Genomic DNA, 138,266 nt, shown 5'->3' on the forward strand with positions numbered 1-138,266 from the left:
AAGACATTTTTGTTTCCAAAGTCATCACTCTAATAATTAATTAATGTCTGCTTTCCTAGCTGTTATCACATTTATCAGATTAATTGATTACGTAGGCAATGATGTTATATCGGACCTAAGAAAGATCCTCAATTTCTGAGAAAATTATAACATTCCTTTCCGGAGGATCACGTGCTAAATTCCTTTAAATGTTGTAATTTTTTAAAAGAATAATAATAATAGTAGTAGTAGTAGTATTAGTAGTAATAATAGTAATAATAATAACAGTAATAATAATAATAACTGTAATGATGATGATGGTGATGGCTGAAAGGGGACAAAATGCCTATCTTTCATATAGGATGGGTGTAACGTGGAAAATTTTAAAGGTTAAGAGGCAAAGATTGCCTAACTCTAAAGATCATGAGACAAAATGCTTTTTTTCTAAATAGAGCTATTCTTCACAAATTAATTAAGTTTTCCGACTACCACTTTTTCTCATAAAATTTCTATGCCATTCTCGGCCTTGATTTACCTGCTCCTCCCTCTCCAAGTACAGATTAGACAAAGCGCTCGCGTATGTGCAGCCGATAAACCTACCAAAATTACATTAAAATCTTGAGAGAGAGAGAGAGAGAGAGAGAGAGAGAGAATTCATCAAGGAAACGGGGAGAGAGAGGACAAAAGAAAAAAAAATGGGGATGTGAGTGAGTGAATTGAGAAGACAATGGGTGCCTTTTTAGTAATTTTACAATTTTATCCTCAAATGATTGATTATCAAAAATTGAAATATATCTAAAATGGGTAATTTAGAAAAGGGAAAGTGAGACGAAGCCCATGCCTCTCCCTTTATAATAGTAATATATTAATATATATTTGTGTTTTTTATTACATTTATCTTTTTTTTCGGTTATAAAAATTATAAAAAAGTACTATTGCAATTTCAGGAGATCGAGTATTAAAGATTATTTTCATTTTTAATAAGTACATTTTTCGGAACTTGAATTTGTTTTCTTTCCTTATGAGGGTTAAAGTTGTTTATATCTCAATCAACACTTCATTAATAAAACTATGAGAAACATTACTCTCGGAATTGCAGGTGATATTTTTTTGTGGAAGAGGAGTGTGTAAACGATATTCTATTCTCCCATTTATGAGTTTGTTGTTCTCTTTATATAACCTCTTATATTATTGTTCCCTTCATAATTGTCACTTTTTTTGAGCCTCTTCTCAACTTGAGCTTTTCTGAGCCTTATTGGGCTCCCATGATTACGGGCCCCTATTATCTAAATCGTATTATTTGACTCCAAGCCCGCGTTTTTGCAAAAACGCCGGATTGTACCATTGTTTTTATAACTTCGTTTCAACTAATTCTCCGCATATAACTTTGGCAGTCTTTTGTGTGGAAAATGATTCAATTTTCAATGAAGATGATCACTAGCTTTAATTATTTTTAACACTAATAATAATATGATTCAATTGAAGATGATTCAATTTTGAACAATAACATCTTTGTCTAATTTTAATACATTCTTCAGTCTCGTTATGTCTTTCTTTTTCTCTGACGATAATAAACCTCGTGGATTTTTTTGTTTTCTCCAATATTCCTTGATTTGGTTTCTAGAAGTTGCTCAATGACATAAGTTATTTTGCTTCCTGATGAGGAGCTTTGTTTTTAATCGCCTTCGATGAGAGGTCTTTGTTGTAATTGTCTCTTGAAAGGTCTTTTCTCGTAATTGCTCCTGATGGGAGGTCTTTTCATGTAATTGCCCTCCGGGGGTCTTTGATTGCTTTATAGAAGGTCTTTTCTTATAATTGCCCTCTAGGGGTCTTTGATTGCCTCCTGGAAGGTCTTTATCGTAATTGCCTTATAGGAGGTCTTTTCTTCTGATAGCCTCCGGTGGGACGTCTTTTCTTGCAATTGCCCCCTGGGATGTCTTTGATTGCCTCTTGGATGGTCTTTATTGTAATTGCCTCTTAGGAGGTCTTTTCTTGTAATTGCTCCGTGGAGAATCTTTATGGTAACTGCCACCTGAGAGGTCATTTCTTGTAATTGCCTCCGCTGGGAGGTCTGTCTTCAATGGAAGGTCGTCTTTGCTCTTTTTTTTTTTTTTTTCCCTCCATTGAGAGGTGTTTACTTTCCTGGTGATGAGAGAAACATCTGTTGAATTTTGGGACAGTCGACCAGCATCCGTGCAATAACTCTTGTGTGCAACTGCTTCATTGTGTCTTCTTTACTAAGAGCTTCTCGACAAACCTTCAACAAATCATTAAAGCATAGAATACAGCTTCATCTATCATCAAGAATAACACATAGATATGCAATAGAGAATATCCATAATACCCATGGTCGAAATCACCAAGAGAATATGTGCTCAATTTCATATTTACTGACAAGAGATGTTCACATTATACAGAACAAAGACCTGATTTAGCAACATGTTGGTTGGATGAACAGGTCAAATTGCAAGCAGCCATACAAATCCTTCCACTTCAATTTTTAATTAATTTTAAGAAATAATGGAATCAAATATATCCTATCTGGCATCGGCCTTAATCAACTTAATTTTGATCTGTCATATAATCCAGTGAGATCAATACAAACAGAGACCCTCAATCATTTTCCATCTATCTGAATTTGGTGTGCTTTGGAATGTGAATCGGGCTGATTCCTAATAAAGGATCATATTGGCAATCTAGTTTATGTCTGAATATATATCTTCGTACCTAAAATAACATGTGACGGTAACTGAAATTATATTTACTCACTTCATTTATATTATCAACAATATTTCTAATTCTTAGGAGAAATTGGAATTGGAATGAATGCACCTATTAGAAAAGAAGATCGCGAGAGTCGTGTCGCATCAGGAGAATCCATGCGCAATGCAATGAGCCAGCGAGGCTTTCTTTGACAAGCATATCACTTCATAACAACATCACGTCCTCTTCTCTGCAAGAGACGGAATGAAACACATTCCTCGGGCTCCTTCTTGTTCTCCTCGTTCTCCTCCTTCCTCTTTCTCTCTGCAGTATACATCAAGCGAAAATCTAAACAGTTGAATCACTGATCCGGGCTCCTTTCTGAATCACCGAATTGAAGTTGACATGCATGCATATGTAAACACATTCATGAATCGAGTATGTAAATTGCTGAGATGTATTTCTTAATTCTCTATGGGAACCCATGGCAGCTCGACGTCCGTCCTTTTTACCAAGTAATTTCAGTCTTTGCTGAGGGTCTTCTCCCTTGGTGCCCCTTCGCTTAATTATTTGATGCAAGACCCTCATACTGTTGAGGTGCCAAGCCATTCGATGTGGACACGCCCCGCTTGCCATCAATGTTCTCGAACGTTGCTATTTCCAACGTCTTGTTTGCAGGCAGGTATTGCTGGCGTCAGGGGTCAAGCCAGAATTTTTATTCAGAGGGGGGCAAACTGATACTTTTGGGGTAAAATTTCAAAAATTTAAAGTTCAGAGGGGGGCAAAATACAAATTTTACATAGAAAAATTCATACTTTTAGGGTAAAATTGAAAAAAAATAAAAGTTCAGGGGGGCAATTGCCCCCCTGCTGACACACTGGCTTCGCCCCTGGCTGGCGTTGTCTGGTTAACCCGTTTTTAGAGCCAACGTCTCAACACTGGAAGAGATTTACCTCTTAGTGGACTGATCCGACTCGACTGAATTAGTGAAGCCCAATTGGAATTCCGGATACTAGGGTTCACACAAAAAAAAAAAAGAAAAAGATGTTGAGGGACGGCTGATAGAAGTGAAATTCAACTCCACTGACTGAGAGAATCGTAGCCTTTCGCAAAGTGTTCCCACTAACAGCGGCAATGATGTTGTTTTGGAAGAGGGGTGCGTAAACGATCTTCTATGCTTCGCTTTATATGTGCATGCTCACTTGAATTGCTCGTGATGAAGGCGTTTTCCTTCCCTGCAAGTAACACGTAAAGGAATCCATCTTTTTATTTTATTTATTTACAAATGGAAACATGATTAAAACGTGCAGGTCTATTGGCTATATCGACTTATATTATCAAGATCAACGTCTATTATCTAAGTCGAGTAATAATAAATCTTCTAGCTAGTAATATTATTATTTTTTATTATTTTTTATTTTTTAGTTTATGCTCTTGCTAAGCGGTGTCAATATACTAACAAGAACATGAAAACAGGGCTTAAGGAATTGTTCCGCTAACAAGAACAAGAACAAGAACAATGATTTCAATTACGAATAGAGAATTAATTTGAACTAGCTCGATTAACATAAAATTCTGACGGCATAAACAACACAAATAAAAAGAGTTAGGCGAATAAGTACAATAAATAAGATAAAACCTATATATATGATATCAATCTCCCTTGGTCTATATAATCAATCGAACATTAATTTGGAGACAGAAGATTAATCCAAGGTATAGATTAACTAAACATGCTTCTTCGAATGGCCATTTCCATGAAAGTTGCGCTCTTTATGGTGATAGTGTTGTTCTTTTGTGTTGTTAATGATAGCCCGATCATCATCAAGTGCTACGCCAAGCCGAATACGGGTGTAGTGCACAAAATCTGCAATGCCGAAACATTGTCGGGGATGCCCTCTCTGCAGGCCAGCGATGTGCTCCACCATTTAGTCACTGATACACCATATCATGGTTATGACTACTATTACGACAATTCTCAATGGTCTTCAACGACCATCTACGGGCACGCTGCATGCAATGGACGGCTCTCGCACAGTGAGTGTTACGATTGCTTAGTTCAAGCTTCGAATGAAATCTCCACAAACTGTCCCGTGCTAACTATAGGATTTCAAGCTGAGCTTGTGGATTGTAGATTAAGGTATGAACTCTATCCATTTCAAGATACATGATTAATTGATACATCAACGAATCTATCTATCTATCTTATCGTATATATGGATTGGTTCTCTTTGTGCAAAGTCGTTATAATGTGTTTGAATATAATGTATCAGCAGATCCTTGAATGCAATATGCAACGTGTCATGGACTTGGTAGATGTCCCTGTAAATCTTATGGAAAATTTTTTTAAAAAAAATCATTTCTCCTAAGTAAAATTGCACCTGTATAATCATCTAGAAAAATCAGATCTGTGTAAAATAAAATAGAAACTAAAAGACATGTTTGTTTCCCAAGTCATCACTCTAATAAATAAATAATGTTTTTTTAGCTGTAATCACCATTAATCTGGTTAGTTGATTACGAGTGGCGATGATTGTTATATCACACCTAAGAAAGATCCTCAATTTCTGAGAAAATTTTAACATCCCTTTCTGGAGATCACTTGGCCAATCATAATCGTCGGATCTACACCGACTCCATCTTCCATTTCCGATTTCATTGGTCTTCTAAGCTTAGCTAATAATCTAAGAGAATCCTAATTAATTAACATAGTAAGTAACAGCAGGAGTAAAAGGGCACATGACAGAAAAGCAAGAAATGCTGCTAGCAGTAAAGGAAAAGCATCACACGTTCAATTATCAGATGAATCTTTTTTGCTCTTCCCTTGCGCGAGCTGGATAGGATGTAACTATAACATGTATTGTTTTCAAGTATACGAATCGGCGATCCAAAAGATAGAGAGTTCGACCATGACCTTAAGAAATAAATCTTCATCTCCAGTGATCAAAAAATTGCAGTAGATTATCTAAACATCAGCATCGTCCTGAAGGTAACTATGCATTGGCCATTTTTATGTTATATTCTCCCCAAGCCGTCAGAGAGTATGCTGCTTATGTTGTCTTCAGCTACAGAGTTATCTGATACCGGTTTTCTTGGATTAGTTTCCTGAATAGAAGTAGGCCCAATGAACAGTCCATGGGTCGTAACATCGGGGACCCAACCCTTCTCCAACATCAGATCCAGCAAGTCCTGCGCCCTGCTCTTGTCACCCTCTTTCCACAGACCATTTATCAGTACATGTCTGAGTTCAGAACTTCATGTGTAGAGAGAAGTTCAACGATTGAACAAGAAATCTTGTGTAACTGAGAATGACCGGCAAATATGGAGAGTAAGTCAAGCAAGGATTCTGATTCAGGGATCATTCCCTCAGTGACCATCAGGTTGAAAAGTAAAACCGCTTCCTTTGCTTGACTCAATGAACTCATGGCACCCCTTATGAGGATGGCGTAAGCTTCTCTACTAATCCCAAATCCTCTTACCACCATCTGCGCCAGCACGATAAACTGATATTTAGGCTTCTCAGATAGACCATCTAACATGACGGTGTATGTTTCATCACTAAAAGAAACACCGCACTCTGCTGCCAATGTCAGCATCTTCCTTGCTTCATGAATGCCCCTTGTGTCAAAAATAGCCTTCATGAGCATATTGAACGAGCAAGATTCGAGGGGATGTTTCTTCACAGACATATAACGGAACACTTCTGCAGCCTCAAGAGTCCTCCCGATTGCACAGAGGCTTTTTATTAGCTCGGAGTGAGACAGTGGATCCAATAGCCAGCAGCTCGCACATACCCGGTCAAACAGCTTTATGGCATCATCATGTAACCCCAATTTACTGTAACCAAGAATGAGAGCTGAGTGCGTGGAAGAATCAGGAACTAGTGAAGCCACAACCATTTTTCCAAGAACTTGCAATGCTTGTTTGAGCTTAAAGTGCCCACAGAGCCATCTGATCAGAATATTCCAGGAATCACAGTCAACAATATCCCTTTCACACGTCTGCTCGAGCAGCTCTTTTGCCATAGAAATATTCACCGGCAGTGCAGCAACCGGAAAGCAATGCATTGTGTGGAGAAGTTGCAAGAACCTGTTTATCTTCCAACAGGTTTAGTGCCTCGGGTACTTTCCCCAACTAGCAAAGTCCAATAACCATATCCTCAAATACATCCTCCGAAGGCACTACACCACAATCAATCATCTCTTCGAGAAGGTTATTTGCATCATCCAGTAGAAAGTTGGCACACAAATGATGAATTAAAATCTTGTAAACTGATGGATCCGGCACTAGTTTAGAAGCCCTCATCGTTTTAAACAACCGCATTCCCTCCCCCAGTTTATCTTCCTTGCACAACAATGTAATAACACAAGTGTAAAAACTCGGATCCATCTCCATCCTAAGTTCAACCATATCCGGCAATATCACAACCACCTCATCAATTCGGCCCTTCTTGAAAAGATTCTTAATTAGTACTTCAAAAGTCCTACTATTCGGAGCAAACCCTTTCTTGTTAATTCTCCTGTACTGATCCAAAGCAGAATCAATCCACCCCGCCTCGATAAGAGCCTCCAGCAAATAATTCAGAGTATCAATACTCGGCGCTCTTCCTGCTTTCACCATCTCCTTGTACACAAATATAACATCCTTCAACTCCCCTTTTTCTGCCACGAGGGCACCCAATAAAGCAATGAACAACTCAGCACTCGGCCTAAAACACCTGCAGTCATACTCGCGAGCACCCGAATTGCCGCATTCGTCCTACCATGCTCAAGGAACTTCTCGACCAATGACATTAGTATCTTCAGCTCCGGGGCATCGATCTTTGATAATATTCTGGCAGAACCCCTCCATTTCTTTAACATTACCGGCCAAATCCAACTTCAAGACCATCCCACAGTAAGTCCCAGCAGTGTGTTGGAACCTTTTCTGGAGGGCAGCCCATTTGAAAATCCTCACCAAAGATTCAATGTTCCCGGTGCTACCAAGAACCCGGATCAGATTGTCAGGGACGAGCTTACCTCTCAAGAATTTAATGTTGGACTCGTAGTCAGAGCTGTTGGTTGAACTGTGACGGGTTTCTTGAGGAATTTCGACATCGACCGGGCATGGGATTGAGGAAAGGCGGGCGAATAGATTGACCCGGCGATGGATGTTCTTTGGGGATGCTAAAGGTGAGAGCTTTACGGCCATTGGAGGAGCTCATGAGGAAGGGATTAGAATTAAATTACCGGGAGACAGTGGGAGGAGAAAGGCTTGAACACTGACCTGAGAGCAGGAATTCATGAAAGGAACACTGGGGGAAGGAAAACCATGCGAGATGAGCATAGAGTACGAGGTCCCTGCAGCTGATGAATCAGGGAGACACTTCGAAGATTTCTGTTCTGTGTGTCTTTTCCTTTTCTTTTTCTTTTTTTTGTGGAAAACAGAAACAAACCCTTAATATTTCAATTAACGGTAATCCGTCATCCCAGCACGAATCGTTAGCCCGATACTTACGTAGCTTATGACGTGTCAACACTTACCCAACAAGACTCATCATGATAGGTTGAGTGGAATTCACATAAATATATCTTAATAAAAAAATTCTAGAAAATAAGAAAATATAAAAGTAGTAAACAAATTTAAGTAAAAAAGTGAAGTTTTCTTGCAAAAAAATTAAGTAAATCTCTTTAAAATCTGTGCGAATAATTTCAAAATTTGTGTATCTAGCTTACTTCGAACTTTATATAATGTACTTCGAAATTTGTGAAGTTTACATTTTTTTTGTTAGTATTTTTTTTAGACAAAACAACGGGCTTGGTCCAAAGAAAAATAAAAACTAACAAATACAAAAACGGGGTATGAAGACCCATATAATATCACTGAATAACAATGCTTCTCGATAAGTCCGTGAATGTTGATAGATGTGAGTATCCAATGATAAGTGCAATGAGCTTCCCGCCAACTAATCATCACAAGAAGTAACTTCTGATAAGGGTGGACTACCCAATGATTCTTTGTCAGTAATTTACAACCATTCAAATTTTTTTTCTCAGTTACATAAAGGAGGCTTATGATCTTAATACAAGAACATAAAAAGTGAAATAAAAGGCACGGAAATTCGATCAGCAATGATCGAACACGAGGCCTCTTGATTCCGAATCGACGACCTGTGCTAGTGCACTAAACCCCACTCCTCAAAATTGTAATTGTTGAGTTTCGAATCTTAGCCTCTTTCATAGTTCATATTTACCTTACCTCTCCATAGTGGTGGCATAAATGAGACAAGACTATTCGCGATCTGTTCTGGCTCGGCTCGCTCCTATTAAGCTCGAGCTCGAGCTCGCCAGTTAAATGAGCCGAGCCGAGCTTAATAGTATTCGGCTCACAAAGCTCGCCAGCCTAAACGAGCTACTACTACTACTACTACTACTACTACTACTACTACTACTACTACTACTACTACTACTATTATTATTATTATTATTATTATTGATTTTAATCCTTTAATTATTGAAACTAGTTTCTTCACGGTGTCAAATGTAGTATTTTAATTGAACTCCATGTGATTTGAATTTGAGTGCTATCAAGTTGTAATTGGTATGTTTGAATTATATTTTACATGCCATTGTTGTTTTGTAATTTAGTTTATAATCTTTTTTTTCTCGAGCCTAAACGAGTCCGAACTCAAGCCTAAGCCTGAGCCAAGCCCGAGCTCGAGCCTGACTTTTCTACTGAACTTAGTCCACTGGCCGAGCTTAAACAAGCTGAGCCCAAGCTTTTGATTTGTCTAATGAGCCAAGCTCAAGCTCGGGCTTTCAGGCTCGATCAAGCTCAAGCCCAAGCTTGAGCCTAGGAAAAGTTTGACAAGCCCAAAATTGAACCTTTTATGCTCGGGATCGGCTCGGCTCATTTATGCCCCCACCTTTCCATCATGATTGTATGTTACAACTAATATAAAGTGATTGTACCATAAACTTTCCGGACTCAATGGGAAGTACAACGGGAGATACTTTTCTCATACATGCATACATATATAATAATGGCAGATCTCAGAAGCAAGTGAAACTTTGTTTTATTTAAGGTTTATTTATTTTGAAATCGGTCCTGCCATATATGTGCGTACGCGCTAATCAGGTTCCATTTCTTTGTTAACGAAAGATGGAATTAAAGGCGTGTAACTAAAAGTGAATATGTGAAAGGATAATTGGAGCAAGAAATCCACGTTGGGGTTCGCAATCGTGCGACATTGACTATTGAGAGCCTTAAACGGAAAAAAAAAATTAAAATTAAAATTTTTTTCTCCTCTAGTTGTGAAATAATTAAGATTTTCATAACAATTGTAATAGAAACAACAAATCCAATTACAGTCTTAGGCCCGTTAATGATGAGCCAATGCTGTATCAACCCCATATAAATTAGGCCCAATTCTGGGAGAGATGGCAGTTTTGTGATAGCACTCATCCCCCACCCGATCCGTGAGCCATTTTTGGATTGCAAGGATGGAATTTCAATAGATCATCTTGGATGTTAAGACTGCACAAATTGGACCCAACCCGCAGAAATACATATGTAAACAGAAATTAAGATATACATAATGAATTTTAATCTCTTCGGCCGTCGTATCCTTCGTTGACTTTCTCTGTCGTGCTCTGACCTTATGTGTTTGTATTGTGTTAATGTGGTTGCTGGACCTGCAGGAAGTTACAGACAAATTTCATGGCTCATCGTAAGGACTGATGTTTGGCCTTGAATCTCACTTCCTGGTTGGATGAAATGCAATTATGAACTCGTGAGTGTCGTCACGGATATATCTGCTTATTTTACAAACTTTAGGTCAGTTGAACAAGTTGAGCATGTAAAATGCCCGCACTATGGTGGAAGATTGATGCCTGTCTGATATCGAGGCAAGTAAACATCGGTTTTCAGCGAGGGAAGCCGTGAAGGATAACACCCATATTCGCCCCGACCAAATGCTCATTCCATCCGTAGAGACAAGGCCCATAAGTTAGATCTGCAATCTAATCCTGCTGCATATCCAAATTATAAATGGCTCAAAATCAATTGAAATCACTGAAATGACTCACCCGTCACCTAATCAATAAATGGTATGAGGGTTTTCAACTTGATTTAACTTGATTATAAAGTAGACTCACAAGTTTATCACAAGGAAATGAAAATCTAAATAAAGGAATACAAATAGTTCCACTGATGAAAATTTGAATTTAGAACTTCTTGGTTCTCATCAGGCGAAAATGTGTATCATTGCATTACACCTCATTCCTCGATTGAGTAGCATAAGCTAAAGGAGCAAAACATGACATGAACATAGCAAATCTTATCCTAGTAACTCCCATGTTGAAGTACATGGATGACTTTTCAGTTATCACATCCCCGGCATGCTCAAGGTGTACGTGGTCACGGACATCAATCATGTTTAGCATATGTTGGCGCATCGATTCCTCTCCTCAGAGCATCTACTTCACATGGATGGTTGAAATCGAAAAACCAATATGGATCACTCAAATGGAAGAACGGGGAGCTCAGCTAAGTGCCTTTTTCCCAGCACTTTGGAGTAGGCCTAGTGGTACGAATGAAAGTAGGCAGAAACCATCAATCCATCAGGACTTTGGTCGATTACAGTGCCTGGGGGTATCCAATTCTACTGAATCTTGAAGCACAAATAATTGTGCTGTACGAATAATTTCTTTTATTATTATTATTATTATTATTATTATTTCCTGGAATAGGTACGAGAATTTCTGTCGAGGTTTGACCAAGATTCCTCTTGTGTAGGGAGTCCTAGGTAAATCTTTACGACCCCAACACGATTGGTGGGCTGGCTTGAATTCAACATTTTATGTGGGATGTCCACCTACAAACAGGACATGCAACATCAACTTGATCGATCGATCTCAGACCCGCCAGGAACCATCAATTTGATCTGAACGCTTTCCCACTAATCCGAAAAAGCAGTGAAAGGGAGCGATTATGCTCGACTTTGGCAGTGGTACGTTCCCATGTTATATGATGACTAACTTTTAAGTTTGTTCCTTGTTGGCCAGGGGATTTTTAGGATATCCCAAAGTAACCGAGACTATGATTTCAAAGAACATTCGGCTTATGTCTATCGGACCAGTGGTTGTCCATCCACGACGTGGCAGAGAAAGCTAATTCTGCGGAGCTTTTGTCACCTATGAGGTACTTTAAAGATGTTATTATGTCCTCTTCGATCGAAAAAAAATAGATGTTTCCAATGAGTAACCGTGAAACCGCACTTGGATGGAAACAGAGCTTAATTAATTAATCCGAATCATTATTCAAATTATTCTGGTTGTAGATAGTGGCCCAAAATATTTGTTATGTAGATAACCGTAGAGAATGTACTTATGACATCAAACTTGTATAAGATCAGGACCATCGATTCTGTTGAGTGATGGCTCGAAGGAAGACCGATACACAGAATGCAAAGAATTTGTGCACCTAAACTCTTTTGGATATTTAGACTTGCTACGGCTTAGTCTGGTCAGACCCGAAAAATTAAATCTTAAAATTCTATTCAAAGAAGGTATCTTTGAAATCAAAGAATTGGGCAACACGTTTAGCTTTGCATGGTGCAGATTGCAACTTGGCGAACATCGGAAATAAACAATCGTCATTATATGCGATCTTGATGAAATTCACGTGCTGCCTACGGATCGAGGAGTGAGTGGCAAAACAGAGGAGGATCGGGGGAACGTTATAATTTAAGGATAAAACTGTCAAATAGCAATTATTTAGAAAAATGCATGGCAAGCTACATATATAAGGAACTTATAAACTTGCACATGCATAAACTAAATTAATGTCTTTATTTTCGATATTTGCAATCCACAAATATAACTAATTATCCCTTGTACACAGAAATTTGCCACATACAGAAGATAGAAACAAAGTTTAAATTTAATTTAGAATACTATGCATCATCTTTTCATCATTATTCATGAACTCGCTGAAACTTGTGATTAGTCATTGCCTCTCGTGGTGCTTGGCTTCGGATTTCCACTTCTCGTGGCGCTTGGCAATTTCGGCAGGAGCTTTCCGGTCGATCCCGGGATCAGCAAAGTACCTGCCCTTGTCGTGTTCACTGACCATTCGCAGGCTCATTGTGTCGTCAGGGATCTGCGAATCGTCCCGGGAATGGGAGCTGCGCCCGCATAAAGAGGTTGTAGGAGCCGATGAAGAGGACTTCTTGCTTGAGTTGCCACCCATGGCTGGAGAATTAATGAATTAAATTTGGAAAAATAATATGGAAAAGAAATTAAATTAAGAAGACAAGAGAAGAGAGCTAAGCCAAATGCTTTTCCTTTTTGGGGAGGAGATGGTTTAACTCTCTTGGGTTTTAATGGAGTGAGCACGAGCTCTGTATTTATATGACAGTGGAATTATGGGGAACAAATAAAGACAGTCAAGTCAAAGTCAATCATCTCACGACACAATCTATTAAATTACGTGTGATTTTCAAAGTTCCATTTATCTATTTATTTCTGGTTTACAGTTGATTATTAATCCCCTCTAAAAGTTGCGAACGGCTTTTGGACTCGCACACAAAGACATAACCGCGCCACTCTTTTCGGTTCTTCGACAGACACAAAGAGAGAGATAGACATTGTACGATGAATTTTTTGAAGAATTTTTACTTACATTGTTAGTAAATTATATGAATTTCAAAAAAAAAAATCACTTCAATTTTTAATCAAATATTTAAGCACACTATACCATTATTTTTTATAATTGCGCCATAGAATTCCTCCTCTCTCTTAAAAACATAATAATCTAGTAAATGTTTTTAATCAACCAACATTTTTACCATGTAATTTCAGTCTTTGCTGAGGGTCTTCTCCCTTGGTGCCCCTTCGCTTAATTATTTGATGCAAGAACCTCATACTGTTGAGGTGCCTAGCCATTCGATGTGGACACGCCCTGCCTGCCATCAATGCTCTCAAACGTTGCTATTTCCAATGTCTTGCTTGCAGGTAGGTGTTGCCGACGTTGTTCGGTTAACCCGTTTTTAGAGCCAACGTCTCAACGCTGGGAGAGTTTTACCTCTTAGTGGACCGACCCAGCTCAACTGAATTAGTCGGGCCCAATTGAAATTCCGGATACTAGGATTCACACAAAAAAAAAAAAAGGATGTTGAGGGACGGCTGATATAAGTGAAATTAAACTCCACTGGCTGATGGAATTGTAGCCTTTCGCAAAAGGTTCCCATTAACAGCGGCAATGATGTTGTTTCGGAAGAGGGGTGCGTAAACGATTTTCTATGCTTCGCTTTATATGTTTGTTCTTCTCTTTATATAACATCTTACATAATTGTTCCATTTATAACGGCCGCTCCTTTTTTGGGCTTCTTCTCAATTTGGGCTTTATTGGGTCTTAACGGGTTCTCATGATTACGGGTCCCTATTATCTGAACCATATCGGTGGGAATGGAGTATTAAAGGTTACTCACATTGTAACAAATGCGAATAAATTACTTATGAATGGCAAAAGGTTTATAAAGTGTAACACTTTGAGGTAAAAAGAAAAAATTGTAACAATTTGGTGCACAAAGTTTTTAAAATATTTCACTTAAGCTTAGTTCGTCATCCCCGGCCCGAATTGTCAGCCTGATGTTTATGTGGCTTATGGCGTGTCAACACTTACCCAATGTGACTCGTCATGATAGGTCGAGTGGGACCCACATAAATATATCTTAATAAAAAATTCTACAAAATAAGAAAATATAAAAATAATAAACAAATTCAAAAAAGACAATGGGAGACAAAAAGGTGCAGGGGGCTCGATTCTGGCCATCACCCCTCGATTGGGGTTGTCGGTGGCCCAAGATGGCGTGGACGACCCCAATCGGAGGTTGGTGGTTATGATCAAGGCCCCACTCGTCGGAATAGAAAAAAATCCCCAAATTAAAGACAGTGGAATGCCCTTAATCGAAACATTTTTGAAGTTTTTTCACCAAATTGTTACATTTTTTCTTTTTGCCCTAAAGTTTTACACTTTAGAAACTTTTTGCCCTCCCGGAGTAATTTACCCCGACAATTGCTTCTCTTGCAGTTTGAACTTGTGTTTTCCTCCTAGGGTTGGGATTGCTTACCATTTCGATCAACAACTTATTGGTAAAATTGCGGGAGACATTGCTCTCTCAATTCGGGAGAGATTGAGCATTAAAAGTTATTTTCCTCTCCAAAAGTGCATTTCCTGAAACATATACTTATGTTCTCCTCCTTGTGAAGATTGAAACTGCTCGCCATTTAACTAATAATTTGTTGAATACTGTGTTTATATTTTTATATATGTTTATGCAATTTTCTTAAATTATTGATATTGTGATAACTTTTAAGTATATAGAGTCAAGTTTATCTTCACGCCCTAATTTCCGTGCACTGCAGGGTTAATACGTAGTGACTAGTGTGATTTATTGGTAGGAAATGGAAGAATTTGGGCGGTGGTACTTTGACATGAGTTTATATATATATATATATATATATATACACACACTAGCGAATAATCCACGGCATGTGGGTTCAAAAAAATTTTCGATCAACTTTTGTATTAGTTTATGTAATAATGGATAGAGGGTATAACTGAAAATAATAATAAAACTATTTTATGTATAAAAATTATGAACTCCCAATTGTTAATTTATGATTTAGATATGTAAAATTGTACTAATTAATATGTCATATGGCATAGCAGATAATATTTCTCTAGCTGAACTTTATTTGAATTTTTAATATTTTTGGTTCATAAAGCATAATCACCATATAGCAGATCGTAAGTTGCCTCGGAAATTTTATATGATGGATTTTAGTTATAGTCACATATTCGAAATTCATTAAGAGTATCTCCTCGTCATGATCAAGTCAATGTCTCAAGCAAGAATTAGTCTAATCAACAAAGGCTAGTTAAATTGGTGGTCAGTTGAAATATTTTTTTAAATAAAAACGTATTGCCAAAGTTGGTTATTTTAAGTGATTCAATACTTTTATCCTTTAAGTAAAGTTTCAGTTTGAGTCTTAAAAATTCAACGTTAGAAAAGTTTTACCCCTTAGTGGGTTGATCGAGCCTCGAGTTTGGATTACTCGAGTGCAGTTAGACTCTGAACAACAAGTGATACAAACTGGAAAAAAAAATCTTTAGTTAATTTAAACAATGTTATTTTTAAAAAAAAAATAGCATTTGGCAGGTCTCCACAGGTGGAAATACGCCCACAATTCGCTGTGGGAAAGGAATGTTGTGGTACAAAGATTATATTAATATTTCCAATGAGAAATTCATGATCGAAATAATAGGGGGTTAATTTTAAGTGGATGAACTATACTTGCAATGTCAAAGTTCGATATTCATTAGGATTATATCGTGGTTATGACCAAATAAAATCTCAAATATGAATTAGTGTCAGTCAATATGATCTCGTATCTTGTGTTTCACAGAAAAATTTGGGACATTTTTAGTGTCAAAATATAAAGGAACTGTTTAAATTGGTGACCAATTCACATATAGAATTTTTATAATTAAAATAAACAATTACAAAAAGTTTTGGAAATTTAAAAAAAAAAAAGAAAAAAAAGTTGGTGGTGGTCCCATACGGACCAGTAATCACATCTAGGTTAATATTCTCTTAGCTAATTTAAGAACATAAGAGCACTGAATTTTTTTTTTTTTAATAAGGGAGGAAAATAGATCTAGTATAATGAAAGAAAATAAAGCTATATAATGAGGTATGTAAGTCTCATTGGTGAAAATTGAATCCACAACCTCTTGATTCCATGCAACGTCTTGTGTCACTGAGCTTGTTTTATAAACTCAATTAAATGCTGAAATTAATTTTTCAGCACTTCATCAGGTTAAGCCTATTCTATAAATGCAATTTAAATAACTTAATTTATTAAGTTAAGTAAAAAAGTACTATGAAAAATTAAGTCAAATTTTTTTACTTTTTTCTTGACTAAACGCGCTAAGCTGGAGGCATTTTTCTTGTATTTGCAGTGGTGCCTCTGAAGTTTTTTGGATTTTCAATTTGGCCCATTTTTCGATTTACCTCAGAAGGGGAGAGACAGCTATTACAAGAAGGGGCAGGGGTGGCCCCGATCTCGACCACCACTACTCAGGGGTCAAGCCTCGTTCTGCACTTCGATTTGAAGAGAGAGATAGGGCTCTACCTCCGATTCTCAAGCGGTGATGGCCCCGATCCCGGCCACCATGGCCTGCACGAGGTCGTCAATGACCAATGACGTCGCCGACGACCTCAATTAGAGCGGTCGTAGCGGGAACCGGGGCCACCATTGCCCCTTCCCCTTCTCCTTCTCAGATCTCAACTTCATCATCTTTTTATTTTTAAATTTTTGAAAAAAAATTAATTATTTTGTTTGGTAACAAAGTATAATTTAATTTAACTTAACTTAACTTTTTTTTTCAATTCAACAACACGATCATTACTTTTTTATCTTTTTCTTCAAATTCTCTTTCATATTTTTTATTATCTATTTTTTAAATTAATTTTTTAATACTAAATTTTCTCAACTATTCAATATTTTTTCTCAATTTCAATACTTTTTCATCAATTTAACAACACAATCATTACTTTTTTATCTTCTTCTTATTCTCTCACATACTTTTTCCAACTACTTTTGTCTTTATCTCTTTAAATCAAATTAAATCAAATTGAATCAAACTTAACTTTGTTACCAAAGACAATGTTAATTGGGGCAAAAGTTGAAAGAAAGAAAATGTTGTGGCCATTATGTTACTAAGATCTAATAATGTGAGCACTTATTTTACCAAACAAAATCAACTTAATTGAATAAGCACTTATTTAATTCAACACTTAATTTTTAGCACTTAAAATTAAGTTGAAACAAACAGACAAGTGCTTAAAAGTTAAGGGTGTGTTTGGTTCGACTTAATTAGATAAGTACTTAAAAGTTAGATTCAAGTTAGTTATAAGGGAGAGTGGATGGAAGAAATAGAGAAAGATGAGAGATGAGAGTCTAAACTACTTAATCATTATTTATAAAACCACTTAACGAAATAAGTAGAAAAATTTTGACTTAATAATATAAGTTATTTTTCACTTACTGATGTTCTTTTTTCCTTACAAAACTTTTGTTATCCTTATCATTCATTTCCACCTCCTATACATTTCATCTCTTAACTAATTAAGTGCTTAGTTTATTAAACACCACCTAAGGCTCTTCCTTAGCGAGTGATGATTTTACTTGTATTTGTTTACAATTTAATGAAATAAGTGCTTGAAATGTTTTACATGAGAAAAAAAATAGGAGAGAGAGAGAAGGATGAGAGATAATATCTAATTTACTTAATTATTATAAGCCAAAAATCAATTAATGGATATAAGCAAAAAAAAATTAATTTGAACTTAGTGAAATAAGTCATTTTTCATTTGTTGGTGCTACATTCCCCTCATACAACATCATTTCTATCCTTATCATTACTCTCCTAATCCTATATATTTCTTTCATTAACTAATTCAAATGCTTTAAAGCATTTAATGGAGGTGCGGCTCATAAAGACCCAGCGTAGCAAAAGCTCGAGGGCCTCGGGTCACGAGGGTCAGCGGAGGACTCTAATAAGGTCATGAGCATGATAAGCCCCGGGACTATTTCAATATATGATATGATATAAATATACGATGTGGGATATTCCGAGAATGTCTGAATAAATTAGTTATTGGATATTATTATATTGATTTACTATATATATATATATATATATATAAATAAAGAGGAACGCAGTTCAATTATATTATTACATATATTATTATTCCCAGTATATGCTGTCACATAAGGCTCAATATAATATTGACTCGCGTGTGTGTTTCAAAGGGAATTCGGGCTACAATCTGGGTCCCCGATGTTAGATGTTACTACTACTACTATTATTATTATTATTATTATTTAGTTTATCCTCTTGCTAAGCGGTGTCAATATACTAGCAAGAACATGAAAACAAGGCTTAAGGAATTGTTCGGCTAACCCGAACAAGAACAATGATTTCAATTACGAATAGAGAATTAATTTGAACTAGATCGATTAACATAAAATTCTGAGAGCATAAATAAAACAAATAAAAAGAGTTAGACGAATAAGTACAATAAATAAGATAAAACCTATGTATATATGATATCAGTATCCCTTGGTCTATATAATCAATGGAACATTTAGTTTGGAGACAGAAGATTAATCCAAGGTATAGGTACCTTCCTGACGAGCACGCAATAATTAACTAAGCAATGGCCATTTCCATGAAAGTTGCGCCCTTTATGGTGATAGTGTTGTTCTTTTGTGTTGTTAATGATAGCCTGATCATCATCAAGTGCTACGCCCAGCCGAATAAGGCTTTGGTGCACAAAATCTGCAATGGCGAAACATTGTCGAGGAAGGCCTCTCTGCAGGCCAGTGATGTGCTCCACCATTTAGTCATTGATACATTAGATAATGGTTACAACTACTACTACGACAATTTTGATTGGTCAAATAAAATCTACGGGCACGCTGCATGCAATGGACAGCTCTTGCACTTTCAGTGTTACGATTGCTTATTTCAAGCTTCGAATGAAAGATCCACAAACTGTCCCGAGCAAACTAAAGGATTTCAAGTTGAGCTTGTGGATTGTAGAATAAGGTATGAAATCTATCCGTTTTCAGATCCATGGATAATTGATACAACAACGAATCTATCTATCTATCTATCTTATCGTTTATATGGATCGGTTCTCTTTGAGCAAAGTCGTTATAATGTGTTTGAATATAATGTATCAGCGGATCGATCATCGGTAAAATCTAAAGTATGGAATGGAAAGGGGCCGGTTTTGCTTCGTTTATTGGTTTGATTCCTTTCCAATTGATTATACACTACTAATCGCGGCGCATAATAATTTTTTTTTTTATCATCCCTTGGGTAATATAATATGTCGATTCCGAGCATAATTAATCGTTTACATCGTTCATGGAAAAGAAATTCTTCGAGGCCATTGTACCGGGCTATGCTAAAAATTGCGCCAGTATTATAATTGATCTCGTTCATTAATCAATAATTCATCAAATTAGCAAAGCCAAGTACATACATATTGGTAATACTTCCTTGAATGCAATATGCAACGTGTCATGGACTTGGTAGATATCCCTGTAAATCTTGTGGAAAAAAATAAAAAATCATTTCTCCTAAGTAAAATTGCACCTTTATAATTGATCTAGAAAAGTCAGATCTATGTAAAATATAATAGAAACTAAAAGACATATTTGTTTCCCAAGTCATCACTCTAATAAATATATGATTAATTGATTTTTTTTTTTAAGCTGTAGTCACCATTCATCAGATTAGTTGATTGCGAGTGGCGATGATTGTTATATCGGACCTAAGAAAGATCCTCAATTTCTGAGAAAATTTTTAACATCCCTTTCCGGAGATCACTTGGTCAATCATAATCGTCGGATCAACACCGACTCCATCTGCCAATTGTTGATTTGAAGAGAGCGGGACGGGAGAAGTTTTCTGATTTCATTGGTATTCTAAGTTTAGCTAATAATCAACATAGTAAGTAACAGCAGGAGTGAAAGGGCAAATGACAGAAAAGTAAGAAATGCTACTAGCAGTAAAGGAAAAGCATCACACATTCAATTATCAGATGAATCTTTTTTGCTCTTCCCTTGCCCGAGCTGGATCGGATGTAACTATAACATGTATTGTTTTCAAGTATACGAATCGGCGATCCAAAAGATAGAGAGTTCGACCGCGACCTTAAGAAATAAATCTTCGTCTCCAGTGATCAAAAAATTGCAGCAGATTATCTAAACATCAGCATCGTCATGAAGGTAACTAGGCATTGGTCATTTCTATGTTATATTCTCCCCAAGCCGTCAGAGAGTATGCTGCTTATGTTGTCTTCAGCTACAGAGTTATCTGATACCGGTTTTCTCGGATTAGTTTCCTGAATAGAAGTAGGCCCAATGAACAGTCCATGGGTCGTAACATCAGGGACCCAACCCTTCTCCAACATCAGATCCAGCAAGTCACGCGCCTTGCTCTTGTCACCCTCTTTCCACAGACCATTTATCAGCAAACTGTACATGTCTGAGTTCAGAACTCCATGTGTAGAGAGAAGTTTATCGATTGAACAAGAAATCTTGTGTAACTGAGAACGACCGGCAAATATGGAGAGTAAGTCAAGCAAGGATTCTGATTCAGGGATCATTTCCTCGGCGACCATCAGGTTAAAAAGTAAAGCCGCTTCATTTGCTCGACTCAATGAACTCGCGGCACCCCTTATGAGGATGGCGTAAGCTTCTCTACTAATCCCAAATCCTCTTACCACCATCTGTGCCAGCACGATTAGCTGATATTTAGGCTTCTCAGACAGACCATCTAACATGATGGTGTATGTTTCATCACTAAAAGAAACACCGCACTCTGCTGCCAATGTCAGCATCTCCCTTGCTTCATGAATGCCCCTTGTGTCAAAAACAGCCTTCATGAGCATATTGAACGAGCAAGATTCGAGGGGATGTTTCTTCACGGACATATAACGGAACACTTCTGCAGCTTCAAGAGTCCTCCCGATTTCACAGAGGCTTTTTATTAGCTCGGAGTGAGACAGTGGATCCAATACCCAGCACCTCGCACATACTCGCTCAAACAGCTTTATGGCATCATCATGTAACCCCAATTTACTGTAACCAAGAATGAGAGCTGAGTGCGTGGAAGAATCAGGAATTAGTGAAGCCACAACCATTTTTCCGAGAACTTGCAATGCTTGTTTGAGCTTAAAGTGCCCACAGAGCCATCTGATCAGAATATTCCAGGAATCACAGTCAACAATATCCCTTTCACACATCTGCTCGAGCAGCTCTTTTGCCAAGAAATATTCACCAGCAGTGCAGCAACCGGAAAGCAATGCATTGTGTGGAGAAGTTGCAAGAACCTGTTTATCTTCCAACAGGTTTAGTGCCTCGGGTTCTTTCCCCAACTTGCAAAGTCCAATAACCATATCCACAAATACATCCTCCGAAGGCACTACACCACTATCAATCATCTCTTCGAGAAGGTTATTCGCATCATCCAGTAGAAAGTTGGCACACAAATGATGAATTAAAATCTTGTAAACTGATGGATCTGGCACTAGTTTAGAAGCCCTCATTGTTTTAAACAACCGCATTCCCTCCTCCATCTTATTTTCCTTGCACAACAATGTAATAACACAAGAATAAAAACTCGGATCCATCTCCATCCTAAGTTCAACCATATCTGGCAATATCACAACCGCCTCATCAATGCGGCCCTTCTTGAAAAGATTCTTAATTAGTACTTCAAAAGTCCTACTATTTGGAGCACACCCTTTCTTGTTAATTCTCCTGTACTGATCCAAAGCAGAATCAATCCACCCCGCCTCGATAAGAGCCTCCAGCAAATAATTCAGAGTATCAATACTCGGCGTTCTTCCTGCTTTCACCATCTCCTTGTACACAAATATAACATCCTTCAACTCTCCTTTTTCTGCCACAAGGGCACCCAATAAAGCATTGAACAACTCAGCACTCGGCTTAAAACCCTCTGCAGTCATACTCGCAAGCACCCGAATCGCCGCATTCATCCTACCATGCTCAAGGAACTTCTCGACCAATGAAACAAGAGCATCTTCAGCACCAGGGCATCGATCTTTGATCATATTCTGGCAGAATCCCTCCATTTCTTTAACATTACCGGCCAAACCCAACTTCAAGATCATCACACAGTAAGTCCCAGCAGTGTGTTGAAACCTTTCCTGGACGGCAGCCCATTTGAAAATCCTCACCAAAGATTCAATGTCCCCGGTGCTACCAAGAACCCGGATCAGATTGTCAGGGACGAGCTTACCTCTCGAGGATTTTATGTTGGACTCGTAGTCAGAGCCGGTGGGTGAACTGTGACGGGTTTGTTGAGGACTTTCGACATCGACCGGGCATGGGATTGAGGAAAGGCGGGCAAATAGATTGACCCAGGGATGGATTTTCTTTGGGGATGCTAAAGGTGAGAGCTTTACGGCCATTGGAGGAGCTCATGAGGAAGGGATTAAAATTAAATTAGCGGGAGACAGAGGGAGGAGAAAGGCTTTGAACACTGACCTGAGAGCAGGAATTCATGAAAGGAACATTGCGGGAAGGAAAACCATGCGAGATGAGCATAGAATACGAGGTCTCTGCAGCTGATGAATCAGGGAGACGCTTCGACGATTTCTGTTCTGTGTGTCTTTTCCTTTTTTTTTTTTCTTTCTTTCTTTCTTTCTTTCTTTCTTGTTTTTTTTTGTGGAAAACACAAACCCACCCTTGAAAAACACCAATAATCAACAAACCCAACTTAAAATGTAATTCAAAAAAAAAAAAAAAAGCAAGACTCATACAATGTCAATTCACCAGAGTACATGATCAAATGCTCAACGTTTAGCTAATAATGGTCTATAGCAATTCTTTCGTGTTTTGTCGACCTACGATAAAGGATTGCGGCGATCGAAAGAAGAGACGAGTTTTTTCATATATGCCGTGATAGACAGTGGGTGACGAGGGGAAGCGAAGAGTGCGGGCTCAGCCGAGTTCGTCTTATAATATAACCACCACCGGAAAAATCATAGATTTTGGATGTTCCTTCTTAATGTACTGCCTAACCCCAACACAATGAGCTTGGGTCTTCATTTGCGTTGTTTAGGCCATAAGAGAGTCCAGATAAGTTCAATAGCAATGACAGATCCAAGTCAAGGATCCCACCCCGATTAGGAAATTCAAACTGAGATCAAATTCATGCTCTCGTCCATACAACATCAAATTCGTGCTCCATCCATATACGCAAGATAGACCAGTCGATAGCTTAGAAAGTAACTATGTAAATCATGATATAGCTACAAAGCATGACACAAACCGATTATAGTGGTACATCATTGACGAAAGTAGTCTACTGATTCAACATCCACAGCCATAACTGAGCCCACAAAATCTACAAATATCACAATACAACCACCTTCGCCGGAAATTTGACAAATATCACAATATAACAGCCTTCACAAGATTAGTTAAGAGCACAGAGAAGCCTCCACACTGCATACAAATAACAAGCAACCAAACTTTGGAACTTTGCTTGGTACCAAATGCACAATGCTCCCTCTCATCGCTCACTTCTCGTGTAGTTTGTTTGTAGAACCCTAGGGAATGGAAATAGACCAACAGTGATTTGGATTGGCAGCTCTCTTTGATCTTTATAATTACCAGAGAACCATGAGATGATAATACACAGCAAACAATCAGCAGTTTACTAGATGTAAATCCTTCAATATCCGTATTCTCTCTTCATTGCTGCATTCGATGGCCCTGTTTTGACGGTCTTCACCTTTGCTACAATGAGTGAGCCTCGCATCTAAGAGCGTCGATCCAATGCTTAGTAAATTGGATAGCTTCAGAAGGTTCATTCTCAACTCCGGCAAACAATTAACCCATGCTTTCACTCCAGCAAGCAACTCCCAATGGAGTTTGGCATGTGCCATCATCCATGGCCTTTGGAGATGACAACAGCAAAACATAGATCCCCAGAGCAGTGGCAAACTGAGGGCATAGGCTGTTGAGGCTGCTTAAGTGCACAAACTACTCTATCAGTTCTCTCCCATAAAATCACCCGCCGTCAATCAGAAACAACATGATAAGTTACCTGCAAATGAGTTCTATTACATTGATTGGACTCCCAGCTCTCCCTGCATGCAAACCACATTGCAAGGAGAACCTCCTGAGATGATGGCAGAGGTCGGATTTAGTTAGTATAAAATTATGCGGCATAAATTTAAAGGGGCAACTCCTTTGGAAATTTTGTCCAAGTGGCAAGGGGGCTATCACCCATCAACAGCTTCATACTACCAATGTCCTCAGAGCTTGCCCTCTTCCCATGAAGAGCCATCATCATCACTTTTTACTGATGAAACGGTGCTATTTGTATCTGGAAGAGTAATTTTAATCGGTTGCCATCCTGATTGATGAGGCGCTATCCATTTCCTTACGGTGATTAACAGGTTTAAAATCTGGAGTACGTCACCCAGAGCAAAATCTTTCAAGCACATTTGCTTCATAATCATACCTGCTTCATACCTAGACGATTAGAAAGAAGGCAAGTTAAGCAAAATATTAGATCAGCAAAAAATCACAAGCAGCTTTTCTGTGGGCTAATCCCAACAAAACTGACCTGCACCGAGAAGACATTATTGCAGATTTTCCTTCAGAGGATGCTAAGAATTTTTGTATCTCCGCCCATGTTTTCTTGGGATAATGGCTTGGATTACCCCCTAGTGGATTCACACACTTCCACAGCTTCATATTTTTACCAACGTAAAACTGCACAGAACCACTTAAGTTCTGCTTCACTATCATTTGCTGTTTGATGCCACTCTCTAGGGCCTCTTTTACATCAGTGTTCCAATGTTTGGGATCTCCACATTGAATACAGTCCACTATATTTGCTTCAGTTGGCATAATCTTCTCATTCTTTAGGGTGTCCAAGGCGAGTAAGATAACTCCTATAAGACCTTGGACATACCCCGAAGGTTTTGGGTGTCCTGGAGTCCCCCAAATACCATTTGGAGGAACATCGGAAGTATCCATGCCAGAGGACATAGCAGCTCGATCTGGACCATTATGGTATCTTTTGTTCGATCCATCATGGTTGGTCTGCATTATGTTGTGGTTCATACCTCCATTTTGTAACCCTTTGTTCCGGCGCTTCGTAGTCTCACTAGCAGATGTCTGCTTTGGGTTTGAACTTTGCTGCTGAAAGTTGGGAGGGCTTTGAACTCTGCTAGCATGAGCACCAACGTTCAACCTGCTAATATCAGGGGGTCCTTGAGAAAAGTTGGCCCTATCGGGCCTAGGTGGCACTAGAGGAGAGGCACCGAAGTGATTGTTCGGTGGATACATGTTCCCCTGATTAAACGGAGGTTGCGCAGCAAAGTTATTGGGCCTTACTCGCCGTGTATGATGAGTTTGATAGTTGCCTTGAATGTTACCATTGTTCCTAAAAGGATCATTAGCAGCGTTAGGTGGTCCACCAGAGGGAACGCCGGCAATATATGGACCTTGTTGATATGAGTTCAAACTGTTTTGATCTCCATGAATCCCAAATGGTGGAGGTGGGCCCATGGGTCTCACGGCAGGACGAACCGGATTTTTTCTCCCTTCATGCATGCTAGGGTCAATACCCCTCCCAGGATTGAAGTTCTGATTTCCTGAATGAAAATGGGGGCTTTCAGCAACGAAATCCCCTAAGTGATATGTTTGGGATACACTAGAAACAGGAACCTGTAATGTCTCAGAGCTAGAAATATGACTGATGCCACCGAGGTGCTGCGATTCAGAACTCGACAAGGGTGATCCCCCAGCCGAGAGACTGGTCCAGAGCCATACGCTCTTTGCAGCTGCAATTAACGGTGCAGATGCTTTCTGTGGCTGTGCTAGAAGAATGTTATATCGTCTCATGCGCAACTGATGAAGTGCATTGGAGAAGTCCCGGTCTCCAGAAATCAACAAATAATTAGCAGGTGCCGGATTGTCCACGGCCCAGAATAACATGTCCACCAGAATCTTCTTGTCGCTTGCATCCTTAACACCTGCAAATACATCATGCTGTCATCAAACTGGTCGTACAGCACTCATTTCAGACATCAGCCGACAAGTTGGAGTAGATCTGCTAATGGAGAAGCACAGCAGCATCTCGCAGAAATAACAATCCTCGGAGAAATCAGCTCATGCAGATCCGCCGAGGACATTCAATTTTCATTAGATGGAGCGCAAAATCAAAACTCTACACAAAACAGATCAACATCACGCCATACTTTTTGCGGGTACACACTTCATCCACAAGGGAAGACCCATGTACGACAAACTCGTAGAAATCGATAACCCGTCAAAGCCAACCAAAGAGAAAGGGCTTGCAAGATCCATTTCTTTTTTCTTTTTTCCCCAAAAAACCCACATGGGGGGGCCATCCAACCGAACCGATTATCAATCTGACCAAAAGCTATTACCTGCAGGGACGTGATTAAGAGCGATTCCGGTACTAGAGAGAGCTTGCTGGATAGAGGAAGGAATACGGGTGGTATCTCCATAGGCCGAGATCGATACCGGGCCACTGTAATTGAGCTTGGCGAGGGCGGAGCTTATGTTCTGGGCAATCGCGTGAGCATCGCACCCTTTGGGGACCTGACAGTTCTCGATGTCCCACCACACCGACGTCTTCGCCTTGACGTACTGCGCCTCGGCCGCGCCGCCACCACCGTCGCCGTCCCCTCCTCCGCCCATTATTGACTGGATCCTGATGCGAAACGAGACGATCAAAGACGAAGGGTGCGTGGGTTTGTATATATTGTATGTACAGGGACAGAGAGAGAGAGAGAGAGAGAGAGGTAGGTGCTAAACGAGGAGGAGGACTGAGATGGGAGAATGGAGTTGACTGGTTAAATGGGGAGTAGAGTAGGGTTTGATGGGAAGACGATGAGGACAAAGTTCATGGTTAGATTTGGATTCAGCGGAGGGCGTGAGCGTTGGGGCAGAGGGACAAGACCGAAGCGAGAGGCGCCATTGACTTTCCCTTTTCCTTCAGTAGCGGTTGTGAATTTTTTTTTTCCTTTTGTGAAGAATATCATTTTATTGATCAAATCAATTTTACATTTTACGGCCGGCCTGTGAATTATTATATGTATAGTGGTTGTGAGTCTTGTTCTTTTGACAGTTATGTCCAAATTTATTGTCTCTCTCATCATCAGTTCTCATTTTCTTTTCAAATTTTCATTTCAATTTTCAAGCATGTACGATGAAATTTTCCATGAGTTCTTGGATCTATGTAGGTCGATGTACAAAGTATGAAGAGTTATGGAGCTACGGGGTATCTTTTCCGGTGTCCATCTAAAAGTATTTAAAAATCTAAATAGATCCCGACTAATTCAGTTTCAGAGTCCGGTCCATTTATCAATTATGAATTTTCTCTATTGATCTATTTACAATGTTTGAACCAATACTTTTTTTTCTGCTAACTAGGGGTATCTGATTTTACCTGACTAGTCTCTTGGGTCTTATGAACTCCCTACAACGCACAAAACAAGTAAATTGAGCCATTGGCCTTGTAGGTGGCTACAAAGAGTTTCGAATATGGGATGTATCGACTACTTATGCTAAACCCCCCTAAAGTTTTCCGACATCTAGAAAATTTATGTATAATTTTTCAACTTTTGAAAAAATTCTTTATACTCGCTCCTAACGTTAAAAAATTATATGATCATTGACCCTTTTAAGAATCTCGCATTCCCTTAAGTCAAATCTTGGGTCCGTCCCTGGTAATAAGCATGACCACATCTTACATCCGTTTAAGCCATCAACTTTTTTCCAAGAAAATACCAAGTAATTATATAATTAAGAGATTGTTTAGTTTAGACCTCATAAATATTAACTTAATTATTTGACGAGGGTCGGTGCCAGCATACGCCTCAGTCGGTGGTGCGCGGGGATTCCTATCGCCGCCTGCCGCACGGCCGGACAGTGGAGAAGGACATTTAATGTACGCCCGGTTCACGTCAGCCCACACGCAAGGATGTATGTGGGTCCCAGTGGCCATGTGCCTGTCGGCCTACTTGAGCCGGGGACAGAAACATAAAGGCTCAGGGAAGTTAACTTCTTTGACAAGTTGATCGGGGCTCCTAGAAGAATATTACTTTAATTAATAAATAAGTAGCTTCTTTTTCTTTTCTGGCCAAATATTTTATTTTATTGTGACAGCTAAATTCATTTTTTTCTTTTTGGATAATGGAACCACCACTTAGGGAAAGTTTATATTTTATATTTGAGCTTCACGGCCAGAATTATATATATGCACGCGAGCTCGCTCCAAGTGTGAGTTTACACTGATATTTTGAATGATAAAATCATACATTAAAAAGCATAAATAAATAATATAAAGTGCTAAGATGTATATATTCGAAATGAATCCATGTTGGGAAAATTCCTCCTATATGGATGAGAGAAAGCCCGTGGATTCGGGATGTCCATATTAGCCCATAATAGAGATTATGAAAAATATTATTTGATTTTATTTGAATCCAAATCAGAGGTTGAGAAAACTTGATTTGGTAGCGTATTCCTTAAATTAATAAGAGAATTATAAATGTAAAATTTTCACTAAATATATGAGAGATTCGACCCATCTCCAACGAAACTACTCGAGCTGATATGTTATAAAACCTAATATCTTATACATCATGATTTTCGCATTAATTTTTTTAATGTGAACATTCTAACTCTTAACATCCGACGGAGGTCGGACGCACCGTACAAAAGGGCTAAAACGAGGGTTTCGATTTGTGGCAGACGATGTGGGGAGAGAAAAGGGGTCAAACACATAATTTTTGTGTAATTTAATCCACTATTGTAGCAATTGTATCTAGCTCGTATATATCCCATGAGAAACATGAGTCGAAATCATAATAATGCTTATAAATATGTTGAGCGCTATATTAATTTTACACTAGCAAGTTCAGCGTCAGCAGTTGAAAGAAGGAAAACGTGAAAATATGAGGAGTCACTTTCGACTTTGAATAAGATTTCGAATTCAATTTTCATGTGTAATTTTTTTTTCATAATATTTACTGCTAATTTTGATCTTTTCTCATACGCTATTAGGGGACGACTCTCCTTGTAACAAAAATAAGCTGAAATTATTTAAGCCTGTATGTATGGGCAGCTGGACTTCTCAGTCTTTTTCTTTTCCTTTGGCTCAGCAGATGGACTTCACAGTGAACGAGTAGGTTGGGGTTAATACTTAATAGTATGGAATACTTTAGTGCGAATGGTCCACCTAATTTAAAAGGAAAAAAAAAACCCTTTAATTATCAATTAATTATTTTTAGACCCCGTTCAGGTGAGAGATAAAAATAAAATAAAAGAAGTTATTTTCAGTTCAGTGATCACCGGGGTCTTGAGTTCAATGATTTTTTGATGACTTCAACCTTTGATAAGCTCGTTACAATTGACCGAGTTTGAACATGACCTGACTAATTTACCAAAATAATGGCCGAACCCGAAGTCAAGCTAAAATTGTTGCGTGATGTACGAATGCGATCACCTTCATGTTTCTTCTAAGGATTATATTTATGCGACAGCATCGAATTTCTTTATAAAGCAAAGCCAAGATTTTTAAAAAAACAGAGTTACCATAAACTTGCAACAATTAAAATGCCGCATTTGGTCCAATTTGGTCATTGTAGGCCTGGCAAGAGACGACTTGACTCTCTGTTTTGTTTTTTTTTTTTCATTTTTTAAATGAGTAAAATACGACTTGACTGTGAAATTTCTTCTTGCCGGCTTTTGCACTGAGGTGGTGTTTGGTTCGAGTATTACTAAATTACTAAGACTAGAAAATGATGGAAAAAAAATTAGTTGTTTATCAAATCTTAAGAATATAGGTAAAAAATTTGAAACTGTACGTTGTGTTTGGAAAGTTTACTGAATTCTCGAGAATATAAAATTTAATATGATATAGTAGTATTTGGTATGTAAAATAATGGATGAAAATCGAATACAATTTTAGAAGAGCGGCCTTATTTGTATAGTTTAAGAGGTGTAGCCTGAGAAAGGTAGAAAGGCAAATTGGAGAAGAATTCCATGTTTGGATCCGTAGGGCTATTGATTGGATGTAAAGTTGATATTTTACGGAGAAAAACAGAATTTTTAATTGCATTTTGCAATATTTGATTATAAAATCACTGTAATCGTAGAGTTAAAGTTTTTCAATTATGGTCGGTATAAATTTTAAATTTGAAACATATGAAATTTTCATATTACAACGAGATTTAATTGTCCAAGCCTTTCGATTCACTCCCCATTCTCACAATAATAAAGCCCGCCCTCGAGTCCTAGGCAGTTTGGCCGGGTCTTTCCCTATTATTCCAATTCACATTTAATTTCTGTAAAAATAAGTATATTATATATTATATTATTACTAATGTTTCGAAAATAATTTAATATATACCAAATACAATAATCTCATATTTCAATGCACAATACAGTGAAAAATAATTTCATGATTAATTTTTTCTTGTAATATTCACTTTGTTTGTGCTCTAATAATAGTCGAATCAGATGCCACTTTCTTCCTGGAAGTATTCCAACTTTTCAATGATACAAACAGTTGTAGCAGCCCATAAATTTAGAAGATTGTTTTTTTTGCTTTAATTATGGGCTTATTGGTTCGTGAAACAAAAATAACTACCCTAACCTTCAATTTATTTCACTTAATATATATCAAGGAGAAAAAGCAAAATCAGTGCATCACCAATGCGGATTGCTTTAAACGATTCGATTCTTGTTCTCTTGTGAATAGAGAAAACGGAAAGCAGTTCGATACTTATTTTCTTATAAATAGAGAAAACGGAGGATTTTATCCTTTGGTGACCATTCCGGCTCGAACTGGATTAATCAAATCGATTGGGCTTCCGTGTATAAGGTTACACCAAAAAAATTTTAAAAAAAATCAGTGTATTGCTTGAAGACTTGATCGTGACTTTATTCCTATAATAATATCGAAGTCAATCTCGGAATCTAGTGATGCTTTGGCAAATTCTCAGATCACTTTAATGGCACCAGCAACTATCAGTATATTGATTATGTAAGTGATCCTAAGATCCGAAACTTGAGCCGATCAAATTGCAAAGAGGTCACAAACAACACTCAATACTTGAAGTCACCATCATAGATGCTCTTTGCTTGAAAACATCTTTTCTTCCCATCTTCCATTTCTACATACTAATCGATGATTAACAAGTTTTTCTTTTCCTCCTGTGCTCTCTGCTGCAGGTTTCTCCTTCTGGTTCTTCCAGTTTCTGTGATCCCCTGTTCCTTTTTCTTCCCAACGTCATACCCATCCCCGTTAATGCCCAGCACCAGCAATGTCCTCTCCATCTTCATCAGTATCCTCTCACTATCCTGCCCACCAACCATCACCTTTTCACCTCCGCCCCCTCACGCTTCACCATTTACTACGCCCCTAACCACATCCTACCAATCCCAAAACACTCTCCCACCATGGAACCAACTGAACCACCCACTACCATTGACGACATCATTGACCAAACCAAAACACTCTCCTGCAAACGCACCACTCTACGCCTCTCACCTGACCCGACTAAAACCCCTTCTCTCTCAAAATTAGCCTATGGCAAGATTATCTCATATGCGGACCTCAGTAACAAAACCGGTGAAGCAGAAGATTATCTCCTCATGGGACCTTCAACATGGAGTTCAAGTCACTTTGGTAGGCCGAAATCTCATCCTCTTCGAATTTGCCTCGGTTGTTGATAGAAGAAAAGTCATTGCATGTTCATCGTGGTCTGTCTGGGGCTATCACATCACATCACATAGTTCTCAAACCTTGGTTACCCAATGTCGTTACTTCAAAAATCGACTTCTCATGTACTCAGCTCTGGGTCCAAATTTATGGTCTTCCGCTAGATCACGTCACGAAGCAAAATACTCAAGCTATTAGAGCTATGTTCCATGCGATCTTGGACATTGACTTGGCAGCAGATGAAGGCTCTTCGGGTAAAAGCCCTATGTGTATTCTCGTGCAACATAAGATTACTGTACCACTCAAAATTGGTTTTTTTTATGGAGAGAAGCCACGGTAATCTTTGAGTGCAGTTCATATATGAACGATTGTCTAACTTTTGCTACAACTGTGGACGGCTTGGGTATTCAAAGTATTCATGCCCCTACAAGATTGTTAGCTCGGAGGTTAAGCAGAAGTGGAAGTATGGGCGACAATATCTAGGTTCCCATATGGTTGTAGAGGGAAGTAAGTTTGGTTTCACTTTGTTAAATCTAAGCAATGATCTGTTGGAGGGTCAGATGGCAGCAGAAGAACAACCGGCTTCAAAGGCGACGTGTGCAGAATAGGATCTCACTTCCTCCCCCTCGGCTCTGCATGGACCTTGCACCCCACCTGTTTACGCAGTGGCCCAAACCCACAATTACTCACTGCCATAGCCACTCTTCTCTCCTCCCGATACAATTGCCCCTTTCAAATCCTACCCCTTTCACATTTCACCATACCAATCTACTTTTGTCTAGGAAAAAAATATTTTAGAAAACTCTATCATCGCTCATGAAATAATGCACTTTCTCGACCATCATCAAAGCGATGATCATTTTGTTGCTATCAAAATAGACATGGAAAAAGCTTTTGATAGACTTGAATGGCCATTCTTTTCGAATTTTTTCATGATCTTGGTTTTGATGACACATGGATACAATGGATTTCACAATGTATCAACACAGTATCCTACTATGTCCTCATCAATGGGAAGCATTTCGATTTTTTCAAACTTTCATGTGGCATTCGACTGGGAGATCCACTTTCCCCCTTCCCGACTCCTTATTCATGAGGAAAATTCATGCAAAATTCAAAGAATAAAAATTGGCAAAGATTGTTCGACCTTTTTCTCATCTCTTTTTCGCTGACAACCTCTTCCTTTTTGTAAAAGCCACAGAATCCAACTTGGAAAACATCTTTAACATTTTTCATACTTACCAATCTTGGTTTGGACAGAAAATCAATACTAAAAAATCAGCCATGTTCTTAAGTAAAAGTGTTCTTTTATTGTTCCTTTATTCTTAAAGAACCACCTCTCTTGGCTTTTCCAGATCAGACAAGGCTCACCAGACTCTAAATACCTCGGCCTTCCTCTACACATTCAAAAGGAAAAGACATCTGCCTTTCAGCCCCTCGTTGATAGAGTTTCGAAAAAAATAGAGATGTGAAAAGCCAAAATCTTGTCCCAAGCAGCCCGTGGAGTGCTCATAAGATTTGTCGCTTCTTTTCATACCCACTTACACTATGAAAACCTTCCTACTCCCTAAAACCACTTGTTCTAAATTGGACTCGATGTTTGCAAACTTATGGTAGGGCTTCAATTCCTCTGAAAAACCCAAAATTCATCTCAAGACTTGGGATTCCCTTTGTGCACCAAAATACCACGGTGGGTTACGTTTTCGCCGAATGTACATCACAATAGAGCCCTCATTGCAAAACAATCTTAGGCAAGTCACCCCCTCTAGGCTAAGCCTCATACCTCTCTCTTGAAAGCCAAATACCTCAAACATAGGCCCCTCTCCTCCCACAATCCAAACTCTCACTCTTCCTATTTTTGGAAAGGAATTTCCCACACTCGTGACCTTATTTCTAAGGGCTCCTGCTATAGAGTCAATAGTGGCCACACCATTAATATTTGGTCGAACTCTTGGATTCCTACCCTCTCCTCTCTCACCTTCCAACCCTTACATCAACTACCAGCACACCACCCTAATTGGATCTCAGTGTTGTTTTAGCAGGACCTAGAATATGGAATATTCCATTTCTCTACTCTCTTTTCTCTACGTAAACAGTTTAAAAGATTTGCTCTATCTCTTCCCCACCATACATCTCCATTCGATGAACTCTCATGGCAATGTATCAGAAATGGCACCTTCTCTATCTTTTTTTGCCTATGTTCTTGACCAGTCCCATAGATTCCCCACTTATCTTTGAACCAACAAGAATGGAGAGCCCTTTGGAGACTAAAAATACATGATCTTCATAAGCTTTTTTTATGGAAATTTGTCTGGAATTGCTTGCCAACAAATGTTGTTTTTGCTTTTCGTTTTAATATTGTGGACACTTTTTATCCCTTCTACAAGACGGGCCGGAGGAGATTGACCATATCTTCTTCTACTGCCCCTTCTCCACAATTGTCTGGGCTTTACTCCTATAATGTACGATCTATAAGGCTTACACATGTTACGACTGGCCATATCTTCCTCCATTGCCCTTTTCTCTACAATTGTCTCGGCTTTACTACCTATACTTGTACGATTTACAGGCCTTGAACATACTAAGATGTTGGAATGGATTAAGCTCTTCACAAGTATTGTTGATTCCTTGAATATTCCTAGGGATATTCAGTATAGATTTCAGCTCCAGGGTTTGGTTTGCATGGATTACCTGTGGATGCTTCGAAATAACCTGTGAATTGCTCAAGACAATCCACCTTCAACGAAACTTGCAGTTGATCATGGCGATTTTCAGTTCTATGCAAACAGCAAGAGCCATCCACAAGCTGCTGACGAAACATGAAGAGGCTTTGGCTTTACCATACAATTATCCTTCTCTTTCGATGCAGCAGTCTGCAATAATCACTCCACCCTCGCAGTTATCTGCTTAGACAATAAAAGCAACATCATTTTTTCTTGGGCATTCTCCTCAAACTCCATGGACCCAACTCTTGGGGAAGCAGATGTTGCACACAAGGTCGTCCAGTGCGCTCAAGGTATGAACATCAACCAATTGCTTCTTTTTGGAGATGCTAAGGATGCCCTAGACTACCTAAACTCTCCGTTCAGCCAACCTCCCACAGGTTCTGAGTCTATCTTCACTAATATGTTTACTAATCTTACTTTTTTCTCGTCATGGATTACCATGTATATACATGCGGCTAGAAACTTTATTGCCCATAATCTTGCATATTAGGCTGCCTTTAGTAATCTTAATGGACCTATCGGCATCTCCTACATCCCATCATTTGTCTTTGTAAGGGAAGAGGAGATGTAGGTAGGCACATTGAGTCTATGCTATTTAGTTTAAATGAACTGTCCTTATGAGCAATATATATATATATATATTGATTGATTGATTGATGATTTATTGATTAAACTTGAAACACAATCCAGGCTAGAGGCCCTGCTAGGCCTTACTTGCCAGCCCGGTGAAACAAAAGCTTCAATCAAGGCCTATATTTTGTTTCACATTATAGCAACTTTTGCATATCTACGCCGACCTTATACATGATGCATGAACAATTTTTCAAGATTCGTAACGTGACATATTCTTCCTAACACAATTACTTAGGACTGAATCGGCACTCGGTAGAGTCATTTCACGATTTCTTTGTTCAAGTAAATTAATGATATCCGATCGGAGTAAATTTCAGTAGGATAGGATTTTTCACCGTTAATCAGGCGGCTTCACATCTAAAGACGCCACATCGGGAGAAATTTGAGGCATTCAGCCAACAAAAGATTCCATTTGACGCCCTCGGCTCAAACCACAAAGATCCACATTACAGTTATCTTCGTAGACTTAAGTAGCCATAAAAAAATAAGTCGTGCCGTTGCTTCTACCGTCTAGAACAACGAGGTTCGTAACGCGACATGTTCTTCCTAACACAATAATTACTTAGGCTTAAATTGGCATCCGATAGGGATAGAGTTAGTTCATAATTTCTTTGCTCAAGTAAATTAATGACATCCGGTCAGAGTCGAGTCAAAGTAATTTGTAAGATGTGATTTCCACCGTTGATCAGGCGGCTTCACATCTAACGGCCAAGAAGGCGCCACGTGGGGAGTAGTTTGGTCCAGCCAATGAAAGTTTCAATTTGGCGCCCTCAGCCCAAACCAGAAATCCTAGCTTCTGGAATTGTCAGGTTACCTGACCCGAGGTTTGGGAATTCCGAAGCAAAGCCACTCGCAAACATGGCTGTCTGACCCGAACCTATGATCCGAACCTACCTTCGCACGACATGTCCCATGATAACAGCGTATCTCTGACAAAAAAAAAACAATTTCTCGATAAAGACAAAATTACTAATAAAGAAAAAATTTTAAAATTTTAAAATTTCTCTATTTTTGTTTTTTTTTTTAATTTGTTTTCTCACACCTACGCCAATATTCTCTCCGGATTCTATTTCCAATCCTCCGATCCAATCACTCCCTCAATCTCCGCCGTTGGATGAGACGACCTCACCCTCGCTTTGTGCATGGACTGCGTTCAGCTGCAGAAAGCAAAACCTGCGGTCAAGAGAGACAGAGAGAGAGAGAGAGAGCTCTGCAGAGAGAAGTCGTATTACGATCTGCTCTCGTTGACTGGTGGCTGGCTGAGTTGCTCCCTTTGCTTGTGTGAGCATTTCTCTTTCCGTCTCTGTTCTTCTGGGTCGTCGAGTGATTTCTTGACGAGCTCCTGAAGCTTCGGTTTTTATGGGGTTATGGAGTGCCTGACGGCTTGTTTCTGTCCTTGGTGAAAATGGGCGGGATTTGATCTTCCCCATAAAATTTCAAACGGAGCTCTACTCCCCGTGTCGTTTGAAGTTCTGAACTGAGTCGAAAATGGTCATTTGAATTCAGCTTCTCTTGCGTCTCTTTCACCATTTATTGCAGCAGGCGGCGAAGCCTTAAGCCTTCCTTCGTGTACTCACTAGAGCCAGAAGAAGATGAGCGGGTTCTCGTGGGACTGCGTTGAGGATGAACTCACCGTCCATTTTTGAAATCGAAAACCCTTTATGGTAATATTCAGCTTGCCATTTTTTGTGAATCTCATCCCTCTGCAAAGTTTTTTTCTTTTTTTCTTTTGCTTACCATTTCTGCCATTAATGGGCTGTGACCTCCATATCGTTCTTATGCAGAGAGAGTAGCTTCTGCGTGGTCGTCGGGACAATAAGGGTTATTTGGGGTTGTTCATCTTCATGATGTCGGTAGCGGACAAGTCGCCGAGCCCGGCCCGGGATATCGATCCGCTGCTGAAGGACTTGAACGAGAAGAAGCAGAGCTTCCGGCGGAACGTGGTGTCCCTGGCGGCAGAGCTGAAGGAGGTCCGGACCCGCCTTGCCTCGCAGGAGCAGTCCTTCGCCAGGGAAACCCTCACAAGACAGGCACGTGATCTTGCAGTTTTATGGCTCCTTTTGTCTTGTCATTGTTGGGACGATTAGGGCTTCTGAGCTGGAAATTGATCCAACTCTCTTTTTGTATCCTTTATTGGGGGGTCTTGTTTGTGGGGTTGACCTTTTTGTTTGACTAATTATACCATAGGATGAATGGCTCTTAGCATTTCTTGTGATTCTGTTGTTCTTCAGGAGGCCGAGACAAAGGCAAAGGGCTTGGAAGAGGAGATTCGTAGGTTGCAGAAGAGATTGGATGAAAGGAATGAGGAGCTTCAGGCTTCGGCTTCCACAGCTGAGAAGGTCGTTTTTCGATCTACATTTTCTTAATCTTGCAATTATCTCTTTAATCATATGAGGCATGATGACATTTAGCATGGAAAAGTGATCACTTTCGGATTGAGCTTTAACCCGATGACGCTTTTTGAGAGCTCGTTTGATTAAATTAGCCTATGTAGCTTCGCTAAATTGAGTCTGTTGATATGTCCAATACCAAAAATGAGGCCTTTTTTGGCCTTTTGCCTTTGTTTTCTTTTTCCCAGAGTGGGTCAAAGCAATAGTGGGCAATTGTTTTTGCATGAACTTTGTATGGACTCCTTTTGCCAGGAATTGAATTATTCAAAAACTCATTTTGCTTGAATAAGCTGAAAACGCTTGGAAAGTGGGGATGATGAATATTTTTGCCGCTTTTTCACTTGTTGATGGATATCATTTTGTTTGTGACGAGTAAAAGTAATAGCCCGTAAATGATCTGGTGAAAGTAGTTCCTTTTCGGGAAGATGCATATCCTGATATGTTTTAATGAACTTATGCTGTTTTCCACTTGGCCCATGGGCTAAAACTTCTGAAGGAAGCATAATTTTGGTTAGAGTAGGTAACTCTATAACAGAAGGATAAAGTGTACTCGGGAGAGGAAATGTATTGGATAACAAGATAGTTTGAGTAAATGCAAGCAGTTTTAGTAGTTAAATTGGTCGTTGCAGCAATGCACTGACTCAATTGTCAACTCGTTGAAGCTTTCTATTTTGGATGTTATTTTCTCGTGAAGGTTTTGGAGGCTTAGTTGGTACTGAAGTTTCCATTCAGTTCCTGTACATAAATCCTGTCCTGTCTCTTTCTATATTATCCTAAAGGTTTGTTGAGGAGTTACCCTTTGATTTGGGCCTATTACCTAATTCAATCTCTGTTGTCGAGGCGTATTGATCTACACTGTCTCGTGTCATTTTAGGGTAGAGCATGTGATAGCATCCTGGGCATAGCGTTCTTGCCTGTCTTTTGATTACTCTCTAAAATGTTTTCTAAGCCGAGCATGTTAGTATTGCATGGACTTAATCTCGAAATAAATGGCTGTTATTGGGAAGAATCAGAGTTAAGGGTCTTTTCCTTGCTTTTAAAGAAAGCTAAACCATAGACTTAATTCCAATTTTTTTCCCTTGACATCCTTTCATCTGTAACGAATTGAATGAATCTGATGTCATTATTCCAATGGAACAAAACAGTACACGAAGGAGTTGGATGATCTAAGATCACAACTTGCGAGCACCCAAGCAACTGCAGATGCGAGTACTGCATCAGCTGAATCAGCCCAATTTCAATGCTTGGCACTCTTGAAGGAACTAGATGAGAAGAACAGGTCCTTGAAGGATCACGAGGATCGGGTCAATAAGTTAGCTGAGCAATTAGATTACCTACAGAAGGATCTGCAGGCCAGGGAATTTTCGCAGAGGCAATTGAAAGATGAGGTTCTGAAAATCGAGCAGGATATTATGCAAGCTGTTGCTAGAGCTGGGGTGAGCAAGGATTCAGAGCTGAGGAGAATGCTGGATGAGGTTTCTCCCAAGAATATCGACAAGCTCAATAAACTTTTGGATGTTAAGGACGAGGAAATTGCGAAACTGAAGGATGAAATCAGGGTCATGACTGCTCACTGGAAGATGAAAACTAAAGATCTGGAGTCGCAGGTCTTTCTTCTTATCCAGTCACCCGTTTTATATCTTATTTTCACGATTAATCCTCCTTTTGGGATTAAAGAGGCAGTTTCTCATTCATCAACAATGTTCAAAATACAGTTGGAGAGGCAGCGGCGAGCTGATCAGGAGCTGAAGAAGAGGGTATTGAAATTGGAATTCTGTCTCCAGGAAGCTCGTGCTCAGATGCGGAAGCTTCAAAGGGTATGGTATTCATTTCTTAGTATAGTTCTATTTTTTGGAGTTTCCTATGTTATTCACTTCGGTTTTGATCATGTATCAGACGGGAGAAAGAAGGGAGAAAACTCTGAAGGAGCTCAGGGAGCAGTTAGCAGGGAAGCAACAACAGGAGGATGGTGGTGTTAGCGAGAAGCAGAACTTCTGGGAGACCCCGTGTTTCAAGATAATGGTCTCCATGTCGATGTTGATCCTGGTGGTATTCTCCAAGCGGTGAAGTCAATCTGTAGCCCCATTCGCTGTTGTTTTAATGCACTCTATTAGGTTAGGATTGTAAATGCCAATAGACCTGTGGAATGGCCAAATCTTATGGGCCATGTCAAATCCAACTTCTGTTCTCGTAGGTGGCATATGATTAGGAATATCCCGGGATATATGTTGGTGAGTCGACATTTTATCTCTGTGTCAGCACATAGCAAATATATGATGGGATCATCCTTTTGGATCCGATCGAGGGACTGGAGTATCTTATATAATCATAGTAAATGAAATGTCTCTTGAGTTTCTGTTCATTTGAAAATCCCAAACAATGATTTTGGCGGGGGAGGTGGGATCCAATGCATTGAGTAGGTTTGAGTGACCTCCATGTGAGGCAAAATGTTGTTGGAAAATAGCAAGACTTTCTTGTCATCAAATGATCTGGTTTTCACTTTTGGGTAGACCTTTTTGACTTTGTAAACGACATCCATAATAATTTCCTAAATTGCAGTTTCGGAAATTAATGGTAATCTGCATTCTACGATCTATGAATCTAGTGACATTATGATACAGATAAGGGACAAGAATATGATGCTGAAGTGACATAGACCTTTCAATATATCTATAGACAACTCTGTAACGTCTACCATCCTGAGCATTGCTGCACGTACGGATTGTAAGCTTTTCGTATGTCTGGAGACCGAAACACGCTAATTCTCTTCTATGACCTACCTCATTTCATGGAGCTCTCTGACATTGATCCACTGGGGGATAAACGATGCAGATTGTTTTCTGTTGCTGTAAGATCTATATTTCCATGCATCTTTACACCGGAACTTAGTTGCTCTTCCCTTTCACCGATGACTTGAGCTGTACATACCCAGTAAAAACTCAAACTAAAGCTTGCTGACTCCTAATACGAAATACCCTGAAAATCACTTCCTATCTCTGCAGCATAAATCTTGCAGCACTAGGCTGATGAGTACAATAATACAACCAACATAGGGCTGTAATCTTGCTGATGTCGAGAAAAATGTCGCAGGCGGAGGAGGGCCGAGGTTCCCAAAATCTGTTGGATTCCCGGAGGGAGGATTGCCTGAATTCAGCACCGCTGGTGGAGTTCCCGAGCTAGAAAATTCAGTCACATCATTAAAACCAAATGAAGTCATATGACTAGAATAAATATTGACTGCAGCACATAGCTGATAGAAAATTAGTTGTACTAACCCTGGTACTGGTACTGGGACTGGCACTGGAACTGCTCCCGTTGATGGCGGAGGCAGTGCTGCTGTAGTTGGTGTGGGAGTCGGTGTTGTTGGAGTAGTAGTTGCCGGAGCTGAAGTCTGTGATGTCGGGTAAATGCAAGCTCCCGTGCCTGTTCAAATGTCGGGCATTTAGTTTTCATTCTATCTATAGCACACAAGCAAGCAAATATTATGAAATAGAATTTCTTACTAGGATTTGCGGCAACTATGGTAGCGGTCCCGCTGAAATCACAGCTCGTAGCCACGGGATTCTTCTGATAGTAGCTGTTGAAGGCATATGATGCATGGTTCTCAAGAGTGTTTGGGTTATAACAGCTCGCCCCCATCTGAATCTGCGAGCAGTCAGCTCCTCCAATCCCACATGCATAATCCAGAGCCGCCTGAAGAGCGGCTTCTGATGCTCCAGCCTTGGCCACACACCAGCTTTGCCCTGGGATAGCTGGAGAAGTACTTGGAGTCGCTGGAGGATTGGTGGTGGGAACTGGGGTAGGAGTGACTGTGGGAATGCCTGGTGTGGATGGGTAGGTGGTCACAGGGTTAGTTACGGGAACGGGCGTCACTGGAACAGGGTTAGTTACGGGAATGGGCGTCACTGGAACTGTGACCGGGGGTGTAGGAAAGGTGACTGGAATAGGTGGGGGGAATGCAAGAGGTGTCAAGTTGGGATTGGTGGGGGAGATCGCAACAGGTCCTGCGGTCGCAGGGACAGTGACAATGATCGGTGTGGGCGTTACAGGGAAGTCCGTGTCATGACCAGTTGATTTCATATGGTCCGATTTTAGGAGTGCTCTGCGAGAGGGAACTGAGATCGGTTCTTGGACGTTTCTAATTTCAACAATCCTCCCATTAGGCTTGGTCCTCCCGCTTTTAAATGATTCGGAGATCCTGTAACGGAGCTGAGATACTTCTTTTGGAGCAGCTGGACCTCTGATTGCCAAAACTACATGGAAGCCATTGCTGGGAAGACGGGAACTCACCAGATGAGCTCTTTCAACTATGGACCCGATAAACCGATCTGCCCTTTTCTTATCCTTGCCGCCTCTGTCTTCTATAATGATCTTAGAAATTGATTTATCTATCCCGCTAATCAGCTCCATGGCATTTCCTTCAGTCAGTTTCTCCAAGTGTGGCAACGGAAATGCCACCGACAGCTCCACTCTATGTTTGTTCCCGAAATTACCAATGATCCTATTAACTGTTTCCAGGGTGAGCTGAAGATTTTGCAGCTCACAGGGACCTGAATTACCATGCCCGAATCTCACTATTATGTTCCTAATGCGTTTATCAAGGAGCAGTCGGGCTTTGAGCCATGAAACCGTCGAAGTTTCAGAAGCGATCAAATTCTTAACCTGTCTTTCACTCAACCAGAGATCAACTGATAAACCCAAGCCAGCAGCCGAACTACGAACTCTGCCATCAGATGGAAAGACCTGAAGCCCTGCAACCGAAGAAGTTGCAGTGTCTCCTGTCAAGGAAGAAAGAGTACTATTATGATCAGAATAGAACAACTCGCCTGTCCAAGTAATACTTCCATTACCGTAATCATGCTCGCCAGAAGAACAGCTGATGAGAAGATGGAAGAGGAGGAAGAGGCAGTTGGCAGACCCTGGAGCCATTTTATTGGGATGGACGAGTTTTCGGAAATCGGGCGGAGGAGGTCCAAATGGATTTTTAATGGGATTCATGTTATGGTCTACTCTTAAAGAACCATCTTCAAATTGATTTGAAATAAATGCTGTCTGGAAAGAGAGAAAGATAGAGGGAGGGAAGAAGAAAAAGGTAAGGTTGAAGATAAAAGTGGTGGGCAGAAAAAAGGAGTAATACTGTAAAGCAAAGGTGAATATATCATATCATGTATATGTTTACTTTGTCACCAAGGATGGGGAAGGGAATGTACTCTCCCTCCACAAATACCAATAGAAAATTACGAGTTATTTCAAGGATATACGACGGACGTGATGCACATAGTCAATTATTGATAAACAGTTGTGATGAAATTTATACCAGTATGTTATATACAATGTAATTTACTGAGTACGTTATTCTTGCATACAGGATGCGAGATCTTATTGGATTTTAGGCTTGATGGTTCCCTTTATTTTGGTTCCTCAACTTTTATCAAAAGACGTAGATAGCCAATAGCATAATGGGATATTGACCTGGCAAAATTCTTAAGGCATATCCTCACACATGCAGTCACATTCAAAAGCATTTCTCTGTTCAGACACCGAACATAACATGCATGTTTGATCATCTCAGTACCTTTACACGCCCTTCTGCGGCGGAGTGGAAAATCATGACACTGATGATTGACTTGTCTGCTGACACGCCAGGGTCGAGTTATACCACGAAAGAAGTCTTCATGAACACAGTAATTAAGTGTATGGAGATTCTACTTCTGGCATGCTGTAATCATTGGGTCAACTTTTTATTATGCGAGTCTCATAAGAATATGTTGATCCGAAGGGCGAAAGAGGTTGGGGCCGGCCCATATAAGCTTTCATTATATTTTAGTAAGAAGACAATATACCTCATCGAGTTCGAGTATGTAATGGAGAAATGATCCTTCATGCAGATCTGCAAAAGCAACTTAAGCTTGGAATTTGGAGTGTGGCCCTCATCCACCTTTCTTATCCTGATCAGTCATGGAGCTTTTCTGGAAGAAGAATCATTGTTGGAGGAGAGTAAAGATTAAAAAGATTTACTAAGCTCCAAAACTCTTAGCTCAGCAAAAACCATTATAAATTAAAGACACCCAATTTTAAATTAAAGATGCCCAAGGCCAAGAAAATTTGAAATTCTTCCCCGAAATTCCAGTCGAAATCCTGTTGTTATGGCGCATTACTTCCTCCTTGAATCGAAACATGTGATTATCGGGACACAAGATATACTCGTACACCCTGCTTGGTGCCAAAGATAGTTGCACTTTAAATCATATTAAGTTCAAACTTTTCCTAGGCACCTTGCTTTAGAATCGTAAAATATCTTGTTTGTGATGAATGTGCTGTATATATCTCTTTCTGATTGAGTTGAGGCTTTAATTAATGTAGAAAAAACAAGATAATAAACACATGAGTGGGGACAATCCATGTGTGGGTTCATCTTCTTCTTTTTTGCCTCCCCTCCTCTTTTCTGACTCATGCCACGGCCGAAAGCAAAGTGACAAGCCGTTTGGTGACGGCTCGGTCTTTCCAAATTAAGCCTACTTCAAATATTCTTGAAATGGAATAGCTTTGCCTTTCATTAGTTTCTGGTTCATACCGGGGAGTTTTGCGTCAAGAAGGGGGTATGAGGATGACTTTCATGAATGTTAACAGTGTCGAGCAGTTTTCCTTATTGAATTTCCATTGGGCTGATATGAGTTTGAGCCAATTTTCATTCCCAACATCCTTCCTCGCGTGCAACGTTTGGTTCTTTTCTGCCTACACGTTGTCACGTGCCCTTAAATACCCGTCCTCAATAACTGACCTCGAGCCAGACTCATCTTCCGTGCTTGAGCCAAGGGGACTTACATGAGGCACGCTCTTAACTCCACTCAGACATATTGTGTCTGGCGTGATGTTGGTGTGCACATACACATGGACGCGCATATCCGTAACCTAAGCTTTGATACCATATTGAATTAACTCAAGCCACATTTAAACCTACGGTTATCTCCTTGATTTTCTAATGTGAAATTACAATTCCCAACACTCGTCCTCAAATGTAACGTATGGTCGTTTTTTGCCGACACATTGTCACGCGCCCTTAAACAATCCTAACCATTAACTCGATGAGAAGCAAAGGGATGATTAAGTACTCAGAACATCGACGTGCATATCTTCTTCACTTGCTGGGTTTCATGTATTGATATGTTACTGTGAGAACAAGTTCTGTTCTGATATGGATCTATAAAGGCAAGTGCAAGTTGAGGTTGATTTAGAAAAATCTAGAATCAGCCATAATGTGTATATGCCTCCAACTTTTGCAGCAGATCATGCGATTTTTGGGTGAGATAGGATAGAAAAGCATCTGATTGATGATCGGTATCGCTTTTTTTTTTTAAAATCTCTTTTTCCAGATTCAGATGTATGCTTGCACTGGATATAGTTTATTCGAAGATATTAGACGTCAGTCGATCTATTATATATTACTTCAAGTAAAGTTACATACTCTAAGAGAAGTCGACGGACAAAGCTAGAGTAGCTGGCAATTTAGAGGGTCCAATAAGCTATCGATATTTCTTTTTCCTGTTGTTTTGGCAAATTACAAATTGAGATGGATGACATTTAAGTTGCATAGCCCAAATCGGAATCGGTTTCCTCGGACAAATTCGCAGTTGGTTCTGCTTAACAAAAAGATTGATATGGGGCACGGGTACGCAAAAGCCAAGTAGGTGTGGAAGCGAAGTTTATGCTGGGAGAGACCACAGCAAAGTTGAAACTATCTATGGGTTGCAAATGTCACGATCGACTCCATCCTTACCAACGAGCATCAAGCTGGGCATACCAGAACTTCCGTGTTTGCTGATTCATTAGCTGGCCCAACCTAGTCCAAGTTGGTTCGAGCTGAACATGAATGCAAACCCGAAAGTAACCCAGGGTCAGCGTGGTCAGGTGGCCTTATTAGCAATGATTAGGCAAACCGTGTCATTAGATTTAACAAATTATGGTTATGGCCTCGTCAGGGGTTGGCGAACTGTATACGAGCTTTCCCGGGGTGACATGAGCCTTGAACACGAGCGGTCTGTTGGTATTAGATGGCTATAAGCCTTTAACTGTATGTGGGCTGTGAACTAAGCAGGTTACTGTAAATCACGGATTCTAGGAAGGCAATTCGGGTATGGCTTGGCTAGGTGACACAACAATTCTCGAGCTCTCGCGACATGTTCATGCCGTGGCTCGTGATGAGATTGTTTCTCTTCTTTTGGGCTGTATCTCTATTGAATCGAAACCCGCTTTTGTATTGTTTAGTTTCTGGTTTTATTTTCCTACAAGTTTTGCATAATTCAGTCGGATGGTTGTCAAGCTATTTAAGACAATATGGGCTTCACTGACCAAACATTGGGCTGAATTAAAACATTAGTTTACTGATTACTATGATCCCTTTGGATCCAGTCCAATGTGAAATCTTCATGTTGAGTATGCCTCGTATTCAGTGGAGAACCCGAAAATTGAAGAGGAGAGCGGTAACGAGATCGGACGAAAAAAGAAGGGGCGAGATCTAAAATTCTCTTAAGATTATATTTTCTATTTTATAGTGATTTCGTTATCTCTTAAATTTTTAAATGGGGAAATTATTTCTGAAGATGTTAGAGATAATTCAAGAATATTTTTAGAATATTACATATGGAGAACTATCCTATGATTATATTAGGATATTTTTGAGATATTGAGAAGGTATTGTATTTATTTGAAGGGGAGAGAGTTTTGTATCAAGACAACACGTTGTGTGAGAATCGATGTGAAGGTTTGGCACTTCGATGTCGGCTCTTCGCCACTTGGGGCAGGCTGTAGTATGTTAAGGGTTGGCTGTTTGTCCATTGAAGCGGTAAGTGAGCTGGGTTCAGAACGTCGTTAGACAGTTTGGTCCATATCCGGTGTGGGCGTTTGAGCATTGAGAGGACCTTTCCCTAGTACGGATGACCGAGAAGGACGCATAATCTTCTTGAGAATTTTCGGGAAGCTATTCTCAAGTTGGGTCTCGTAATCGGTTTATTGATCTAGTGAAATCTCCATATTTTTTCTGTGGATGTTTCTCTCGCCATGAGGGTTTTACCATGTATATCATGGTATTATTTCTTACCTCTTTTCGGTCTAAATTTCTCGACTGGGCGTGCTCCCCCAACGCTTCAGCTTGTCCTTTGCTGATACCAGATACTTGTCTCGTAACCTAGAGCTAATATTGCATCGCAAAGTCATGTGAGAAGAGATATTATCAAGGTTGCGGCTCATTTTTCTTTCTGTTGGGCCCATATTAAATGTGATGGATCCATTTTGCAGGCCCATTTTGCAGAATTCGTCCCCTCGAGCTCCCCTAAAACGAAAACAAAAAATAAACTAATTATTTCCTCATGATTCAAGATGGATTGATTTAAATGGTTCGAATTGAATGGAAAAAATGCATGACTGAAAGAGTTTTATTTCATAATGAATCGATCAGTTTAAACTAAATTAGTCGGAATCTAATAGCCTAATGAACGTAGTAGTGCCACTGCATACAAGAAAAAAAATAAAAAAGGAAAAGAAAAAGTAAAAGAGGATTGGTTGTAGGGGAGTTTTCTTTTCAACCCTTTTTCCTCCTCAAAGCTCAATGATTGAGTCCCATAATTGAGCGTTTGATTACAAATAAAAAATTATTTTTATCAAAGGAGAGTATATATATATATATATATATTCCTGAATTTGATGATATGATAATAATAATTACAAGCTATAGCCGCACTATCTAGGGGACAGATAATTTTTTGGCATGAAATTGTCAGAGTTTGAGCCTATCCAAATCTTTTTTGCATGTCTCTAAGAAGACACTAGAAAATAGGGCATAGGATCCGTTTCAAGGACGAGAAGGCAGAGAAACCCACTTGCACCTTTTTTTTAATAATACATTTAAAAAAAAGTATTTATTTTAATTAGAAAGGACGAATAATTGAATATGGTACATTCATTTCCTTCCAAATAAACTTGTTCGTAAAATTATATCCGTCCGATTAAGACATCTACCCTCAATTACACTTGACTCAATCCGTCGGAACGTACATTTTGGTTTTATTGCACTTTCTGATGTCGATATGTCAATACGGTTGCTGATCGATTGCTCCCTAATTTCGCTGTTGGATGACCACCATTCTGTACCTGCACAAGTATGTAATAATGCCTTTGAATTAAAATTAAAATGCAGAGAGATAGCATAACAAAGCTTATGAGTTCTGATTACTATGTAAACATGAACTGACATCTGGCAGGACAACTCAGACATTGGCTCTAGAAAACTTAAAAAAAAGGGGGCAATCGAATCAGAAACAGATAGGAAATGCCTCTTGGTAATTATTTTTGGTAAAATTTTATCTTGGGGACATAATTAATAAGATAACAATTGAAATTATCCTGTGCCCATCAAGAAATATATGGAATTACTTCATTTTACTCTGCTCACATAAGGAAATTTTCATTTAATGGGGAAAAAATTATATGTTTCATACATTTGGCCAATCACACCATGCGGCAAGATATAATTATTGAAAACGTTATCCTTATCCTTTTATAAGTACCTGACAAAAAAATTCAAAAACTGGCCAAGAAGAGAGGGAAAACAAGAAAGAAGAGAAGTTCTTGAACATCAAGAGTAAGGTTTCTTGAATCCTTAATTGATGAAATTAATTGTTTGAGAAATTGCAAGCAATTTATTATATGCTTTTTCAGTGCACCAGTGAAAAAGGTGCCCTCCTTTTTCTTTCTTTTTATGTGGTTCTTTTTTCTTTTTTTTTGCTGGGTGTCCTTTTTATGTGGATCAGCAACTCCACATGACAGCATGTGTACTGATATGATATAATACAGACATATATGTATATGTATATGTCATGTCTATAGTTATAGGTGAGATTTTTCTGAGCCCTGTGTTCAACTGAGGTCCCCCCACAAGATTGAATGCATATTTCTCATTTTCCACTTCCCATCAATAATCCAAATTTATCTCTCTTTTTTTTTAATCATATATGTGTGTGTATATATATATGTATGTAAAGGGTGTGTGTGTATATATATATGTATGTAAAGGGTGGATGGTTTTGTGTATAAATCAATGCTTGTATTGAGCTGCTTCGCCATTAAAATTATTCTACGGTTAATGCATGTTGTCTTAATTGGGATGTTTTGACCAACGCCCAATGAATTGTTTATTACCATGAAAGAACAAAGTGCAGTGCGATAAAAACAACACTGCAGCAGCAGCAGACACCAACAAAAGTTGCATTTAATAAATTATTCCTGTTTGGCATTGCAATTTTTATTTTTTAATTATGCAGAAAGAAAAATTAAGGAAATTTGGGCTTAAAAATTTGCTGATGATCAGTCATGTTCATGGCAGATTCAAGAAAACCACCCGCAAACACAAAAGCAATATAGCACACAAAAATATGAAAGATCCACACTTTCCATTTTACTGTACCAAAAGTTTGCTGAAAGGCTGGCACATTCTGTGAACTCATCACCTACCACTGATAACTCCATATCCCCCTCTCTCCTCTTGTCCCCTCCATCCTCCTCCTCATCCTCCTTCTCCTCCCTCCTGCTCCTCCTCCTTCTCCTTGTTGGTAGATTAGATATTCTTGTGCCCATTAGTTTTTATTTGGGATTGGGTCTTGGAGAAAGCTACATTTCAGCTTAGATTCAGGGAGGGAGCTTATATTTCCCCTCCCCTGTGCCTCTGTTCTTGGCTATATAACCGGTGGGCTCTCTGGGTCTGGATTGATTGTAGTTCCTTGGAAATGTTCCTCAGCTGAAATGGGCTGTCGGGTTCCTCTGTTCTTTAGATCTGTGACTGTGGATTGATCTCCCCAGTTGGCAAGTTAGGACATTTTTTCCAGTGCTTTGTCTCAGAGATCTGAGTTCTTGATGTTGCTTTCAAGGTAAGAAGGAAGAACATACTTCCCGGTTCCTAGGTTCCAATTTTATTGCCTTGTTTGCTTTTGCTTTCTCGTTTAGCTGGCTGCTTTCTGATCTGCCTGACTAGAATTAGATATGAAAATGCTCATTTGAGGCTGCTGTTCTGCCCCCCAACTTAAGCATCATCTGTAAATAATGATTTTGACCCGTGAAAGTTGTGAACTTTCTGCTCCTTCTGTTACTGCCTGATGGGCTATTTTCATTTCGAAAGAATTCGAGTCGTGTAGATTGGTTTCTTCCTGATGAATGAGTAGTGGAATTTTGTAAATTCATGTGTGTTCTTTTTCCTTATGTAGGGATTGAGGCATTGAAGATATGGGCAATCTTAATGCCGAATTATCCAAGGAAACTTCCATCTTCCATCTTAAGGTTTGGGAACTCATAGGAATTGTAGTTGGGCTGTTCATTGTCATAATTCTTACTGCATTATCATCATGTCTTACATCGAGAAAAAAATCGAGACGGGCAGGGGAGAAGCTTCCCTTCACACAAATCCCTGCAGTTTCAAAGGAAATCAAAGAGGTCCGCGTGGAACAAGTATCAACGAGTGACTTTGCTCCTCGTGATGGTATACTTCTCACCATTCAGGATAAATCAAGTGACAAAGAATCCGATAAAGTACTTCTCCATCTTGGTGTGACGAAGATTAACAGAGGCGACAATAGCAGTCAGTCAGGATCCTTCCATCACTTGGACAAAGATGGATGTGGATCCCAATCGGGAGAAGATTCAAACTCTAGCATTTACAGGCCTTCCTCTTCTCATCCCATTACAGCCCCCTCTCCTTTGGTAGGCCTGCCTGAGTTTTCTCACCTGGGGTGGGGCCATTGGTTCACTTTGAGGGATCTCGAGCTAGCAACAAACCGCTTCTCAAAGGACAATGTCCTTGGTGAGGGTGGCTATGGAGTCGTTTATCGAGGTCGCCTAATCAATGGAAATGCAGTGGCTGTTAAGAAGATTCTCAACAACGTGTGAGTTTAAATTTACGGATTAAAGAATTTCTTCCAACATGTCGATGTTGTTCGTGCTCGTTTGGATCTGAGCTGAGTTTGTTTCATGACTTTTTCATGACAGGGGACAGGCAGAGAAAGAATTCAGAGTGGAGGTTGAAGCTATTGGGCATGTGCGACATAAAAATTTAGTTCGACTTCTAGGGTACTGTATAGAAGGGACTCATAGGTATTTCTCCCTCCCTCTCAAATTTTTATGTGCAGAACGAGAACTTGCTTTTCACCCGTCATGGATTATGCTCTCTCATTTAGGATGTTGGTATACGAGTATGTGAACAACGGGAACTTAGAGCAGTGGCTTCACGGAGCTCTGCGACAGCAGGGATGTCTTACTTGGGAGGCTCGCATGAAGGTTCTTCTTGGAACAGCAAAAGCGTAAGTCATATATATACATGGATTTTGCAATGTTCTCTGGAGATGCATTCCTGTTCTAATTCAATGCCACTTTATGCAGTCTAGCCTATTTACATGAGGCCATAGAGCCGAAAGTGGTGCATCGAGACATAAAATCGAGTAACATATTGATTGACGATGACTTCAATGCTAAAGTTTCCGATTTTGGCCTGGCCAAGTTGCTTGGTGAAGGAAAGAGCCACGTCACTACTCGTGTTATGGGAACCTTTGGGTGAGTTTGTTGTTTCCAGACATACCCCCCTTCTGTTAGATCTTTCTTCTGGCACTACACATGCCGATTTTTCACTCTCTCTTCCAACTTAGATAAATACAACCTGAAATGGATTCTTGCTCTGGTCCTGAAAATTTTCAGGTATGTTGCACCTGAATATGCAAATACGGGTCTCTTGAACGAGAAGAGTGATGTTTACAGCTTTGGGGTAGTACTGCTGGAAGCAATAACGGGTAGAGATCCGGTGGACTATGGCCGTCCTGCGCAAGAGGTCTGATATTATGACTTAACACCATTTCATGATAAAATACAACTGATGTTCATCATGTTTGAACAAAAATAAGAACTATAAACCGAGCAATGTGTGATTATTTCAGGTGAATCTGGTCGATTGGTTGAAAATGATGGTGGGAAGCAGGCGCTCCGAGGAGGTGGTGGACCCAAACATTGAAATAAGACCATCGACTAGGGCATTGAAACGCGCACTCTTGACTGCTCTGAGGTGTGTTGATCCTGACTCGGACAAAAGACCCAAGATGGGACAAGTTGTCCGAATGCTTGAATCGGAGGAGTATCCCATTCCAAGAGAGGTTAGTGTTTGATCCTTCCTTTCCCTCCCTGATCTCAGTCACAATCTAATTGAAGTCCATGTACTATAAACTCGGTACGTTGTTTGAACAATGAAATTGTTCCTTATCTTGTCAGCAAAATTTATTCATCAAGGTCTTGTAGAACTCATCAGTTACCGCAGTGCCTTCTTCGAGGCCCTTATGATTAGTACAGAAAATGCTTCACTCTTAATGAGTGAAAATTTGTCTAACTCAGGATCGAAGGCACCGAAGAAATCGTGGAGGAAGCATGGATATTGATTCGCAAAGGGAAAACTCCGACACGGACAGGAGTGAGAATCCTGGTTCAAGATCAGAGAGCCGAGAATATTCTCGAACATGATTGCTTTAACAGAACAATCTCTGTGCCAGCATGATCAGCGTTTGAGAACCGGGGCTTATGGTATCTAATTTTCCTCGTTGCTGCTGGTGCTGTGAAGATTATGAGGTCTAAGCGATCGAGTGGCTCGGCAGTCTGAAGGGACTTAATCATATTCTTTCTTCTTTAAATATTCTTTTTTTGCGGTTCCCTATCTTCTTAAATTTCTTTTGTAGATGAAGAAATTGATATGATTGCTCATGTGTGGATCTTAGCATATTCGGTTGGGTATGTACAGATGGATCCTACTTAGCATTCGAAAGTATTTGTTACTATGACAAGTATTCGATCAAAGCTACCTCATCTTTCCATTACGTATTCCGTGTTCATGTTTCCATTACGTATTCCGTTTCCACGAACACGAAAAAAACTACATCAGAAAGGCAGCATATGTGACCCGACCAGCAATACAAACACAAACGTGCATTATATAGAACTATTACAAATCTCCCAATCATATATAATTCTGAAAGGATTAGTAAAACGACACTCGGGTTGCACTAGGAAGTATTCATAATAGGGGCCGTGTCGCATGCATATCGACTTGTCCACCTTCAGCAAGGCTGTTCAAGTCATCAATTGGTTATCAGGCTAGACCTTCCTAATGGTGACCAGAATTCACGAGACCGAGATCTAGCGATCGATCGGAGACTGGCCAGGCTAACCGCAGTGGGGTCTCTAGCCAATAATAGAAATCTGGTGCTTTCTTGAGAGTTAATTCTATTTCCCTATCCTCCCTTCATATAATAAAGCTCGCTGAACGCGCGATTTAATTTTCACCCGTATAGGGATCCAACTTCCACCAAGTTGATCTAATTTTGCCAAGTCAAGTCGAGTTGAGACAAGTACCTGCTATGTTCATGCTCGAGCTCGGACTGTGGCCGTATATTTCGCCCAAGCTTGACACAGTACCAACTACCTAAAGATCAACTCAAAGTGCTCTTCAAGCTCGAGGTTTGCCCGATTCAGCATGTTAACTTGTATCCCACATCATTCGGTTATGGTTCCAAAAGATCAACTCAGAAGTCCATGCAAATATTTTCTCTCCATCTTACTTCCACACAACTGGGTTTTGCTACGCATCTTATAGTAAAGACCAGATCTCCTGTAATCCAAAAAAGAGACTAGATCTCCAAATGACACAAGCGTAAGAGAAATCGTCCCATAAATTAGGAAATCAAAGATTTGAGAATAAGTAATCAATTAGATTAATTGATATTTTTAGAGATTTTCCGATATCTATATAAATCTTATTGAACCTTTAAATAAACGCTCTCCCTAGGTAATTCGTTGAGTCGGACCAAATAATCTAATCCCGTGTGTTGTGGCCTCTTGGCCACCACCACACGTTCCATCTCTTCCTTATCCTTCTCATATTATTATAGTTTTTCACAGCGCATTCTTCATCTTCTATCTCATCCTCTCACCTTTCACCGCTCCCTTTTGGTTCCCAGCGCCCTCTTGATATATAGTTGTGCTCCGCAGCAACAGCAGCAGGTAGGAGGGCAGGGCACACCATGGTGGACGAGGAGGGTGGGTTCCTCAGGGCCAAACAGGGTGGTTATGTTGTCAGGCGTGGTCGTAGTATGCCCCAACAACAGTATGCACCACCATCTGAGGATACTGTGGCAGAGGCGGTATGGTTAGTGGTCGTGATACAGTCCGTGCCGTCAGAAGCTAGTTCATCATCAATGCCAGCTGAGCCATCTGAGGTGGCTCAACAGTTGTGGCAGCTTTCGAGGAGGTTCTGCTAGCCAGGCGAGTCAGCCCGTTGCAGCATCCAGCAAGTCCATGAAATTTCCGCTCCAGCCAGGGAAGGGCAGTACTGGACCTACTACCGGGTACCCGGTGCATTGTTAAAGCAAACCACTTCTTCGCTTAGGCTGCCTGACAAGAATTTGGATCAATATGAAATGAAAAAAATTGTGTATGTGACATGAGAAGTTGAGAGAAGGGATAGAACGTGGTGGTGGCCAAGCGGCCAAAACACTTGGGACGGAGTAGATTATTTGGTCCTATTAGGGAGAGAATCGAGGGATATGATATGGAGAAAATCAATTAGGGATATCAAAGAATATTTGATATTTATGATATTGTGTAATTTTTGATATATTTCCACAATTGTTGCATTCAATATACTATAAATAAGAATACATTCACACCATTTAGTGTGTGTGACATTCTAGCAAATTCTCTATATTCTTTATGGTATTAGAGCGGGACGATTTTGCTACTATTGATTAAAGCTTCCGCTAAATACGTTCTCCGGCGCATCCGGCCATGACCGGGCGCGCTCGGCAACCTTAATTTTGCAATTGTCAACCCCAATTTCTCTACCTTTCTTCCACAGTTTTACCTGGGAAAGCTTCACTTTCCTCGCCTACTTAGATTGTCTGAAATAAATCTCTCCTCCCAGCAGATTGTCTCCGTCTCCCGCTTACTGACAAGAATACCTCAAATTCTTTTGTCCTACTGCGGTGATAGTTAGCATTGGATTTGAGTCGCACAATTTCGAGTTTTTCCTTCCTCTCTCTCTCTAGACTTATCTGTGGAATCTCTCTCGTTTCTTCCGCCCCAAATCTCGACAGTTATCTTTTCTGCTACTACTGGTCGTACTCGACCTTCCTTAAATTTTTGGTTGTCCCGAACCCCGGTCACAGTCTCGTCTTCTCAAGTCTCTCTTTTGCCAATGCTCACAGCTTTTCTCTCTGTTGGCCTTTCCCTCTAAACCTTTCATGCCCAATCTCCTTTAAAACTGGGCTATTGCATTTTTTTTCCTCTTTCAGCCTATTCTACCTGTGGTCACGGGCTTTTACACTGCCAAGGACATGAAAGCAAGCTTTTCCAAGCCATTTCTAATTCACTTCATCAGGCAACGACCGATCAACTCAATGGTGCTCTTACGAAGGCTCTATTCACACTGCATTTGCTAAAATCAGTTTCAAGCTCAACGTGCGGCCTCCCCGTTAAGCTTGCGGGGAGTATTAGGGAGAGAATCGAGAGATATGATATGGAGAAAATCAATTAGGAATATCAAAGAATATTTGATATTTATGATATTTTATAATCTTTGATATATTTTCACAATTGTTGCATTCCATCTAGTATAAATAAAAATACATTTATGCTATTTGGTGTGTGTGACATTCTAGCAAATATTCTTTGCTATCCCTAATTGATATTGTGATATTGCTAGAATGTCACACACACCAAATGGTGTGAATGTATTCTTATTTATAGTAGATGGAATGCAACAATTGTGGAAATATATAAAAGATTACACAATATCATAAATATCAAATATTCTTTGATATTCCTAATTGATTTTCTCCATATCATATCCCTCGATTCTCTCCCTAATATGGAGAAAATCAATTAGGGATATCAAAGAATATTTGATATTTATGATATTGTGTAATCTTTGATATATTTCCACAATTGTTGCATTCCATTTACTATAAATAAGAATACATTCACACCATTTGGTGTGTGTGACATTCTAGCAAATTCTTTATATTCTTTAGGTTCGACTCAGCGAATTACACCGGGCTCGCCTATTTATAGATTCAACAAGACATATAAATGGATCTTAAACATATCGATAACAGCTTTAGTCGAAGAATAGGGTTCGCGCCCAATCTTAATCATATGATTTCGTAAAAATTAGACCTTTTTCTTGTAAGTGATAACTTCTTCGTTGACCGAGCTAAGTTTTCCTCTGACTGCACCGAACACTACAAATTGGAAACTAAAGACTAGGGATAACTTCATCCATATCCATTGAAGCTCTCAGCGATTCATTAAGAAGCTCAGCATACACGAAGCATGGGGGAGCATGCTTACTTGAGCAGGAGTAGCCATGAGCTTCGGAGAATCGAACAGGTCCACGTACGGCGGCGTATCCGAGCTCACGGGGCGGTTGAGCAGCGTTTCCGGTGAGGTCGCAGCGACCGATGCTAACTTGGACAGGAAGGGGTCCTTAGGGTTTATCGGAGGAATCGGAATCTTCGCGGAGTTCTTAGAGTTGACGGCGCAGCAGAGAGTTCTTCTCCTGGTGGAAGGTGCAGATGAAGACGGAGCTAGAGAGCTCATCGTCACTTGCAGAGCGGTGGCCATGGCTTATCTCTGGCGAGCTTCTGAGCTTCGGAAGTGAGGAAGGAGACGCTTCGGTTCCCTATTGGGACGAGGACGAGGATTATTCTCCCATAGGCCATACCTACTAAGTGGAGATGTCATTGGTCAGTCTCTCATAATACGAATATATATAAACTACATACACATATAATTAGCACTGTTTACTTTATCATATTGCACCAAATATATAATTAAAGTCTACTGAATTGCTATATGATCATCCACTCTATCCCTCCTTAAGTAGAAGTACAAATAGGGGGAAATTAAAAAAAGATATGACGATTTCAGTGTTATTACCATATGAATAATCAAGGGGTACGTAGGTTTGGGTCGAATCTGATCGACCTCATACTCATCGTCTCCAAACAATTCGAGCACTTTCGCCTGAAAGACTTTGACGCGATTCTCGTCGTCCGGATCCACAACCTCAAAGGTGAGATAGTATAGCGTGCCACTAACCTCCTGCTGCAGCGCATTTTTTTACCTCCTTAAACTGCAGCCGTGGTACCCTGTAAATAATCAGAAAAATTAACTTGTGTGTGCGCGAGCGAGCGCATATGCCCCCGTAAATTCCTGATCAAAATTGTTAAAGCTTGACAAGAACTGAAAGAAGGAAGCAGGATCATAACATGAGACCTTATCCTTCTTGTATTTGTCAAGAGTGACAGCCGCGGCACGGATAAATTTGGGTAGCTGCTTCTCGTCGAGGGCCATGGGTTGGATTATACCGAAGTTTGCAACAATCGGAAATACTTGCACATCATAGTCCTGTATTAATTGGACAATAATAGGCAAAACTTAATGTTTTCGAGCATTGTATTTTATTACGAATAATTAAAATGAATGGTCAGGCTAAAGAGATTAAACAAAAATTAGGCTTCTTACTTCGCTCTCCTCCTCGACCCGCCTGCAACATTCGTCCCATTCTTTGCTGGTCATGTCATGCGTTCCATCGGAATAAACCTCGTACTTCTCTCCATCGGAATCCATGAGGTATTCAATGTCCGAAGAGCATTCATGGTCTGACCATGGGGGAGGTGGTGACTGGGGATCCACGGTCTTCTCTTTGTCCATTAATTACATATCACTATGTAATATAACCAAATATTCATACTTATCCGGCCATCGAAGGAGATCAACGAAAATAAAGCAATTCAGAAAGATAAGAATAATTCAGAGTAACAAGAAAAGTCAGGTTCATGAACGTCCCTAATAATTTAAGAGAGAGAGAGAGAGAGAGAGAAGCACACATCCTAACTGCACCTCAACGCCACCAAGATATAGAGAGATAAGAGGGCAATGAAGAATAAGAATCTGGTGGTGGGAATTAGAATCGGGCATGCACAATCTAATTATCAATTTACTGTATATAGTAACTGTTGTTTTTTGGGTGAATTATATTGTTTTTAATAAATCAATCTATCCATATACATATAGTAAGATTACCTACAAAGCTAATATTAATGCTCCATAACTAATGAATTGTTGGACCGAACTTATACGGGTTTAGACCTATTTGTAATTCAAAAGTTTAAATTAATGGTTTATTGAACCTTACCAGGTATAAACCCCTTCACTTTCCTCCTTGGACCGGTGCGGGATTAACCAAATTATTTGTGGGGTGTTAGGCTTAAGCTACCTTCCATGTGAGAAAGCCTTGTGTGTAACGGTTATGTATAACGAAATTTACGTGGTAAAATCACAAAATATTACTTTGTTTGATTTTCGAATAAAAAATTTTACTCTACCCAACTCAACGTTATTCTTTTGCAAATTCAACACTACAATGATTATTGTTTTGTGTTTTTCTCAAATTAATAATAATTTCTCACTCATGCTTATTCTTAATCATTTTCATAATCAATTTTTTAGTAATAAATTCACCGTTTACTTTTATATCTATGTATACATGCATATATATATATATATATTCTCATCAATCTATATATTTGTCAGCATTTTCAATCACTACACAAAGTCAAGTTGAGTTGAATTGTAGTCCAATTCGAAAACCAAACGCAAACTTAAATTTTTTATTTTTGTGATATTTTTAAAAACTAAAATAGAAATTGAAATATTATAAAGGGTTTTAATTTTACTATGTAAACTTTGTTACGTATGAGACTCACTACGGTGAACTTTTCTGCTTTGGCTCATTTTCATTTTTTTTATTCATTACTTTTGTCTGCCATTTCTGATTTAGTCATTGTTCTTTTCCTTTTTGCCTTTTCCGGCTATATACCGTTATTTTTTTTGTTTCTATCCTTTTTATCCTATTCTCTATAAAAGAAAATTCTTAGTTTTAAATTTAAGTTGCTTTTCGATTTTATCCTAAATCTCACTTATTAGTTTTAAATTCTAGCAACTTGACCATTGTTCAGGTGAGGTCGTTAAGAGCTCAATTGAGGTACGCTGGGCACTGCTCTCCAAAGAGAGGAGAATAGGTTTGGTAGCTCGTGACTATGGGGTGATGGCGACCGACGTTTATTCGTGAAGTGAAATAAAGAGATACAATAACCCTATTGATGGGGTTTGATAAAACCGGTTTGTATCGCTGGCATTGATCTAGAAACCCAATATAGAAAATGAAGTACAATGACAACAGCAAACCAAGGCAAGCCAACAAAAGCTACAAGACCCCTCCAGCGCATGTATAAGTAGTATCATGGAAGGAAGGAAGCTAGGCAAAATCAGACTAAAATTACCGGTCACTCAGGGTTCACTCCTAGTCCTAGCTAGGGATGGTGCCACCTGAGGGGCTTCACAACCTCCCATGTGAAATCCGGATCATCCCTCCCGAAATGCCCGTATGCCGCTGTCTTGAGGAACCGGCTGTTGCCGCCCCTCTTGAGATCCAGGTTGATGGCGATCATCCCAGGCCTGAAGTCGAAGTTTTCCTTCACTATCTTGAGGATCTCCTTATCAGGAATCTTACCGGTCCCATAGGTGTCCACGAACACCGAGAGTGGCTCGGTAACTCCGATGGCGTAAGACACCTGCACGATGCATCTCCTTGCAACGCCGCTGGCCACGATGCTCTTAGCAGCCTGCCTGACTATATAGGCCCCGCTCCGGTCAACCTTAGTGGGGTCCTTCCCCGAGAAGGCCCCGCCGCCGTGGGCCCCCCAGCCACCGTAGGTATCCACTATGATCTTCCGGCCTGTGAGGCCCGCGTCCCCATGGGGCCCACCAATGACGAAGCGACCGGAGGGGTTGAGGTGGAAGATGGTCTTCTCATCCAAGTACTTGTCCGGTATCATGGCCTTGATCACATGCTCCTTGAGATCAGCAGCTATCTCATCGTTGGTGACGGTCTCATCGTGCTGGGTCGAGATCAGAACGGTGTGGACTCGCACCGGGACCATCGTGCCATGGTCACTGTAGTACTCGACTGTGACTTGCGTCTTCCCGTCCGGTCTCATCCAAGGGCAAGTTCCATTCTTGCGGACCTCAGTGAGGCGGGCCCCGAGCTTGGTGGCGAGGACGTGGCTTAGAGGCATGAGCTCAGGGGTCTCGTCAGTGGCATACCCGAACATGTGACCCTGATCTCCTGCGCCGATCTCCTCGGGCGGCTTCGTGAGGTTGCCATGGACGCCCTGGGCTATGTCCGGGCTCTGCTGCTCAATATAAACAAGGACCTTGCAGTTATCAGCATCTAGGCCCACGTCATTGGACATGAAGCCGATGTCACGGCAAGTATCCCTCACGATCTTCTCATAGTCGATGTCGGCCTTAGTCGTGATCTCTCCAAAGACCATGACCAAGTTGGTCTTCGTGCAGGTCTCGCACGCGACTTTGCTTTCGGGGTCTTGCTCGAGGCAGGCATCGAGGACCGCGTCGGAGATCTGGTCGCAGAGCTTGTCAGGGTGGCCCTCGTTCACGGACTCGGATGTGAATAGGAAGGTGTCCATGTCCATATCAGGTTCTGAACAAACGAACTACAAGCAATAACAGAAGCACAAGACAACCTAAGACCAGTTGGACCACTAGAACCTTAATTTGAGGGAAAAATGAAGCTTAATTGGGGACGGAAGAGGCAGGGGAGAGGGAAGCAAGCGGCGGTTTAGAAGGAGACACGGGCGTCACCGATATTTATAGGAAGTCGGTGAATCGGACGGTTCATGGCTAACGCGCGACGAAGATTCGGCCCCGAGGGTACCTTTTTAAAGTGGGACCCACCTCAGTGGGGCCAGCCACATCATCATAACCTCGTACTATGTTTGCAAGAATATATTCCAAATTATGACATCTTTCTATCACCGAAAAAAAAATTATGACATCTTTCTAATCGAAAAAAGAATATATATCAAATTTTCAAATTTGGGTATAAATTACATTGTTTTTTTTTTCCCCTAATTGGTTCACGGATGGAGATGTGATCCTTTCGGATTAAATTAATGCATCACTTAAGTAAAAGCACCGTATAGTCAGAAGTATAACACACCGAGATAATCATTTGAATCATGTTCGGATAATAAGTTAAGACTATTTCGTGAGTATTAAAAAAAATCATATTATTTATCTCAGAGAAAAGAAATATATCGCATCGCTTTATACAAAAGCTTCTCGCTATGATAAGATATTCCGTTAACTTTTTATAGTGGGATGAATTAACTATGCAGTAATCAAGCTCATTTATGCGTTTCAATAAAGATGCGCACAAACGACAAATATTGGTGACGTTTCTTGCATTTCTTTTGTCAAATAAACTTTTTTCGGTAAGTGAACGGGGTTTTGTTAAATAAACTTTAATTAGTAAGGTGATGATTATGGTTTATTACAACAAAATTTGAGTGGAATAAATAAATTGCCATTTAGTCACTTGCTTTAGGATGCCATAACTTAGAATACGAAATAGCTGCGAGTAATCTTCGTCGATAGAGAAATTAGAGGCTACAAAAAGAAAAGGAACCATACGGGATTCTTCCTGGATCGAGAATAAATTATATCAACTCCCATGTATAGTCCCCATATACTGTAATAAAATTACCATGATGTTGCATATTTGAGCTATAGTTACGCGAAGTCAATTGTTGTCCTCGTGTTGCTTGATATCCTCATCATTACAATGCATAATAAAATTCAGCCGGACTACTTTTTCTCCTAAATGAAAGGAGTTGGAGGGCGACGGACGTACTCATAATATATGAATCTATACTATACATACGCTTATAGTGATAGATAATAGTTTTTGCCATAACTTTTTTGGAGAAAAATTAAAAGCAGCTTTTCATAACGCTGATCTAATTAATTATTCAACCTTTGGGTTCATGTGTTGTTTAATTGTGAGATATGAGGAGAGATCTCCAAAGCAAATTATTTAAATTATAATACAGTAGTTAAGAACAAACAATTTTAATAAATTATTTAAGTGCATCATATCATCAATTTTAATGATTATATCATAGAATTTCTCGTGAGGTATGTTGGTCAACATATCATGCCAACATGTCACTTAACCGCAAAAATGATTAACCTATTTTATTAATTTTTATTATAAATTTCATTATTTGGTGGTAACTCCTGCCTCATTATATTGTTATTAAAGTATGTCGTCTTATGTAGGTCTCCGTTTCCTTTCCTTTCAATTTATAGAAAAGTAAATTTCATCAAGTATATAATATAATCGGTCAATTATTAATTTTGCCTTGAAGTTTTGTGCTTTGATTGATGCTTTTAAAACCACCATAGTTAATTAATATCATGTATGAGTTTAGTTGATCATCTAGTTGCATCACATTGTTATTGACCAAAAAAAAATTATATCGTATACAATTAAATCCCTTTATTATTTGTGAACTCAAATTCTCATGGATTCTGTTCATATTTGTTATACTACAAACAGATATGCGCTATGCTCGAAATAAAAAGATGAAAGCTGATGTGGGAAAAATATTCGGGTCGGAATTCTCTCCCCATCATAAAGGATTCACGGGTCCGATCATCGCTCCAAGACCTGCAAGAAGGGCTCTCAGGTTGGTGCCCGAGAGGTTTCTCCTTTATTCCAGTTACAGGAGTGATAGGGGGAGTCTTCGAGAGAGAGTGAGTTTGTTTAAATTTACCTTGGAAATTTTATTATATAGGCAAAGATGAAGAAGTTGATGTATGTGAAAATTGTTTGGGCTTATTCAATGGGCTCTAGGGCCCACATGGGCTTTAATTAACTAAATGGACCGTAATTTATCCAAATATCACTTGCCCTTCGATTTCGGGGAAGCCTGGTGCCGACACGAAAACAACCTTTTGTGGCCGAAGTTGGGATATGGCACTTGCCCCCAGTGTATTGTGGGGATGTTTCTAGCACAACGTATGCAGCTCTTGAGCCCTTAGTCAGTGAATGCCTGAGGTGAGGTTATTCAAGCTTGTTGGGAGCCTTTGGTGTCAGGCTAGGATTAATTGAGCCCATAAGCCGGGTCAACATCCGAGGTGGGGGAACTCGAGCTTTTAGGGACATAGTGAGGAGGGCAAGGATGCTTGAGCCTGTAGACACATCAGAGGGGAGGTCGCACGAGCTTGCATGACAAAATTGGAGAGAGAGATCACTCGAGCCCGTGATGGTGTTTGCATCCGAGGCAGGATCGCTCGAGCCTGCGGGACGGAGTTGGAGGGTGAGGTCACTCGAGCCCGTAGATGGTGTCGATGTTTGAGGCAATGTCACTCGATCCTATGAGACGAAAGGCTGCCCGAGCCCATCAGCAGGGCCAACGTCCAAGGCAAGTGATACTATCACATGGCTACTATCCTTTTGGAGTCTTCTGAGACCTATATTAGCGGTGAAGTTGTCCTTTATTAGAGGGCTTCTTTGAAGATAGATGGATAGATGTTGTTTGGTATATTTGCTTCTAAATGTGCATTCCTTATAAGTGGTAAGGGTGGATATCGAGTTTAATTGAATCACTGGATATCATTGGATAGATCCTTAAATTGATGGCCAGCGTCCGAGGCAAGTGTTGCTCGAGTTCGCATCGGAATAGTTGAGGTTAGGAGTGAGGTTATTCGAGCCTATGGGGACGAAGTCAAAGGGCAAGGATGCTCGAGCCCGTAAGCGGTGTCAATATCCGAGTCATGTTTCATTTGTCGAGTCTGTAAGGACGGAGCGAGAGGGCGAGGTTACTTGAGCCCCAAAGCCTGTTGGGACTGAGTGTGAGGGAGTGGAGGTCACTCAAGCCCGTCAATTGAAGCCCTAGGCTAGGATACTCGAGCATGTTTGGCACTGAGTAAAAGGGCGATGATATTCGAGCCCATTATCTTCGGCTAATGTTCATTGGCGAGGTTACTCGAGCCTGTGAGGATTGCATGAGAGGGTGAAGTTACTCGAGCTCGTTGTAGTCGGTTGAAGTCCCAGGTGAGGATACTCGAGCCTGTTAGGACAAAGTAATAGGGTGAGAATAGTCGAGCCCCTTCTTTTCGGTCGACATTCATAAACAAGGTTATTCCATCCTGTGGCGACGGTATAAGAGGGTGAAATTACTCGAGCCCGTCGTCTTCGGTCAATGTCCATAGGCGAGGTTACTCTAGCCTGTGGGAAAAGAGTGAGAGGTTGAGGTTACTCGAGCCCGTTTTCTGCTGTTGACGTCCATAGGTGATGTTACTCAAGCCTGTGGGGATAGCATAAGAGGGCGAAATTACTCGAGCCCGTTGTCTTCGGTCGACCTCTATAAACGAGGTTACTCGAGCCCGTGGGGATGGAATGATAGAGCGAGGTTACTCGAGCACGGAGTGAGAGGGCGAGGTTACTCGATCCCGTTGTCCGCGATCGACATCCATAGACGAGGTTACTCGAGCCTATGGGGACAGAGTGATAGGGTGAGGTTACTTGAGCCCGTTGTCTTCGGTCGATGTCCATAGGCGAGATTACTCGAGTATGTGGGGATGGAGTGACAGGGCGAGGTGACTCGAGCTTGTTGTCTTCGGTTGACGTCCATAGGCGAGGTTACTTGAGCCTATAGGGACGGAGTGGGAGGGAGGAGTTACTCGTGCCCGTTGTCTTTAGTCGACGTCCATCGGTGAGGTTACTGGAGCTTGTGGAGACGGAGTGAAAGAGCGAGGTTACTCGAGCTCGTTATCTTCGGTGTGGTCTTTTGGGGAGGTAGGAGCGCATATAATGCTGTAATTAATGATCCTGCATTTTTTAGTTTTTTTTTTTTTCAGTTGATTTTTTTTAGTGTATTTTGATGCATAATAAATATCAGAAATCTCCGATGTGAACCATTTCCATAATTGAGCAGGATATGACCCGCAAGATTCGACAAGGCTAATTTGCACCAAGCATTTATCATGGTGTATGCATGTCATGATAATAACGAGTTGACCTCATATTTGTTTTTCGCGATCAATTGCTTGTAGAAAATCCTATGGGGAGACAACTCTATAATCAGAGAATGACGCCTCAATATTCTTCTCCAGTACGAGTGAGACCATAAGGAAAGCTCAAAATTATCACATCCTTAGGGTCTCTGGAAATCAATAGTTGCATGTTCCATTGACGCAAGCACATAGCAACGTTTTTATCAGACAACTTGGAATGGCAAGGATGATGAGGAAATTGCTTATCTGAGTATCATTGGAAATCTTTGTGATGCGTCCTCCGCTCTTCTTTGAGTCTAGGTATGGTGTGGAATCAATCAAGTTCCGGGATTAACGTGTTTGGTTGAGAGAAGAAGATATCAAGCAATGAATATGTAAGGCTCCTTGGATCCTCATTTCGGACGTCCATGCTGGTTCTTTTTTCATCTATGATTTTCCTTGGTCTCCGTCTTGCTCACGCCCGAGAGTATATGCAACGGGCAAGGAGGTTAAAGAAGGGAAGGAATAACAAAAAGTGCATACTTATAGCAAAGCTCAAGAGCATGATTCCAAGGGCAAACCAAACACCAGCATTGAAGTTCGAGGGGATAGCATCCATAGAAGAGGTCTAAAATTGATTGCCCACATTCTTGGAGCAACATATCTTGTATTAACAATTAAGAAGCTGTAGCAGCGACAACCACATTGCATAGGAAGCAGTCTGTTGCCTGGCAAAGGAAAGACAAGGATGAACACCTACACATTATTATGAGGTGGACCTAGCTTGAATCCGAGAAGACTGGAGCTGCGGATTGACAATCACTGAGAGTCGGAGGAGCTGAGGAGAGAGAAGAAGGCCTGGTTGAGGTCGTAGGAGAAGCCGGTGGTGGCTGTGTGCAGAGGAGGGTCGGGTCGAGTCGAGATCGAGAGATGGCTGACCGTGAGGGAGGAGCTCCAGGAGGCTTGAAAGAAGCTCGGCTAGGGCTAGCCGAGAGGAAGGGTCGAACCTCAGTGTCGAGCTATGTCGTGAGCGGAGAAGGTAGCAGCCGCGGCTGCTGTGGCTCGGTGATGACGAGGCAGAGACCTCGGGAGGAGTCCAGATCGACGGAGCTGAGTCTGACAGTCAGCTATTGGTGGGGAAGAGAAGCTCGACGACGAGCAGATGGTGACAACGGTCTGACCTCGGAGGGAGGAGAACTTGTACGAACGAGAGCATGAGAGGGAGATCGAGTGGAGGACGTTCATATGAATGAAAAAGATGATGTTAAATGGAAATCGTTTGGGCATCTTCGATGGGTCCAAGGGCCCTTATGAGCTTTAATTAACCAAATAAATCGTAATTTATCTACATATCAGAAGCATTTAAACGATACAAATTCGAAATGAACCCGATGGGATCTTTAAGAAATGTAGTCATGCATGCTTCATGCCCCAAATGCCATTTTGTAATGTATATAATAATTTATATTTATATATATAAGGGCTCTTTTCAGGTATTATTATATTACCCTTTCTAGCTAGATCATTAAAATTAATGTGAAAGCCAGTAAACAAAGCACATTATAAAATGCGGAAAAATCTCCGGTCCCAGCTCCGCTGAGATGAGCAAAGAAGCAAACTCCATGCCTCCTTTCAACCGAAATAAAATCATGCATGTAATTCCATCTAGTGCGATTTTCTCGCATTCATTGATCTTATACATTTTATATATTGATGTACTGAGAATATAATACGTACAATACGTGAATATACAGTTCTCTTCAACTGGTAAACGGATGTCTATGTGCTCGCAGGATCACATTTTCCACATCGATATCAAACCAATTCATTCTGAAAAAAAAAAAGAAAAAAAGAAAAAACCTCAATTAGTAATAAACCATAAAAGGAGGAGACGGCCGAGGACTTGAGAGAACCACAAAAACTTGTTCATTTTGGGCCATGTATTGTTAAGTTTCATCAACAACCGATTCCAGAACTGCTAGCGCTCCGTTTGGTTTCGGAGTCGCGGTTTAAAATTTTAACTTTAACTTTAATTTTAACTCAATACACTATAAAACAAAACATACTTTTCCAAAGTCAAATTGGTGAGCCTCATATATTATTCAATATACAATCTCATACACTACCCAATACACTACACAACAAAACTGATGGGGTTCACAGGTCCTACATTATTTTTTCTTTTTCGACAATTAAAATCAAAGTTACAAATTTAAAATTTTAACTCTGAAATCAAACGCACTGTAACTGTCTGATTTGACACTTTGGGGCCCCCTTTAACGGCTCCCTCCAGCTTAATTAATGGGCTGGGCCTTGGGCCCGCCCGACATGAGAACCGTTTTGATCTCCGCTAACCGGGATGGGGATGAAGGCCGAGACGAAGCCGCCTCTTCGTAGCCACAATAAATTTCGCTATTAGTAGGAAGTCAAATAGTAAGAATCAAAACTCTTGGTATCAGATAGAGGATATATGAGTTAACGATCGATCAGCGTCGGATTGTTAGCGGTATCTGCTTGAGTGCCATGTATTTGCTCGATCTTGGACCATAGTTCTGAGCTCCGACGATGTCGATGGGCTACGGATTTCTCAGAGTCATCCCAGAGAAGGGTATGCATAGGACCTATTTCAGAGCTGTGTCCCATGCCATGCAAATGGAATAGAAGTCAACTATGGAACACAGAGAAAATGAATGAGAGAGCACAGTATCAGTATGGAGGGATCAAGAAGATGATGGTTTCAGTTACCAATACACGTCAATCACTCTTTTTAGGTCGGACTATTAGCCCCATGTGGCTATCCCTACTAAAGGAACCTCGCTACCATGGAATGTTTTTTTCGTCATAACTCGCTGAGACTTAGCCCAACTTGGTCACCGTAACCCACCAACACACTAGTGAATTAAGTTAAAGGTTCACTAAATTAAATATTATAACTCTACGTCATCAGTGAGGTTCGAACTTGTGATATTCAAGTGAAACGATTAGAATTTAATCACTAGACCACCGTGCTGGTGTTCGCATCAATCACTATCTATGTATTAACATTAGATAGACTCTCTCATCATCACTCATTTGATCAATTTTTACCAATTTAATTAATTAATTAATTGTTCATTTATTTACCATTACATCACACTCTACTTTGTCTTCTATTTGCTAAGCCACACATACATGTGTCTATATATATATATATATATATTTATGGTGGTGTGTACATAGTCTATAGACCACACACACACTTGATCAAAGTCTATCATCTGTTTTGTATAAAGGTGGGGGGGCCCTTTTGTGAACGACAGCATCAATTTCTTTATGATTTCCTTTTGATTGGATTCAATGTTCTAATAGAAAATTTTGTACATTGAGCCCATCATTTTCATCAATTTCCTCTACTATGGCCAGTAGCCTCCATCTCTCTCTCTCTCTCTCTCTCTCTCTCTCTCTCTCTCTCTCTCCTCCTTTTTTTTTTTTGACTCAGAGCTATGATAGTCTCCATTTGGTTGATCCGCATCCACCCGGCCTTATAAGACATCTTATATATAACAAGGTCTGCATCTTGTAACTTTCTTGGAAATGCAACATTTGACTCTCACATGAGGTTCGGTCACATCGCATGTGTCGCAGCCAATTCAATCGCCCCCAATAATTACTGCGAACGAGTACCCGAATCTAAGGATTATAAGCAACAGCTCCAGCTCATTTCAAAGTATATACTTTGTTCTCCTACCCCCCCAAAAAAAAAAGGTATATACTTTGTATGGAAGAAAAACATTTATTAGATTCACTTATTAAAAGATATAAACGGCAAATAATTTGGTACTTATGATATATTGATAGGAATGATATCTGATGAAAAGAATCACACATAAATTATTCATTGCGCCCGGACCATCAAAAAAGGAAAAAAAAAAAAGACACTGAATTAATTATAACATAATAATTGAGCAAGACACCGTCTCGTCTTACGTATTGTCTTATATATAATTAGAGCATATATAGTCTTATACACTCTTCCTCTTATCATGAAGCAATAAGTTAATAAACAAGAATGAATAATTAGCTGTAGAGATTAGGATATGCGCAACAACAGGAGCTGATCAGATGAAAATGCCTGCTAAGGATGACAATCGACACTCGTGACATATCATCTTGTCTGAATAGATAAAACTTTCTATGTTTAGTTTTATCATGTAAGTGAAAGTATACGGTGACACGGAATGATCCACAAGTATTAAATATCTTTTCAAAAATGAAAATTCAACAATCGTGATGAGATGAATAATGGATGGTGATATCACCATAATAATTAACTTATATTTTATATTTCAGCTCATGCAAATCATTTTATAATTATTTGATTTTCTCTTCTTTTTTTTTTCCTTTTTTGGAGCAAAAGTTAAAAGAACGAGAGACGACGGCGCTAATTATTTTGCATCAACATGGACGGATGATACCTCACGATACGCATCAATTGCCAAAATCCTCCTTCCTTCTATATGTAATTATCTCTCTTTTTTTTTTCAGTTAAAGTACTTGTAAATTTAAACACAGATAATAAATTGTCTTATCAGTAAACGGTAATTACCTATAATATAAAATTTCAAAGCACAACGCGAACAACGCGAACATTGCGTACCGATGGCGGAATCACGAAAAGACTTTTTCAAACAAAAATCAATATACAGATAAGGTTTAAACGGTCAAACAAATAAGATGAAATAATTTCGTTTCAAACAGAACAAAAGGAAATTTCATAAAAATGGGAGAAAGAAAGAAAGCAAAGCTCCCTGATTTTCATTTTCTCATTTTCATTTTTTTTTTATTTTTAAATTTAATTTTAATTAGGGTTCTTCCCTTCCTCTTCCTCTTCCATCGACTGTTACCAGCGCATTATAACACCACAAAACAAGAAAGGCTAAAAAGAACAGAAACACTTCGAACAAACAAACGAAACGCAGAAAGACAAAAACTCCACCACCCCAACCTCCCCCCCCCCCCCCCCCCCCCCCCCCCCCCCCCCCCCCCCCCCCAAAAAAAAAACAACAAAAGAAAAAAAAAAAGGCGCAATGGATCCGCTTTCACCCCTCATCTCCTTCCCTCGCTTTCACGCCTCTTGATTCCAACCCCACCCGGCCAACCCCCCCTGGACGGAGCCGTTTTGCCGCCGTGTCACGCCGCCGACATCTTTCTGATCCGATCGGTATGGCTACCTCCTCCGATTTGCTTGATTATCGCTCGTGGCAGTTTCATTTTCTCTATTCGTCGGCGCTTTTCGTTTTCTGGGTTCTGGGCTTTCTTACTGGGGGGCTAGGTTTCCGTGCGCTGTGTATGGATCTCGTCGATTCGCCATTTTCCTTGTTTCTTGGTTTGATCTTGGCGTCCTGAGGGTGTTTTTCCCTCCCCCTTTCTTGGTTTTTGTTGCTTTCCCGTAAATTTTCTTCTTTTCCTTCTTGGGAGTTTTGGGTTTGATGTTCTTGGGATGGTTCGTGGTTGTTCCTGCTGATTTTCTCCTTTTGGAAAAATTGTCTTTGCCTTTGTCGGCCTATTGTAGTTTAAATTTGCCTTTGTGTTCTTGCAGCTTCCGGAATTTCCTTATTTTGCTCTGAAGTTTTCATCTTTAGCTATGCTGATCCATTCTTTTTCCTTTCATGTTTATCAATTTTCATGTTTAACCGTTCTTCTCTTATGTCTGGAGTGTTGAAAAAGGAAAAGTAAAACCTTTGCTGCTATTGAGAAATTCATATATAGTGATTTGTGAAAGAATAGTGGACTCGAAAGTTGGACTTGTATGGCAAATATTTTCTACCCATATCTCTGCAATTATTTTGTCAAGGAAGAAGAGTATAAAGCTCTGAGTCGATCTCTTTGGAGCTTAGCACTTTTTTGTTTTTTGTTCTCCCCTGTTTTCTCCTTTCTACCTCTTTGTGTGATTTGGAGGATTATTCATTGGTTCGTGGCTCGTCTCTGAAGCTTGATATAGAATGGTTCTGTTGCTTGGTCTTGGGTTTGACTCCACGTTGCTCCTATCAAAGAGTCAAGTCTCTGTTTTAGTAGGTTTAGCTTTGGCGAGCTATCACATGGCTACTATCCTTTTTGAGTCTTCTGAGACCTATATTAGCGGTGCAGTTGTCCTTTATTAGAGGGCTTCTTTGAAGATAGATGGATAGATGTTGTTTGGTATATTTGCTTCTAAATGTGCATCCCTTATAAGTGGTAAGGGTGGATGTCGAGTTTAATTGAATCACTGGATATCATTGGACAGATCCTTAAATTGATAGTCATATCTACTTTAGAGGCAATGGTTAAGTGCCTCCGAAATGCCACAAATAGGTCAGTGAGGTCATCTGCTGAGTTAATAACTTGACGGCTCAGCGCCTCATGTGTAGGATGTGTCACATATTATGCTAAATGTGGCTAGCAGCATACACACAGCTTCTGTTCACCTTTTTCTTGTTGCTTGGAACTCACCATTAGGCTTATGTACTAGGCTCGACTACATTTGATCAGCTTGATAAAAAGTTTATATTTATAGAATGTTAAACTTGCAACAGCAAGCTTATGCTGTTAGGCGATACAATTACTGGGAGCATCCGTTGGCGTCAATGAGTTATAGGATAAATTGTGATCATAAGCCTATGCTGCCAATTGAAACAGTTTAGGAAGCGCTTGTTGACGTCGATGTGTTATGAATAGTTGATTGTCCTTATTATAGGATCTGCTTCTCTATAGCCTGCAGAATGTAAGAATCTTTTACAACATCGGTTGTATTGTATGAAAATGAAATATATAATTTATTATTAATTGGGGTGAAATTGTGTGTTTATATATAAGGTTAAGTTGCTTAAATTGATAAGTTTTGCTGTTGCTTTTCTGCTTAACTGGTTGAGGTGGACAAAAAGATTATTTGCCTCCTATTCTTTGAAGAGTGCTGGATTATTATGGCATGGGATAATTTTGCTTTTGATCATCTGATATGGTAGGTAAATGATCTTCAAAGGTGAGAGAACTTAGAGCATAAGAGAACATTTTGGGATCTAATGGCATCAGTAGGTATGCCACCCACATCTGGTTTGAGAGAACCCAGTGGCCATGCCGTTGCTGCTGATACTTTGCCTGATGAGATGAATGATATGAAAATTAGGGATGATAAGGTATGTGCAAACTCTCAGTTCAGCAACTCAGTTATCATTTCACTCTTTTTCAGTAGACTTGGTTTTAACTTTTTTCTTTGCCTTACTCTTGTTCTGAGCTCTGCCAATTTTTGCGCCACTAAATTTCTAGGAGGTGGAGGCAACAGTTGTTGATGGAAATGCAACAGAGACAGGCCATATAATAGTTACAACTATTGGGGGCAGAAATGGCCAGCCGAAACAGGTACATTGCTGTTTTTTTTTTTTTAATGAGTAACCTCAAGGGGTTTGGCCTAGTGGTTAAGGTGTGCCTAAACTTGCACCCGATCCCGGGTTCAAATCCCCTTGGGGCCACTGGAGCGCCTTTGGTGTGATTACTTGCTCTGTGCGCCGTCGGGGGTTCACAGAGTCCCGGGGATTAGTCGGGTGAAACCTGGACACCCTGGGTTAGCCCAAAAAAAAAAACTATGTGATTTTCTTCTTTGGCATGAGTTTGCCTATAGTTTTGTCCTTTATCATGAGAAAGTTCTTTCATTTATGTGTTAAGTGGTTTGAATATTCGGTCCTATTATTTTCAGACAATAAGCTACATTGCCGAGCGTGCAGTGGGACGTGGATCATTCGGAGTTGTGTATCAGGTTCGTGTCAGTTTTTTGTGTTTAAGAGTAATTTGAGTATAAGCTGTAATCCCATTTCTATACATATTTTTACTTGATAAAGAAAAGGCTCATCTATATCGCTTATTTTCCTCCAGGCTAAGTGCCTAGAGAATGGTGAAGCTGTAGCTATAAAGAAGGTCCTGCAAGACAAGAGGTACAAGAATCGAGAGCTGCAGATCATGCGTCTTCTAGATCACCCAAATGTAGTCTCTTTGAAGCATTGTTTCTTCTCGGCGAGTGAAAAAGATGAGCTGTACCTTAATCTAGTACTGGAGTATGTTCCTGAAACTGTGCACCGTGTGATCAAGCACTACAACAAGTTGAACCAAAGGATGCCGCTTATCTATGTGAAGCTCTATGCGTATCAGGTCTGTGCTGTCTGAGGAAGAATACTTGGAAAATAGTTTCTTAGTCTTTTGCCTATGTCATTCTTAGTTATGTTGCTTTCATAAGTTAATCTCTTTGGCTTATGTTGCTTTCCTTGTGCATGCTAGATCTTCAGGGCATTGTCTTATATTCATCTCAGTATTGGCGTGTGTCACCGGGACATTAAGCCTCAAAACCTTTTGGTGAGTTGATAATGGTTATAGGTTCAATTGGAATTTGATTGCGTGTTATCAGTATTTTATACCTTTTCAAGAACATTATTCATAATGTTATTCATCTTGAGCTCATCCTTTGCGCTTCATCAGGTTAATCCACATACTCACCAGGTCAAGCTCTGTGATTTTGGAAGTGCAAAAGTATTGGTATGTTCTCGTACTATCATCCTACCAATCTTTCATATGAAATCACTTTGAGTTTGTGAGTCTAATTCTTACATTATCCTCTGTTAGGTGAAAGGGGAGCCAAATATTTCTTACATTTGCTCGAGGTACTATAGGGCTCCTGAGCTTATCTTCGGAGCAACTGAATACACTACAGCTATTGATATCTGGTCTGCTGGCTGTGTTCTTGCTGAGCTACTTCTCGGACATGTAATGCAGTCTTTCTCTTGTTTTTATTTCATACGTATATCTTTTTTTCCCTCGGCTTGATATGGATTTACTTTTCATCTACTAATTCATCTTGATCTTTGTTGTCATTTTCAGCCTCTGTTTCCTGGTGAGAGTGGAGTGGACCAGCTCGTGGAGATCATCAAGGTGAATTAGATAAGCATCAAAATTTTCCATTAGTCAATGTGATTTAGTCTAATCGGTGGATGTTTACTGCAAAGTGGGAATTTCTCCTTTAGCATAGACCAAAGGACAAAATCATTCTTCTCGTCTCATGAGTTTACATTGTGGAAATCAACTGATGTGTTCACAGGTTTTGGGCACTCCAACCAGGGAGGAAATCAAGTGCATGAACCCCAACTATACAGAGTTTAAATTCCCTCAAATAAAGGCCCATCCATGGCATAAGGTTATACAGATTAAAAAAAATGGCAGCATTGTTAGTAATTATTGTTTCTTCTTTGTCATAGCTATGTATATGATTTTTCTTTGATTTATGATTAGATATTCCACAAGCGGATGCCTCCAGAAGCAGTTGACTTGGTTTCAAGGTTGCTGCAGTATTCACCAAACCTACGGTGCTCAGCTGTGAGTATCTGTAGTTAACTTATCACACACATAGAACGGCCTATTTCCTTGACATATTTACCAATGATTTTACTTCTGTTGTAGTTGGATGCCTTAATCCATCCCTTCTTTGACGAGCTTCGTGATCCTAACACGAGGCTGCCCAATGGAAGATTCCTTCCGCCGCTATTCAACTTCAAATCTCACGGTACGAGATAACGTCTTGTCTTATATCTCTTTCTGTAGTATTGCTCCATCTTGGTCAGGATACTTACTGGGTTGTCTCTTCAATCAGAATTGAAGGGATTACCGGTGGATGTCTTAATGAAACTGATCCCAGAACACGCGAGGAAGCAGTGCCCTTTCCTCGGGTTGTGATTCAGCTCGAAGCAGCATAGTTCTCAAAGACTGTTGTCGTCCCATTGTTGAATGTTGGTCTGTCCTATGATGTATGTTTGTGTCCAATGTGTAGCGCTAAGTTATTCTGTATCTATGAATCCCATACATTGAGTAACCTAAGTACGTATCTGGACTGTCTGTTGAAATGACCTTTTTATGACCTCTGAAATGCACTCACTCTGATTTCTGTGCGGTTCAGAATGTTCTCTGGTTCTGCTTTCTAACGATAATCAACTGCAATGAGACATCAGTATGGGACGTCAGCTAGTTGCCCAAGTGACTGACTCGGGTTGAATCGAACCCTACACATGAAATCTTTGAATCGAAGTGTTGGGCCGTGATTTTCTTTAGTTGAAATTCCTTGGAATAAGTGCCATGACGATCCAAACTTTCGATGTGTACTTGCAACTTGTGTCAGGTTACAACTACATATGGATCGATAATGTCACTAGAAATATGTCGGTTTTATCCGAAATTGTTTGTGCTTACGATAAAATCCGGTCGCTTTCTTGAATATCATTTGGAACCAATACCCGTTGGATCGAAGTTGATTAATGATTAATTGAAGTGTGTGGTGTGTTTGTTTTTTAAAAATTGTTTAACTCAATTCAACTCAATTCTACTTATCTTCAATTCAACATCACAATTTATTATGTTTTTTTCATTTTTTAAATTTTTTTAACCATTCAATTCAATTTTTAATATTAAATTTTTTCAATTATTCATTACTTTTTCACAATTTAACAACACAATCATTACTTTCTCTCAATTATTTATTACTTTTTCACACTTTTTCTCATAATTCAACAATACAATCATTACAAACCAATTAAAATCAAAACTCAACTCAACTCTAAATCCAAACGCACTCTTAATTGGGCTGTTGTGAGTTAAAATCGGAATGAATCTAGACACCCGGCTCTTCGAAAAGGACAAGACCAATCTGTGCAGTGGTCAACCTTTAACGCGAATATTCTTCTGGCTGCTCGACGGTGGTTGAAGGAATTAAAAATTATTGGGATAAAGTGACGCTCAAACTATACATACATTATATATGTACTCAAGTAAATAAGCATATTGATAGATTGATACAGTTGCACCGGCCAAGCATTAACCCGATCCCATCATCTTAAATAAAATTAAAACCTGATATCAAAGCAAATTTTCTACTTTAAACCGAAAAGTTAGCCCCATTGGGTCATCTCGGAGCTTACTAGCCCTGGCAATGAGCAACAAATTAGCATGTAGAGGAGGGTACTTGTACGTTTATCATCTCCGATAGAGAATTAGATTTTCATTTTTGGTCGATAACTGAAGGAGATGATGAAGATGCATAACTGTTCAAGATATGTCCCGGCGATTTGTTAGACTGATAAAAGGTGCTCATTGATCTAACAGATGTTCCCTCGACCATGGTCATTCAACCTTTACACGAATGAGCAATGAGAATTGTTAAGTTATGGCCAACATACATATTCCTATAGTTGAAAGGAAGAGCATCAGATAATTGATTGGCTAGGCTTGAGGTTAATTGTATGGGGAGACAGCTTTAAAAGGGCTAGAACTATTATTACATCGTGAGGCTTACATTAACGTTCAATCCATAACATTGGCATACCCCAAATAAACGCTCAAGGTGCTGTGATTTTTCACGAGAGATCTCGAGTTTTCCCTTGGCAACTAGTTTTTTTCTCTAGTTGCAACTCCTGTTTTGGGATGTTCCCTGACCAAATAATTGCAGAACTAACAAGCATTTTCTTGCAAAATATGCAATTAATTCATAATTAGACAGACATGCCGCAACAGAGAGAGAGACAATGTAAAAGAGGGAGGGCATGTCGATTGTCGTGTCCCCCTTCTTTTGCTTTGAATCCTCTTTAAGCAAAATGTGTGTGTTCCATTTCTATTAGGTTTGAGATCTATTCTATAGTCAAAGTAGCACATGGAGGTCAGTCATAGTGGGAGCTAGGGGGCTTGGAGTATGGGATGGATGGGCAAGTAATGGAGGAGAGCAAAGGACAAATCGTGATGCATCGAATTTCTTTTCGAGTTATCAAAAGAGAAATTTGTCATTCCTAGACACCCTAATATATTCTACATGATAAAATGTGGATAATCAAAGCAAGAGAGTTTATCATAATGTGTCGGGCAAGGATACTACAGATGGAATTTAGTAGACAACGATTTTGTAAGTGTCGTGACCGATTGACCCTCTTCCATTCCAGTCAGCAACTTCATGAAGGGATCTTGATATCATCATCTACTACCATCCTGTTCATAACCTTGTGTATCTTTGGGTTAAAGCAAAAGAAATGAGGGGGAAGGCCAACTCTTTTTTTTTTGTTTCCTTATCTGCTCTTTTACCCTATCAGAGGAGGCTGATGAGAAAGGAGTGGCTGTGAACTTCCCTCCATAAGAAAGTTGTGGATGCAAATTTGGGTTGCTTGTGCGCTAATTCCTTTGTACAAATAATGCCTTCTTTTGCTATTTGAGGGCAGTCTCATATATGCCCTTTCTATGGCCTGGGTTTCACTTACATTATTAAATTAATCATCTCCCACAAGGCAATCACAAAGTGGTGGTTTTAAAGCATTATGAGCAATCCTTTTTTCTTACTAACAACTTATCTTATTTATATATCCCAAGAAAACGATCTTTGCCTTCGGTATCAGTTCATCAGTTGCAATGCCGGTAATTATAACCTATATATCCTGGATGAAGAAGGAATGCAAAATGGGCAGCTAGCTAGGAAACTGTTGTCAGGCAGCTACCAAGGAAGATAATTAGATAGGTTTTCGTGTTATTTTTGCTGGCCTCAACTACAAAAATCAGTTGCGTCATTACGGGGAAGAGGGGCTAAGGTGCGCTGGGTTGGTAATGGACACTACTGAGCTGATGCACATTATAATATTCTGCATACTAAAAGGTTGCTTTATGTGTACAAAAATTTTCAAGAGAGTGGTCCTCAATCCATTGTTCGAGACATCTTCTAAGAAGAAACACCTAACCTTCTTATGGATCTGCAGTACTAAAGTAGTTATTATGGACAAAACTTATGTCCAAATAACCACTGGCCTAGGAAAACTAAGAAGATATGGTATGCCTCTTCCGGTAAGGCCGGTGAATTCTGCATGATGAACTGCTGCACAGAGTGAATGACCGAAGAACATGATCCAGACCCCTGATACCGTGTAGCTTTTGCTATGTATTGGAGGAACTTTTTTTTTTTATCAAAATGGGAAGTGACTGGTGAGTGTAATCAATGGCCAAGCCTGATGAGCAGAGCAGCAAATGGATTGGGGCGGTTCCAAAAATAACAAGACAACTTTTCTGAAATGGACTGCTCTCATAACTAATCTCTCCCCCTAACCATAAAAGAATGATCAATTGAGAAAAAAGCATAGAGAGAATCAACCAATGGGATCCCCTCCTTTAGTTTCTCTACCCATTTCACAAATATTCTCACTATATTCTATGATTCTTGAACTCTCGAGTTAATTCGTAAACTTTTACGAGTTTAAGAATCTACGGTATGAAAATGAGTAAACTTTTTTCAAACTTTTATATAGAAAGTAAACCCGGTAGACTCTCAAGTATACTCTTTTTTTTGTGAACCCTGATATCCGAAAATTCAAATGGCCCTCAAGTAGATTTTTTAAATTCAGTAAACTGTACAAGTTGACCGAGTTTACTTTCTAGGGGTAAAAGAAGAAAAGCTCATATTCACCAAATGGCAAGATCAAACATAAAGCCAATGAGCACATATAAAATTTTGCAATTGAAAATTCTTTCTTCTTTCAGTTCTTCGTGAGTTTGATCCGTTCTTTAGGCGTTTTTTCTCATGTTATATGTATAAGTTTCTTTTTTTTTCGCTGAATATGTTATATGTATAAGTTCAATTAACGACAAGTTGGACTTTATTCCACTTAAATGGACTTGAAATTTAGTTGCTTTGGAGTTTAAGTGTTGATCTTTTTTATGAAATATAATTGTGGCGTATATATAATTTTGGTATTTATAGAGTTGGATGGTCTATAAACTCCAAGAGTTTAATGTTGCGTTTGGTTTGTAAGTAACATTTTAAAATCAGATTTTGATTTTGAAAAAGAGTGGTATAAATGATTATGTATGGGGGCTCACTCTTTGACATTGTATGAGTTATGTGATTTTGATTTTGAAAAAGAGTGATATAAATGGGACATACCATTTGACTTTATATGAGTTATTTTATTTTGTTGTGTGTATAATTAAGTTAAAATAAAATTTTAAAATTCAACTCTGAATCCAAACAGAGCATTAAAAATTTACAAGTTGAATTTATGGGATTCCCGCCTAATTTACTTAAACTTTCTGATTTGATAATCTTCTTCCGATCTCCAACATAGACACACACAAAAAGGACAAGAATCATAAAATTCTACCGATAAAAATTGAATCTGAGACTTTTCCGCTTCAGTTGAGATCGAAACTATACTCCATTTCTCTAACCTTTTCTTTCAACTTTGCAACTGCATGCTTGTATTAGTAGGCAGGCTCCACTATTGGTCCTGTACTGGAATTGGTCGGTCTGGGGTAATTATTAAAATCCCCAAAAAGTATTCTCCACTAACTGATCCTTCCTAGTATAAAAATTGATAACTGACTTCCACCCTCCCTTCACTTCACCCTTCACTGATTCCTTTGTGTAGTAATCTGCCAAGTTGTTAACTCATTAGCAAGTTGCTCTCCCCTTAGTGCTCTCTCGTCTGCTTCTTGGGACTTCCCAGGTCGACGTGGGCTTTAACAATCTCTGTCAGCTTCCAAAGGTTCCTTGAACTCTATTAAGCGTGATATTCCCCAATTGCAGCTCGGCTACTCCCTAGTCCGTGGACCGTAATGTATCCTAGGACAGCGATAATTCCGCGATAAGGTTTTCCTCCCCACTTTCTGCAGGTTGCCTCCTTATAAGTAGTCCTAGCTTGTCTCCCTTCATTTGTGCCCCCAATGACAAATAACCTGCAACTTGTTCGGTCCCTCCTCGCGTTCGCCGTCCTCTCCTGCTTGCTTTTCCTTCCCGTGGTTATTGCCAAATCCAATCACCATGGCCACAGAAAGAAGCATTCCCACCCAATCTCGCAAATCTCCGCCCAGCCTTTCCCTGCCCCTGAGGCTGCCCCTGGTCCCAGCTCCGAGGATGAACCAGAGGATGAGACGGGGGTCTTTGATGTGAGGAAGTTTGGGGCGGTAGGGGATGGGGCCACAGACGACACGGACGCATTCAAGATGGCCTGGGACGCAGCGTGCAGGGCCGACAATGGTGGTCGATCCACCATCCTCGTGCCTCGTGGTCATTCCTTCATGATTCAGTCCACCATTTTCACCGGGCCATGCAAGTCCAGCATCCTCTTCCAGGTAAATGCATGTGTAACGTTAAGAAGCCGATATATTGGTTCTTTGCGGATCATATATATAACGTAATGTTTCCATTTTTGGATGGGAAGATTGATGGGACCATAATGCCACCGGATGGGCCTGAGCTGTGGCCACAGATAAAGAGTAAGAGGCAGTGGCTGGTCTTCTATAGAGTCAGTGGAATGTCTTTGCAAGGTGGCGGCCTCATTGATGGCAAAGGCGAAAAGTGGTGGAATCTCCCTTGCAAGCCCCACAAGGTTTAATTAAATCCAAACTGAAATTACACTTTCATCAGCGGTTAATAATTCCTCAAACACGCGAAATTAGGCGTAACTGATCTGACGATCGATAATAATGCCCATCTAACAGGGAGTGAATGGAACAACTATGCCCGGTCGGTGCGACAGTCCGGTGGTAAGTGGAAATCTCGACTGAGAAATTTGTTTCCAAGAACCCCTGAGTTGAGTTTCTACTCATTTGGTTCGCAAATATATAATGAATGCAGACTTTAAGGTTCTTCATGAGCAGTAACCTGACGGTTTACGGCCTCAAAATCAAGGACAGCCCTCAGTTCCATTTCCGCTTCGACGGGTGCCAGAACGTCCGCGTCCAGTCCCTCACCATTAAGTCACCTGCCTTGAGCCCTAACACCGACGGGATTCACATAGAGAACACAAACAATGTGGAGATTTACGATTCTGTTATCTCCAATGGTAAATATATGCAGATAGTCTTTTTTTTTTTTCCTCGCTTTATTGGTAATCCTCGACGGCTGGGCCATAATCTCGCAGAATTAAGTTAAGAAAAGAAGCACAAAAGAACTTTTTGTTGATACTAAACTTGATTTTATCAATTTGCAGGTGATGATTGTGTATCGATTGGAGCTGGCTGCTACAATGTTGACATAAGGAACATAACTTGTGGTCCTAGTCATGGAATAAGGTACATCCATTAACTAATGAACTTTATTCATACATCCATCTATGGATTTATCTTAGGTTACGTGTTAACTAGAAGTCGCATCCAATAGTGGTTGATAAATATCGTTGTCTAGATCAGTTTAAAGCAACTGAAGCCACGACGTACGTGAATTTCCCCTTAAGTATAATTATAGCCGAATCACACATATGCACAAAAAATTAGACTAGCTTTTTCTCACTTTATGCAAAGAAAAGAAGGGTAATATAAAATGGTGGACAGGAAAAGGTACTAATAATGAATTGTTTAGGTTCTGTTGTTCTGAATTGCCTTTTCCTTTACAGGCTTTTATTCCTCAGCGCCCTAAATTTTGCCCGCCACAACTTATTTAAATTCCTAACAAGATTCTAACAATTTTCCATATATGTATGCAGCATCGGCAGCCTAGGCGTGCACAATAGCCATGCGTGTGTGTCAAACATCACTGTGTCAGACTCGAAGATCAAGCATTCCGACAATGGGGTTCGCATCAAAACTTGGCAGGGCGGGTCCGGGGCGGTGTCCAAGATAACCTTCAACAACATCCACATGGACACCGTCCGGAACCCGATCATCATAGACCAGTACTACTGCCTGACCAAGAACTGCACCAACCAGACGTCGGCCGTCTATGTCTCGGACGTCATGTACTCAAACATCAAGGGTACGTACGACGCGAGGAGCCTGCCGATGCACTTTGGGTGTAGCGACTCAGTCCCGTGCACGAACCTCACGCTCTCCGAGGTCGAGCTGCTCCCGGCCCAAGGGGATTTCGTGATGAACCCTTTTTGCTGGAATGCTTATGGGGTTATGGAAACCCTAACTATCCCGCCGGCTATGTGCCTTTTGGAGGGAATACCAGAAAAGTTAACGGAGCCTGAGGTTGGTCGGTGCTAATTTGGAACCAACTTGGATTATATTTATGAACAAATGGAGAAAAAGAAGAGAGAAAGAACAACGTTATTGTATCAAAAAAAAATGTACGTAGAAAAGCTAAAAGTAGTCTTTATCTAATTACAATAATGACTATTTTCCAGTTATACACACATATATATAGATATATATACTCCAAGTTTTCCTTTTTCATCTTATAGTATGTGCATGATTCATTATGTTCTTAAGGGGAGTACATATCGATGATCGCATGAAGCGGTATGGTGCACTTTGGGACCAAAAGCAGCTTAAGAAACGTACGAATTTTTGTTCCATCGTTTCACATACGATTGGAACTATAGGTAATTAAAAGCCGACCTATCTTGTTAATTTTCAAGAAGCTTTTTAGCAAATTTCTCAAGTTAATTAGTAATATATATATATATATATATATATATTCTCATCATCACTTCATAATAAGTTTCTTTAGCTTGTCATTTTCTCGCTATTTTCTCCCAAATAAATCGAAATCAATACTTTTGAGAAATCTGATTAAATAGTTAATTAAGGATGAGATGATATGGAAAAAGAGACATGAAGAGTATATTCTGCATGTATCATTATGTGGGCAATTATTATGTGCATGCGGCAGATTGCACACCAAGGTGGGGGCTGTCACATGCTTTGCTTTGTCTAGGCTTTGCCATATTACTTAGGGCCCTATGAGAGAGCCGCATAAGATCGTGTTTTCTATGCCTCAAACGCAGCAAAGATATTTATATATGCGTACATAAATTGAACCATGTACATGGGCACTAAATTATCAATGGAATATATATATATATATATATATATGTATGTATGTATATATGCATGTCTTTCATTAGGGGACCGCATATCATATTAGGGCTGCTTCGGAGTACTGCCCTAGTATTGTTGTATTTGTAGCTTCATAAGATATATATATACGTGTGTGTGTGTGTGTGCGCCATTCACCTTAATCTAGCTTATTCAATTACCAACTCTATAGCCATACTACTTCAGCTTTGTACTTAATTATTGTAACCGTTTTTTAATGATGCCAATATAACATAATCGGTACGTTCTGGCTCTAGTATTATACATACATTCTCTGTTGTCAAATAATGCTAATTCTTAAAGAGCATGAATATGCTATGTACTGGTTTAAAAAATTCTTATAGCTAAAAGATGCTTGATCAATGTCTTTCTAAATTTGTAATTGCGAAGTTGTCTCTGCAAACCAAAAGGAGTCCCAAGATTATTTTGAGCTTGGATGTTTTATTGGGATGTCGAAGGAATTAAGATTCATGAATAACCTACTAGCTAGGTCAGGCTTTGGCAGAGTTAATATAATATACGCTAAGTTTTAAATCTTGTAAATTCAGGCCACGTGTGATACACAGTAATAAAATATAATGAAAATTACATCCTTTCACTCCATCTACTCGTATATTAGTGACACTTTCACGGGTTAGAATGATCATTCAATTTGAAAGTTATTTTCTCTTCAATTTGATGGAATCGTCATTCTTCAAAAAACTTAAGGATTGTTCATTCTATCATTTCTATTAAGTCTTATATACATCATATATTTTCCAATTAATTTTATATATCTAAAAATATAATGTATAAAATGATGTCTTAAATAATAAATTCATTCAATAAAAACCATTCCTTATATGTTTTAGTTTAACCTGAAAATCACTATATTTCTCTCAATATAATCATATTTCACCATACGAAATTCATTCGATTGTGTTCCATTTCGTTTTCGTGTATCAAGCAGGGCCTAATAGATTAGAGAGAGAGAGAGATGGAAGTGAGAGGGACAGGTGAAAAGTGACTCATGAGTCCTCAAAGCAAAAGTTTATAATTGTCATTTTCATGCGGCAATGAGAAGTAGAGGTCCAAAAGGACGGCAAATTGTGGATTTGTGGGTCTATACACACACATATACCATATCATATAACCATATATATGTTGTCCCTACATACATACATACATACATACATACATATATATATATATATGTGCACGTATATACTCTTCACTCGTACTTTCGTTACTATTTTAAAAAAAAATATTTTCGTTTTGTCTTTTGGCTTGAAAGGTAAAACCTCTCCTGAGTCGCGCAATATCATAAAGCAAACAATACTAATGCATGCGCGCATATACAAGATCAGACAGGGAAGACTCGAGCTAGGGAAGCCACTGATTTTTCTTTTTCTTTTTTCCCCCGCTATTTCTTTTTTGTTTGTTTAGTTTTTATTTTATTAATTTTTATATAATATTGAAAAAGCTGCGAAATGGAAGGGGGAAAATGGCGGTGCAGCGCACGCATAGCAGTCATAGCCCACCATTCGCCCACAACCTCACCATACTTCCTCTCTCGAAGCTAAGCTACTCACACGCAAGCCCTAATTAATTTAGCTGCTTTGCTTTGCTTTGCTTTGCCTTGCCTTGCCTTGCCTTTTGTAGTATGCATACATAAATACATAAATAAATAAATATATATTGTATTAGTTTCATTTTTCCGTCTTTTTTTTCGGTTACAAATGAGATTCAAGCCTAGTAGAATAAATGTAAAATGCTAAATAACTAATAAAAGGACACGGTAGTTCCACAAAATATCGAACATGCGACCTTAAGGTCGACAAGAGAGAACGTGCGTTACTGCACTACACCCTCCTTTTTTTTTTCTTCTTTGCCAAAGAGAATATATGCATCAATTTATTGAGCAAATCGAGTACATATGGAGAAAGCTTTTCGGTAATACATGTAAAAGAGCTTGTCTTCTAGTTACATTTGCATCACAGTATCAGTTTCTTCATATATATGTTCGAAATAGACACTAGATGTGCATCAACGACGCCGGCCGCCTACTTATTTACTGCTCGCCCCACATTGGCAAAAACAATAGCTTCCGACACCACCGGCCAGTTAGTTGGCCGAAACAGCTATCTATATATAATTTTTGATAGCTTTCTATCAATTTGGCTCTCGATCGGAATAAATGCTGTTTCAAACATTTTACTTATGTGTTTTATTCAACTGAAGGCGAGTCCTAATGTCCTATCGACTTAATGGTTAGTTTTAATTACCAGAATAACCAAACAATAACAATAGTGCGTTAGAGATGCCTATTTAGAAAAATCGTTTCCCTCACGCTTAATATATACGTTCTTTTTAATTTTCATTTTACCTAGCTAGCTTGCTTGATTCATGACTCATAATAAGCTCAAAAACATGTGCATGTACTTCATATTCGATCTTCTCACTTATTATAATAGTTTATATCCTTCAATATATTTCAGTATCCTAAGCGGGGAATCCTTGATTAGAATTTTTAAAAGTTATACGCCCTTTATCTAGTGATTAAGAGATCTCATGTTCGATACTTAAGTGAAATTATCCGTACTTCTTTATTACATATTTAAAATTTTTATTTTATTATACTAAATTTATAGATTTCCCTTGTAATGGAAGAATTTTTAAAAGTGAGCCATCACGTCTTGACTATTCTGCATCATCAGCTATCATCACTTTTCTTTCTCTCTCTATGTGTATATTCACATATATAGAGTTATATATACAAACTTTATTCTTAAGCCACACCGAATATATAAAATACATATATAGTGGGCTGCATGGCATTTTAACATGATTCACTTTTTAAAATTAAAAGAAAAGTATTTTTCAGAATTGCACACATTTGGATTGTCCTTTATGAATACTCATTTATAATCAAATTAATTTATAAGAATTGTTATAACAGAAGTGCTTCAGAGTTCTACTTGCGTTATTTTACAGAACTAGTGCAAAACACCATGCGATGCCATGGAAAAAGAATCAAATTCGGACAAAATTATTATTATTATTTATTTTATGTAAATTAAATTATATATTAACTCTAAAATTTATCATATAGGAAAAAAATTATCATGTATATATCCACGTAAATTTTATATTAACTCTTAAATTTCTTAATATTTTGCTCACTTGAGAATTTTTAATAATCAAGAGCTTAAAACTTAAAATGAAAGCCTTGAAAAGAATTTTATTGTATATATCCACTTAAATATATATATATATATATATATATATATATGAAAACAAAACACGGACCGAATTATCACACCGCCACATAATCAAAAATAAAAAATGGAGTTCTTTCAAAATGTCACGTCATCGATTTACATTAAGAAAATTATATATTCTTGTAAAGGAAGAAAATCACTTATACTAAGGAAATTTAATTAATTAATTATGTAGTAAATATATAAATTTTATCTATAAGGCACAACGAAATACATAAAATATAAGAGAATAAAATTTGACATAAGGCACGCGGAATATATATAATGGAACAAAATATGTAATATATACATATCTAAATATTTAGATTATAATGGAATATAACTCAATAAGGGCATTGCAATAATTTGCATTGATATATATATATATATATATATATAATTTATAAAAGATATAGTTGCCGCAACAAAACATATATAGATGGCATATATGTAGAGAGAGAGAGTTGTCTATTCAATTAAATATATATAGATTATAATGGTTAGTATATATAGATTAAACATATTAAATATATAATTGTTGTTTTCTGATAATTCAACCCCTGTGTATATATATAGTCCTCTACCTAGTCAAGTATTGGTTAAAGGAGAACAATATTCTACATATAATTCCAAATCTCTTTTTCACTTTCCTCTCCAAATTGTTCTTTTTAATGGTTGAATTTTGATTCACAAATAAAAATTTTTAATGCAATTTCAAATTAATTGCTTTGATATCTTGATTGTTTTAATAATCTGCTCCAAATTTTTTTTCTTGATTAAACTTTGATTTGTTGAATGAACCTTATTCCAGATTGACTGTTTCGATATTGATCATTTTGATAGGATCTCTATTTGAGTTCCATTATGGACGTCGCTTCCGTAACATTAAGACTTTTCTGATTTATATACCTCGAATATTTTCTTTTTATTTTTATTTCATAATAGGATAGAAATCTTTTTTCCATTAACTTTCAGTAGTTTTATTTATTTATTCTTATTCTTTGGTTGAATTTTAATAAAATATTTATTCCAGTTTTAATTAACATTACGAATAAATTTTTATATTTCAAAATTTTTATCATTAAATTCCTTAGTAATCGTCCGCGCAACGCGTGGGTTTCCATCTAAAAATTGTAGGCATGACATGTGACCTCCTACAACAAGAGTTTTAGTTTATTTAGTATTTAGTATATGGTTATCGTTCTACTTTAGTAGATACAGGACAAACATATTTATGTATCGAAGATGATACGATCAATGAAATGACAAATAAATTTGCTCCTTTTTGTTTAGTTTTTGTCTTATATTTTGTTCATATTCTTCCGATATTTTTAGAACAATATTGGTAATGACTTCACCTTTTTCGTTTTTCTTGTGTACAATATAACCTAATTATATCAAATTTTTTTATTACTACATGGATATAATTAAATAGAACAAATCTTTTTTCCCAGTGGACAAATAGAACAAATCTTTGATCTTATTAACGAACCTTTTGAACTTCAAAATTTCCGAATAAATTATAGTTGCTTATAAATTATCTAACTGATATTTTTGTAAACTTTGATAAAGAAAAACTGTCCACACTATTTTTCACTTAGTATAAAGATTGCACAAATTAATTGGATATCTATATATTTTTATTTCACTTTCTAACGCAGATCGTACATTTATAAGCACAATCAGTAACATGTGTTGATGATAACTAATATAATTTTGTAAATCATTTAACTTGTTGATTTCTTTTCTGGGTCAAGTGTTTGAGTATTTCAATTTTTAGCACTTAGTTAAGCGATTTTACTTAGCCTTTTTATTGATTAATTTACAAAAATTATACGTTTGGGCCTTAATTTCAATATTTTATTTTTAATGATTTATCAATAATTTTATATTTTATCAAAAGACTTAAATATATACACATATTACATACAATTCTTATTCTTATTCTTATTCTTATTCTTATTCTTATTTTTATTTAATAATTAAAAAGGACTATTAAGAGCATAATTAATTTGCCAATCTTACTTTTGTACTTGAATTAGTTTTATATCCTATGCAATGCACTGATTGATCATTATCATATATCTATGATCATTGTTAATTATTTATATGTTGTAAGACCAAGTTTTTATTATTAATAAGTCTTATTATTTTAAATAATTAATTTCAAATTTAAAATGAATTATCATATTCAATAAATTTATTGTAATTATTAAATGATTCGATAATAATTTGGAACTATCTTATTTAATATGCATTATATATTTATTTAATTGTTACTGCAGATTTATCAAGGATACTTACGCGATAATTTTTCTAGAAAATCGGTTTTATATATTTTTCAAATATTGTTTCATTTTCAATATTTTCTTTTGGCTAGGAAAGCTAATGATTGTATTATTTCATATATGACCATAAGTTCTGATAGGCGCTTGTGATTGTTTTTCTCATGCCTTTTGCAAATGAGCAAAAGTGTCGATAAGCACGTGGGAAGTAGACCAACCATTTACCTGATTGAGAGGGGTTAACGGTTCTTTTCTGATCATGTTATTGTGAGGGGTAAGATAGTTGAGGTTCTCTACCAACAAGTGAAGTTGAACCCATGGCACTGATGTAAAAGTGCAGAGATGAAATGATTTGCAAAAAAAAAATCATGCGTAAGCCGATTTGGATACATTCTTTTGCATCTATAAGGGCTAGTTGGTATAGTTCATATCATAATGTAATATGAACTCGCAACAAGCAATCAATGGATTAGATTGAATTAGGGCCAAAGCTATTCACTTAATTACATATTGTTGAGGAAAAGACAATGGAGACAATAGAAAGAGAATCTATATCTTTCTCTTACACAACACTAACATATGGAGGGAGCAAAAGGAATATTATGATGTCACCACTTCATTTACTCTTAATAGACTAATCAATCAATGGCTAGAGGTACGATCCGCCGCCCTAAAATCCTCTTGTGATGAATTGATCTTCCACTCAGCCTCCCCAACGTTATCACAAATTTAAGAACACAGTCACCCTTTTCTTAAATGGATTCATGGCCTGAATCCATCTTTCGACAAACTCTTTGGAATTAAAAATGAAGGGCTGCGTTGAAATTTTTGATAGATGAAGAAGACAGATTTCCATCAGGTCACTGCATGCCATTTGCAAGTGGACGAGTAATATTGCATTCTGATTGATTATTACTCATCCAAATTGAATTAGTAATACTCGACCAATATTTTTTTCCTTTTGCAAGTGACCCAACTGCAAGTGACTCTCTGTGTGTGTCTTTGACGGAGAGAGGACTTCCCAAGTTTTTCGATGGATGTGGCGATGCTAGGAAGTTTGTAATGGGCATGGAAGCCATAGCTTTCAACATTCTGCTTCCATTTTCGGAAGACTCTGTTTTGATGCTGAAACTTAAACATGTTTCATTTGGTCATCCCTCTCTTGGCACCACCAAATCCCATAAAGATGCCATTCGATCTGGATAGCTCTGAGTGCTGGCAAGAAAGCAGATCTCTCCCAGGCGCGCTTCCTACATCAGCTCATTGCTTTGCAGAAGCAGTTCAAAACCCAACTTATTGTGATACATTAAAGTATCAGCACGAGGTGCAGCTTTCTCTTTGATACATAGGAGGTCAGCTCCTCAGTTTACAAATTAGACAGTTCGTTTACGTATCTCACATGTTAAAATCACTCCGTATTCGTCACAAATAATCGGACCAGTGAAGGCATGGAATATCGAGATGGGAAAATGGGAATATCGCTCTGACATAACTGAGATGGAATAGTGAAAAGCAACAAGCTGGGGATCTTTTTCTTATTCACATATTAACACAGAAGATCCTTTAACATTGGGAACAGTCCAGGTATCATCAAGCGAAAATGAAATGACCTTGCAAACTTACTGCTCGTGAAAGACGAAAGACCGAACAAACTTACTAATTGGAAGGCATACCCTTTTAAGATTGATGATGATCCACTTCCAGAATTCGGGGCCAATAAGATATTGAAATTCGGGTGGATTGTTTGCTCAACAGGAAAACTGCTAACATAGAGATGCAAGCACCTCGAGCAAGGCATAAGCAAACCGCATTTGGGTGTCCTCATCTATGGTCAAGAACAGAGGCACGTGAACGAAAAGTGACCTGATCCCTTTCTGCTCTGCAAAACGAAGGGAGTGATAGTAGACATAGTTGCACACGAATCTGCCTGCATCGTCGGAAGTCATGACTTCATAGCCTTTACTCGCTAAGGCCTTTGCAATCTCTTCAACAGGGAGAGAGGTCTGCACAAAGAGTAGGTCAGTTCAGAAGGAGAGTGGTTGAAGGATATGATAGTAAACGCAAACTAAGATTGAGCTCTTTCGCAAAATAATAAGCAAAATGTTGCAGTCAATTGCAATGCTTCAGGCCTTCAAGCGCAAATAAGAATTTAGACTAGCATTAGAATGTCACAACATATGCAGGGCCTTCTTAATGTAAATTCATTGTTTTCTCACCTACATATTGATTTAATCCTGATATTAAAATCCTATGAAAAATGTACACCGGGCACATCGGACTCTATACAGGCCATCCATCTATGTTCACTATCTAATTTTTCTTTTGAATGTTTCAGTAAAATATTCCAGAAACTTTGAGGAAGTCATGAACGAAAAATTTGCGTGATGCACTGACATGAAAAGGCCTACATCGTTGCCTTTCTTTTGGCTGAACTGAGAATGTAATACTTGATAGATATTCGAAAGTTGAAACAACTTAATCACACCAAAGTGCTTCTATGGATGGTCTGCATATTAAAAAGAAAGAGAGGGAGAATCAGCTGTACCTCTCTTATTCGAGAAATTCCACCGTCTGCAGGAACAATGGGGACTTTCTGCAAATGATATATGTGATGAATTCAGTTAACCAACAAGCTAAAGGTTAGACAATCAAAATTTGCCAAGAAATATAACCTGAGGCTTCCAACCCATCTCATCAGGGCAGCGAAAAGTAGCTTCATTGACAGCTTGTTGCTCGACTGCAAATTTTGAGGCACCACTATTGACTCCAAAATGTACCTGGAAAATTGACATTAAACAAGACAGAGTAATTACACCATGCACTGATCGCGGTCATGGCTATTTACGTTGCACCTCATAGCTCTTAACAGCAGTCCATAGATTGGTCGCGCATAATTTTCAATATCATGATTTGGTAGAATCAATAGGTCGTGGACAACCAAACAGCAGACGTCTTTCAAAGGGTAATGAGAGAATACAGGTTGCCTCTGCTATAGAAAAGAAAGATGTGCCTTTGTTATGTTCCTATTCTTCTTCTCTATGGTATTACTGTTTACATAAAAAACTGCGTTGATTCAACTGTCTTCTTGAGATGAAAGAAGACCCATCCTAAAGCAGATGAGATTAAGTGGACATTACATAGGCAGAATTGCGTTGACCAGCTTTGCATGATGAAGGGTTCGCCCAAATACAGAAAAACAGGATCAAAAGTCTATTTTGAATCCCCAATTAAAATAGTGCTGTCCTTAAAGATACTGCATTCAGGTATTGGTATTGATAACTGAACCTCAGGATTTGATACTTGCTTCAAATATTAGCCAAAATATGACCAATTCCTCAAAGAGAATCTAATTTGACAGAACTAGTGCAGACACATTGACACAATGCAGAGCAATTTCCTAGTGATAACTCACCCAAATAATTTTTCCAGAATTCGATGTCTGAGAATTCTTTTCAGCTACTGCAGACTGCAACGTTTGGTAGAGCTGAACCAATGCCCCCTGACCCGCAGCATCAAGGATACTGCAACTTCCAAGAATCAAACCTTTTGGCAAGCCCTTCTTCTTCACATACTCCTTTAGGTTACTGACTACTGTCTCGGTCGGATTCTCAGAAACTCCGTGGAACTTCTTAAAACCGGTTATATGTACAGTCACAGCAGGAGGGCATTCAGACCCCATTTAATCTCAACCAAACTGAAAGCAGCAAGGCTATAGCACGTCAACAAGGCAATAGGATTTAGTGCATGCAAGAATATAAACAATGAAATTACAGAGTTTGCTTTGACGTGTAATCTGAAATTGATATGGCATCGAGATCCATGACAACTATTATGTTCCTCGTTTGCCTTGGATAAATCATTAGACCAGAGCAATACTCAGTCGCTCCCTATTTCATGAAATGCAAAATTCATCGAAGCCTCTTTTCTTTCCCATCGAAATTCTCCGGTTAGCTTCCAAATAATCAAAACGCAAATTCTCAAAAACAGTCCATCAGTCACACCTGAGAGTCTATTAGCTGCCACAGCATTTTTCAGAAAGCAAAACAAGACCAAGAAACCAAGAGCTGTACGAGGAACGACAACCCGATTCCCAGAAAACAAGAATTCCGTGCTAAAGCTCGAGTCTTAGCTCAACTGGACCAGCAGAAATTGAAACCTCTCTGTTCTGAAACAAACAACGGCCAAGACTTTTCACCAGATTACACTCCAACCGCAAATCGAGCTGAGATTTATCAGATGACCCGGATGATCTGGATGCTCCAGATTAAGCCCAGAAATCTAGCAACCTATCTCAATCGACCCGCCAGAGGAAAAGATCTAAAGAATCGAAAACCGAATCATCAGCTGAACACCCAGAGAGAAAAGAGCAGCTTTTCTCCTCCGTACCTGTTATCTTCAAGGAAAAGATGAGAACTTTAACAACCAGTCTAATCTGGATGAAGTTGATTAACCCGGGGGACACTGATAGATGAAGAAACTTTTATATATGAGATTAGAGAGAGAGAGAGAGAGAGACAGGGAGGAAGGGAAGACAGGCAAAGGGGGAAAGATATTATAAATGCCAAGAAAGGCCGTAGCGGAGGGTCACCGTCGAAGGAACAGAGACAGTGTGTATATTCGGGCAGCGGTAGGTAATTCCATGTCTGGGCATCTGTTGCCCCCCTTGGATTAACATTTCTACTGCATACGGTTAGTCCCAACAATGGAAAACGTTGCCTTGCCTCTCTCTTATCTAAAGCTGTCTGCTTTCTGGATCCCAAAGATCCGTTTTTTATTGCTTCTTGTGCACAACATGGGGGTGGGATCATATATCAACATCAAAAGGATCAAAAGACAAAAGCATCATCTCATCTCGTATAATAATGATGATCTATTATTCAGTAAATGCCACTTGATTATATATATCATTAGAGACTGCACATGGGCATTATTTAAAGTGCAGATTCCATGGTTCCTGCACGAAATTGTTATGCCTTATTGACCATCGTTGCATTCGACGCTTTTTTCGATAGGAACGGTAAAAAAAGAACCGAATCTAGAAGGCGAATGGCTTGCTTTTCTTTTTTTTCCTCATTTCAATGGTGGATTTGATCTTTTATGTTCGTAATCTTCAGCTTTGGACATTCCTTCAACATGGAACCCCACTGGTTCCATAAAATCCAAAGGGACCCTGTCAGTTTTCTCCCAATAAGACTGCAATTAGAAAGATAATCGCGTGCAAAGTTAGATTCGTTGCGTACTATTTCACGTTTAGGTGTTGGTCACTATCATCAGTTGGTAAACTTTCATTGTTAGACACAAGAAAATTGGGATTCTTGTTTTAGCTTGGACACGTTGAAATACGAAACATTATTACATATAACCCGTCTTGCATTTTACTTGATTATTGCATTTTTTGGATTGCATGTAGGTAGTCTATGGTGTATGTGTCTTTGTATCCATTGTTATAATGTTTTCTTTGCCTTCTGGATTGGCATTGGATAAATTTTATTGGGAAAATAGACGGAAGAATGGGTTGCCCTGCCTTTGCTTCTTTTTTTTTTCTGAATAAAAGGTAAGTCAAATTATTGACCGTTGTGACTGTCCCAACTAAAAAATCTAACCACCACGGAATATTCCTTTCGCCATACCTTATTAAGACTTTTAGCCCAACTTGGTCACCCCAACCCCACCAAAACACTAGTGGATTAAGTTCAAAACCCACTAGATCAAGCATTATGGGCTGGTTATCGCCATCCCATAATACAACAATATAGTGGTGAGCTCTACGTTCTCAACGAGGTTTGAACTCGTGATGTTCAAGTAAAACGTTTAGAATTTAATCACTAGACCACCGTGCTGGTAGTGTCTTGCTTCCTCTACCATTATGCAATTTAGTGCAGTCAACCGAAGCAGATCTCACCCTTTTGGAGGAACTCTCAATTTGCATTTGGCATCAGAAAATTAAAGTAGCAGCAAAACGCACCTTGAAGTTTTGATTCTTTTGTTTTACACCCACCTATAGTACTTTCAACGGGATTTCGACAAAGATCCTCTCGCTTGAACTGCACACGATGATGTTAGGAGGCACTATGTGAGAGCAAAAATGATACCATACAAGAAAGTTTCGAACAAAATCTTTTAGGACTGGTCATGCAATTTTACAATAAAAAAACTTAGAAATTTTTCAATCACGCCAATCATCATTTATGTATTTTTTTTTAACATGTGAATTGTAGGATTTAAATGGATCCAAGGTAAAAGTTCATGGTGCAGAATGAAATTTCTCTCTTCTTTGGTCCTTCGGTCCGACAAGACAAGCAAAGAGTTTGTGCACATGAAGGTATTGACTTTTTTTTTTTGGTGAATCTTATTATCTGAAACTATAATTGGACATCGATTAATTAAGTCGAATTGAATCGGCCCACCAATGATTAAATCTCTCTCAACATAAATTTTTTACATTCACAATGGTTCGAACTCGAGATATTACTTAAACGAAATAAATCACAAATCGTTTGAATACTGACCTGTCACAACCAACACGGTGGTCTAGTGGTTAAGTATCAAGTGATCCATTTGAATATAACGAGTTCAAATCTCACTGAAAATGTAAAGCTCGTCACTATGTGGGTGTATTATAGGAAGAAGGTAACCGACCCATAATGCTTGATTCAGCGGACCTTGAACTTAAGTTATTAGTGTATTGGTGGGGCTGCGATGATCAAATTGGACTAAAGTTTCAGTGGACTAAAGAAACATTCGGTGACAATTAAACTCGACCTAACCTTTTATTGAGCAAAAGAATACTGACCTACCGCTTGTCATTGTCATGTTTTGTTTCATCCATTTACACGGCCATGATCGAAAGCTTCCAGCGGGTTCGCAGTAATCAGCTGCTGCCGTGCCCACAGAAAACAATCTTGAGCTCATCTGCCACCGCTGCTGCCTGCTGCTGCTGCTGCTCTGCACTTCCCCCTTGTTCCTGTTAAGCATCAAAAACTAATCAATGAGCAAAAGATCAGAGCCCATCTGATGATGACGATGCAATTCTCGCATTTCCCAGCTCACTGTCCTGGAAGTTCACTCGGCCGGTCCTCTGACTCTCCCTGCCCGGGAGCTCCGGTGATCTCCATCCGCAGATCAACGGTGAGCTTGTGATTTTGGTTTCATTAATCTGAGCTCGGAAACTGGGTTTTCTGCTAATCATGCTTACTGGGTCAGCAGCAAGATTAATATTTGAAGTCGGGCTGTGCTTGTTTAGTGGGAAGATTTAGAAACTAATGGAAAGTTGATATCTTGAAGTCTGTTCAGGTCCCAAACAATTGTAGCTCTGCGGCTAATGGTCAGGGTGCCCTTTATTTCGGTGCCGGCAACATATGCAGAAGGTTCTGTGGCCTGAAATTGAGGATACTTGAGAGCTTGAAGATCAAGCATCCTAGGAGAAAACACCGACCGGTTGATGAGTTTAAGAGTATAAAGACTCAAGAGAAAGATGAACTAGCAGGGCATGTCGAAGCAGCTCAATCGGCAGAGAGAGCATCGACAGTAAACTTCACCAAAGGTTGGCAAACCTGATGTTGTGTATTTAGGAAGTTTGTTTAGCTTGATGATAATCATGCCTGGAGTGGTTTTTTTTTTTTATTTTTTCGCATCTCAATGGTGACATGTACAGATTCCATCGAAGAAGGGGCAGGAACCACGTCACGAGCTGGGGAGAGCTCTTCAGAGCAGCCGCAGAGCGGTATTTCTGAAGAAGTAGTGGCATCTATAGACTCTTCTCATCTGCCACAAATGGCTTCCTCCAGATATCCGGTAAATCATATTGGAGAATCGTCTCTCAGCATTGCAGTCATTGGAGCTACTGGGGAGCTTGCGAAGGGGAAGATTTTCCCTGCACTATTTGCGCTATACTACAGTGGATTTCTTCCTGATGTAAGCTTGCTAATGCTTCTCATACGTATATTCGTGGTTGAATTTGTACCCACAGTGTTGGAAGCTTGGGAATGTAATGTTGTTCATCTTCAGTTATATAGTTACGTCTTTTTCATGAGTTAGTGCCGCAATTTCATTGTCTCTAGCATTGCCAAATCTGCTATTTTTGGTCCACTTATATCATTTTCAGTCCTTGTTTATGTCATTTGGTGGATACTGAAGCGAGTCCACTTGCAACGGATACAAGGGACATGATAAGAGGGTCTTTTGCTTAGCTTGTATACTTCTTTACATTGTGATCTAATGTTTCCTTTATCTTAAGTTTTGTTTTCATTGAGACTGCAGAATGTCTGCATTTTCGGTTACTCGAGAAAGAATTTGACGGATGAAGACCTGAGATCAATAATATCTTCAACTTTAACTTGTCGCATTGATCATCAGTATGGTTCTCATACCGGCTTGCAAATAATCTTTTCACTTCCTACTTCTTGTCCTAAAGTTTTCCTTCAGTGACATATATTCTCTCACTTGAAATCTTCTTCAAAGCTAGTGTGACTTTATGTGAGCGTTCAGATCCCTTTTGTCATTGCAGGGAAAACTGTGCGGAGAAGATGGATTCTTTTCTCAGCAGAACATATTATCTCAATGGAGGATATGACAACAAAGAAGGGATGTCAAAGCTTAATGCCAAAATGAAGCTTTTTGAGGTAAAGTTCATCTTTTAAAGTGATCAGTCCTCAAATTCCCCTATATATATTGTTATGGCACCTCAGTTTGAATTCTATCTCGATCACTTGTTGGTTGATTTAAGAGCTTATGCTCAGGGAAAAGCGGAGGCTAAGAGGATATTTTACCTTTCTGTGCCTCAAGAAGCACTACTAGATGTTGCATCATCAGTTGCTAATTATGCTCAAACTCAAAAGGGATGGAACCGCATAATAATTGAGAAACCTTTTGGGTTTGATGCAGCATCTTCTCAAAAGCTGACACAGTATCTTCTTTCGAAGTTTGAGGAGAACCAGATATACAGGTAAAGCTATTGATTCTTATGTCTACATTTGAGAGGTCAGACATAGTATTTATTGGCACCCTGTTGAATACAACCAAGCGTGTACGGACCTTGTCACAGGATAGATCATCTTCTGGGAAAAAATCTGATTGAGAACCTAACGGTTCTAAGATTTTCCAATTTGGTCTTTGAGCCGTTATGGAGTCGGAAATATATACGCAACATTCAGGTAACTGTTTTTCTTGACATGTCTTTACAATTTCCTTGCTAACTTTATGACACGCATAACGTGCTTGACCGATTAATATGTGCAGGTTATTTTATCTGAAGATTTAAATATGCGAACAGGAAAGTATGTGATATTTTTCTACACATTCTCTTGTTAATCCTCACTATAATTTTCTAAACGTTTGTGGATGACTTGTCACGCCTATCTTAAGTTTTCTTGCATTATCTTGCGCAGGTACTTTGAGGGCTATGGAATCATTCGTGATGTTGTGCATAGCCACGTCCTTCAAACAATAGCATTGCTTGCAATGGAACCACCGATAAGCCTTCAAGGAGAAGATATTCGGAATGAAAAGGTATATTTTAATGGAACTCCTTGTACAGCATAGAGAATAATAATAATGATGATGATGATAATATAAAAGTTTGTTTTCCAGGTGAAGGTCCTGAGATCCATACGAAAATTAGAACCTAGCGATGTGATTCTCGGCCAATATAAAGCCACCCATGGTGATGAAGTTGATGTTAAAACGAAAAATCGGACCCCCACATATTTCGCTGCTGCATTATTTGTGGACAATGCTCGGTGGGATGGTGTCCCTTTTATGATCAGGACAGGGATGGGTCTAATCAAGCACAGGTCAGTTATTTTTTGGATCGTTCCTGAATACTCCATCCATTCTCTGTCACTGTTCCTTTCTCCTGGAAAAAGGTTTTAGGAAACTCAATCTCCTGAGGTTGATAACAGAGTATTGGTTTTGGGTATGGGTCCAACCTCTGATCTGATTTATTTGTTCTACGAGCCTCTGTCTTGTGCTATTCGTAATTCTGTTTGCAAGTGGTCTGGCAGTTTCATATGAGCGGGGATATCATAGTTCTGTTACCTTGAAGCTTTGATGAAAACGGTCACTTAACGCAAGTAGCATGATTTTATGAATTACAGAATGGAGATACGAATACAGTTTCATCACGTTCCTGGGAACATCTACAGAGAGCGTATCGGGCACAATATTGACCTTGCGACTAATGAACTTATCCTGCGAGATGTCCCGGATGAAGCCATCCTAATCAGAGTGAACAATAAGGTCCCAGGACTGGGACTGCAGTTAGATGCATCGGAGCTGAACTTGTTATACAAAGACCGGTCAGTGCTCATCAGGTCCTTAATTTCCTTCCCAAGACTGTTTAGATTCCGAGCAAAACATATCTCAATAGTACTCGTACTCCAGGTATAATGTTGAGGTGCCCGATTCATATGAGCACCTTCTTCTGGACGTAATTGATGGGGACAGCCATCTATTTATGAGAAGCGATGAGCTCGCAGCTGCCTGGAACATATTGACCCCGATTCTCAACGAGATTGACCGGAGAAATATCTCGCCGGAGCTGTATGAGTTGGGGGGTCGAGGCCCAGTCGGAGCCTACTACCTTTGGGCCAAACATAGGGTCCAGTGGGCGGAAGATTAGCCTGCCTCGGGTTCTCTCGGAAGAGCGAAAAGAAAAATACTCCGACCAATTCGGTGTGAGACCTATCGTGGGAAAGTCTGATGATGCATGAGATTGAAATATAATCAGTGTCCTCGGTTCCACGAATGTGTTCATAAGCACTTGCTGGTTGATTCATAGTGTCAGTTGCAGTCGAGAGCGCCCTTACATTCTAATTAATCTCTCTAATAAATTGGAACATTTTTATTTGTACAGATCGAGTCATAGCCACCGGATCGTGATTCGCGTGTCACGAAGGCCGAATAAAGTATCGATATGTCAACACGAATTGAACTGGACCACCGTCGCCCTTTGCACTTGTCGTCGAGGCTGCGTCTCTTCTCTGATGCAGAGAAGCTTACGCCATAGACAGTGACGAAATCATTGTTATCCTTTTCCAGAATTGCCCCTGCTTAACTTTAACACTAGACGCTTGATCTTATTAAATTGTAGGGGTATTAATGTCCATTCACGGGTGGGAGGTCCTAAGAAGTATGAAATGGTGCGACTGCTGATCGCTACTTCTGCTATAAAAGCTAAGCGATGGCCAACACGGTTTTTATCATCAAGAGATCATTCGCCATTCCTCCTCCTCCTTCCTCTCTTTCTTCGAGCTCGTTCCAATCACGAGCCGGAGTATGGAGGGGGACAAGAAGAAGAGGAAGGCCATGGAGTATGATCAGCAGGAGGCGGACGAGGATGGGAAGATGGAGGAGTTCTTCGCGCTGATCCGAAGCACCCGGGATATCCGGGATCACCTCATTAGAAGCGAAGCCGCTCCGCAAGAAGCCTCCAAGATGAACAAGAGGGAACCGAATGTTTGGACCCCAAAGTTCGAACCCAAAGACTTCGCTGAGGGCAGCAGAAGCTGCCCGGCTCCGCCATCGGAGACCGAAGAAGCCGGTCCTTCTAAAGAAGACGATAGAGAAGACAAAGAACAAGGGATGCGAAAGGATAGCAGTGGGCTGGACTTGAAGCTGTCGCTTTGATCTTCTTGTGTTCCTCTCTCGCTTTCCATTTTTGGACCAACGAAGAAACATTAATTTTTTTCTTGTTTTATAAGAAAAAAATTCGCCTATCGATTAAAATTATTTAATCCTCGCTCGAGTATCACCTTATTCTGCCATCCGGTGCTTGATAAAATCAAGAATTTCATTCTAGAATAATGCCGTGAGTTGACGTTCGACCTCTTAATCAATGCACGCAATGAGACAGCACGATAATCTGTATTCGTGAAAGTTGGCAAAAGTTATCATTTCCACGACAATTTAATGCGTACTTGCTCTTTCATTCAGAGACGTCCATTACGCGGTCATGGACTTATTCATTGTCCCGTGACTCATGCTCAAGAGGTGCAATCAATTTTTGGCTTCAATTGTTCACACCCAAAAAAAGTATAAATACAAAAAAAAAATGATTAATTTGATAATTTATCTTTTTCCTTTTTGCTTTTTATTTGTTGATTTTTTTTTAGGCTTTTGACTAACAGTGACCCGGTTTTTTTTTTTTTTTTTTGGGTAAATAGTGACCTGAGATTTCGGGACTCTCCTAGTCTATGTCCCACATCGACAAAAGAACAATACAAAAGTTGTTGGCATATGAAGTTTGATGCGACCCGTGGGATCCACATGCATCAACCGAACAATTTGAGGAGGAGAATTCTGTGAAAATTCATCAAGCGCGATGTAAAATTGAGATTGCTGGGGACCAATAATTTAATTTTGGTCAGCTGTTTATACAGCATAGAGGAAGAAGCAAAAGCAATGGACCAAACACAAGAAATCGGGGCATCCTAATGGACCAAAACCATGAATCGGGACATCAACTGCAAACAGTCTGTCCACTGAGATGCTTTTATTTCCAACTAACACCATTCAACCCGAGTCAATCATTTCAAGTCCACCAAATCAGCGAGATGCCTTTCCCATCCCCAAAAGGGAACTGAACTTAGGCCCATGGATGAGCATCAAAGGGAAGGTGCCAGCCTGTACAGTTGTCCCCGAAAGTAGCTGAAAGACGAGTCGAGAAAAAAGATGTGCTTACTGGAAGAGGGACGATCATGAGAAAGGGAATCGTGTCGGGCAGCTTATTCGGGAATAAAGCATCAACATAATTCAATCATCTTCTGCATCGGATGATTGTCGAGTTTGGATCCTAGCTTGTCACTTTACTTAGTCGGGAGAGAGGAAAGGGATGAATAATTCATTTCTGTTTATTTCCCAAGGAATACTAAAACGAAGAGACGGAGAGGGCCGAGTTACTTACAGTTTGATCAATGCAGACTTGAAACGAGTAAAGATATCGAGCACTCGCAACTAATCCTTAAACCTTCACAACAGTAGCAGAGGGACGCTATGGTCCCTGCTAAACTCAGGATGAAGCTGACAGCCCGAGTTTGAATCGAGGACTTACTAGGTAATTGTAAGTCAGCTACAGTACGCTTCGTCTACCAATCAAGGCCACTAAACATACAAACTGATCCTTCAGCAACCCGGCCGAAAGCCACCTTTAGTAAGAGTACATAACCTGAATAAAGAGCTGGGCATTCAGCAGAGGAAAGAAGGTGAGCATAAAGAATCATTGAGTGATTCACTGCAGAGGGCAGGCAAAATCGGACCTTGTGTTGCAGCAGTTGAATCGGCATATGACGAAGAGAGATGGCAGTGTCAACATTGATGAGCTCGACATCAAATCTTGAGATGAGTCTCTTCCTAGAGAATTGGAATTGTATCCTGACACCTTTTCTTTTTCCTTTTTTCCTGGTCAAGTGCATCGCGTGACTCAGTTTTGATGGCATAGGCATGTAATGCAGACCTTCTCGTATTATCAATTGTCAGCGAAGAATTTTCACACTCATTCATGCAAGGTCATATTGAATTGACATGACCTTTGCCTCATGAATGGTCCCTCGGAAGATTATTACTAATCACCAATAGTCCCTGCAGGAGCACAAGCCATCCTTGAAATGATGGAATCTATTTGCATCTCTCACAATGATCTCTCTTCCAGTGACTTTTGCTATCAATTTTATAGCAGAATGACAGTCGCCGCATACTCGGAGATTCTTCATCACCCTGATAGGCATCCCTTGTGGAACCTTCAAAAGCCCATAAGCTATTGCAAGTTTCTCACTGTGATGCTTTAAGCTATGCACTTTCTCTTCCTCGTCCACATCGTGCAAGACAAAGGTGCCATCTGGTGAATACCCAGCCTGTCTCAGCAACACACCCAACCTCTCCAGCATTCTCTCGATCATCAGGTGCTCAGGGTGGGTCCCACTGTCACCCCCTTTGAACATATGGACTCTTCTCTCGACCTCAATCCAGCTACAACCTGCTGGCTTACTAACACTTCTAGATCTCATTTTCCCCCTTATATCTGCAACATCAGCCCATTTACCTTTGGATGCATAAAGATTTGAGAGCAATATGTAAGGTCCAGCATTATGGGGCTCGATTTCCACGAGCTTTTTTGCTGCAACTTCTGCTAGTTCCATATTCATGTGCATTCTGCAGGCACCTAATAAAGAACCCCAAATAATAGCATCTGCTTCCACAGGCATTTCCTTAATCATATTCATTGCCTCCCGTACTCTGCCAGCTCTTCCTAGCAAATCGACCATGCAAGCGTAGTGTTCAGTCTGTGGCTCTACCAGATACTTTTCTTTCATTGAATTGAGAATCTGGAAACCTTCTTCCACTTTTCCAGTATAGCTACATGCAGAAAGAACCCCAACAAAAGTAATATCATCAGGCTTGGTGCTTGAAGAGCACATCTCATGGAAGATTTGCAAAGCCTCCTCTCCCAAACCATGTTGTGCATAACCCGTGATAATAGAATTCCACATGACAACATCCTTGTCAGCAAATCGGTCAAAGACCAGTTTTGCCTTGTGAAGGTTGCCACACTTGATATACATTGTGATTAAGACGGACGCAACATAGACATCAAGATTGTATTGGGCTCTAACCAACCGGGCATGGATCTGTCTACCTTGATTAATAGTCGCCAAGCTAGCACAAACAGAGAGAACACTTATCCAAGAAGGGAAGTTCGGTCTAACTCCCTGTTTCTGCATCTTAGCAAACAATTCAAGTGCTTCCAATTCAAAACCTTTCCTCTCATAGATCTTGATCATAGCACTCCATGTTCCATCATCCTTCTCTCTCATCCAGTCAAATAATTCCCTTGCTCTGATCACCTCTCCGCTCTGTCCAAGTCCAAGAATCATAGCGTTACAGGCAACAACAGACTTCACAGGCATTGCCTCGAAAAGCTTCAAAGCCTCTTCCATCCTCCCACACTGAGTGTAACCCATCAGCATAGCCGTCCATGAAACCTCATTCTTCTCCGGCATCACTTCGAAAAGCTTCCTAGCAACATCTACACGTTGATTCTGCACATAACCAGTGATCATAGCTGTCCAAGAAATCACATTCCTACGAGGCATCTCATCAAAAATTTCCCTTGCTTCCGCCAAACGACCATCTTGACAATATCCACCGATCATATTCGTTCTAGCAACCACATCTTTCAAGGGCATCATATTGTAAAGTTGACGAGCCTCATCGATCCTACCATCTTGAATCAACCCACCCAACATCACAGTCCACGAAACCACATTCTTCTCAGGCATTTGCCAGAAAAGCGATTCTGCCTCCGCTATCATTCCCCCTTGCACGTACCCCCTAACCATGGCAGTCCACGAAACCACATTCCTTTCAGGCATCTGGTCAAATATCTTTCTAGCTTCACTGATCATCCCGTTCTTCACATACCCTGAGATCAACCCGTTCCAGGAGACGGTGTTCCTCTCAGGCATTCTGTCAAACAGCAGGCGGGCTTCTTGAGGCCGCTTGTTCTCAAAGTACCCTGAGATGATCGAGTTCCACGAGGCAACAGGCCGGTTACGCAATTGATCAAACACTCTTCTAGCATTCTCAATCTGACCGATACGGGCAAAGCGCGAAATTTGGGAAGTGGCAGAGTATCCAATGCTAGTGCAATATGCTCGATATGGGACCCTGAGGAACTGCATCAGCAAACAATGAACTTAAACTCGAAGATCACCCAGAATCGGAGAACCGCACTTGCACCAATACTAGCTAGCCAACGATACTAATATCTTTGGGCGTACCACTCGTGCATGGAAATGGCAGTCAAAAGATCAAACTTTGGTCGTCAAGATGGAAGAAAAGTCAATGGCGGGAAGACGACGACGAATGCAAAACACCGTCAACTTCCCGGGAAACGGCAAACTGAACCAAGCTCAGAGCTTTAATCCAACCAATAGAAAAAAAAATAAAAATGGAACAGCTCCGAATTAATTTTTTCTTAAAAAAAAAAGAAAAAGAAACAGAGAACATTGATAGGGAATGTTTTTCTCCGAAAAAATTGGTAATTTCCTAAATAAAAAAACGCTTTTCTAGTTTTTTTGAGAAAGAAAGTTTAGTACATCCTCACCTACTAATAATCACGAGCTACTAATAATCACGAGGTTATTGGTCCGATTCTTGCTATGGGATATCTTAAAAAAAAACTTTATTTATTGAGGACTAAATACGACTAGTAGAATGATGGTTTCATCATTACGCCATCCAAAAAGCCAAGCCCGAATTAGGACTAAACTTAGGTAATAAATTGCCAATACCTCGTCACGTCATCGAAACGCGTTTGCCTTTTTGTTTATCTGACTTATATATCATTTTGATTTATCTAAGTTTGACTGCGGTGATTCAATATTTAACGTTCGACTCGGAAGATGATCTACCGTGTTTCAAGAGATAGTGAAATTTGAGCGTGTGCAACCCGATAACTATCTAGCACAACTAGTTGTTTTGATGAACGAAAATCTCAGTTATGAAATGACAGATGACACGCGATCACTCACCGATCGGGAACCTGTGGAGTGCATAAAAGCTCTCCTTAGAGGGCATTGAACATTTTATCAACTTTATAACTATATAACCCATATATGATTCGCAGTTAAGCAAAACTCATACACTTAATGGGTTTTAATCTTTCCATTTATTGAATGAATCAACCTTGACAAAAGAAATCAAACGGAGTGCGGGGCTGTGAATGATCCATGGACAGTATTTTTGAGGCGATGATCTCGTTAGCGGCTTCGGTGTAATGAATTCCATCCCAGCTTAGGAACTGAGACCCATCGCGGCATGCTTCGCTCCCAGGATTGCCACAGGTTGACCTGATGTTGTAATTATAGGGGGGTCCTCCATTGCCGCAACAAGTCACCAACGGGCTCGAGAAACCTGCAAGATTAATTAATTTGGGTCCACGAAGAAACATTCACTGCTGTATTTTCCTCTCCATGTAGCGAATGATAAAATCAAAAGAGAAAGGGTAAATTTCAATGACACCTCCTATAATTTGTGAAATGATCAGAGATACCTCTCTTTTCAAAAATTAGCCACGCACCACCCCCCTTTCGGGCCAAGAGAACACTCATTTTGCAACGTGGATCCCATGTACGGAACTGTATAAATGATTCGTTACTTAATTTCTTTACTAGAACCAAATCTGACTGGATTTAAGGAAAAAAACAATAGAAATAAGCAAAACGAAGGGTGGTGTGTGGTTAATTTTGAAAGGAGGGAGTGTCGCTGATCATTTTACAAATTAGAGGGGTGTCGTCGAAATTTACCCAAAGAAAAAACATAAAAATGTATTCTTGAATTTCTTATGAGGCGTAATGCGTGAAAAGCTTCGTAGGAATATAGAATAGAATATCGACCATTATTTGCGCAAAATGTGATTAATATTCTAACAGCACTCATCTAAAATGTAAGTGTGAAATATGCACAAAGTGAAATTATCACATCAAGTTTTGAGTGAATGAGCTTCATTTACCATAGCTGGTGGAGTTTGCGATGAGATCATATTTGATGGTGTATACATCCACATAAACTATTGCAGCGTCTTTCAACTGAGGTCTCATCTCTTGGCATAAATGGAGCAGCCCCTCATTGAACAATTTTGCAGCGGAATTGTACCTCGAAAGGCATCCATAGTGATCAAGCTCCTTCTCTTGAGCTAATGAAAGCTTCTGAGGGAGGCAACCCAATGGCCCGGTATTGTGAACCCAAAATTTTCGAGCTCCTTGGTCATACAGAGTCTACTTACATGAAGAAAGAAAAAAAAATATCAATCAATTTCTTCAGGGCAGCCAAAAGTACTTGAATGTTTGAACAGAAGATTGGAATTGATACAGATGGAGCTCACCGTCATTGCATTCCTTATTTCTGTGATGACAGAGGGTATCCTTTTGATGACCTGAGCATATGACATGTTTTTGGAGAATGAATCGGCCATATCATTCTGCCCGATATCAATCATGTAAAGAGCATTTCGAAATCCAGCATCACCGATCAGTCCTTTAGCCCCTACAAAGAAGTTAATGTCAACAATTTCACTATTCATTTTTCTCTGCTGATCCTTTAAGATTGGGAGGTGAAATACGGAATCATTGATAACAGTGCAGGATAAACAACACAAATAATTCAATCTCACAAAATATACAACAATAATTTAGCGTTACCTGAAGTAACGAGTTCAAGGGCGCGGGCCTTGAAATGAATAAACTGCATGACCTGAATGTTCAAAGAGAAGGGAACATATTTAGGGAGGGTGGAGGATCCAACGATGGCAAAGTTCGCGCCATTCGCAAAGTTGGAATTCGCTAATGAGTCTAGATACGGAGTGAGGAAGCTCGTGTTCAAACTTTGGCCTGCAAAATCATTTGTGCGAACCGTAAATCACGCATCCATCTCGTTATGCAAAGTTCAGATCTTTCATAGTCGAAACTCTGAGAGACCATTTGCTCAAAGTCTATATCAACAAACCGAACCAAGAGATGAGTCATTTATCGAAAATTATGCGTGGCCACCGGCTTTCTATCAGTACTCTTACATAAGCATCTCCCCCATAGCCTCGGTGAAAACAATGTCGGCTACAGCTATGAAGCAGATCAGTATTGAAAGCAGAGCAATGAACAATCCTAAGCATTACAGTGTGAAGCATCCTAATGGGCTTTACGTTACTGTACAGATCAACATGTTTGCAAGCTGAACGAAGGGTCACACCCCTAAGCTCCAAATAAACAGTTAGACATACATATTGATCCACTTTACCAATTTCAAGGCCGATCAAAAGTGACAGAGAGCAAATAATTCTGGCGCATCAGGACCATGAAGTGAAGCTCAAAAGCAATGTCGGCGAGCATAATGCGGAACAATTGAGATGAAGACCTGAGGAATGCTGTGGTGGTTGGGAAACTACTGAGTGGTACTTACAGAGGAAATCGATCACGAGGCGTCCATCACATAGCCTGCCGGTGGACCGGTGGAAGAAGGTGCGGCCGTTGGGAGAATTGACCGGGAAACCGAGCCCGGCGGCGAGGCCGCCCGTGTCCGAGTTGGAGTCGCCGAAGTTGAAGATGACGGGCGGGTTTTCGCAGGGGGAAGAGGCTGAGCCCGGGAGGGAACAGAGGATCAGTGAAGAGACGAAGAAGAAGCAGAAGAGGGGGAAGAAGAGGCGGTGAGAAGAACGGAGAGGAGGAGAGAGAAGGTAGAGAGAAGGTGGCATAGTGAAGAGATCGGAGACAGCAGGGAGCTCTGTTCCTTCGTTTGTCTTATGGATATGGACGTCCTCTTACATTACTGCTCTGTCCGGTGGTTGTTTGGTCCTTTGAAGACGATGGCAGTTCTAATCAACCCCCTGAACTTTACTCTTCTTACAATTAACTCCTCTGACTTGATTGACAAATGATAATGATTGATGATGTCCCTTTTTTGAGATATATATATATATATATATGGACGGTACTTTACTAATAGATCATGGGAGCTTATCCGGTCCCGAGCGGAATCAATCAAGAGTTCGCAAATATGTACAATTGATTGTAAAATTTAATATAGCATATTGTACTTTAGCTCCAGTCAATTATGTTAATTTTGCAGTTAGTGATTAAGTAATTCGAAGAAGACGTGTAGCCTGTCAATTGGACGAAAAAGTGAAGAATTATTATATTTGGCCCTCGCTCATTTTATAAATATGTTATGTGTATATATATATATATATATATGTATTTGTGTATGCATGCCTTCTGCAGGGCAGGATATTTGACGAAAAAAGTGACTGATGTCATTGCTCACCTCAATTGCAATTGGATGAATAAGTGAGGGTCCCATGATGCCTATAAAAGGCATCTTGCAACGTTAAAATGGGGGACGAGAGGCATTTCTCAAACACAAAACAAGAAAGGCATAACTCTAGGTTGCGTTTGATTTTAGAATTTAGTAAAATTGAGTTTTGAATTTAATTAATTTGTAATGATTGTGTTGTTGACTTATGAGTAAAAGTATAAAAATAATGATTGTATTGTTGAATTGTGAAAAAAACAAAAATAATGAATAGTTGAGAGAATTTAGTATTAAAAATTGAATTGAATTATTAAAAAAATTGAAGAAAAATGAAAAAGTAACAATTGTGTTGTAAGATAAATGGAATTAAATGGAGTGAAAAAAAAACAAAATTGTAACGAAACGAGTGAGTATGAGAAAGCTAGAAAAAATGTATAGGGAGGGAAGAGCCCGAGAGGGTCTTTCAAATACTCTTATGGTGTGTTTGGTTTTAGAGTTAAGTAGAGTTGAGTTTTGATTTTAATTGATTTGTAATGATTGCGTTGTTGAATTATGAGAAAAAGTGTGAAAAAAGCAATGAATAGTTGAGAAAAAGTAATGATTGTATTGTTGAATTGTGAAAAATGTAATAAATAATTGAGAGAATTTAGTATTAAAAATTGAATTGAATGGTTAAAGAAATTGAAAAAAAATGAGAAAAATAATAATTATGTTGTTGATTTTTGTTGTGTAGTAAGTAAAGTTAAAATTAAAATTAAAATTTTAAAAACGTAATTCACAAATCAAATAGAGCATCAGAGTTTTGTATACAATAGTATAAAATAGAAGAATAATTTTTGTATCAATAGCAATTTAGTATGTTTATTTTGGGCCTTTTTGGATCAGTCCCTACCTAGGGTTGAATAAATTTTCATAAATTATTAATTGAGTAGTAAGTAGTACCAATCAACCTCCATATGTACTCTTGTTGGGACTTATGAGAGGATAACTTTAAATATAAATTGCGAGAATAACGCGTTTTACAATTTTATACTCTCAAAAAAAGAGACACGGACGGTAATTCTAACAGATTGCAATAGGAGCCAGGTCCATTGTAGCTTTTCATGGGCCAGTAATGAGCCTGGCATTTTGGGCATCTTGTCCTGCAAATTTTTTTATATGACGAATGGTTGACCCAGCCCACCATGCAACATCCTCAAGCAAATAAATTAAAGAAGTGGAGAAAGGACCAAAATAAGTGAAACATACATGCTTAAGACTAGGAGAATTATATATATGGGATTCATATAAAGGTATTAAAGGGTATGTATACACGAGACAGATGTGCTTATACATCGAACTCGTAGGTATCTTGTTACACTCGACATGTGATATATATACTTCTACACATAGAACTTTCATCGAATTTTAAAGAGATGGCATGGTGTGTCTCGGGTACCCAAGTAAACATTATCTCGATAACATGTAATATCTCCATTGATGGAGCTATATAGCTCTGTAGTGGTGTGTATAGGGCTAAAGGGCCCTAATTATTTTTATGTGCTATAAAAAATACGTGGAGAGGATGTGCTTTTCCCAGCATATTGAGGGAGGGAGGAGAGTAGCTGTTGGGGTTGTGTTGGGCTGTGTGGTGGTGTCTAATTAATGATGAAGGGTTAGCTAATTGGTTTAGGCCAATGCATGTCGTCGGTTTTTGTTTCCTCTGATGAGACCTTCGGAAGAAGAGAAGAGTCATTCATTTGACAACAACTAACCAAGAACAACCCCCCCGCCTCGATAATATTTAATGTCTGTGCATTCACCAACAAACCACTTCATCCCCCCACAATACCAGCTAGCTAGATTCTTCAAAGATATATATAGGCATCACTTTATTTTTTTATTACAAAGAAGATCAATAAATATAGTACAAAGAAATATAAATTTCAATAATAACTAATAAAAGGAGTAAGGGAATTCACCAAATATTAAATCTGAAACCTTTTAGTTACCAGACGAGAGTGTATGTCATTGTATTACGCTCTCTTTGATTAACTAATTCAAATTATTATAAGTACAGAAATGATAAAATACTAAAATAAAAATATAACAATATCTGTAATCGAAAAAATATAATAATATCAAAAAAAAAATCTATGGTGCCTCCATGACATCTATCGTATGTATTCCTACTTAACAATCACTGGGTTGTCCGAATGAGAAAGAAAATTATAAAATCTCCCATCACAATCAAACTTGGAATTGGCATCATAAAATGGTATAATTTCCATTTCTAGCTAGTATATCATAGAAAAGGGATGCCGGATCCCATAGTCTCATGATTGAGTGTGCACACATACTACTTGATGGATTAGCTTATCCTATCTTGACCTACATGGAGAAGTGATCCTATCAAACCCTATTTTCCCCTGATGACATAACAACGAACAACTCGATCAAATAAAAAAAGAGTAACGTAATGGCGCATCCCCTCGCTTTTTAATATAGAGGTCGCAAGTTTGACACTTAATGGCTCCTTTATTAGTTACTAAAATTTTCTTTTATTGTATCAGGCCTTGATTCTCCTTGTAATCGGAAAAAAGGAAAAAAAAAAAAAAGAACAACAATCGACACCTTTGCAAGTATGATTGTCACAAACCAAGTCCAAAACAACGAACCCTTTTCTAAGAGAAGCTAATTGGCTGAGGTGTATATATATATACACATTAGCGAATCTACAGGTGCGTTACACGTGAAAAGTTTCTCATTTAAGTGGTAAGATGTAATAATTATAAAATTCTAGAAAATATTAAAAAAATAAATTTCATCCAAAAAATATATAATTAATTATATAACATCGTTAATAATCTTATTGGTTGGTTTAAAGATATTAAATCCATAAATATGAACTACTTAATATCATTAATGTATATTGATAATTTTCATTTAAATACAACATTACTAATAATATAAATAATTAATTCAATTATTTTTGCCAGAATTAAGTCGATTTTCCTTAAAAAATTAAGGTTAATATAAGAAGTGAAGGTATAATCTTTTTATATTGCGTGTTTCCAAACTATTATATGTTTGTTGAAATTTTAAAGCAGTTGATTGAAACAAAAGAAGAAAAAAAAATTTCAATTCTAATATTTAATCGAAAAGAAATTGTAGTAAACATTTATTTAAGTACACTAGTAATCTAACATTCTCGTTGTATTACAAATATTATAAAATTTAAAATATGCAAAAATAAAACATGAGCAATAATTAATTAATTTAAAAGCTTTAGTCGAATGCATGATTAAAATCATGATAATTAAAAGCAAAAAAGTAAACACTGTTAAAGAAAAATGAGAGAAAAGCAAAATAATAGAATCTGTAAATTCTAAAATATTAGAACAATTATATATACACATATAAAGAGCAAACTTATGGGAAAAACGAAAGAGAAAGGTAGACCGGGCCCGTGGTGGTTCGTCGAAGGGCACCACCGCCCCTGGTGAGGTCGTCGGCGGGTGGTGGTTGTCGATCAAAGGGTCCTTCTGCTCAATTTCTTGCTTCCAATGAAAGTATGACCAAGAGTACGGAGAAAATATTAGAAAGAAAACGATAAAGGACAATCAAATAATATCTCCAAATATAAATGGAAACCTACAATATCCTAAAAAAAAGAGTAAAATCTATGAATGAGGAATTACTCAAGAATCGTACGTAAATATTTTCTATTAAAGATCCATAAATTATAAGTGAATAGATATTTTATAAGAGATGACATATCTTTTAAAATATAAGACATGACCACGGAGATTTTCGGGCAACAATATTGACAATCTTTTGAGACTTCTTAGAAAACTATTATAACGAAAAATTTTAGAGGGAGAAGGGAGTTCAAATGATTTTTCATATGTTTATTTGAAAATTAGAAGGTATATATTGAAGAAACAAATGCAACTTTTTGAATAGTCACATCCCTTTAGTAATTACATCATTTCATCAAAAAATTATTCCACCAAATATGAAATAGTACTTGATGATTAGATTTATTTATACTAATTTAACTATTAAATTTATCTTCTTATTAAATTATACCTTTCTCTTTAGTTTTTGATCGGATATTTATAGTTTCTTTATTATATTAAAGAAGATATATAATTTTTAATAAAAATTAAAAGTTAAGTGATGTATAAATTTTATTTTGACCTACGGGATACAGTGGTCTCTTGAAATATTGTTTGAAAAGTTGTTTCCCTTGTATTGTTTGAATGTAGGGACATTTACTAAAAGGTACAATGATTTTAAGAAATAATTTCGTTTTATTAGTTATGTAAAGGAGCAAATTTGTACTATCATTGCTTAAGCAAGGGCAAAATAGAAAGAATAGTTAGAGAAACACCTCATACTTATCTTTTTACCATTGAAAGCGTGAAACGGTCCAAGAGACGACCGTGAGAAATCACTAAGCAATGAACATATGATACAATAAACTTTTGATGAAAAAGAATAGGACAAACTTACCCGCAATAAGGACTAACTCGATTGAAATGGATGTGAGAGAAAAAAAAATCAAAAATCAGTGATAAAAAGAAAGAACATGAATATAAGCATTATGAAAGTATGCGATTAAAAGTAACGAATCTAAAGGGTGCAAGTAAAAATCACGAGAATATAGGGGTATTTTTGAAATAATAAAAATTTGAGAAACGACTCATACTTTATATATATATATATATATATATATTGTGTGTGTGATTAAGGTTCCTTGACGAATGAGGTTGCCGAATTCAAGAAGGAAGCCAAATATAAAGACAAAACCGAAAATGGAAATCAATTACGGAGGCAAAAGAAAAGAAAATGGTGTGGAAGAGTCCCCTGTGAAGCTAATATGATGGGGGCAAGATATCAGGCAAGGCAACCCTTTCCCTATCCCATGCATGCGCCCAAGTGTTGCAAGCAACCCTTCTCCCTTTTGGCTTCTCCTCCATATATAACCGCACCACCACAATTATCGCATTCACGTAATGATAATAACAATATATAGTAATAAAAGTTGATGGCTCGGATACCGTGCCTGCGAAGATAACAACATCGTGCTCTCATTTCGAGAAAACAGAGTTTGAATTCTACTAAAATGTTGTGCGTAATTACGTAATTTCGAAGTTACCCTTAAAGCTAAATCTGGACGACGTAATTACACGGACTGCTTAGACCAATTCTGATCTATTAACACAATGGACTGTTATTATATATATATATATATATAGATATAGAGTGTGTGTGTTTTATACATGCATGCATGCATGATTTTTGTGACACTTTGTTTAATATTGGTGCAGCTCCTTTGCTCCCCACCCTTCCCTCCTTCATATTTATACCCTCTTCCCCTCACATTCTTCACTCCACCCTCACTACTCTCCCAAACACGCTTCTCTCTCCAGCTCCCAAGCTAGCTTTTTCAAATCTACCCAGCTGGGAGATTAGAGAGGGAAGAGTTGGTAGAAGAGAAGAAGGGGGATAAAATAGAGAAAAATGGTGGGTTCTTCGGTATCGTCATCGTCGCTGATTAGCTCTGGTGCCCGTGGTGGCGAGCTGATGCCCTTCATAGCAATGGTGATGCTACAAATCGGGTACGCTGGAATGATGATCTTATCAAAGCTCGCCATGGATGCAGGACTCAACCCTTTCGTCTTCGTCACATATCGCCAGATCTTCGCCACCATTGCCACCTACCCTTTTGCTTTCTTCTTGGAGAGGTAATTTTTTTTATGTAAATATTGGCTATCATTCACAAAGAACCCACAGAAACCTCAATCCCACAATATCATATATAAACGATTACGTACACCCTTAATCGCAAAAATTGGCTTTTTATCATTATATATATATATATATATATATTCATCATCACTCCATAGTTTTGTTCTCTAGCTAGCTCATTATTTTTTTTTTTGAGGAGGAGGTTCTATACAAACAAATACACATCTATGTATATATAGTTGATTCTGCCTCTTCAAGAAGGCAATCTTTACGCAAGAACCCAGAGAGATTAGAGTCAATATATTTGTTTTGCTTTCTCTGTTCACGTAATATCTACTACTCTTTTTTTTTTTTAAGGAAGAAAGTTTTCCCTTGGAAAGATGAGAGTTTTTTCCATTGTTACGAATATATGCCTGACAACTAAGCTATATATATATATACGTTAGCTCCTCTTGAAATAATGAAGACAGTTTGAAAAGAATTTGTTTCATGTAATAGATTGGACACCCATGATGTTACCGTAAATAATCATATAACAGTTTATATATATTTTTTGGGTTACACATATAACAATTCACATTATTTTCGATGAATTGTAAGGTTTCATGCATGCCATCTTAATTTATCAGTCTCTCCTGATTCTTATATATGTACCTGAGATTAATTTTTAGATGGAATCAGGCCAAAAACATTTAAATTATGTATATTAGATCGCGTGTACATATATAAAACTATCACTTCACCGAAAAAAAAACTACCAAATATTTCTGACGTTTTAGACGAGTATTCAGATAGAAAGTTTACCTTGTGGTTCTGGACTAAATAACTTGGGGAAACAATAATCGCTTGATCTTAGTCAATAAAAATATACATATATATCTAACGCATAATATATTCATGAGTAATATTGTCAAAAACTCAATTTTGACTCTTAGAAACTTATAGTTTTATATTTTAACTTTCGATACATAGCGAGTCAAATCGCTTGTAAAAACTTAAATGTGATATATAAACTTTTATAGAAGTGTGAGTTATTCAGTAGAATCTGTAAAAACTTGAGTTTACGGAAATTGAATGAACTTATTGTCATTTTTATGTTAATTTAAGGGATATTGACAGATTTTTTTTCAACTCTTGGAACTTAAAAAATGGAGAATCAATTCATAACTTCTTGTAACCTCGCTTTTTTTTTCCTTTTAATATACAAAATTGATATTTGGAAGCTAAAATAAGAATAAAATGTTTGGTTGGTTTTATAGAATATCAATAGTAATGTATGTTGATTTTTAGTTTTATGTCACATAAAGTTATTATTTGTGGATCTATGTTTGAAAGTACATTCAAAACACTACGTTCATTTTTATAAAACTTACCATTTTTCCATTTGATAATTTTGATCTAAGCTTCGATTTTGTAAACCCTATATCATTTTCAGTTAAAAGTTAAATTATGGCAGCCTTGCGGATGAGAGACTAAAAATTTGTTACATATATAAATATATACAACTGAACGTTTGAGATTGAAAAAACATCAAAGAGACTTGGGGAGGAGCTAAGCTACCATCGTTCATGGGAACACTATCAATTGTTGTGTCAATGAAATTAACTGATTGTTGTCTCGATGAATTAATTGAAGTAGGCATGCATGTGTGCCACACGCCATTCTCACTCATTTATTGAAAAAGCTAACTTAAATTTATCATGAACAAAACATGGATTGATTCGAATGGTTCGATGTTTGTTCATTTTAAATAAGATCTCGGATTCAGTCTTGTAAATGAAGAAAATTCATATTGGTAGAGATTTATCTCTTAGTGAATCGACCTGATTAAAATTAAATTAGTCGGAATCTATTGGGTTTTTGAATACTAAAGTGTATACCAAAAAATTATTTATTAGAAAAAAAAAGTAGAAGATGGAGGAGGAGAAGGAGAAGAGGAAATAAAAATTTCCTCTTCCATATATAGAATAACTACATGGTCGATTTGAAATGCCACTTTGTCCCCTTAATGTTTATTATATATTCATAGAAGATTCTACAATGAAAATTTGTCATGGTGTCAAAAACACACACAAAAAAAAAAGGTTTGTCGTAATATAAAGACACCCGGGTAGTAATTTCACATATAATATCTCGTACTTAATCATTTTTAGTTGATGGACAACATTGTCTTGATAGCATACTTTATGACCTCTTTAGAAGTATTATACTTTTTCTTTTAATTTGTATGTTTCGTCACCATAACAAATTGTAATAATAGAAAAGCCCATATTCATAATTTATCGAGTCAGCTCAATTAGAGTCTTTTTACAAAATTTTCCAGAGAATTACACAGCCAACTTCAAGCCCTATCCCAAGCTAGCAGTCTTCTTCACCTCTCTACTCAATTCACATTCGGAAAATAATTAATTTTAACTCTATAATTTAAGGTAATTCTAGTTGTAAGATTCTTTCCCTTCTGTTTTTGATCTTCACCCGAGTTTACTTTGTGAAGTTTTTGGCTTCCCTTAACTCCTCTCCTTTTGAAAAATACAAAAGTTCATCGAAACATTAAGTTCACTCTATGAATTTCTACGCGATGCGTGGTCAAATGTATATATCGGTTAAATTATAAATTTACATTTCGAAATCTTTGAAGTTATGTTTATATTTATGTTACTGATATGGAATACATTTATGGTACTTTTACAATGTTCAGTCTTATTTTGAGAGTGTCTTTGATAATAAGAGTATAATTATCTTTTTAAAATAAGAACTGAACAAATAAACTCTTCCATGAGTTTACATCACAAGTCTACATTTCGAGCCTTCAAGACATCCACCGAGTCTACATAGATTCTGACGAGTTTGACAACCTTGTTCATAAACCCTCTCCAGGGCATGTCCCTTTAATTCTTTTCCTAAATTTAACTTACATTAATTGTTCAACACAATTGTTTCTTTCTTCTTCTTCTTCTTCTTCTTCTTTTTTCGGAGTTACAAGAGATGTCTAATACAAGGAGAAATTATATATATTCTCTTGGGTGGAAGAAGATAATTGTATTGACGGTTCTGTTTATTCTCAATCCGATCTGGTTTGTAGGAAGACAAGGCCGAGGATAACGCTGTCGGTCCTGTTCCAAATCTTCTTGTGTTCTCTCACAGGGTAATGGTTTAAGTCTCCACACGTTTAATGTCCTTTGCATTTCTCAATATCACAAATCTCAGAAAATAGTTATGCAAATCGAACTACGAATGAAGAAAAGATGAAGTGTCTGAGGAGGATCGATTAAGTTAACGAAATGAAATCGAACATCAGACAACGAAAATATTTGATGTCGTGTGCAGGGTACTAGGCAACCAAGGGTTGTATTTCATCGGACTGGACAATTCAACCCCAACAATTGCCTGCGCATTGGCCAATATTCTCCCCGCCGTGACTTTTCTATTCGCTGTCCTTTTCAGGTACGTACCATAGCTAACAAGTTAAACTATCGGAAGTTTATTAATGAGTAGTGATCGATCAGGAGATCATTTTATTTCTTTTTAATTCCGAAACTTGGTTAACCAATCATGTGAGTGAAGGCTAGTGTTAATTATAATGTCATTGTAGACAAGAGACACTCGGGTTGAGGACTATTGCAGGGCAGGCAAAGGTGGTTGGGACGCTAGTGTGTGTTGGCGGAGCGATGCTGCTTTCATTTTACCACGGCCCTGAGATCGGAGTCGGCAACTCCGCCATCCACTGGAAGTATGCAGAGAAGATGACAGATAATAAGAACAACTCTGCCAACAAAGTCAATTTCTTCTTGGGGCCTTTCCTCCTCCTCCTGAGCGCTGCTGCCTGGTCACTCTGGTTCATCATCCAAGTAATACTGACTCATCTTCTCTTGACAATTAGATGCTAAAATTGTTCTTCGGCATTGATATTGAGAATTTTCTCGATCCATAGCCTTCTCTCTATATATGTTCGACTTTTTCTTACATAAATATATCTCATTCTTCAGGCAAGATTGAGCACCACATTCTCAGCTCCTTACACAACCACAACACTCATGTGCCTCATGGCTAGTGTCGAGTGTGCAATTGTTGGGGCATGCGTTGAACATGACATCTCAGCCTGGTCTCTTAACTCGGGTATTAAGATCATCGCAAGTCTTTATTCGGTAAGCTTCTGATCGAACTTCCATTATATTGCAACAGTGACTATGTACAGGTATGTTGAATATCAATTAAGTCAAGTGATCATCAACTCAATGTGCATGTGGGGGGTTAAAATTCAAGGCTATCGTATGTTCTGCCCTGGCATTCTGCGTAATGTCTTGGTGCATCAAGAAGAAGGGTGCTCTCTATGTCTCGGTGTTCACCCCTTTGTTGCTAGTGATAACGGCTATCCTCAGCTGGGCCCTCCTTCGCGAGAAATTAAACCTCGGCATGTACGTATAATGAACTTCATCTTCTTATTTGATTAATCATTAATACACATACAACCCAAAATAATTCACGGTGTTACTGTTTGTTTAATTCGCGTGTTTTTAAATCAGATGTTTGGGATCGACTCTGATAATTGGGGGGCTATATGGCGTTCTATGGGGGAAAAGCAAAGAGGCCAAGCAAATAGGTATTATAAACAAGGATGAGATCAAACCGGATCTAGAGTTGCAACCGAATTCGCGGTTAAATGGTGATCATCATGTGCATGCTGAAGGCTAATTAAAACACGAGACTAGCTGTAGCAAGATTCCCGTGGAACTCTCCATCAGGCGTATGAGAGACCATTCAAGATATTCCCGGACATATATCGGTAGGTTTTGCCTTGAGTTTGGTGCAGTCTAGGATATTCCGAACAAGAAAAAGGAACAAAAAGAGAAGTACGCAGTCTAGGGTGTAAGTTTCAGTAAGGAAATGTGCCTCTGTATAAGTTTGTTATCGCATTAGTTATTATATATGAGGAATAGGATGCTGCTCTTCTCCAATTTTCCTGCTCTTTACAATTTCCCTTACCAATGTTACATTTGTCAAATGTTTCATCAACTGTCATTAAGCTAATTTTGCTACCATAAAAAAAAAATCAATGAACTCAATGATGTAAGAAAAAATGTACGCTGTCCCGTTCGCCTCCTGGTGGATATGCTCCATTTGGAGTTGCCCGACCTCAAGGCTCAGCTTCCTGTAGTTGTCAGTGATAGGTCTTATGCAAGAAGATTTTCCTCAGGCTCATCTCAAACTAAGACTATACACCGCCGGCACACTGAGCAAGTGGCTAATGCATCCATAACCGGGCTAAGGTTAAACCGCCTCTTTCAAGGCTCAAATCTCAGCAGTGACAATGGACGTTCCATAGAATCAAGACAAACCTCCATCCAGAATTCCACTATGGCCACGGATCCATCTATGTTTAGATGCTTGAACCATTCTTAAGGACACCGGTATTGGGGTGCCTTTCTAGAGTATCATGTCGGTTCTTGTTGGGCCGGTTTCTCTCCTATATGGAGAATTGTGAGTGCGGGTGTTGGAAGTAATCCCACATGTAAAAGTTGATAGGAAATCCATAGGTTTATAAGAGATAATGGTCTAGCAACCCATTGGCTTAAGCTTTTGGGTTGCGGATGGGCCTGAGTCTGAAGTAGACCCGTGTTTTTACCTAACAAGTGGTATCAGAGCCCAAAGTAATGATCCTAGGAAAGTACACATGCTATGCGTGGAAACCCACACCGCACCAAGGTCCGAGTGTGGAACTCGTGGCTAGTGCAGGGCCTAACAATTAGTATCCAAGTCCGGAAGTGGAAGCCCGGCTCGAAGTCCTTCATATAGTCGAGAAGGGGGGAATTGTTGGGCCGATTTCTCTCCTATATGGAGAATGGTGAGTGCGGGTGTTGGAAGTAATCCCATATGAAAAAGTTGAGAGGAAATCCATAGGTTTATAAGAGATAATAATCTAGCAACCTATTGACTTAAACTTTTGGGCTGCGGATGGGCCCGAGTCTGAAGTAAGCCCATGGATTTTACCTAACAGTTCTTGAGCAGCATAAAGTTTCTGCAGCAAAGATCTATACTAGATGGGAGTGGGACTTGGGAGGCATGTAAATGACCTTGATGGTCTTTGCTCGTCGAGCAAGCATTGTCGTGTTTGATACTTGTCTTTGCTTGAGGCCCAATCAATCGTACTACGGGCCTTGATGCCCATTGGATCAATCGAAACCAATTTTTTATATGGGCCGTCAACGGTAAAGTCAACCTCTGAGGGTTGGAAACCCCGGGAATTTCTGTCGTGACGGTGCAACCAGCCGTACCTGATGGAATCTCCACGCCAGCCAGCCAAATTGACCACCACCTCTCCCAGGGGTCACTGACGCCGTTAGACCTCCGTTCCTTACTAACCATCTATAAAAACGCCAACAGATCGCTTCGTTTCCTCCATCTTGTCATCGTTGTCTGAGCTAAGCTAGGGCAGCTTCATACGGTGTGCCCTCTCTCCCTCTCCTCTCCTCAGCTCCCTCCTTCCGCCATTGTAAGATCTCTCTGCTTCTCTCTTTCTCTTTCCCGCTCAACCTCGTTCTCATGTGGATCTGATCTGTTCGTTTGCTCGTCATTCATCATTCTCTTCTCCAGATCTAGCTCTGTACAATCATTTTCTGCAGTAAGCTTCGTCGTTTCTTTGGTCATGGCTTGTTAGCGGTTCGTTTTGGGATAACATCGAGCTTTAGATCAGATCTGATGCTTTCTAGGCTTGATTCGCTATTTTGCTAGAGTTTGGCGATTCTCTTGCTTTTGGTGACAGATCTAATCTCGTTTCTTGTTAGTTTGAGCTAGATCTTGAATCTGTGGATTGTCTTGTTGATATCCATCTTTTCTGGTTGATGCTATGCCATCTGTGTTTGATTGTAATCTTTTCCTGATACTGGGTTTGCTCGAATCTGCAGCAGTTGTTGAATCCTGTGACGTAAAACATGGGGCTCTCTTTCACCAAGCTGTTCAGTCGGCTTTTCGCCAAGAAGGAGATGCGAATTCTTATGGTCGGTCTTGATGCAGCTGGTAAGACCACCATCTTGTACAAGCTCAAGCTGGGAGAGATCGTCACCACTATTCCAACTATCGGTATGTTGATATGTTCCTCTGGCAAGCATGTATCTTCCAAAACTATGCCGGTCCTTTTAGAAATGATCCTTACGCGTATGTCTTGTTCAGGGTTCAATGTGGAGACCGTGGAATACAAGAACATCAGCTTCACTGTGTGGGATGTTGGCGGTCAGGACAAGGTATATGGCATTCTGAAACTGACCTATTTGTTTTGGACCCTATAATCAGATCTTTCGACCGGTTGATAGAAAATTGCGTGGCTTTTAGATCTGCTATGTGATTTGTATCGATGGATGTGCTTATGGACGGTCTTGTGCTGATTACATTTTGCTTCATCAGCACGCAACATAAACATAAGCTACATCAAGTTCGGCCACCTCGTCTTTCAGATTTCCCATTTTTTTTCCATTAGGGAAGGCTATCCATGCTGTGGCAAACATACTTGAGTTGTCACACAAATTGTTCGCATAGCCCAATGTCTCTTATTGGTGCTTATGGACGGTCTTGTGCTGATTAGATATGCTTCCATCAGCACATAACAAATTCATAAGCTACATTCATTCTCCACGATTGTTTATGCTTGTCCATTTAGCAAATAATGGAAAGCCATCTATTTTGTGGCGGACATATGCTCACAGCTCATGCTTGAGCTAATGGTCTTATAATTAGTTTATTTTGAAGCTTTCTATGAGTTAAATAACTTACTGAGGCACCTGTCTGATACTGGATTGTTTATTGGCTGATGCATGTAGATTCGTCCTCTGTGGAGACACTACTTCCAGAACACCCAAGGGCTCATCTTTGTGGTTGACAGCAACGATCGAGACCGTGTGGTTGAGGCTCGGGATGAGTTGCACAGGATGTTGAATGAGGTAATGGAATGCACTGGCACTAATATTCAATTACTCTCTGATTTTGCTAGTTCTAGACACTTACTTGCTTCTTTCTTCACGTGTAGGATGAGTTGAGGGATGCAGTGCTCCTTGTATTTGCCAACAAGCAAGATCTTCCCAATGCTATGAATGCTGCTGAGATTACGGACAAACTTGGCCTCCACTCTCTCCGCCAGCGCCACTGGTATTTCCTTTCTCAATTTTGTGACTACATTTTTTTTTTGTTATCAATTCTTGATTATCTGGATTAGATGTTGATGTAACATCAATTTGTCTTTCGCTGACAGGTACATTCAGAGCACATGCGCAACTTCTGGTGAAGGTCTATATGAGGGTCTGGACTGGCTCTCCAACAACATTGCTAGCAAGGTGAGCTTTGATAGCGCTTTTTGGCTTAAAATTTAGTTGCATTTATGAACTGAATCTTTACATAGTTGGGTAATTAGTTCTGATTTTACTTTTTAATAATTGCGCTTTGCAGGCTTGAGTTGTCGTCCACATTCTTTGCGGGGAGTAGCGGTCGGAATTATTACCTGTGTTGAAGAATTTTCTTACAATGTTTTTCTGCCTGTGTTATATTAAATGTTTAGCATACAACAGATTGATTTTGCTGTGTAGATTTGAAATAATCCTCGAGGAGTTTTACATTTTATATCCATGTTGAGCGACTCGAAAAGACAGTGTATCCGCCCTCAAAATTTCTGCAAATTTATTATATTGATATCTTTTGGTAATTCTGTGTCCGGAACACACCTGTGTTAACTGATCAACCGTCATTCAAGATGAAATGAAAGCATTAGCATCATGACCAAAGCATGTGCTATTCCGAGGTTTCAAGTTCGACATGAATGTCATTACAATGTATCTTTAGGGTCTTCTTGTTTAGAAATGTATCTTTAGGGTCTTCTTGCTTAGAAATTGGATTACGGAATGCAGAATTTGCTTGTGATATCTGTATATTTCTATCTTATCAGTTGGTCGTTTGGTCGTGCATTCGAATGATTTTCTAGACTAAAGAAGCAGCCTCGGTTGGTTGGGTTGGTAGTGCACTCAAAATGCGAAAGAACTTCGAAATAAGCAGTCATGATCTGGACATTCAAATGAACTCTCATGTGTCATGGCGACGGAGTCATGGACTGGACATTCAAATTGACTGTCATATGTCATAGCAACTAGGCAGAACTTCCCCTATTTAGCATCCAAGGACGAAGGAAAAACACTGTCTTCTTATTGTGACATTTGCCTTTTATGTATGTTCCCTTTCGGAGCCGAGTTTTTGCCCAAATTAGATATATTTTTGAACCTATTTCCCATTATAGACTTCCTTACAAATTATTTCCCACAATAGACTTATATTATCTATCATTTATTTTTAGAGATCCCAAAACTTTTTCATTGTTTAATTTTAAGTCCCTCTCTGAAATTTAAACCGTGAAAAGTTTTAAAATGAAAGAAAATGCCAATCCATTAGTGATGGTAGGGGTCGATGTTGGGATGGGACCCCTAGGCGTGTAAAAAGACCAAAAACTCAAACTAAACCGCCGAACCAAGTCGAATAAAAAAGAATCGAAATGCTCAAATCGGTTGAAAAGTCTAATTCAATGTGACATTTTAGTAAAAAAAAAGGTTCAATTAATGACTTACTATATTCGCATCGCTGAAACGAGGTTCATTGAACCCAAGGCTTTGGTTAAGATTATTTTTTTGACAATAAAAATACTAAAATAGTTGAAATAAAATCTGATTTTCATATTGAAATAAATTTCTAAAAAATTAAAATTAAATCAATAAAACACTATTGACCACTAAAAAATGACTTTAATTTAAAATTTGACCCATAAGAATTGCATGTTACCAAGTGAAACCGGTTTATTTTTATCTAGTTTTTAATATTCTTTTAAAAATCCGAATAATCGGTTAACCGAGAAGAAAAATCGGTTATGTTTTGCTTGGTTTTCCTCATAGGCTTATTAGAGTTCGGGCTTATATCCCAAAACTAATTGAATTATATTTTCGTTTCGAACGATTCTTCGGAATAAATCGAAACTATGTCCATTCCTAGGTGCACCCACCACCCCTCTCTCCATTTGTTCAATCATGCATCCTTTTTAGGGTTAATAACAAAAAAAAAACACAAATTCTTTACATTTTAACAATTCTAGCACGAATTTTTTTCCTTAACCTAAAAATGTACAAATTTTCGATTTGATAATAATTTTATAACAACGTCAAATTTTCAATTAATTTGGATAAAATCAAGGCCACGAAAAGGGTGCCGGCAACCCCAATATGAGGGGAGGGGATGGTGGCCAGAATCGAGGCCCTACCCTCGGAATCGGGAGAACACTCAAATTAGGGATTCTCTCGATTTTGACGGGTGGAGCCACAACCTTGGCGATCACCCCTCTCTCCTGATTGGGTCACCGACATCCTATGTGACCTTGATTCTATCTAAATTAACGAAAAATTTGACGCAGTGCTATAATTATTATCAAATCGAAAGTTTATGAAAAAAGTTAATGAAAAAAATCGAAAGTTAATGAAAAAAGTTCGTGTTAAAATTGTTAAAATATAAAAAGTTTGTGTTTTTTTTTTTGTTATTAACCCTTTAGTTTATTATAACTTATCAGTTTTGATTCGCTTACATTTAGGAAAGGGATTTAGAGTCTTTAGAAGTAAATGAAAGATAGTATAAGTTTCTTATGAAAAATAATTTGTGAAGAAATCTATTGTCAGAAATAATTTCAAAAGTGGATCTAATTTGGGCAAAAACTCTTCGGAGCCTTTGCCATAATGAATGCTGCCGCCATATTACAGTACATTTTCAAAAAGAGCAAAACTTACAGCAGCCTGCATAGTAAGGCACTTATCTCATCATCTGTGAAACTACGCAATCCACATATACGACTAAGAATACACCAAAGAATATGAAAAAAATTGTAACAGAACCAAAAGCAAGGAATATCAATTACTAGTCTTCTTTCTTCTTATCATCACAGCCGCAAAGGTACAGGCCGTACGGCACTATTAGCCCATTCATGCTGTCTGGGTTCGAGTTTGCTGAGAAGCATGGGCTTCCCAAGTCCCAGCATATTGAGTTTAGTCTACTGCCTCAGGACACGGTTTGAGCTTAAGAAGAAGTTTTCTTCACCGGCTATAGTAGAGTGCAGCCTTCCTCCAGCCCACCCATTGTTCAATGGTCGAGCAGCCACGCAAGCGGGATCACCAGCCGCGCGACTCCCCTCGACTCGTTTCTCAAATTCCGGGAGACCACTCTCCTTCCTCTCTTTCCGTCTCTTCCTCTCCTCGTCTCTCTCTTTCCTCAGCCAACTCTCTACTGTTCTCTGCATAACCATTCTCAATGAGGGAACCAAACTATAACAAAAAGAATCGAACAAAACAACCTGTCTTGAAAGTTTTCGTGCAGAGAGGACATGGAATGCAACTGACCATGAGGGACAACTTGCTCATCTCTTTGATTTTGTCCATTGGCATAGCTAGTTGCAACTTTCCATGAGCTACATATACCTGCAACCCAACAATGCAATTAGCTATCTGAAATAAATCAAGATCAAATTTCAAAAATGAAAAATTGGAAAGGGCCAACGAAATGGCATACGATATGGCTTGGCCAGTCCTCTAGACCATCAAATATATGTGTAGCATAGATGATTGTGGCACCTCTCCCTTCGCATTCCTTTCTCAGGAACTTCAAAAGGTCAGCCCGAGCTAGCACATCAAGGTCCACGGTTATCTCGTCGAGAAGAAGCACCTAAATTTCCAGAAGACAGAACACGTGGGATACTGAAATTTTCAAGATAAATGGCAAACTCAACATGAAGCGACATTAGCTGAGAAAAGAAATATGCACCTTGAATGGCTTAAGGAGGCCCATGCAAATTTGTACTCGTCTTCTCTGACCGTCAGATACCCTATGCATCCTCCACGACAGATCAATATCGAGCACCTACATTTGTAAAACCACAAAACAGACTTTACCATTCTGCTTTCTCGTTTCTAAGGATAAAGAGAATAAACGATTCTTCCATTGGAATATAATTGAGAAAGAACCATCTTACCTTGACTAATTCTGCTCTTCTTTGGGGATCTATGCCTGCCACCCCAAGAATCATCTTTTCTGCAGAAACATCCATTTGAATGGGCACATCGAACCCAGCAAAAGCAACCTCTCGCCTCCACTGCAAAGTGATACGACCAAAAGCACGCTAAGACCCCATTTTAAATGATCTAGAAGTATGTTCTACGGAGAAGAACTTCTGTCCGACCCAATCTGCTAGCTAACATATTAGGCCACCCAAGATCTTCTCATAAACAACTCGTCATTGGAAATCGTTTGTGCAGTAAAAGTATTTTGCTGTTAGAGAATACTAGTGAATGATTCGTTTCTAAACAGAGAGACACAAATGTGTTACCTCGCCTCCAAGATAAGACAGGTCTCCCGAAGATGTCAAAGCCGTGTCATGGAAGGCTGATCTTCCGAGCACACGGACCATGTGGGGTTCAACCAAATGCTTGCCTCCTAAAATCTTTAAAATGGTGGTTTTTCCTACAATAAGCATTCGTTGGACAAAGTCACAATCAAACTCAATTCTTTCTTCAAAAGTACTGGAATGTATACTTCATCAGGACCATCTATTGCATAAACCAATTGTTGTCAGGAGCATTTCTTTATACTACATCCCAGAATCCTCCTTCTAGCCTGAAGCTTAGACAATGCATTTTGACTCAGCTTAACATGTAATCTCAAAATGATTTGCAGCAAACTAATAGCATGCGAACTCAATTCCGCATTTCTGATTTCACTCGGCAACTAGGCACCACACAGGACAGCACCGACTTTCCGTTTCAGCCCCGAATTTGCGAAATTACAGATATTGAAGACCATAATTCAGGCTGCTTCAATAAAACAAGATCCACAGAAGACGAAACTGGGCATTTACGTGATTGTTGGATCTCAAAGAGCTGAACGAACCTGCGCCATTGGACCCGACGAGGAGGCAGCGGTTGCCCTTATTGATGGTGAGAGAGAAACCATCGATCAGAGGCTTGGAACCGGGAGGAGGGTGGCCGTCGATTCCCGGGTAGGTGAAACTGAGGCCGTTGATCTCCACCGTAGGCACCGCCTCGTGCTCCTTGTCGGCCATTGCAGCTGAAGAAAGGCGGAAGCTTTGAACGAGGAAAGAGTGCTGGGGAAGCTGCCTATTAAATTAGGGGAGGTTAGGTGAGTCGAAAGCAACTGAGACTGAGTCAGAAGAGACGTGGCTTCGTCTCTTTCACCCGTCAAAGAGTCGCAAGAGTATCATAGAATTAAAGGAGACAGCAAATCGATCTGTGGAACTGCTCGATCAACGAAAAGGGGGAAAGGAAAGAAATTGGGATATCGAATGAATGAACAGAGCTACCTAACAACGAACTGGGTGGGTCTACTCTGCTTCTTCTTCCTCTTCAAACTGAAAATGATGAAGCAAAAAAAAATATATATATATAAAACTTTGGCCCATGCAGGTCTCGAACCTGCGACCTTCGCGTTATTAGCACGACGCTCTAACCAACTGAGCTAATAGGCCTTGTTGCTAACAGTTTCCCACATATCAAACAGATTATATAAGTGAGCTTGGTGATGGGACAATAGCAGGGGATGAGGATAACGGGAATCGAGTAGGTGATCTTCTTCCATGCTCTGGGAGTGAGCGTACCTTATGCATCTTTTTTGAGCTTTCAAACCGTGAGGACTGTCAAGTTTGTATCTTTACATGCTGACTGAATGTTGTACGCATGAATTGCTTTGGCTAGTTGGATGAAGTCACCAGGTGCTTGCAGCAGAAAGCCTACCTTGGAGATTTTAAGTCAGTTTCAGGAAGATTCAAGTTTTTTAGGTGATTCACTTATTGACAAGCATGATGTCCCAATGCAAAGTGTGCAGAGGTAACATTGTCAGTGCACCATAGTTGGCAGTCACAGTATATACGTAGCAATGAGAATCCTCAACTCGCCATTCCACTCTGGAAGCGTGTTATGGAGAAACGCTGAATGTACGAAGGCAGCTCATGTGAGCTCGGGCGATGGTGAGAGTGTTTCTCTCTGTCCCCTCAGCTTTTTCAGGAAGCGGGAGGAGGATGAATTAGTGGGCAACTGTCGGTTGCGTTGATAACAGAATTCTCTATTGTGATCTGAGTTACGCTGCATGCTTATGTTTGTTGATGCGGAGGGTTTTCATGGAATGTTTTGTTTCGAGAAAAAAGTTCCTCCTTTTGGTAGCAGATCTTTCTGATCAAGGCTTATGATTGTAGAGTCAAGGAGAGCAGGGCACGCAAAACGAAGAGCAGGAGGATCGATGGCCAGAGTCGAAAGAAACAATGAACTTGGCCAAAGAAAACCCATGAATGACTGTCTGTTTTAGCGAAGAATTTGAAAGTAACAACAATTTCAATGAGGGAAAATTCTATGATACATTTGTTCATACTGGGGGCATGTTTCTGCCTTGCAAAATATACCACTGAACTCATCCGCGGTAGTGCTTCTGCAATATATCCCCGATTGTCTAGAGAGACAACCTTTTAATGGTTTATGAGAAAACCTGCGGTGACATGAGACATATTGATGAGATTCCCCATCTTATTATTGCTCGGTTACAGTGGTCGAATTTCAGGATAATGGAGGGATAATGAAAATAGTATAGTGTCGCAGCTGTCCTCAGCTTGATAATCACACCCTGATAATCCTGACTGCTAAGATGTCGAGAGGCCTGCTGGAACTACCGGACCATGAGCTTGTAACTGTTCTAGCAAGTTATAAGGGCAATTTTCTCAGCACTCCTGTGCTCCCTTAGAAACTGACCAGAGGATGAACATGTAGGTTTCACTGATCGAGAGCCTTATGGTCACCTCAGTAGGCTGGGCAATCTGTGCGGGGGGATCTCAAGTTTCCGTTTAATCGTCAGGGAAAAAAACAAAAGAAATGGCCGAGGTTTCGCCATGAGTAGTTGCCTTGGGTTCTCCATTAGAATCTGATAATGTTCAGCTAAAAGAAGCTCCTAAAACGGGAAGTTTTATAGTAGAAATACCCGAGCTAGTACGGTGTTCAATATGTTTCCATCAGTGCCCATCTGTTTTTTCTCATGTATTCTCTATTGGGCTTCCATAGTTAGCAAAACTCCAAGCAATTTTCTTCTATCATATGTATTTCCCATCTCTTCGATTCTTTATATTTCGAATATATGAAATGCCTTTTGTTGCTCATTCCTGCTTAAGTTTTGCTAGTTCATGTACACTAGCTCTATTGCAAGCACATTCTGTCCATAGTTTATCAGATAGACTAGCAATATAATGAAAGCGGATATACTTTTATGTGATATGCTTCGTATAGCTAAATGCGCTTTGGCAACCCGATAAGTTGCTGGAGCCTCTATAGATGTTATGTCTGCAGTTTTCCTCCGTGCAACTCAGGCAGTTGTATTTGTGCTGTGATCAGACCGATGTGGTAAGAGGGATCTATTCATTTAATAGCTTTTTGATGGAAGATTCACTTATTTAAGATAATGATACACATAATCATAGGGGACAGAGAACCTTTCAACGAGATAGTGCTTTTTCAACTCTCGCAAAATGGAATCTAATCCAAACATATATGCCATGGTTCCTTACCTCAACAAGGTACAAATATCTAAATTTGATATTTTTATCTACTTTTTCAGACCTATTGCTGAAACTAAGTAGCAGTAAAAAATTTGAGAAGACTCATCACGTCATGGGCTCACGAGATATTTCGCAGTGACCAGAGACATAGAAACAAGAATCCTCATCTGGCTGTCACTCTCCACCAAGGAATTCAGGGGATCGCTCCGTGGAACTTTAGTCAAGCTCCTGTGGCACTTGTCCTGTGCAAGGGACCCAGGGCTCTCAGTATCAATCACTTTCTGGTAATCATTCTGGCTAAAGTATGAGGAGGCCTGCTGGAACGACTCGACCAGTGTCTTATAAGAGCTCTTACATGTGATGAGAGCATCCTTTAGCGGCGCTGGTCCTGTTGCGTCTTTGAGCAGACTGAGAACAAGGTTCTGGGTGTTGGTCGCGTTGTAGAGGGACTGCTCAATCGTGATTTGGGCCAAGCCGACGATGTCGGTGTCGGGGCTCTTGATGTGCTCATCAAAGGTCTTGCTGCAGAAGACAAATTCCGCTGGCACATAAGTGTGCATGCAGATGTCCTTGATCCACTCCTGGGTTGTCTTCCCATCACATAGGACCTGTGAGACCGCAATGATGAAGAAGATAATGGCGACACGGGTAGCCGAAGAAGAATTTAAGCAGAAAAACACCATGGGTAACTTGTCGGAGATTGCTCACCGGAATTGCGAAGGAAGGCGATGTCCACAGAAGGATAAACAGTAGGGATTATATATAGATGGATGATCAATGGGGTGAGGCGGGAAAGAGATGAAGATAATATGCACTATCCATAATTAATGTTGCCAACTGCTTCCTGCCGTATCATGAAGCTGCCATAGTTGACCCTCTGATATATTTTCTTCCGCCATATAAAATTTCCTTGCCATTTATTGCTCAGTACTTCTATGAGTGTTCTCCCAGGCCATATGGAACTTTCTTGCCTCTGCTTGAAATATTAGAAGGTAAAAAGTAGATTTCGTACCAACAATGGTTGGTTCAAGCGATTCGACAATTAACTCGTTTCCAGAAATTCTCCCAATTCCTATATTTTCCAGTAGCTAGATTTTCCATATAATTTTGAGCATTTTCTCTCTGTAGATGATTCCATTCTTCCCTAAGCCCCACTATCCACATTGATTTCCTGCTATCATAGGAGGTTACATCTGACCTGTATCATTAAATCCATGCATTTTTATCGCTAGGAACATGATTGTAGAGATTCCTTAAAAGATAGCCTGGTGCAACTTTTCTATTAGCTTTATGCTGATTAAATGAAGAAAGAATCTCGGTCCTCATGGAAATGCAGCATGGATATGGCGCTGCTCATTCCTTAAGCAGGCCAAAATGATAATTACAACAATAATAGTACTTCAGCAGGCAGGTAATGGGTTCCCAAAGTTTGTTGTTTCAGATGATGGAAATGGAATCTCGAATTGCCTTTCATGTTGCTCTTGCCAATGGATTTTAATTTTTAAATTTTTTTTTAGGGGGAAAGCCCACAAAAGTAGATTTCCCAGGCCCTCCATCCATGGTATCCTATCAAATAGCAAGACAACAACATAAGCACGTTATGTTAGCTACATGTCATTGCTTAAAATATTGCTGAACTCTCTCTCTCAGGTCCCCATGTGAGTTCACGGACCTAGAAGAGGATAGAAGGACAGAGGAGGGAAGGAGTCGTAGTAAATCTGAAGGATAATAATTTTATTTTCCAACCGGAATATGGAATGTACATTGCAGCTACTTTAGACCATATGTAATAATTTGTTCTGCCTAATTCTCAATATTTGTAATGGGAGAAGCAATGTTTACGCTCCGTGCTTATTCCTTCGTATTTTCTGTGACATATCATGGAGATTATATGCGGATAGAGCTGTGAAATTCGTGAATAACTGATTTACATTACCTCATGCTTATAACTTGTTACATACAGATCACTGGCTAGCTACCGCATGAACACAAAGCAAGCACCTACATGAGTTTATCATCATTCACTGATGATGTTCAGGCATCAATGAGCATATCTAACGGTCTATATGTAAAATCATATAAAATCTATATCTATATATCTATATAATATATATCTATCATATCTATATAAATATGAAAGCAAGGGACTAGCCGGATGGCCTCAGAACGCTCCGTTTCCGAATGAAAATTTCTCGATTTTTTGAGTTTTTAAATTTTAAATTATCTTTTATTATGAAATTAGCAACAAAATCTTCCGAAATTATTTTAAGTTATAGTATTCCATTTAAAAAGACCGAAAAAATCATTAAATCTTCTGGATACTATGGTGATCTCCAATAGGCAATGAGAATTTTCTGAATGAAAATTTCTAGTTTTTTTGGAATTATTTTTAATAAAAATATTTTTTTATAGATATCTCATCATAAAATATGATTTCTTGATTTCTTTAATTTTTATAATTTATATGGCATAATGTATTTGAAATAAATAAGATTTTATTATATGTATAGATATTATTTAATAATCTATAATTTTTAAAATAAAAATAAAAGCTAATATTTCATCACATAAATATTAACATCAAAATAAGTATATATTCATACATAATATAAATATATTAATATATATGGCCTCAGAACGTTCAATTTCCGTATGGAATCTAATAAGTATATATCGGTATATATTTTCTGAAAGGAATTTTCGAGGTTCTTATTTATTGATTATATTATAAGAATTATTTTTAGTAAAAAATATTTTTAAAGATATCTCATCATAAAATCTGATTTCTTAATTTCTTTAATTTTTATAATTTATATAACATAATGTATTTGAAATAAATGAGAAGATTTATTATATGTATAGATAAGTTATTATTTAACAATCTTGAAAATTTCAAATAAAAATTAATATTTATCACACAATATTAACATGAAAATAAGTATATATTATTATACATATTTATACATAAGATAAATATATAAATATATGGTTACATGGACAACCTTTAGTATAAAGAAAAAGTATATATATAACTTATATGTTTTTATAGATATCAATTTTCAAAAAAATAAATTAGATAATATTTTATAGATATATATATGAACTATATTTTCTTTTCAAAAAACAAATTAGATATGTTCACCAAAAAAGGAAAAAAATCAGATTATATTTTATATAAATTCTATATGATAGTTATAAATATGAATTATCATACATATACACACACATGGGCCTATTCAGCTCTCAAACAATACATCTACAACTAAACGCGAGCTTTCGAAACGTTTGTCTATCCCTAGATGCAAGTGAGATGATTAAATTTATGCTTTGATTTTTTTCTCTCATTTTAAAATTTTAAAGTATCTTTGATAATAAACCTAGCAACAAAATCTTCTGAAATAATATTCCATTTAAAAAATAAAAAATACTATAAAATATTTTGGATACTATGGTAATCTCAAATTAAATGCAATAAGAATTTTCCAAATGGACTTTCTAGGTTTTTTTATTTTTTATTTTCCAAATTATTTTTAATAAAAAATATTTTAAAAGATATCTCGTCATATCTTGATTTCTTTAATTTTTACAATTTATATATTATTTAATAATCTTGAATTTTCTAATATGAAAAATTTATATTCATCCCAGATGACCTTAGAATGTTTCGTTTCTGAATAAAATTTTCTTATTTTTTGAATTTTTAAAAATTTAATTATACTCAATTATAAATTTAGTAGCAAAATCTTCTAAATAATATTTCATTTAATAAAATCAAAACATAAAATCTTTTGGATAATACAGTGATCCATTGAATGCAATATGAATTTTCTAAATGGAACTTTCTAGGTTTTTTTAAAATATTTTAATTTTGAAATTATTTATAATACAAAAATAATTTTTAAAAGATATCTCATCATAAAATACAATTTCTTCATTTTAAAATTTTTATAATCTATATATTACTTGATAACCTTGAAATTTTTGGAATAAAAATAATAGTTCATCACATAAATATTAACATCAAAATCAGTATATATTATTATATATTCAAACATAATATAGATATATTAATATTTGGTTATGTGGACAACTTTTAGTATATATAATAAGAAAAAGTATGTATGAATTATAGTGTTATATATATATATATATATCTATTTTTTAAAAATAGATTAGATAATATTTAATAGATATATATGGAATTTTCTTGGTTTTTTGAGTTTTTTAAATTTTAAATTATACTCAATTATTAAATTAGAAAATAGATCTTCTAAATACTATTTCCTTTAATAAAATATAAAATATCATAAAATCTTTTGGATGATACGCTGATCTCCGTTGAATGTAATATGAATTTTCTAAATGAAACTTTCCAGATTTACATAATTTTTTTTAATTTTTGAAATTATTTTTAATAAAAAAATATTTTTTAAAAGATATCTCATCATAATATACAATATCTTGATTTTTTTTATTTTTATAATCTATGAATTATTTAATAATCTTGAATTTTTAAATAAAAAATATTTCATCACATAAATATTAACATCAACATAAGTAGATATTATTATATATTCATACATAATATAGATATATTAATATATGATTATGTGGAAAGCTTTTAGTATATATTAATATATGATTATAGATATATATGGAATTTTTCGATTTTTTGAATTTTTATTGACGGAATTATTTTTAATAAAAAATTACCTCATTATAAAATCCAATTTCTTGATTTATTTAATTTTTATAATTTATATAACTTAATGTGCTTGAAATAAACGAGAAGATTTTATTATATATATAGATATTACTTAATAATTTCGAATTTTTTAAAGTAAAAATTAATATTTCATAAATAAATATTAACATCAAAATAAATATATATATTAGTATATGTTCATACACAATATAAAATATTTTCATATATGGTTATGTGGACAACCTTTAGTATATATGGTAAGAAAAAAAATATGAATTGTATGTTTCTACAAATATCTATTTTTAAAAATAGATTCGATAATATTTATAGATATATAAAAATTATATATTCGTTTCAAAAAAATAAATCTGATTTGTTCCAAAAAAAGAAAATAAATCAGATTTTATTTTATCTATATTTTGATGATAGTAATAAATATGTATTATCACACATATAAATATGAGCATATTCAGCTCTAAAAAAATACGTCTATAACTAAACATGAGCTCTCGAAACTGTCTCTCTCTAGATGCAAATGAGTTGATTGAATTTATGTTTCGATTTTTCTCTCATTTATATTGAAATTTTTTATTCTTTTATTTTGCTCTAATTTTTTGCTTTTTTAATATTCTGTTTCAAGATTGGTAATGTGAATTTTATCTATCGAAACTACCCCTATACACAAATTCTCAGAAAGTATGTTCTTCTATCACTAAACGCGAAGGTTGTTTGTTTATTTCATTATTTTTGCTTCACTTTTGATTCTCCAAGTAATTTTTCTTTTTAATTATAATTTTGTTTTTTCAAATTGGTGGAACTATCTAGTACAAAGTACGAGCTTCATGACTAATATATATATGAAAGCAGAACAAGGTGGGCCGGCCAGATGGGCTTAGAATGCTCGGTTTTCGAATGAATTTTTCTCAATTTTAAGAGTTTTTTAAAATTTAAATTATTATAAAATTGTCAACAAAATCTTTCGAAATTATTTTTAGTTATAATATTTCATTTTAAAGAAAATCGAAATACCAAAAAATATTTTGGATACTATGGCGATCTCCAATTAAAGGCAATACGATCAAATTATTTTCGGTTATAAAATCTTTCGAAATTATCAAAAATTAAATTATATTTTTATCAATTCTTTGTGGTACATTATAAATAGCACATCCTGAGATGCTTAGCCAACTACACAGCTTGAGACGTTCAGCCAACTTAAGCGCTTTAAGTTGCTGAGTTTCTTGACGAGGACTAAGGCATTTTTTTGAATTTGACTTTGAAAAATTTTCTTGCCGAGTTTAATTTTTTATCTTTTTTTTTTGTTGCTTTTGCCTGATCTGATAAAATAAATGATGTAAGTTCAAACCTTTTTTTTTAAATTTCAAACCTTTTTTTATTTAATTCTTAATTATAATTCTTAACTATAGGTTTGCATGTTCTAATTTGCATCTTTGAATTCTCAATATATTTTTTGCTTTCTTAAAAAACATTTTTTTATGTACTAATTTGTTATTTTTATTGAGAGAGCTAGCACCTAAAAAAGATTCATGTAAAAAAAAGAGTCAGAGGGATCAAATTACTCTAGATGAAGAGGTAAAGTTTCTTATCAGTTAACAACGATGTAAATAGCATGGATGTGATTCTTCTACATGAAGAGGTAAAGTTTCTTATTAATTGTTATATCTGTAATGAAAGAGGAAAACCAACTTGTATCTTTAAAATGAATGAGGTGTCTTCTTCTCGCGCTATCCTTTTCAGTTCTGAATTAATATATAATTTCTATTAAGGAATGCAATTTCTCTTTCAAAATTTCTTTTAAGGTGCAACGCACGTGTGTCACGACTAGTATATAATCAAATAAAATGTTTCGGCGCAACACGTGAGTGAAGTAGCTAGGATATATTATTTGGTTAGGTATGAGGTACTAGGTAGAGACCAGAGCCGTGGCAATTATAATTCTCTGCTCCCGGTTCTGCTGGATTAGTGGGTTTGGCAGATTAGGAAGCGTGTCAAAGGCCATGCCACAGCTCGCCTGTGCAAGGGGCATTATCCTCTCAAGGTCGAGAACGTCCTGTATGGCCAAGCTTGAAATGAAACTAAGCCTATTGGAACTGGTTGAAACGTTACCCCGTCATACGCGTTCTGGCACTCACTGAGGGAATATCTCTCGGCCTTATCGATCATATTCGCTGGTTAACATTAACGTCCAACCAGAATATGGAATGAGCATTGCAGTGGTAGAGAGTCTTCAGGATAACGGAAACAGTCAAAACACCTGCCCTGATAGCCTGGTGGAAATGCTGGAGCACGATCTAATGGGGCATTCTCTCGTTAATAAGTTTGGGCATACCTACCCAAGAAAGGAATTACTATACTTTACGAGCACCCATCAGTTTTTCTCCTAAATTCTTCAGGTTTTTTTTTTTTTTTTCTCTGGTAAGTAAAAGACGGGGGCGCTAGACCCATTGCAAAAGAAAAGGAAATCAAGAAAGAAAAAAGCTGGGTATAGAGACTTCAATGATATAGCTAAATAATAGCGCTCTTAAGCCAGTGGGCGGCTACTAAAAAAAGTGAGCACCCAAATAGCATCCATAAAGAACTGTGTGTCAACGATTCTGCACAAGAGTTTCCTTCGTGGTATGTATGAACCACGTGAACTACTCAATCTCATCGAATCAGATCTTTGATGGCCTCCACGAGAGGGGCTAAGATGCGAGTACTTCGACCAGCTGTCGGAATAGCTTTGCAGACAATCTCGGAGTCAACTTCGAGAATCACCTGCTTGAATCTGAGACTCCACGTGTGCTCAAGCCCTGTTAATACACCCCAAAACTCGGCCAAAACAGCCGAAGCATAGCCAACATTTCGAGTGAAACCCGAAATCCATTGGCCAGAAGGATCGCGAATCAATCCTCCCACACCTGCCAATCCTGGATTGCCCTATGATTAGGGGTGTAAGCGAGACGATAAGGCTCGCAAATTGTTCAAGCTCGGCTTGATGAAAGTTCGAGTTTGGCTCGGTCTTATCGAATTTGAGCCGAGCCGAACAGTCTTACGAGCAGAGCTCGAGCCTAGGCGTGCTCAGCTCGAGCGGCTCGCGAGCCTGATCTAGAATTTGGATGTGTTTATTGTTGTCAAATTAGAATTCTGTCGAGCTCCACTAAGTCGAGCCCGAGTCAGGCTCGAGCTTATGGAGTCTGAGCTGCTCGAGCTTGAAAAAATTGACGAGCCTTGACGAGCTGAGCTTGAGCTGCTTGCAATACTCTCGAGCTGAGCTCGAGCTCGCCTCTCCAGGCTCGATCGAACTCGAGCTCGCCTCTCCAGGCTCGATCGAACTCGAGCCGAGCTCGAGCCCAGGCATTCACTTTCGAGCTGAGCTTTGAGCCCCTTGAGTTTGGGTTCGGGCTCGGCTCGGTTACACCCCTACCTGTGATGTGCCGTCCTTATTGAGCTTAACCCATTCGAAAGGTGGAAGACCATCTAATCATTCTCCACTCCTTCAAGGGTTTGCTTAGCTTACTGTTAGTTTCTTGAGCTTTGGCAAAGCTCGTTGCTGTTCCGAAAACTGTCACCTGCCCGTTCTCTGGAAAAGCAAGGTCATCATCAAGTATCCTCTCGTGCCTCCACATCCAGATCAGCCAGAATCCAACACCAAATACGAGAGGCCAAGGTAACTCTCGGCAGAACGTGTCCTTAGCTTGAAGACGGAACAGCAGCCAATCTCTTGACGGCAAATCAAAGAAGGAGTCCCGCAAGTGTCTCGGGACCACTGAACTCCACAAAATTCGAATACAGAAGCAATCACGCAAAGCATGCAAGGTGGACTCATCAGTTAATGAACATCTGGAACAGAGTGTCGAATGACTCCTAGCAATTGTCTTCCACCATATGATCTGAGGCTTTCCCTTCTCTTCAACTCTTTACATTTCGAACTGACTGCCATTTATTGCTCATGATTTCTTAGTGATATTCTCTAAAAGAAGTACCACACAGGACATGCTTTTAAGTTTTGCTAGTTCAGCTTGACTACTTTGTTCCATCGCAAGCACATTAATCTATCCTCGGTTTATCAGATACACTCGTAATACATTGTAAGGGGCCTGGTGGGGGCAGCTCGGCTTTCTAAATTGAAGGGACATTTTCTTCCCCGGAGTAAGCCGGTTTTATATCACCCTTAATTTTGAATTAGCAATAACAGTGCCAATTAACTAACTAGATTCGAGATTCACATCTACACTTGCAAAGTCAGTAGTCCCTCCTAGGCCAATTG

General features: G+C 38.7%; 18 protein-coding genes, 1 long non-coding RNA gene and 1 other non-coding gene across 30 annotated transcripts; 7 read left to right on the forward strand and 13 right to left on the reverse strand.

Annotated features, from left to right (window-relative positions):
- Positions 1-5,912: 5,912 nt before the first annotated feature.
- Positions 5,913-6,707, reverse strand: LOC116207581 (pentatricopeptide repeat-containing protein At5g14770, mitochondrial-like). The gene has a single exon (XM_031540593.1). It carries the CDS (start codon positions 6,705-6,707, stop codon positions 5,913-5,915), a length of 795 nt encoding a protein of 264 aa, XP_031396453.1.
- Positions 6,708-6,816: 109 nt separating this feature from the next.
- LOC116207590 (pentatricopeptide repeat-containing protein At4g20740-like) lies at positions 6,817-7,872 on the reverse strand. The gene is made up of 2 exons (XM_031540605.1): positions 7,548-7,872; positions 6,817-7,343 (listed from the first exon to the last, which is right to left on the reverse strand). Exons 1-2 carry the CDS (start codon positions 7,870-7,872, stop codon positions 6,817-6,819), a joined length of 852 nt encoding a protein of 283 aa, XP_031396465.1.
- Positions 7,873-20,560: 12,688 nt separating this feature from the next.
- LOC116207596 (pentatricopeptide repeat-containing protein At5g46100-like) lies at positions 20,561-22,744 on the reverse strand. The gene has a single exon (XM_031540618.1). It carries the CDS (start codon positions 22,742-22,744, stop codon positions 20,561-20,563), a length of 2,184 nt encoding a protein of 727 aa, XP_031396478.1.
- An 812-nt stretch (positions 22,745-23,556) lies between these two features.
- On the reverse strand, positions 23,557-27,317 carry LOC116193105. Its single transcript, XM_031521875.1, has 3 exons — positions 26,747-27,317; positions 24,913-26,329; positions 23,557-24,818 (listed from the first exon to the last, which is right to left on the reverse strand). The coding sequence occupies exons 1-3, from the start codon at positions 27,018-27,020 to the stop codon at positions 24,599-24,601; spliced, it is 1,911 nt and encodes a 636-aa protein (XP_031377735.1). The 5' UTR covers positions 27,021-27,317; the 3' UTR covers positions 23,557-24,598.
- A 9,218-nt stretch (positions 27,318-36,535) lies between these two features.
- LOC116210114 (nuclear envelope-associated protein 2-like) lies at positions 36,536-40,163 on the forward strand. Of its 4 annotated transcripts, none has more exons than XM_031543936.1 (6): positions 36,536-36,692; positions 36,951-37,075; positions 37,196-37,441; positions 37,643-37,750; positions 38,947-39,618; positions 39,698-40,163. In XM_031543936.1, exons 3-6 carry the CDS (start codon positions 37,256-37,258, stop codon positions 39,866-39,868), a joined length of 1,137 nt encoding a protein of 378 aa, XP_031399796.1. In that variant the 5' UTR covers positions 36,536-36,692; positions 36,951-37,075; positions 37,196-37,255; the 3' UTR covers positions 39,869-40,163. The 4 variants fall into 4 exon arrangements, with proteins under 4 accessions (XP_031399796.1, XP_031399803.1, XP_031399810.1 ...); XM_031543943.1 differs by having other exon boundaries at positions 36,546-36,692; positions 36,954-37,075; XM_031543950.1 differs by lacking the exon at positions 36,536-36,692 and having other exon boundaries at positions 36,699-37,075; positions 38,947-39,408; positions 39,517-39,618.
- A 115-nt stretch (positions 40,164-40,278) lies between these two features.
- LOC116210096 (SH3 domain-containing protein C23A1.17-like) lies at positions 40,279-42,930 on the reverse strand. 2 transcript variants are annotated; one of them, XM_031543918.1, is made up of 4 exons: positions 42,652-42,930; positions 41,305-42,552; positions 41,077-41,224; positions 40,279-40,977 (listed from the first exon to the last, which is right to left on the reverse strand). In XM_031543918.1, the coding sequence occupies exons 1-4, from the start codon at positions 42,797-42,799 to the stop codon at positions 40,785-40,787; spliced, it is 1,737 nt and encodes a 578-aa protein (XP_031399778.1). In that variant the 5' UTR covers positions 42,800-42,930; the 3' UTR covers positions 40,279-40,784. The 2 variants fall into 2 exon arrangements, with proteins under 2 accessions (XP_031399778.1, XP_031399770.1); XM_031543910.1 differs by having other exon boundaries at positions 41,305-42,579; positions 42,652-42,923.
- A 6,286-nt stretch (positions 42,931-49,216) lies between these two features.
- On the forward strand, positions 49,217-52,692 carry LOC116192275 (probable receptor-like protein kinase At2g42960). The gene is made up of 8 exons (XM_031520778.1): positions 49,217-49,719; positions 50,053-50,727; positions 50,831-50,935; positions 51,019-51,141; positions 51,221-51,391; positions 51,533-51,662; positions 51,769-51,981; positions 52,217-52,692. Exons 2-8 carry the CDS (start codon positions 50,072-50,074, stop codon positions 52,340-52,342), a joined length of 1,524 nt encoding a protein of 507 aa, XP_031376638.1. The 5' UTR covers positions 49,217-49,719; positions 50,053-50,071; the 3' UTR covers positions 52,343-52,692.
- A 3,074-nt stretch (positions 52,693-55,766) lies between these two features.
- Positions 55,767-57,734, reverse strand: LOC116192489. Its single transcript, XR_004154089.1, has 4 exons — positions 57,398-57,734; positions 57,149-57,280; positions 56,810-57,021; positions 55,767-56,594 (listed from the first exon to the last, which is right to left on the reverse strand). It is a non-coding gene; the product is annotated as an uncharacterized LOC116192489 (long non-coding RNA).
- A 1,241-nt stretch (positions 57,735-58,975) lies between these two features.
- Positions 58,976-60,657, reverse strand: LOC116195344 (S-adenosylmethionine synthase-like). The gene has a single exon (XM_031524505.1). The coding sequence runs from the start codon at positions 60,427-60,429 to the stop codon at positions 59,248-59,250; it is 1,182 nt and encodes a 393-aa protein (XP_031380365.1). The 5' UTR covers positions 60,430-60,657; the 3' UTR covers positions 58,976-59,247.
- A 9,158-nt stretch (positions 60,658-69,815) lies between these two features.
- Positions 69,816-74,746, forward strand: LOC116187708 (shaggy-related protein kinase gamma). The gene is made up of 13 exons (XM_031516613.1): positions 69,816-69,998; positions 71,779-71,949; positions 72,080-72,172; positions 72,507-72,566; positions 72,683-72,955; positions 73,082-73,156; positions 73,280-73,336; positions 73,424-73,564; positions 73,679-73,729; positions 73,896-73,991; positions 74,087-74,170; positions 74,255-74,357; positions 74,445-74,746. The coding sequence occupies exons 2-13, from the start codon at positions 71,836-71,838 to the stop codon at positions 74,525-74,527; spliced, it is 1,230 nt and encodes a 409-aa protein (XP_031372473.1). The 5' UTR covers positions 69,816-69,998; positions 71,779-71,835; the 3' UTR covers positions 74,528-74,746.
- A 4,466-nt stretch (positions 74,747-79,212) lies between these two features.
- Positions 79,213-81,980, forward strand: LOC116187699 (polygalacturonase At1g48100-like). Its single transcript, XM_031516604.1, has 6 exons — positions 79,213-79,939; positions 80,029-80,196; positions 80,309-80,353; positions 80,445-80,652; positions 80,800-80,881; positions 81,292-81,980. Exons 1-6 carry the CDS (start codon positions 79,532-79,534, stop codon positions 81,791-81,793), a joined length of 1,413 nt encoding a protein of 470 aa, XP_031372464.1. The 5' UTR covers positions 79,213-79,531; the 3' UTR covers positions 81,794-81,980.
- Positions 81,981-89,651: 7,671 nt separating this feature from the next.
- Positions 89,652-92,699, reverse strand: LOC116192127 (pyrrolidone-carboxylate peptidase). Of its 3 annotated transcripts, none has more exons than XM_031520577.1 (5): positions 92,538-92,699; positions 91,564-91,845; positions 90,824-90,928; positions 90,697-90,744; positions 89,652-90,154 (listed from the first exon to the last, which is right to left on the reverse strand). In XM_031520577.1, exons 2-5 carry the CDS (start codon positions 91,828-91,830, stop codon positions 89,915-89,917), a joined length of 660 nt encoding a protein of 219 aa, XP_031376437.1. In that variant the 5' UTR covers positions 91,831-91,845; positions 92,538-92,699; the 3' UTR covers positions 89,652-89,914. The 3 variants fall into 3 exon arrangements, with proteins under 3 accessions (XP_031376437.1, XP_031376439.1, XP_031376438.1); XM_031520579.1 differs by lacking the exon at positions 92,538-92,699 and adding an exon at positions 92,347-92,514; XM_031520578.1 differs by lacking the exon at positions 92,538-92,699 and adding an exon at positions 92,153-92,514.
- A 2,282-nt stretch (positions 92,700-94,981) lies between these two features.
- Positions 94,982-99,878, forward strand: LOC116214578 (inactive glucose-6-phosphate 1-dehydrogenase 4, chloroplastic). Its single transcript, XM_031549966.1, has 12 exons — positions 94,982-95,279; positions 95,436-95,694; positions 95,806-96,065; positions 96,411-96,505; positions 96,658-96,772; positions 96,890-97,095; positions 97,195-97,303; positions 97,389-97,426; positions 97,538-97,658; positions 97,740-97,942; positions 98,246-98,446; positions 98,532-99,878. Exons 1-12 carry the CDS (start codon positions 95,166-95,168, stop codon positions 98,767-98,769), a joined length of 1,959 nt encoding a protein of 652 aa, XP_031405826.1. The 5' UTR covers positions 94,982-95,165; the 3' UTR covers positions 98,770-99,878.
- Positions 99,879-100,473: 595 nt separating this feature from the next.
- LOC116212881 (pentatricopeptide repeat-containing protein At1g56690, mitochondrial-like) lies at positions 100,474-104,220 on the reverse strand. Of its 3 annotated transcripts, none has more exons than XM_031547616.1 (2): positions 101,053-104,220; positions 100,474-100,796 (listed from the first exon to the last, which is right to left on the reverse strand). In XM_031547616.1, the coding sequence occupies exon 1, from the start codon at positions 103,823-103,825 to the stop codon at positions 101,714-101,716; it is 2,112 nt and encodes a 703-aa protein (XP_031403476.1). In that variant the 5' UTR covers positions 103,826-104,220; the 3' UTR covers positions 100,474-100,796; positions 101,053-101,713. The 3 variants fall into 3 exon arrangements, with proteins under 3 accessions (XP_031403476.1, XP_031403489.1, XP_031403483.1); XM_031547629.1 differs by lacking the exon at positions 100,474-100,796 and having other exon boundaries at positions 100,971-101,313; positions 101,405-104,220; XM_031547623.1 differs by lacking the exon at positions 100,474-100,796 and having other exon boundaries at positions 100,971-101,325; positions 101,405-104,220.
- A 460-nt stretch (positions 104,221-104,680) lies between these two features.
- Positions 104,681-107,459, reverse strand: LOC116212899 (GDSL esterase/lipase At1g09390). Of its 2 annotated transcripts, XM_031547648.1 has the most exons (6): positions 107,100-107,459; positions 106,346-106,534; positions 106,030-106,190; positions 105,658-105,922; positions 105,199-105,283; positions 104,919-105,059 (listed from the first exon to the last, which is right to left on the reverse strand). In XM_031547648.1, the coding sequence occupies exons 1-5, from the start codon at positions 107,389-107,391 to the stop codon at positions 105,207-105,209; spliced, it is 984 nt and encodes a 327-aa protein (XP_031403508.1). In that variant the 5' UTR covers positions 107,392-107,459; the 3' UTR covers positions 104,919-105,059; positions 105,199-105,206. The 2 variants fall into 2 exon arrangements, with proteins under 2 accessions (XP_031403501.1, XP_031403508.1); XM_031547641.1 differs by lacking the exon at positions 105,199-105,283 and having other exon boundaries at positions 104,681-105,059; positions 107,100-107,455.
- Positions 107,460-113,308: 5,849 nt separating this feature from the next.
- On the forward strand, positions 113,309-118,639 carry LOC116196391 (WAT1-related protein At1g09380). Its single transcript, XM_031526081.1, has 7 exons — positions 113,309-113,680; positions 116,767-116,829; positions 117,012-117,128; positions 117,277-117,532; positions 117,671-117,829; positions 117,948-118,099; positions 118,208-118,639. Exons 1-7 carry the CDS (start codon positions 113,457-113,459, stop codon positions 118,374-118,376), a joined length of 1,140 nt encoding a protein of 379 aa, XP_031381941.1. The 5' UTR covers positions 113,309-113,456; the 3' UTR covers positions 118,377-118,639.
- Positions 118,640-120,018: 1,379 nt separating this feature from the next.
- On the forward strand, positions 120,019-122,370 carry LOC116192798 (ADP-ribosylation factor). Of its 2 annotated transcripts, none has more exons than XM_031521443.1 (7): positions 120,019-120,174; positions 120,587-120,761; positions 120,852-120,922; positions 121,496-121,615; positions 121,702-121,820; positions 121,924-122,005; positions 122,118-122,370. In XM_031521443.1, exons 2-7 carry the CDS (start codon positions 120,614-120,616, stop codon positions 122,121-122,123), a joined length of 546 nt encoding a protein of 181 aa, XP_031377303.1. In that variant the 5' UTR covers positions 120,019-120,174; positions 120,587-120,613; the 3' UTR covers positions 122,124-122,370. The 2 variants fall into 2 exon arrangements, with proteins under 2 accessions (XP_031377303.1, XP_031377305.1); XM_031521445.1 differs by having other exon boundaries at positions 120,066-120,174; positions 120,590-120,761.
- A 2,192-nt stretch (positions 122,371-124,562) lies between these two features.
- LOC116193320 (ABC transporter I family member 20) lies at positions 124,563-127,172 on the reverse strand. Its single transcript, XM_031522140.1, has 8 exons — positions 127,060-127,172; positions 126,630-126,856; positions 126,070-126,203; positions 125,716-125,835; positions 125,508-125,603; positions 125,256-125,408; positions 125,087-125,164; positions 124,563-124,980 (listed from the first exon to the last, which is right to left on the reverse strand). The coding sequence occupies exons 2-8, from the start codon at positions 126,799-126,801 to the stop codon at positions 124,741-124,743; spliced, it is 993 nt and encodes a 330-aa protein (XP_031378000.1). The 5' UTR covers positions 126,802-126,856; positions 127,060-127,172; the 3' UTR covers positions 124,563-124,740.
- Positions 127,151-127,224, reverse strand: TRNAI-AAU. Its single transcript has one exon. It is a non-coding gene; the product is annotated as a tRNA-Ile (tRNA).
- A 1,988-nt stretch (positions 127,225-129,212) lies between these two features.
- LOC116197281 lies at positions 129,213-130,142 on the reverse strand. Its single transcript, XM_031527375.1, has 2 exons — positions 130,000-130,142; positions 129,213-129,899 (listed from the first exon to the last, which is right to left on the reverse strand). The coding sequence occupies exon 2, from the start codon at positions 129,849-129,851 to the stop codon at positions 129,402-129,404; it is 450 nt and encodes a 149-aa protein (XP_031383235.1). The 5' UTR covers positions 129,852-129,899; positions 130,000-130,142; the 3' UTR covers positions 129,213-129,401.
- Positions 130,143-138,266: the final 8,124 nt, after the last annotated feature.

Source organism: Punica granatum, chromosome 1 (assembly GCF_007655135.1).
Source record: "Punica granatum isolate Tunisia-2019 chromosome 1, ASM765513v2, whole genome shotgun sequence".
Taxonomy (NCBI): domain Eukaryota; kingdom Viridiplantae; phylum Streptophyta; class Magnoliopsida; order Myrtales; family Lythraceae; genus Punica; species Punica granatum.

What these genes read in the sequence shown, in the direction of transcription:
- LOC116207581 (XM_031540593.1), bottom strand. Translation starts at nt 6,707, where the DNA reads ATGGCAAAAGAGCTGCTCGAGCAGACGTGTGAAAGGGATATTGTTGAC.
- LOC116207590 (XM_031540605.1), bottom strand. Translation starts at nt 7,872, where the DNA reads ATGGCCGTAAAGCTCTCACCTTTAGCATCCCCAAAGAACATCCATCGC. An exon ending in CTTGAAGTTGGATTTGGCCG is followed by an intron (nt 7,344 to 7,547) that starts GTAATGTTAAAG and finishes CCCTCGTGGCAG; the next exon opens with AAAAAGGGGAGTTGAAGGAT.
- LOC116207596 (XM_031540618.1), bottom strand. Translation starts at nt 22,744, where the DNA reads ATGGCCGTAAAGCTCTCACCTTTAGCATCCCCAAAGAAAATCCATCCC.
- LOC116193105 (XM_031521875.1), bottom strand. Translation starts at nt 27,020, where the DNA reads ATGGGCGGAGGAGGGGACGGCGACGGTGGTGGCGGCGCGGCCGAGGCG. An exon ending in TCTTAATCACGTCCCTGCAG is followed by an intron (nt 26,330 to 26,746) that starts GTAATAGCTTTT and finishes ATGTATTTGCAG; the next exon opens with GTGTTAAGGATGCAAGCGAC. An exon ending in ATAATGTCTTCTCGGTGCAG is followed by an intron (nt 24,819 to 24,912) that starts GTCAGTTTTGTT and finishes CTAATCGTCTAG; the next exon opens with GTATGAAGCAGGTATGATTA.
- LOC116210114 (XM_031543936.1), top strand. Translation starts at nt 37,256, where the DNA reads ATGATGTCGGTAGCGGACAAGTCGCCGAGCCCGGCCCGGGATATCGAT. An exon ending in CGGCTTCCACAGCTGAGAAG is followed by an intron (nt 37,751 to 38,946) that starts GTCGTTTTTCGA and finishes GGAACAAAACAG; the next exon opens with TACACGAAGGAGTTGGATGA. An exon ending in AGATGCGGAAGCTTCAAAGG is followed by an intron (nt 39,619 to 39,697) that starts GTATGGTATTCA and finishes ATCATGTATCAG; the next exon opens with ACGGGAGAAAGAAGGGAGAA.
- LOC116210096 (XM_031543910.1), bottom strand. Translation starts at nt 42,799, where the DNA reads ATGAATCCCATTAAAAATCCATTTGGACCTCCTCCGCCCGATTTCCGA. An exon ending in TTCTGGCGAGCATGATTACG is followed by an intron (nt 42,580 to 42,651) that starts GTAATGGAAGTA and finishes CTTCCTTGACAG; the next exon opens with GAGACACTGCAACTTCTTCG. An exon ending in GTCCCAGTACCAGTACCAGG is followed by an intron (nt 40,978 to 41,076) that starts GTTAGTACAACT and finishes TGAATTTTCTAG; the next exon opens with CTCGGGAACTCCACCAGCGG.
- LOC116192275 (XM_031520778.1), top strand. Translation starts at nt 50,072, where the DNA reads ATGGGCAATCTTAATGCCGAATTATCCAAGGAAACTTCCATCTTCCAT. An exon ending in TGTATAGAAGGGACTCATAG is followed by an intron (nt 50,936 to 51,018) that starts GTATTTCTCCCT and finishes TCTCTCATTTAG; the next exon opens with GATGTTGGTATACGAGTATG. An exon ending in CTTCTTGGAACAGCAAAAGC is followed by an intron (nt 51,142 to 51,220) that starts GTAAGTCATATA and finishes CACTTTATGCAG; the next exon opens with TCTAGCCTATTTACATGAGG.
- LOC116195344 (XM_031524505.1), bottom strand. Translation starts at nt 60,429, where the DNA reads ATGGACATGGACACCTTCCTATTCACATCCGAGTCCGTGAACGAGGGC.
- LOC116187708 (XM_031516613.1), top strand. Translation starts at nt 71,836, where the DNA reads ATGGCATCAGTAGGTATGCCACCCACATCTGGTTTGAGAGAACCCAGT. An exon ending in TGAAAATTAGGGATGATAAG is followed by an intron (nt 71,950 to 72,079) that starts GTATGTGCAAAC and finishes CTAAATTTCTAG; the next exon opens with GAGGTGGAGGCAACAGTTGT. An exon ending in ATTCAACTTCAAATCTCACG is followed by an intron (nt 74,358 to 74,444) that starts GTACGAGATAAC and finishes CTCTTCAATCAG; the next exon opens with AATTGAAGGGATTACCGGTG.
- LOC116187699 (XM_031516604.1), top strand. Translation starts at nt 79,532, where the DNA reads ATGACAAATAACCTGCAACTTGTTCGGTCCCTCCTCGCGTTCGCCGTC. An exon ending in CGATTCTGTTATCTCCAATG is followed by an intron (nt 80,653 to 80,799) that starts GTAAATATATGC and finishes ATCAATTTGCAG; the next exon opens with GTGATGATTGTGTATCGATT. An exon ending in GGTCCTAGTCATGGAATAAG is followed by an intron (nt 80,882 to 81,291) that starts GTACATCCATTA and finishes ATATGTATGCAG; the next exon opens with CATCGGCAGCCTAGGCGTGC.
- LOC116192127 (XM_031520577.1), bottom strand. Translation starts at nt 91,830, where the DNA reads ATGGGGTCTGAATGCCCTCCTGCTGTGACTGTACATATAACCGGTTTT. An exon ending in AGATGGGTTGGAAGCCTCAG is followed by an intron (nt 90,745 to 90,823) that starts GTTATATTTCTT and finishes TATCATTTGCAG; the next exon opens with AAAGTCCCCATTGTTCCTGC. An exon ending in GAATTTCTCGAATAAGAGAG is followed by an intron (nt 90,155 to 90,696) that starts GTACAGCTGATT and finishes CTCTTTGTGCAG; the next exon opens with ACCTCTCTCCCTGTTGAAGA.
- LOC116214578 (XM_031549966.1), top strand. Translation starts at nt 95,166, where the DNA reads ATGATGACGATGCAATTCTCGCATTTCCCAGCTCACTGTCCTGGAAGT. An exon ending in CCAAAATGAAGCTTTTTGAG is followed by an intron (nt 96,773 to 96,889) that starts GTAAAGTTCATC and finishes GCTTATGCTCAG; the next exon opens with GGAAAAGCGGAGGCTAAGAG. An exon ending in TTAAATATGCGAACAGGAAA is followed by an intron (nt 97,427 to 97,537) that starts GTATGTGATATT and finishes TATCTTGCGCAG; the next exon opens with GTACTTTGAGGGCTATGGAA.
- LOC116212881 (XM_031547616.1), bottom strand. Translation starts at nt 103,825, where the DNA reads ATGCAGTTCCTCAGGGTCCCATATCGAGCATATTGCACTAGCATTGGA.
- LOC116212899 (XM_031547641.1), bottom strand. Translation starts at nt 107,391, where the DNA reads ATGCCACCTTCTCTCTACCTTCTCTCTCCTCCTCTCCGTTCTTCTCAC. An exon ending in CCTTGAACTCGTTACTTCAG is followed by an intron (nt 106,191 to 106,345) that starts GTAACGCTAAAT and finishes ACTTCTTTGTAG; the next exon opens with GGGCTAAAGGACTGATCGGT. An exon ending in AAATAAGGAATGCAATGACG is followed by an intron (nt 105,923 to 106,029) that starts GTGAGCTCCATC and finishes TCATGTAAGTAG; the next exon opens with ACTCTGTATGACCAAGGAGC.
- LOC116196391 (XM_031526081.1), top strand. Translation starts at nt 113,457, where the DNA reads ATGGTGGGTTCTTCGGTATCGTCATCGTCGCTGATTAGCTCTGGTGCC. An exon ending in TTCTTGTGTTCTCTCACAGG is followed by an intron (nt 116,830 to 117,011) that starts GTAATGGTTTAA and finishes TGTCGTGTGCAG; the next exon opens with GGTACTAGGCAACCAAGGGT. An exon ending in CTATTCGCTGTCCTTTTCAG is followed by an intron (nt 117,129 to 117,276) that starts GTACGTACCATA and finishes ATGTCATTGTAG; the next exon opens with ACAAGAGACACTCGGGTTGA.
- LOC116192798 (XM_031521443.1), top strand. Translation starts at nt 120,614, where the DNA reads ATGGGGCTCTCTTTCACCAAGCTGTTCAGTCGGCTTTTCGCCAAGAAG. An exon ending in ATGTTGGCGGTCAGGACAAG is followed by an intron (nt 120,923 to 121,495) that starts GTATATGGCATT and finishes TGATGCATGTAG; the next exon opens with ATTCGTCCTCTGTGGAGACA. An exon ending in TGCACAGGATGTTGAATGAG is followed by an intron (nt 121,616 to 121,701) that starts GTAATGGAATGC and finishes CTTCACGTGTAG; the next exon opens with GATGAGTTGAGGGATGCAGT.
- LOC116193320 (XM_031522140.1), bottom strand. Translation starts at nt 126,801, where the DNA reads ATGGCCGACAAGGAGCACGAGGCGGTGCCTACGGTGGAGATCAACGGC. An exon ending in CGTCGGGTCCAATGGCGCAG is followed by an intron (nt 126,204 to 126,629) that starts GTTCGTTCAGCT and finishes TGCTTATTGTAG; the next exon opens with GAAAAACCACCATTTTAAAG. An exon ending in AGGACTGGCCAAGCCATATC is followed by an intron (nt 125,165 to 125,255) that starts GTATGCCATTTC and finishes GTTGGGTTGCAG; the next exon opens with GTATATGTAGCTCATGGAAA.
- LOC116197281 (XM_031527375.1), bottom strand. Translation starts at nt 129,851, where the DNA reads ATGCACACTTATGTGCCAGCGGAATTTGTCTTCTGCAGCAAGACCTTT.